At 43.3% G+C, this 131,652-nt stretch overlaps 4 protein-coding genes across 5 annotated transcripts; all 4 read right to left on the reverse strand.

The window, feature by feature from the left end:
- Positions 1–20,306: 20,306 nt before the first annotated feature.
- LOC140106681 (hexokinase HKDC1-like) lies at positions 20,307–49,199 on the reverse strand. Its single transcript, XM_072131247.1, has 18 exons — positions 47,125–49,199; positions 43,301–43,463; positions 42,326–42,474; positions 42,113–42,229; positions 39,902–39,997; positions 39,706–39,805; positions 37,535–37,718; positions 34,692–34,847; positions 34,386–34,619; positions 33,952–34,256; positions 31,882–32,030; positions 29,560–29,679; positions 28,696–28,791; positions 26,503–26,602; positions 24,111–24,294; positions 23,712–23,867; positions 21,169–21,402; positions 20,307–20,534 (listed from the first exon to the last, which is right to left on the reverse strand). The coding sequence occupies exons 1-18, from the start codon at positions 47,185–47,187 to the stop codon at positions 20,381–20,383; spliced, it is 2,760 nt and encodes a 919-aa protein (XP_071987348.1). The 5' UTR covers positions 47,188–49,199; the 3' UTR covers positions 20,307–20,380.
- Positions 49,200–49,322: 123 nt separating this feature from the next.
- On the reverse strand, positions 49,323–67,895 carry SUPV3L1 (Suv3 like RNA helicase). Of its 2 annotated transcripts, none has more exons than XM_072131249.1 (15): positions 67,785–67,895; positions 66,342–66,419; positions 64,316–64,423; positions 63,823–63,937; positions 62,866–63,034; positions 56,201–56,312; positions 56,033–56,110; positions 55,823–55,914; positions 55,245–55,425; positions 54,825–54,918; positions 51,889–52,108; positions 51,499–51,579; positions 50,492–50,668; positions 50,154–50,302; positions 49,323–49,819 (listed from the first exon to the last, which is right to left on the reverse strand). In XM_072131249.1, the coding sequence occupies exons 3-15, from the start codon at positions 64,377–64,379 to the stop codon at positions 49,414–49,416; spliced, it is 1,938 nt and encodes a 645-aa protein (XP_071987350.1). In that variant the 5' UTR covers positions 64,380–64,423; positions 66,342–66,419; positions 67,785–67,895; the 3' UTR covers positions 49,323–49,413. The 2 variants fall into 2 exon arrangements, with proteins under 2 accessions (XP_071987350.1, XP_071987349.1); XM_072131248.1 differs by lacking the exon at positions 67,785–67,895 and adding an exon at positions 67,433–67,778.
- A 6,316-nt stretch (positions 67,896–74,211) lies between these two features.
- VPS26A (VPS26 retromer complex component A) lies at positions 74,212–93,717 on the reverse strand. Its single transcript, XM_072130988.1, has 9 exons — positions 93,551–93,717; positions 87,708–87,857; positions 84,429–84,504; positions 82,868–83,024; positions 80,180–80,344; positions 78,600–78,706; positions 78,204–78,272; positions 76,794–76,936; positions 74,212–74,808 (listed from the first exon to the last, which is right to left on the reverse strand). Exons 1-9 carry the CDS (start codon positions 93,551–93,553, stop codon positions 74,698–74,700), a joined length of 981 nt encoding a protein of 326 aa, XP_071987089.1. The 5' UTR covers positions 93,554–93,717; the 3' UTR covers positions 74,212–74,697.
- A 17,966-nt stretch (positions 93,718–111,683) lies between these two features.
- On the reverse strand, positions 111,684–118,255 carry SRGN (serglycin). The gene is made up of 3 exons (XM_072129445.1): positions 118,099–118,255; positions 113,528–113,657; positions 111,684–112,006 (listed from the first exon to the last, which is right to left on the reverse strand). The coding sequence occupies exons 1-3, from the start codon at positions 118,178–118,180 to the stop codon at positions 111,838–111,840; spliced, it is 381 nt and encodes a 126-aa protein (XP_071985546.1). The 5' UTR covers positions 118,181–118,255; the 3' UTR covers positions 111,684–111,837.
- Positions 118,256–131,652: the final 13,397 nt, after the last annotated feature.

Raw genomic sequence — 131,652 nt, forward strand, 5'->3', positions numbered from 1 at the left:
CAGCTACTGCGATGCTGACCGCCTACCCCCCATCACTTCCTGTGCACCGGCGACTATATCCAGCAATGCTATGTGACTTTAATATAAAGGGGGGTGCATGACCCCAATGACATTGGTATTACCATAGACCTGTGTGTGCGAATATTCAGCATGCAGATCTCAGGCGAAGGGGGGATTAATTGCTTAAGGAACAGAGGAAGGCATTCCTTCTGTATTACTAAGTCATGGTGACATTTTGCAGCCTGTGATGACACAGCATCCCCTCCCCCATGGACTTGCCAGGCTACCAATGCTTTAGTCAACATGCCCCAGGTGCAGTTGTTACGTACCGTAGATAAAAGGAGAAGAGACCGGAAAACTAGAACCAACCCTGGATCATGTTACGTGTATTACAGTGAAGAGTATTAGCATGAAACATGACAAATATGAAGATTCTATAACGTCATAACCAAACAATATAATATTTGTAAGGACAATGTAAAATAAAATACTATATTTCCAATGGATTCAAATAATTGGAAAATTTTATTCATTGTGTTTAAAGAACAGCTATTAAACAGAACACATTTTCCAGACTGTGGATAAGACCTCACAGAAGTATACAAGAGATGTTACTGTCCATTGTATCTCAGGCAAGATAATAACAACCAAAAAAGAGAAGGGAGCCTCATTAGATATTATATCACTGCAACTCTCAACCAAAATATAATCATCAACCCAAAAGAGAGCCGAAAAAAGCCATCAAGAATAAAATTGATAATATATTTTATTATAAATATAATGCACAATATGCAAGAAAATAATCACATAATAGGGAAAGAAATAAGGGGAAACAAATGGCCCCTGATGGAAAGTGGGGCAACCACAAAACCCATAAGCGCCCTGCAGACACCCCAGAACCTAAAGGTAAATAGTAGTATAGAGACAAGAAAGTCTAATATATAGTAAATGATGCAGACGGGAACATGGGTAAAGGAAATAACTCCTTAGTTGGGTCCTATGTGAGGTGGGGACCGGAGGTACCTTCCGGCTCCCACTGTGCACAGAATCAATTTTAGTCCTTACCCGTAAGCATGATGATAGGTACAATGGGGGTCCCCAGGAGGCCAATGAGCTACACCCCGACGCGCGTTTCGCTGATGCTTCGTCAGAAGGTGAAGTATGTGTGTAGCACCTCCTGTTTTATACTTACCATCGGCCGTCCAGCTTGAAGACGCGCTCGCCACGTGGGGCCGCGCACTGGAAACGCGTCACCACGACTCACATGATCGGAGGGGAGTTGCCATGGAGACACGCGCGAAGCATGCACCACCACACAAACGGTCGCGGCGCACGAGCACAAGAGCGTCAACTGGACACTGCGGGCAAGCACAACCAGGTAGATGCTAAAAAGGTACAAATATATACTCATGTAAAACAAAACGGAAAAATCATAATGCCTACAGTCCACATAAAAATATATAGAAGATCCCACATCATGACCATCGGGCTATAAATATATATATATTACAAAAGCCACATTTCAAAACCCTGCATACAGAATTGTTATTACTGTGTGGTATATAAATTAAGTGCTTACAATGAACAATCCATATTTGACATACATAATGGAAAAAGTGCATTAGTGCCATACATTAAGAAGTGTCAATGTTAAAATATGTAGAGTATATTACATATTTTATACATATAAGCATCTGTATTGAACGTACAAAAAGTCCACAATTGGTGAAAAAGTGCAAGATCAAAAAAGTGCATAAAGTGCCAAAAGTGCATAAATATAAAAAAAAATCCCAGGCAAGATAATAACCTGATTGTGTTCTCTTTTTAACACCTTATGCAAAAATCGTAGCCGGGCACTGAAAACCTATACTAAAACAAACAGACGGTGGGGAGAATGTAATAATACAGGCAGCCACCGGCTTACATACAAGAAAGGTTCTATAGGTTTGTTCTTAAGTTGAATTTGTATGTAAGTTGAAACTGTAGATTTTATAATTGTAGCTCCAGGCACATTTTTCTTTGCCCCAGTGACATTTGTTGTTTCAAATTTTTTTGCTGTAATAAAACCAAGGATTATCAATAAAGCTTCATTACAGACACCTTACAGCTGATCATTGCAGTCTGGGACTATAGTAAAGCATTCAGAGAGCTTCACCAGAGGTCACAGTGGGCAGAGGTGTCCTTCTGTAACTAGGGGGTCTCTGTAAGTCGGGTGTCCTTAAGAAGGGGACCGCCTGTACTGTCTAAAAGGTTTAAATGTACATTAGTTTTAAACTATGTCAGATTTATCATAGAGGCTGGAAAGTAAATAGGATGTAGTGTGCATTTAAGTTATTGAAGTAACTATTTGCTCGTTTCGTTTAAAGAAAAAGCTAAATTTTGGCACATTTGGCGTATATTATAAGACTACATTCACATGACCGTAGGGTGAAGTATGTACGGCCGCAAGCTTGCAGTCGTACATACGCTCCCCCATAGACGGCAATGGCTGCACGGAGCGATACCACTCGTACACGGGAAAAAGATAGGACATGTCCTATCTTTCCCTCTGTCATGGGCCGTACGCCAAACCTTGCTATGGAGAAGGGAGGGGTCACTGTGCGGGCATACGTCAGTGTGAATGTAGCCACAGTCTTGCCCCATTCCCACTGTACATATCTTGTTTGGACAAGTCATAAAAATTGTCTACAACTACATCAGAATTCTGGTTCGCTTCCATTTGTAAATACAGTATGCCCATTTTTTTTACATTTACTTTTTCAATATAACAATAGAACCAAAAACAAGAGGTGCCCAGATCTGCACAGAAATAAACCCTCAATGAAAAAATAAAATAAAAAAGATGGCACAGCAGATGGGGGAAGAAAGAAAGGGAAGGAGGGAACAGAAGAGGAAAGCTACACTACACCACACCAGAAGTGAGCACTGTATATCCGTGGTTTCTTGGAAGCAATCTAGTGGCATCATGTGTTGCACAATTTTGCCTGCGGAACTCTGAAAGAAGCAGTGGGATCCTCCATGAGTATCACCTCTCTGATTTTCTCAAACCAGAGAGTTATTGTTGGAAGGTGAGGGGAAGGCAGATTGGCACCAAAGCACAGGAGCACACAGTCAATCAATTTGGGGATGACCTGCCAAGATCATGGACCAAACCTTAGCAATCACATTACTATTACAATCACATTACTATTACAATCACATTACAAATCTATTTCCAGCTCACCGGTTCCAGCCCTGATCCAGCACGAAAATACAAAACACTGGTCCAGTATCCAAGAGTGAGAATGCTTACAGGACTGATACAAAAACACATTTCTTAGATCCACTGGGGTTCATTTACTAAGGGTCTGCAGACCGCATTTTTGACGGGTTTCTCGATGATTTCCGTGTTGCGCCGCATTTAACAGGGGGTTTTGGCGCACGTGATCAGATTGTCGCAATTGCGCCGACTTTCATGCGACACAAGTAGGGGGCGTGGCCGTCGGACAACCCAACAGATTCGGACTATGGGCGGGATTTAAAATTCAAATTGTGTTGCGAGACACACACTTACATACACCGGGAAGAAGAAGGTGAACTTCGGCGGACCTGAGCGGGGAAGCGACACAGGTAGGATCTTGGGCGCACAAGCTACGTGAATCGCGCCGGACTTCATCTTCGTCGGATCGGGGATCGCGACAGGACTGGGTAAGTTAATATGCCCCACTGTGTCTACACTAATCTTCAGTGTGCAAAACCTAATACAACATTTGTAGAAGAACATTAAAGATGTTCCTACACTAAGCTGATGACTATGCGCACTTATGTTCACTTTCAGCAAATAATTGATTTTGTTTGTATAAGGAAGTTAAACAATTTTCCAATACACTTTTGTACGCAGGTGATCGGTTCATTACAAGACTAATGACTAATTATACTAATGAACCGTGCACCTGTGTGACATCACATGACCATCAAAGTAAACAAACAATGAAGCAGAGATCTGGAAACCATGAAGAATTGTATAATGGAAAATTGTATAACTTTTAATTACACAAACAATATCAATGATTTGGGAACAACAAAGTGGACAACCCCTTTAATTAGGGCATTATGGCTTCAAGGCCTCCGAGTCTTATGGGGTAGTAATGAAATACCAATACGCTTATCATGGGACTCTACTGTCCATGTCATAAGGAGGAGAACTACAAAGTTTTTCTGTTTGATTCCATAGAATTTCTGGAAGGTTCCACTCGGCCCTATATAACAGAGATATTCCAAATAACCTTTGTGTACCTGGCTCTTCCTGAATTGTAGAAAATGCACAGCTTTTAATAAAAAAAAATCATAGATTACATTTTATACTACATTTTTTAAATACCTACAAAAACCTCAGTCCTTATGGCCAAATAGCATCCCTGTGCCCCATACCCGGATGGTTGGCATCTAAAGTAGAGTATACACAAATAAATATATTTTCATTAAATCTTTCTGGAAGTACATAATCTGAACAGATACACTATGAACACTATGATACATAAGGAAGAGCTTGTTACACTATCCAATAGCTTGTATTAGGGAAGTAAGGAAATTGTTGTGGTTTGGGGGCAGAATAAGATGTCTGAAAAGTATGATGCAATGTCACTACTGTTTTAACTTTACTCTACTTTGACAACGTTCTATCTTCATGGAGAATATTCTGACAGTTTCCTTTTAAAGTGTAGACTTTTTCCTTCTTTCGCATAATATTGTCTTTTCATAGTCCTCTATAAAGATGAAGAAGTAAGTGACATAATAGTTTAGTGCTCATAAAAGTAAAAAACTGCAACTATCTGTATGGAATGGTCAAGAATAGATCTAGAAAACCGTAAGGAATTGATGCAGTAAGTAGATTAGAATATTATACTTTTCATTATGCAAAAACTGAGCAACCATTTAAGTAGCTGTATATGCTCGATTAACTGTCGCACATGATCCATGATAATAATAATTCTTTATTTATATATCGCCTACAGATTACGCAGCGCTGCACAAAGCATGACAAATTGGTCCCTGTCCCCATGGGGCTCACAATCTAACAGTATGTTGTGGAGTGTGGGAGGAAACAGGAGGACCCGGAGGAAACCCACGCAAACACAGAGAGAACATACAAACTCTTTGCAGATGTTGATGGTGCGCATGCGCCCTAAGATAAGGTCACTGGTGCAGTTTGCAGCCTCTGAATGTAATAGTGTTCTCATGTACTGGCAGCAAACATAAAACATTACATAAAACTGGAAATAGTTAGAATATAGTTACATTTTAATGTATCTGTTGGATATGATGCATATTTCACTGGAAGGGAAAGTAAAGGCAGTCCCTGGGTCATGTACAAGATAGGTTCCATAGGTTTGTTCTTAAGTGGAATTTGTATGCAAGTCAAAACTTTTATAATTGTAGTTTTTGCCCCAATGACAATTGGAGATTCAAAATCTTTTGTTGTAATGGGACCAAGAATTATGAATAAAGCTTCATTACAGACACATTACAGCTGATCATTGCAGTTTGGGACTAAAGTAAAGCATCCAGAGAGGTCACCAGAGGTTACAGTGGGCACAGAGGTCATCTGTAAGTCGGGTGTTCTTAAGTAGGGGACCGCCTACAACCTCCATACAATTTCTATGATATTACTTGCATATGAACATATTTGTACATTTGAATAGCTTTCTGACACATGGAGAAATGCTTTCATACTGACAGTGTCACTTGACACAGTGTCACAGATCCATCCCTACTAGTTAGCGTTTTAGTAAATTATGCATGGGATATCGATTTAGTGACACTTGTCAAAATCAATAAAAGAAAGCAGCTATAATATTGTGATCAGAAAGAGTTATAAATAATAAAAAGGTTACAGTAACTCTATGGCTCAGTTCAACTATCTAACATCTGTGCTAGGCTGACATCACTATAGAGGCACGTCATAAAATTATGTGACACCATTTATGGTTCAATAAGAGTTTATTGAGTAAAAACATAGTTGTAGAAAAATGACAGTGGTATGAACAGTAAAAACAAAGTGCAAGTACCCAGAGACCTACATAGCGGTCCAAATATTCGGGACGCAGCCCCATAATGTAATCATGAGTAATGGCAAGTAACGCAAGTGCAGACACTCAAGGCACCTTTTTGCAAAAACAAGTGATAAGAACAAACTGGAGGAAAGGGGGTTTAGGGGAGGATGTAGGGGGAAGGAAGGAAAGTAGGGGAAGGGGGAGTAGGGAGGCCCCCCTGGCTCTGCCGGGTCTTTGAAAAAGATATAAGTGTAACGGGAAAATGGAGAAATGGAAAATACCTCAGTTATCAAGGGTCACCCGTAAGCCATATGGCAAATAAGTCCGAGTTCCTCCACTGTGTCCATTTCGACCAGGTGGAGAAATAGGTCTCCATCCGATTGCCGTCCGACGCGCGGAGTTGTTGCATGCGGCAGATACGATCTACTTCCTCGACCCACATCAAGCGGGTAGGGGGGGTCGTAGATTTCCATAGTCTGGGGATCACCAACCTGAAGGCCACCAAGAGATGTCTTAAGATACCTTTCTTAACCCCTTCCCAACGCACGCCGTACTAGTACGGCGCGCGCCGGGTCCCGGTGCATGGAGAGGGCTCGCGGGCCGAGCCCTCTCCATAGCCGGTAAGTCTTTGCTACATATTGCAGCAAAGGCTTACCGGTAACACCCGCGATCGGTGCTAGCACCGATCGCGGGTGTTTTCTCCGCGATCGCCGCCGGCAATCAAAGAGATGGCGCCGCATGGACGCCGCCATCTTGTCGTGGATCGCTGCTCCCCGATGACGTCACGGGGAGCGGCGATCCGTCTCCATGGTAACCTCGGGTGTTCCGAACACCCGAGGCTACAAGGAGATCTCAGTGGCTTTTCTTTTAGTGGCATTGAAAGGGTTAGGCCAGATAGAAGGGGAGGGAACTTGAGAAGGAAACTCTTGAACCGTGAGGGCTTTTGGATATTAATGAAAGATAGCATTGTCCCAAAAGGTCTTAATGTTAGAAATGATTTGATTTTAAATTACTGATGTTTACTTTGTTGTTTTTAAATATATTTGTGTATCTTTGTATACCTAGTTCTATTGTTACGTCCGGACTGACTGATTGCTCAAACACCTGTGCGGCTACTTTAGCTTCCGGTCAATAGGGTATATCAGTCAGAGTCCGAATCACCATTATATCTATGATTAAGGACCTAATGGTCTGAAACGCGTAAGATGTAATCTGTGTACAGCACCTTATTTTTGTACCTGCCGTTATGTGTATTGCCCTTATCTTGGATCAATAAAATCTCTGAAGAATTTTAAAACGGACCTAGTGAGTGCCGATCTACCTTCCTTTGCTTCTTTCCCATTGCCTGCTACAAGAGTGGAGACTCTCTTTGGATTGAGCACCTGGTGGTGAGCGAGCCTGAAATTTTCTTTTGTTTTCGTTACCTCGTTTTAACCCATGCATTACAATGTGCTAATTGCACATTGTATTGCATGGGGAGTAAAATCCACATATACTGCCATACTGTAGTATGGCAGTATATGATAGGATCGATCAGACTACCTAGGGTTAGAGTACCCTAGGGAGTCTGAAAAATAGTAAAAGTAAAAAAAAAGAAAAAAAAATTATTATAAAAAAACCTAAAAATTCAAATCACCCCCCTTTCCCTAGAACTGATATAAAAATAAATAAACAGTAAAAATCATAAACACATTAGGTATCGCCACGTCCGAAAATGCCCGATCTATCAAAATATGATAATGTTTTTTCACTATGTTTAACCCCGTAACGGAAAATAGCGTCCAAAGTCGAAAATGGCATTTTTTTGCCATTTTGAAAAATATAAAAAAATTAATAAAAAGTGATCAAAAGGTCGCACAGTCCCAAAAATTATAGTAATGAAAACGGCATCAAAATTCGCAAAAAATGACACTATCCACAGCTCTGTACACCAAAGTATGAAAAAGTTATTGGCCCCAGAAGATGGCAAAATAAAAAAAAAATATTTTGTACAGGAGGTTTTAATTTTTTTAAATGTATAAAAACATTATAAAACCTATACAAATTTGGTATCCACGTGATCGTACCGACCAAAGAATAAAGTAGACGCGTCATTTGGGACGCAGAGTGAAAGCTGTAAAATCCAAGCCCACAAGAAAACGTCACAAATGTGGTTTTTCACCATTTTCACTGCATTTGGAATTTTTTTCCCGGTTCCCAGTACACGCCATAGAATATTAAATACCGTCACTATGAAGTGCAATTTGTTACACAGAAAATAAGCCATAACACAGCTCTTTATGTGGAAAAATAAAAAAGTTATAGATTTTTGAAGTTGGTGAGTGAAAAATGGAAGTGAAAAAACTAAAAAAGGCCAGGTCGTTAAGGGGTTAATGTCGCGAAGGCGACCTGGTAGCATTGAGAGTAGCGCCATTGCGGGTGAGAGATCCCCAGAAGCTCCACACATATCCTTATAGAGGTCCCAAACGGCAGACCAGATGGAGGCCACAACCTTACAATCCCACCAAACGTGGCGGATAGTTCCCAGGGCGGAGAGGCAGCGCCAACAGGTTGGCGAAGCAGATGGATACATGTTGTGGAGGCGAACTGGGGTCCTATACCAGCGGGTAAGGATCTTGTAGTTCGTTTCTTGTATTTTACCAGAAACAGACATTTTGTGGGTGAGAATTAGGGATTTCTCCCATGATTCCTTGGTAAAGTTCTCCCCCAGCTCCTTTTCCCAGGCCGACATGCAAGGCAGGAGATGGTCCTCGGTATCGGTATCAGATATAAGCCTATATAGGAAAGACACACCATGCGAAGGTACGATTTGTTTAGAACATAGGTTCTCGAACGTGGTTAGGTCCTTAAAAAACACTCTGTGGGGTTCAGGGAAGCTAAAAAGCTCCTCAATTGGAGGTAATGGAGCCAAGCCCCTGGGTAACTTCCCTTTTCACCTAAAATATCAGTGAGGGGGCGTATTCCTGTATCGGATATAAGGTCAACAATTTTTCGGGGTTTCCCGTCAATAGGCTCCAGGAGTGGGGAGGATGTGAGCACTTGGGGGAGGCCTGGGAATTCCCTGGCAGGAGAAAGTGGGCCAGGGATGTTGGGTACTTTAGAAGTAGATGCAAATTTACTCCAGGCTTTCAATACGCCTGACATTAGGGGAGAGACTCTCAAGAGCTCCCAGTTGGTTTTGGGGGGTAACCAAAATAGGCCAGGTAGGTTACTAGGTTTGGGGAAAGCACTCTCAATACCAACCCATAGTTTGTCTTTGTTCTGTGAAGCGATGTCAAGGACTACTTTGCATATGGATGCTCTATAGTAGCGGGTAAAGACCGGTAATCCTGCCCCCCCCCCCCGTCCTCTTTATGTCTAGTCAGGAGGCTGTATTTAATTCTGGGGGAAGAGTCCTTCCAGATGAATTTAGTGGCAAGTTTACGTAAGCTTTGAAGAAAAGATCTCGGAAGGTCTAGTGGGAGTGTCTGAAAGAAGTAAAGGATTTTAGGTAGCGAGTCCATTTTAAGAGAGTTTATTCTGCCAAACCACGAGAGCGAGAGGGAGCTCCAGGATTTGAGGTCTGCCTCTAGAGATCTAAGAAGAGGGGCATAGTTGAGGTCAAATAGTTGTCCAATATCCGACGGGATCCGGACTCCTAAGTATTTTATATGACCATTAGCCCAGGAGAAGGGAACTGAGGAGCGTAGTGGAGGGACCATCGATTCGGGTAGGGAGATGTTAAGGATGTCAGATTTTTGTATGTTGACCTTAAAGTTGCTGACCTTGCTATATATCTCGAATTCTTTCAAAATGTTGGGGAAACTGTTGACAGGGTCTGTGACATACATAAGTAGGTCATCGGCGTAGAGCGATAGTTTGTGATTTCTACCCCCTATCCTGACCCCCCCAATCGCCGGGTTTTTCCTCAGAGCGTGCGCCAGAGGTTCCATAACTAGGGTATATAGAAAGGGTGAAAGAGGGCAGCCCTGGCGGGTGCCATTACAAATAGGGAAAGGAGCTGACAGGGAGCCATTGACTCTGACGCTAGCAGATGGGCCTCTGTATAGAGCCATGATCCTCTCTCTCATGCGACAGCTTAGGCCAACTCCTCTGAGCGAGGCCTCGAGAAACCCCCAGTGGACCCTGTCAAAGGCCTTTTCGGCATCTGCTGTCAGTAAACATAGGGGAATCCTCGAACGCCTCGCCCAGTAGGAAATAGCTAAAGTTTTTTTCGTATTGTCTCTCGCCTCACGTCCCGGGATAAAACCAACTTGATCTGGGTGTATGAGGTCTGGGATGAGAGGGGAGAGACGAGTTGCTATAATTTTGGCGTACATTTTGACGTCGATATTAATTAACGAAATAGGCCTGTAGTTGCTACAGATTTTGTGATCCTTACCGGGTTTTGGAATTACCGAGATATGAGCTCTTAGAGTTTGGGGTGAGAAGGGGCAGCCGCACAAGATAGAGTTGAAGAACTTGGTTAAGGTCTCACCGAAGACTTTATAAAACCTGGGGGTGAACCCGTCTGGTCCCGGGCTCTTACCTATTTTAAGGTTTTTAATTGCGGACATAGTCTCCTCCTCGGTGAAATCGCTATCTAATGAGGAAGCCGAGTTCGAGGGGATCTTCTTATGTGGGTGTTTGTCTAGGTAGGAAGAAATCTCCCTATTTATCGAGGTCTGAGATTCTGGGTCTGAGGTTGGGTTTAGATTGTAAAGAGATGCGTAATAATTCCTAAACTCCTGTAGGATCCCGGCTGGGGAATTAATAGTATCTCCCTGGGGGGAGTTGAGAGAGATGATTGGGGGTTGGGAGGATCGTGGGTGGAGCGCTTTGGCAAGAAGCTTTCCGCATTTGTCACCATATTCATAATAATCCTTCTTTATTTTGTCTCTGAAACAGAGACTTTTTTGATCTAGAATCTGAAGAATCTGGTGGCAAATAGCGGAAATTTCAGCTCGGGTGACGTCCAGAGGGGAGGTCTTGTTCGAGGATTCTTTCGAACATAACTCGGAGAACAGGGAGAGCAGTTTGGCAGAATTTTCCCTCTTGAGACGGGCTCCGTGACACATAAAGGTACCCCTAATGTTTCCCTTCAGTGTCTCCCATAAGACTGGAGGAGGCAACTGAGAAGAGGCATGGTCAGACAGGAACTTAGCTACCGTATCTCTGACCTCCGTTGTACAAAGAGCATCATTCAGGAGATTGTCGTTAAGTCGCCTCGAGAATTCTTTCAAACTTCTGCCTATGTTACCCAACCAACCGTATACAGGAGCGTGATTGGACCATAGGATGTTGTCGATGGAGCTCTTAGGGCCTCTTTCTAACAGGGAGTGGGAGACAAATAGGTAGTCCAGCCGACCATAGCTATTGTGGGCATAGGAGTGGTGGCTGTAGTCCCTAACACCAGGATGTAGTGCCCTCCACAGATCTATCAGTTTTAGTTGAAGCATTGTGTGTCTTAACCTACGAATTGCAGTGTGTGATACCGAGGACCTACCTGTGGAGTCGAGCGAGGGTTTAAACGGGATATTGAAGTCACCACCCAAGATTATTGCTGATCCTTCAGCAAAGTCGGTTAACCTCTTCAGAATTCGTAAGCCAAAGTGGACCTGGCCCTGGTTTGGAAAATAAACATTAGCAAAGGTGAGTATATTACCAAGGAAATCAATTTTGAGGAAAATAAATCTGCCCTCTGGGTCAACCTCTGTACTTAGCACCTTGGGCTGAAAGGACTTGTGAAAGGCTATAGATTCTCCACATATTTTTTGTGAAGGGTGGGGGCCATGATACCAAGATGGATAATATTTACTGACACATCTCGGGATCTTGTCGACTTTAAAATGAGTCTCTTGGAACATGGCCACCATGATTCTCTTCTTGTGGAGTCTATAGAGAATCTGACTTCTCTTCTCGGGTTTATTGAGGCCTCTAGTGTTATATGTACAAAATGTTAGGACTGTCATGAGGAGTTAAGTGTGAAGCAAGGTCCGAATAGTGACCCGCAAACCTGAGAGAGCCAGGAGGGGAGGGGAGGCATGGGTAGGAAAGAGGGGGGGAAGGAGAAGGGGGGAGGAAGAGGTATGCAAAATGAAACATAAGCAAAAACATAAACATATACATATACAACCCGGAAGCCATACGGTATCCGGTCAGACTAAGTAGTGGCTATATGAGCCTTCTGTGGCGACTAGCACCACCGCCCTAGCTGGGGGGAACGCGGTAAGTGGGAGGACAGAGCTCCCGGCCTTGCTAACAACATGATGACCTATAATAGGTCTTAATTGTAGGGCATCCAACATGGAAAGATTTAGCTAGAAGATAACTAGCATTTGTAAAACAAAGAACAATGAGGCATATTACAAGATACTTATAGTAGACATGGCAGTCCATCTAGTGGTCCGGCAGTCAGGTTTCGGAGGACCGGTCAGCAGGCTTGTTAGGACTTTTCCTGGTGGGTGTCACCCATTTCTCTCTTGGAGGGGGTACCGGAGCCGAGTTGACTGTTGGCCAGTCCGGAAGTGATATTAGTGGGAGCTCAAAGGTACCCAGGAATTTGGGCAGGTCGCCCAGAGATCTGAATATGGCTGATTTACCGTTTTTCTTAGCTATGAGCTGGAAGGGGTAACCCCAACGATAAGGAATGTCCTTTGCTTTCAGTTCAGCCAAGAGGGGACGCAGTGCCTTACGAAGTTGGAGAGTTCTCCTGGCCAGATCTGGGAGTACGATCACCTTGGAGCCCCGGAAAGAAATCTCGTTTAGGTCCCTCGCTCTGCGAAGAATAGTTTCTTTCTCCTTGTAGAAGTGGATTCGGCAGATAATATCACGGGAGCGACTCGGGTCGGATGGTTTGGGCCCGAGGGTACGGTGAATGCGGTCAATTTCGAGTGGAGATGAAGACGGGTTGCCTGTTAGTTCTGAGAAGAACGCTTGAGCCCACTCTTCCAGTTGAGAAGGTTCGACCGATTCGCTCACTCCTCTTATTCTCAGGTTGTTTCGGCGGTGCCGATTCTCAATATCTTCTAAGTGAGATAGAATGTCAGTAATATGAGCAGCGTGGTTCTGTAGAACTTGTAAGTGAGAATCTAGCTGTTCCAGTATTTTCTCCTGGACTGTTTCAGACTCTGCCACCCTGTGGCCAATATGTAGAATTTCTTGCTTTAAGCCAGCAATATCCCTCTTATGTGATTCTTCCAGCCTCAATAAAAGCCCATCCATTTCAAGCTTGGTGGGGATAGCTCTGATATGAGCTTTCCAGTCCCAGTCATCGTCTGGTGCAGCACCCATGGGAGAGGGGACATCTCTGGAGGCTTGTGGGGAGCGAGATGGTGCTCTGTGTGTGGAGGGAGGCCACGAGGTGGGGGAGCACGTGGAGGAAGAGCCAGGGCCTATATCGGAGCCCCTGGAAGGTAAGGGGGGGAATGGCTCCGATATATTAGTTAGCGGGGGCCCCTCTGATGGGTTAGGGGGACTTACGGCTGAGGCCCGTTCCTGCACTGTGTCGGTGGCAGCCGCTGCGGGAGATGAGGTGGCCGGCGCCATCTTGGACGCCATGCGGTCTGGGGTGTCCGGGCCCTCGGTGGAGCGGAGGAAGCGCTGAATACCTCCCGGAGGCTGCTCGGGGACTGCGTTGGCTTTCCTGGCTCTCCTCTTGCTGACCATGCCAGGAGGAGATGGTTGGGATGCCCGCGGGCGATGTTACAGCGCGGTCAGCCGGGAGCTCTGGAGATGTGCGTCCTACTCCTCCATCGGCTGGCCACGCCCCCCATGTGACACCATTTAACAGCTGGTTCTTTTGATCACTTATAACATTCAGAATCTAAGTACAGGCGGTCCCCTACTTAAGGACACTTGACTTACAGACGACCCATAGTTAAAGACGGAACCCTCTGCCTACTGTGACCTCTGATGAAGCTCTCTGGATGCTTTACTATAGTCCCAGACTACAATGATCAGCTGTAAGGTGTCTAATGAAGCTTTATTGATAATCCTTGGTTCAATTCTAGCAAACAATTTTGAAATGACAATTTTCACTGGGGCAAAAAAATTATTTGTCTGGATCTACAATGATAAAATATACAGTTTCGACTTGCATACAAATTCGACTTGAGAACAAACCTATGGACCCCATCATGTATGTAACCCGGGGTTTGCCTGTATATGTTTAAATTGAACAATTCTGTGGGTGCAGCACATCAGCATGAGTTAGGTATAGCATGCACAAACTACTTGTGCCGTATTGATCATGCCCCCAGGGAACATCTCCCTAATACAGTCATGGAAATTAAAGATAGTATACCTCCTATGAATGCTATGGATTTACAGATCAAGATATAACAAGCAGTGTGATGTAGAATATGAGTCCTAGGTACAGGCTATATGTCAGGGCCTCCAGCAGCAGGGCTGGTTTCAGACAAAATGGGGCCCTGGGCAAAACTTAAAGTGGGGCCCCCACTATTTTTGAACAGTCACATTCTGTAAGATATATAGATAGGAAATACACAAATTATAGGAGATTGACAACTAGACAGATAGATGATAAGCAACTTTACCCGAGCATTCAACAAAGGGGTATTAAAAGAGCAATACATACTCTGCTCACAAAAGTCCACCTGCAAGGGGCAAATGCCCAGTTTGCCACCCCCTAACGCCGGCCCTGTCCGCAGTCAGGCAGAGCCCAAATCAAATCTAGGTCATCACCAGAAACGGAATACAGAATTTCAGAGGAGAGATGGAGTCGTAAAACAAAATTGATGTTAGAAATCAAATAATAGCAGAATGCACATCTTTGCAAAGGACTAGTAAGCTAAAGACCTTAAAGGGAACCTGCCAACTCCAACCAGTAAAAAAAAACCCTGCATAGTATCTTAGAGAACAATATAAATTCATCCGAATATAAATGCTTCTAGTCCATCTAGTCATTACACTGCAGTTTGAAATTCTCGCGCATGCGCAGTCCTCCTGTTAGTTCAGTGTCCACGTGCGCATCCACAGCCATCCTCCACAGGTGCACTGTGCATGAGCCAGTAATATACATGAAGCTGGTGTGATTATCCCTGCTTCACTTCCCTCAAGAAAAGAGTCTGTTGTGCCTCATTAGATATTCACCCTACTTCCTACTTTAACGTTCATTAAAGTACAAGTAAAAAAAACAACTTTCTTATTTCCCCCCCCAAAACATTAGCAAAACTACATCTAAACAAACTGCAAGACTTCTGGAACAAAGCCCCACGGACACACAATATCAAAGCAGATCTTGTTAGGTTTGGCCGTAATGCACCACACCACGACCCAAAAACAAATAAGCGTATGCGCACAAATGCCTATTTACTATGAAGCTGCTTGCGGGAGGTGATGATGATAGATGATGACTTGGAAGGGGCTATTTTAAACATTTGTAACTTTTGCTTTTTTCTTGTGACTTGAAACAAATCACATAAAGCAATCTTTTCACATTTGGGGAGAAATAGAGCAGATTACTATTCCCATACCTAGTCTGCATGGTATAAATAATTCATTTGTCTGGGTGGACAATAATAATTATTATTATGTTGCAGTGGTGTAATTGTCAGAAAGGTAATGATGTTATGGAAGTGTCTGGAATAAGTATAGTACTACGAGACCATTATTGATTGTGCAAAGTAATGAACTGTATTGCAGACTGCAGACCTGTGTAATAATATCAGGTACTGAGGAAAATATACAAAGAGGGTTGGTTTAAAAAATATTAAATAAGAGATGTAGTTGGGGTATGTTATAAGTCTAATGAAACTGGTGAGTTCTTAAGGCACCATTGAAACTTTGAAAGTTGATTGTTAGCACAAATAATCCTGGATCCAGCAGTGCTGAAGACAAGGTACCCCTGTCCAACTGCTCGTTAACACTTAATTTCTAATCAGCCAATCACATGGCGGCAACTCAGTGCATTTAGGCATGTAGACATGGTCAAGACAATCTCCTGCAGTTCAAACCGAGCATCAGTATGGGCAAGAAAGGTGATTTGAGTGCCCTTGAATGTGGCATGGTTGTTGGTGCCAGAAGGGCTGGTCTGAGTATTTCAGAAACTGCTGATCTACTGGGATTTTCACGCACAACCATCTCTAGGGTTTACAGACAATGGTCCGAAAAAGAAAAAACATCCAGTGAGTGGCAGTTCTGTGGGCGGAAATGCCTTGTTGATGCCAGAGGTCAGAGGAGAATGGGCAGACTGGTTCGAGCTGATAGAAAGGCAACAGTGACTCAAATCGCCACCCGTTACAACCAAGGTAGGCAGAAGAGCATCTCTGAACGCCTCATTAGATATTTGAGGCAGATGGGCTACAGCAGCAGAATACCACACCGGGTGCCATTCCTTTCAACTAAGAACAGGAAACTGAGGCTACAATTTGCACAAGCTCTTCGAAATTGGACAGTAGAAGATTGGAAAAACATTGCCTGGTCTGATGAGTCTCGATTTCTGCTGCGACATTCGGATGGTAGGGTCAGAATTTGGCGTCAACAACATGAAAGCATGGATCCATCCTGCCTTGTATCAACGGTTCAGGCTGGTGGTGGTGGTGTCATGGTGTGGGGAATTCTTGGCACTCTTTGGGCCCCTTGGTACCAATTGAGCATCGTTGCAACACCACAGCCTACCTGAGTATTGTTGCTGACCATGTCCATCCCTTTATGACCACAATGTACCCAACATCTTATGGCTACTTTCAGCAGGATAATGCGCCATGTCATAAAGCTGGAATCATCTCAGACTGGTTTCTTGAACATGACAATGAGGTCACTGGACTCAAATGGCCTCCACAGTCACCAGATCTCAATCCAATAGAGCATCTTTGGGATGTGGTGGAACGGGAGATTCGCATCATGGATGTGCAGCCGACAAATCTGCGGCAACTGTGTGATGCCATCATGTCAATATGGACCAAAATCTCTGAGGAATGCTTCCAGCACCTTGTTGAATCTATGCCACGAAGAATTGAGGCAGTTCTGAAGGCAAAAGGGGGTCCAACCCGTTACTAGCATGGTGTACCTAATAAAGTGGCCGGTGAGTGTATATTACGCAGCGCTGCACAGAGTTTGCAAAATCGGTTCCTGTCCCCAATGGGGCTCACAATCTAATCAACCTACCAGTATGTTTTGGAGTGTGGGAGGAAACTGGCGGACCCAGAGGAAACCCACAGCAACACGAAAACTCTTTGCAGATGTTGACCCTGGGACTTGAACCCAGGTCCCCAGCGCTACAATAGCGTGCCATAGCTTGAATAATGGCTGACACGTTTCAAACAGAAAAAAAAAGTTTATTCCTCTTTCTATCAATTGAGGACATGAGGTTAGAGACAGCAGTGGTATGGCCGGGTGATGGTACATAACAAAGTATATACAGCAGGTGTGATCAGTTGACATCTAAAGAGATAATCATCAGTTTCTAAAGAAGCAGGAGACATAGCCGAACTGATTCCAACTGGTTCACTAGTCTTACATAAACCCCATATCATCAGCTTTTGACAGGAGAAGATGCCCAAACTAAGTAATTGCTGCCCTTTAAAAAAAAATTGTGCATTATTGGTTAATTTTATATACTGGATATTAGACACCAAAAGGTAAAAGATTATTGCATTGCTCACACCAGCACAGGCATTATGAACGATGTAAATGTATAGTATATGTATACACATGGGGCACTTACCTCCTCTGTCATGTGATACAAATTAGGGTTGCCCTTGTTGCCGGTTACAGTAGTCTACTGGAAATAACACTTTTGTTTTGATCCTGTGAGCTGCCTTGAAGTGACCGCGTTCACTCTTTAACAATTCCACTGTTCAGCCCTCTGCTTGGAATGGCATCTTGCTTTTTGTATAAAATAAATGACCTTGCAAATTATCCAAATTTCAGCCGCGCTGTGAATACATTTTATAACAACAAGATTCATGCCCAGGACTAAGGACTGAGGTGCTCTATTCGGCCAAAGTGTTCTCTTTTAGACCTCTGTATGATTTTAGGATTAAAATCATGGACTGATTCTCGTAGTCAACCCTTCAGTTATATGAATGGCTTTATTTGCTTTATATATGGGGATATAATAAGGTTGATGAAGTTTAGTCTATGCCAGCTGGGTCACATCCATGATCATCGCTGCCAAGTCCTACACATTAACTACCCCTGAATGACAAAACTGGGAAATCTATTTAGTGGTTGTAGTAACATAACTTGTAAGAGCTTTCCAGGATGGACCCACATAAAGAAATTGGGGCACATTTACTTACCCGTCCCGTTGACGGTGCCCATCCGGAATGTCCGATGAGGATTTGGGTCTGCCGCAATTCACTAAGATCGTGCGTCCAATTTTCTGCATCTGTCGCTTCCCCCGCTGAGGTCAGCCGGAGCTCACCATCTTCTTCCCGGTGCATGTGAGTGCTGATCTTGCGACACAATTTGGTCTTTAAATTCAGCGGTTTGTCCGAATCAGTCAGGTTGTCCGACATCCACGCCCCCCCCATTTGTGTTGCATGCAAGCCGGTGGCGATGCGCCACAATACGATCACGTGCGCCAAAAACCCAGGGCAAATCGGGAAAAAAAATCGCAAAACCCTACTGACCCTTAGTAAATGTGCCCCATTGATTACAATATAACAAACATAGTCCCGTTTCTCCAAATTTAAAGCGATCGAGCACACCATACAAAAAATAGAACAGATCTTGCAGATTGTACACAGGGGCGTGGAGTAAATAGCAATTCCGTACACCAAAATCACTTCATCTCCACCAATGTTTACATCCTTCACCCAATTCACCTCTGTGTCTGGGGGGCTTCATTCCACTTTTTCCTCTATAGAAAAATAAACTTCCATTTCTCCTAGGGTTCCATGTACAGAAGGGTAGTTTCTGTAAGGCTTCCATTATTTAAATCAACAATTTAGTTTTACCTCAACTCCAGCCTGTTTTCTAAAGTTGTTTCAAAGTTTATTTAAGGGAACCTGTCATCCGGATAAAACTATTCAACCTGATGAAAGGTTCAGGGAGGCAGGTAACCTTTTATATACTTTTATAAGTTCAGCCCAGTTCACACTACTGTTTAAACTTCCGTTTCTTACCCGTGTTTAAAAAAAGTAAAAAAGCAGAAGAATAACCAATCCATTAGAAGTCCAATCACCATCAATGCAATTTTCCGGGTCATCTGTTATGATTTGTTAGACAGTCATCCGTTATTCTTCCATTTTTCAGACAAAAAAAATTACGGTGGCTGCTTGTAATGAACCTATACAGCAACAGCGCAACCACAACCAGACTTGGTGCTAGCTGTGGGTAAGTGGTGGTGAACTACCCCTGCCATTTTCCTTGCGAGCAATTGTCCTGCCTACAGCAGATACACCGCACTGACAAGGGCAAAGCCGCTATCAGGAACCTGCTAGCAGACTCTGAGAGACCCTACAAGGTGAGAGCAAAGACTTACTTCGTCTAGCAGCTGGATGGTGGAGCGGACAGGAAATGAAACAAAGATATAGGCCAGTGTTCACACTGGTACACAGAAAACAAGCATAACTCTGAGACAGGAAAAGTGGAGTCACATCCGGAAATACACGGCACAGATTGACAAACAACAGAACCGGGTCAAAACCAAGATTGCGGCAAAGGTACAAAATCAGATAGCAAATAGAACGATAGGTAAGGGAATAAGAAGTCAAATACACAGAATAGCAAACAATACAATACCACTAGATAACAAGAAAAGACTGAATAACCAGCACCCTCTGACAGACTGGGAAGAATATAGAGGGAGCAATGGACACTGCCTCCTGCACTGTCTGGTTAAGCTGTCCATCATTCAAACCACACCCAGCTTTCCTAAGGAAAGATCAGCAAGGGAGCGGTTAATCAAAAGCCTGAAACCTGTGCCCATTCAGAACAATTTGCAAGTTCTGACACCGCTGTATGTTTTTTTAATTTGAAAAAACAGATGCATAATGGATTGATACTGCAATCCTCTCTGTCCTACTCTTCCTTGGATTATGCTTCTGTGGTCTGTCCTTTCTCAAGACTTGGATGCTTTCCAGACTCCAATTTGCTTTTTGCAACCCCAAGAAAAGCTGAGAGCTGGGAGGCTGACAAAAACAAATGATCCCTGCAGAAAGCAGCAGGACAGCCGGCTATGTAAAGGAGGTGCACAAAGTCTACAGCATACACATGCTTTTTAAAAACCCAAAAAGTTGCCCGTTTTGCATTTAGGAGGCAAACAAAACAACAACAAAAATTCAGTGCAAAAGTGTTTATACAATTTAATCTTTTATGGTCATATTTAATGTCGCACCTTTTAGCTATAAACAGCACCTGTGATACTTTTAGAGTGTTTTCAAAGGAAAAAGCTGTTTTTAACTTTTGTCCTCTTCCTCTTGACTGTGAAAGCGCTTGGCGACTGCAGTGATAAGAGCAGCTCCCTTTCCACTGCCATCTTCAGAAAGGATAATCTTCACATCACATTGTGGCGACAGCTTCTTCACAGTTTCTTGTAAGATTCTAGAGAAACTAGAAGACCAAGAAATATTATTTAGAAGTTGTGAATTCTATCGGACTGGTTAAATGTGTTCTATCTTGCAGTGTTTCTATCAAATTTCGTTTTTATTTTTATTAACTATATATAGTGAAAATGTTTGTGCATCCACCTTCTACTGTGAGATTTTGGAGGTTACATCTACTGGGCTACACCTTTCTATGAACAATGGGGCACACTTACTAAGGGTCCGTCGGACGCATTTCCGTCGGGTTTCCCAAATTTTTTCGTTTTGCGCTGAAGTGCCCCGGGTTTTTGGCACACGCGATCGGATTGTGGCGCATCGACGCCGGCTTTCATTCAACGCAAATTGGGGGACAACTGATTGATTCGGACAAACTGCGGAATTTAAAAACCAAATTGTGTCGCAAGATCAGCATTCACATGCACCGGGAAGAAGAAGGTGAACTCCGGCGGACCTTAGTGGGGAAGCGACACATGCAGGAATTGAAACGCACGATCTTAGTGAATCACAGCAGCTCCATATCCTCATCGGACATTCCGAATCGGCAGCGTCAACGGGAAGGGCAAGTGAAAGTACCCCAATATGTGACATTTCTATCCCTTTGTAGTTTATTAAATCTGTATCGTAAGACTTCTATAACTTACTGTGGATGTAACTTATACAAGGTCCCATCAACACCAACTGTAGTTTTAAGATGGTCCAGACCGCGGTTTTCTCTGATTTTATCTACAACTCCAGCAAGGCCGGCTCCACATAATTTTGCTGCTCTGGTTGATACGGCGCCGCAGACTTCCTTCACAATGATACTGTCATCACATGTACTGTCTAAGCCAAGCTGTTGAAGAATCTTCCGTACCTGAAGGAGAGCTAGGCGGTCACTGTGTAAGGAAAAAAAGTGGCCATAAGTGATAAATATAATAATAATATATTTTCCTATAAAGGCAGATAAGTAAAGGTGGTATGAAGGATTGGATATAGGATGGACTATTATTGGTTTTAACAAACAACCAAGCTTCTGCAGAAGCGTTTTTGGAACATAAACCAACCATTTATTTTTGTACGTTTTATTAAGTATGTAATGTATTTATAAAGATTTTTAGGCTATGTCCTCTGTATCAAAGGTTTCAGAATTATTCTAAGATTTCTTTAAAGGACATCTACCATAAGAATTACTGATGGTAGATTGCCCAAACTTACATGCTTGTTATGTCTGCAGGGGGATGGCACCATTTACCTTATGTCTGGGAATGTCTGGATTCTTTTAAAAACTACATTACAAAACTTTGGAAATGAGCCGTAGGCGCTCCAGCCTATGTCACCGACGCACCTCTTGGCTCCGCCCTCTAATGATATATGAACACCTCCACTAATTTTAGCATGCCGGTGACATCACAGTCCCAATCTAAAATTAACAGTGTAGGGGCATGCAAATATGATCAGACGGCGAAACCAAGAAGCCTCTGGCTTATTTCCATGGTTTTATGTCATTTTTACAAGAATCTGGATGTTCCTAGACATAGGAAAAACTGTGCCATCCTGTGGAGGAAAAAAAGAACTTGTAAGTTTGGCATTTACCATCAGTAAATTTGATGGTAGATGTCAATTAAAAATCATGGATTAAATAGTGTATAAACAACGGATCCCCTAAAGAGCTCTATTATAGATGATCCATACGCCTCTGTGAACCACTTGAGGTCATTCCAGTTCTCCCAGCCACACAATTAAGACACACAGGGGCACATTTACTTACCCGTCCCGTTGTGATCCCCGAGGTGCGTTGTGCGACGAGGATTCGGAGCTGTCGCAATTCACTAAGATCGCGCGTCCAATTTCCTGCATGTGTCGCTTCCCCGCGCAGGTCCTCCGGAGTTCACGTTTTTCTCCCCGATGCATGTAAGTGCATGGCTTGCGACACAATTTTGAATGTTAAATCCCGCGCTCAGTCCGAATACGTTGGGTTGTCTGACGCCCCCCCCCCCCCCCGATTTGTGTCACATGAAAGTCGGCACGATCGCGTTCGCCAAAAACCAACCCCAGTTAAATGCGGAGCAAAATGAAAAAAAGTCAGGAAAATGTGCTTCGCAGACCCTTAGTAAATGTGCCCCACAATGTTTAACATCCTAGCCTATGCACATAATGATCTCCCGGAATAATAAACTAAGATTTCTCAGTTTAAGGATTCTGTCCCTTTCAGTTTCAACAAGTGCCAATACCTGGTATGTAGGCCAACATGAAGTGTTGCTCAATTATGCCCCAAGACTTGATCAAATTTTGAGGTTTTATATTGCAAAAAACAATCCATATCAATCTGGATTTTAGGCCTTCCCATGTGCCAAAAATTAAAAATGTGAAAAATGCAATCTATCGAAGATTTAGGAACACTTGCTGCTTCCTTGATTTGCAAAACCTTATGACTTGTTCTTCTTGGTTTTGCAAGTCGCTGTTGAGAAGTGTATTTTTAACATTCGGTTTTAAAACGTTATCAGTATGTTGATATATTAGTATGAACAGCAGAGCCACATATGGAGTTGAGCCACACTAGGTAGAAAGGAAAGGGAAAGATGTCCTAAATATTTCATAAAGTCAAATGGTGTAAAATAATAAGCCCTATCAAGACAGTGGGGTACATTTACTTACCCATCCCGTTGATGACGCCGATCCGGAATGTCCGACGAGGATTCGGGTCTGCCGCGATTCACTAAGATCGTGCATCCAATTTCCTGCATGTGTCGCTTCCCCCGCTCAGGTCCGCCAGAGTTCACCTTCTTCTTCCCGGTGCATGTGAGTGCTGATCTTACGGCACAATTTGATTTTTAAATTCCGCGGTTTGTCCGAATCAGTCGGGTTGTCCGACGTCCCCGCCCCCCGATTTGTGTCGCATGAAAGCTGGCGCCGATGCGCCACAATCCGATCGCATGCTCCAAAAACCCAGGGCAAAACGTAAAAATTCGGGAAACCTGACGGAAATTTGTCCAACGGACCCTCAGTTAATGTGCCCCAGTGGCTTTTAGGTTAGCTGTACACTTTTGATTATATTACTAACATTCGGTCATGTTATGACTCACTAGTGGTCATTAATATCTGCAGCAGCAAAACAGAGGGAGATCACAAGCTGGGAGGTCTAGAAGTAATACTGTATGTGGTAGTTGGGAAACACTAATTTATAGGATTTTAAAATAAATATAACCTTTCTATTTGAGACAGAAATTTAGTTTCAAAAATTCCTTTTGTCCTCAGTCGTTCGGAAATCTGTCCTCGGAATAAGAGGCCGCGTTTGGTTAAGTCAATCAGAATCTGTCTCACAATTTCTCCAAGGTACATGCCGCTTGTCATCTTTTCATATCTGCGTGATAGATATGCACAGACAGATGAGTCATTTGCAAACTGTAATGCAAATTTATTCAAATTATTTAGTGCATGACATTCCATTATTAACAAATCAAATATTTCACTAGCATCCCGTTTTCCATCATATTGCATGACAGCTAAAAGTGAATGAATGTAAATTTACAATTTTTTTTTATTCTTGGCATGCATAAAATATTCAGTGCAGATTTGTTAAAATATATATATTTTTTCATTTTACCTTTGTTTTCCGGGATTTAAGGAGTTTTCATCCACATGTATATCATATTGTGTCTGAATGTCAGAGAGGCAGCCGTTATCCCCAAATCCCCCCCATTCTGTGTTGATACACATTTTCCCCTCATCTCCATCTACTATTTCAATGTTCTTCATTTCTTCCATATAACAGATATTACTCCCAGTACCTGGGCAAGAAAAACATACAAAAAAGCATGTGAATTGTGTAACATTTGTGGAAGTGGGGGGTTCTGTAAACTCTATAATTTTAGGTACAATTTATGGCAATTTTTTGGTTTTTAAAGGGGTTGTCTGGGATTAAAAATAAAACACCCCATATGGATTGGAGGGGGCTATTAAAACAATAAACATTTATACCTACTTCCTCCGGTGCCCGTGTGCACCCGCAGGGCCATATGTCATTGCCGAGCCTCCGTATGTTTTCAGAGGCCGGCATGGACGTAATGCCATGGGGCCTGTTACAGCATTAGGCTGTATTCAGACGAACGTATACCCGCACGGCTACGGCCGGTCATACGTCCTCCGCAATTGAGAAGAAGAGGGCTGACCCCTCCCCTCTCCATAGATATGTAAGGCATACAGGCTGTAAAACAGGGAAAGATCGGACATGTCCTATCTTTTTCTCATGTACAAAGCAATATGGTGACGCACGTGCGTCCACTGCCATCTGTGGGGGACGTACTTACAGCTGCAAGATTGCAGCCATACATGCGTCCCCCATACGTTCGTGTGCATGTAGCAAGTTTCAATGTGGATGAGCACTGCAGAATGGGAGCACCAGAGGAGGTAATTACGTTTATTGTTTTCATATGCCCCCCCAAGCCATACATATCCCAGACAACCCCTTTAAGTATTAAAAAATATATAAGGCTGCAGCAGCCCCCTCTACTTCAGTCATTGATCAGTGGCCCCAAACTGTGGCATCAACACTTTTACTGACAAGTTTCTGGGGGAGATTTTAGAAGAAGTGTCTAAAAAGCAGAACTGTTCTAGTTGCTCAAAGACAACCAATCAGCGCTGTTTAAAAAATGAAAGCTGAGCTCTGATTGGTTTTCATGTGAAACTAGAACTTATTTACCTTACTTCTGATAAACCTCCCCTTCAGTGTCTTCGTGAAAATTAGATCAACCATTAGATCAATCGACTTGCTTCTAGTGTTAGGAATGTGTGCTGTCGGTGAAGAACATGGACAATATCCATCCATTATTAAGTGAAATGCGTGGGTAGTTGGGTGGTATGAATAGTAATAAATACTAAGGCTACCTGTACGCGAACATTGGCCAGAGAGGCAGTGAGAAATGGTCATGGACATTGGGGCTCATTTACTAAGGGTCTGAACGCCGCACTTTCGTCGGGTTTCCCGAATATTTATGATTTGCGCCGTATTGCACCGGGATTTTAGCGCACACAATCAGATTGTGGCGCATCGGCGCCGGCTTTCACGTGACAGAAATCGGGGGGAGTGGCCATCGGACAACCCGACAGATTCAGAAAAAACACAGAATTTAAAAAGCGGTTTGTGTCGCAAGATCAAGCACTTACATGCACCAGGAAGAAGGTGAACTCCGACGGACCGTGGCACAGCAGCTACACCTGCTTGATATCGGGCACACGACCTAACTGAATCCAGGCAGACCCGAATCCTCGCTGGACAATGTGCAGCAGGATCGCGACTGGACCGGGTAAGTAAATGTGCCCCATTGTTTTTTAAAGAGAACCCGTCATGCAAAATAAACCCCCTAATCTAAATATATTTTCATAAACTGCCATTAGAAAGTATTGCCTCTATCCCTTCATTGTCCCTCTACATGTCTGTAAACCTAAGCTGTATGCAAATGACCTGTGAAATGTCCAATTAGTCATTAGCATATTCAAGCTGTCCAGCTTATTTATGAGTGGGCGGCACAGCCACACCCCCCAGTGCTTGACTGACAGCCTGTATAATGAGGTGATGGCTGCTCCATGTGCTTCCTGTGCCTCCTGTATTAGAAGGATGCAGCATGTCAGCAGATGCAGCACACACACTAGCCATGCTTTACTATACATTACACACAGACATGAGCAGGGGGAGGAGAGGGGAGGGGTTACAGGAGTGACATCACTGCCTCTGACCATGTGACCAGGCTAATTTACATACTAGAGAAAAGATGATTTTGCAATGATTAATGTATGAGGGAGGGAGGCAATGACCTCCACCAGGCATTTGCCGGCGGCATTTAAAGGGTTAACACCCACGATAGTGCAACCACGTGTCAGCCAATCAAAAACTGGCAGCACATATATGATTTTGAATGTGCATCAGCCCTTATTGTCTTTATGTCATGGGTGTTGAGATGCTTTAATTTTTTCCTAATATTTTTATTAGAAATAATTACCTGCAATGAGTCCAATCTCACAGTCTGGATCTTCGTATCCACAGGTCATCATGGTTCCCACTGTGTCGTTGACAATTGCCACAATGTCCAAGTCAAACTCCTTCATAGCAGGAGAGAATAGAATTAAGAATTCCAAAAAATGTATTAAAAGTTTTCATGTTATAAAGTTACTGCACTTCCTGCTCACTGCACAAGTGCTGAGGGTGCAGGGAGAGAGAGACACACAGCGTAACAGTCTGTAAAACCACATCACAGAGGGGCTAGGGCAGCCCCTCGTGCTCATTAGCATCATTTTAGAAGTTGATTTCAGAAGGAAGGAGGCCATGGATAGCAAATATAATAAGATTACCACAGTCACGGTGCCTGTCCCCAGTTTATCATGATGGATGTTGATGGATGGTAGATTTCCTTTAAGTATAATAAATTTTTCTTCCTAGACAATTAGGGCCCTCCACAGCCTTGTAAATTCAACATTGTTGAAAATCTCACATATTTTTAATGGAAAAATGTTTACCCTCTTTTAACCTACCTTTACAGCTCATTCTTTTTAAATAATACTCCCAAATGTCTATCCTTCTTCTATTCCTCTTCTCTAGTCCTCCATTCATTGCCACCTATCAGTGCTTATTATTCTATAGTCAGGGTTGGCACACGCGTGGTAATACTATAGACATGTCATGAGGAGATGTTTATAAGGAGATTGTGAGGGGGGGGGGGGGCGTTACATCCAAGCATCTCTGTCGGGGTGTCCCGAGTGTGTCCGCAACATACAAGCTAAGTATCCCACTATCCCATGCTGCTCATGTAAAATGTAGGATTATTCTTTCATATGCTGGGAGCGCTGCTAGAGGTCGAGGGGTATGTGCAATGTAGAACAATTAAACACTTTTTTATCCTGTATGTAGCAACACCATTGTGGCTGGGGCAAGTGCAATATATATGGACAGTGGTGTAACTAGAAGCTGATGGGCCCCAGTGTAAAGTCTGTGCCAGACCCCCGACTATAATGTATGGTATATAGTAATAGTCTTCTCATATGGAAAATTGACACCTTATGGGCCCCCTAAGCCTCATGGGCCCGGTTGCGACCACACTCTCTGCACCCCCTCAAGTTACGCCCCTGTATATTGATTATCTGTATCTACTATAATCCTGCAGACCAATTTGACATGCTCTGTGCAGCACTGCGTAATCTGTGTGCGCTATATAAATAAAGAATTTACAGTCGGGGGCCTGGCACAGACTTTGCACTGGGGCCCTTCAGCTTCAAGTTACACCACTGACTGTTATAATTTTTGCGGATATTGCATTAACTCTGTGAGAATATCAGTTTTGTTTTCCCACAGTGAGACCCCTGAGGAGCCGTACTACCCCAGCGGCGAAACGCGTAGGGTTAGTGGGTCTATGTAATTCATGTCACATGACATATATTGAGGGTGTATGTTAATGATTTGTGAAGTAGACAGTGTCGTGAGTGAAAGGCCTGAGAAATATTTCAGAAATAATCAGCACATGTGATTAGTTTACTCTATAATTATGGGCTGTTATAGTGTCAAAGGGAACTTTTCACCACATTTTTCACAAATACAGCTGTACCCCATGCACATTTAACCACATAAAAAATCACTGCACGGACTTCTGCTTCTCTGCATGCACACTGCTACGATATCATGTGATATGACATGCTGTTATTTTATGAGATATATGCTTGGTGTACAGTTTGCTAATGTTAGAATGATAAAGGACCTGCAATGATGTCACCCAGGTCACATGACATAACTGCTGCATGCCGAGAAAGCATGGGGAGGAGCTGCTGGATTCAACCCGAGGAGGCCACGCCCACCTCGACTCGCTATAGACATCCTTGGATACCAGGTAAAATTATAAATTTGAATATATTTAGCTAAAAGAAGGGTGTCAGTTAGTTACTAGGGGAACCTAGCACTAGCTGTATTTGTGAAAAATGTGGTGACAGGTTCCCTTTAAACTTTTTAAGATCAAGTATTTATGTCTTATATTGGAAGATAATTAAAATTCAAACACAATTTATAGAGGAGAAAAATGGTGCGTCACAGTTTTAGGATTCTCTTCATAATGGAAGCCATAGATGCTTACATAGTAACCCTTAAAGACACATAAAACACACAATATCATTAATTGTAATGTAGAATTTGTATTTTGAGACTGACTCACATTCCTTCTCTTGATGGCTTCTCTCAACATGTCTACGACATCATGTCCTTCACACTCAGTGGCCTTGAAGCCCTTTGTCCATCCAACCAATGTTCCCTATTGAGCACAACAAAACTCCATAAATGGCGTAGTACACACTAACTTATAGACCTTTGTACAATTGTCATTCTGTGTGTGCTTATTGGTGCCTATAATTATGCTCTTTTGTACTCCACAAAAACAATTTATCGGGGGGGGGGGGGATATTTTAGCCCTTTTATTGCAAATATTGATTAACAATCATTTGCTGATGGTAGATGTTTATACTCACCTCCATGTTCCGTCCCCATCGGGAGTTACCTTCATTTGTATATTTTGAAATCGGTGTATTTCATAGAAATTATGCGTTTTAGACTATGCAAATGAGCCTCCATTGCACTAATGAGTACCTCTTGGCTCCACCGATAAGTAAATTATGCATGCCCCTTGACCGATTGGCATGCATTACTTGTATACACTCTGCTATGACATGCATAAATTACTGAGCGGTGGAGACAAGTGCTGCTCAGTAGGCTCATTTACATAGTTTAAAAAGCTTTATTACACATCGTGTTAACAAACACATTCACATGTGGCTTTGATGCATGCTGAGAAAAGGAGATATGCGTAATTATGCCGTCAACATTCCAATTGCATGCGTTAGCGCCATGTGTAAACGCACCCTTAACATGAAACAAATATCCAGTTGGGTGGTGTAATTTTTAATGAATATTCCTTAATACGCTGGAGCGGGGCTATTCACATTCATTTATAAGGGATACATTTGGGCTCTAAGTTTGTTAACTGGAACTAATAAAGCGTGTAAAATAGAAGTAAATTACAGACCTTGTCAATACGATCTTGTTTACACGGGAAGGAAAAGGTAAATCCCAAAGGCAATGGCGCGCCTTTAATTCCCATGTAGTCTAAGAATTCTGCGATACATTCCACAATGTGGTCAAACAGCTAAAATACAAAAAGACTTGTGAATAGTAAAAAAATGGAAGGAATTATTTACTTTCAGGAATGGTCTTAGCTCTGTATTTCCTGTTATTATAGAAGAAATCCTTAAAGTACACCTGACCTTGTACCTTTACTCCACCACTCCGGTCCTGACTGTTTTTTTTTTTTTTTTTTAAACAGTTGTTAAAAAGTTTAGACGAGTTGAAAGGATTTTAGGTCCCAGCTCCGTAAAAAATTTCTTTATTGAAGTACCGTATTTTTCAGACTACAGGCAGTCCCCGGGTTACATACAAGATAGGGTCTGTAGGTTTGTCCTTAAGTTGAATTTGTATGTAAGTCGGAACTGTATATTTTATCATTGTAATCCCACCAGAACTTTTTTGGTCACTGTGACAATTGGATTTTAAAAATGTTTGGTTGTCATAGGAACCAGGATTAACAATAAAGCTTCATTACAGACACCTGTGATAACTGTTTCAGCTGTTTATTGTAGCCTAGGACTAAAGTAGAATAAATTACCAATATCGAGAGGTCCGTTTGTGACTAGGGGTCGTATGTAAGTCGAGTGTTCTTAAGTAGGGGACCGCCTGTATAAGGCGCACAAAAAATCCTTTGATTCTCTCAGAAATCAAAGGTGCGACTTATAGTCCAGTCCGCACTTACAGACAACAGCTGCCTTGAGCTGTGCACAGGTCTGCCACCTGCTGGTCATTCATCCTTATAATCAGGTGCGCCTTATATATGAATCTATAAGTTTTTGCAAGCATTTATTGAAGTTGCGCCTTATAATCTGGTGCACCTTATAGTCCGAAAAATATGGTATGTTAAAATACAGTGACATGACTATGACTATGGGCATGTGATTTTTTTTCTGCCCAAAACGCGTCAGCTGCTCAGTATGAATAGTCATTTCATTGTATTTTAACCAGTTTTAAAAAATAAAAACAATACTGAGAAAATCTTATTTATTTTAGCGTCGCCATTTTTCCAAAGGTATAATATTTTTTATTTTCCAGCTGACAGAGTTGGTTGGGGGCTTATTGTTTGCAAGAAGCGTTGTTCTTTCCAGTGGTGTCATTTTGGGGCATATAACATTTTTCAGTCTCTTTTTAGAACTTTTTTTTATGTTTGGATTTGATAAAAATCATCTTCATGCAAGTTTTTATGGTGTTCACCATGGGGGTCAAATAGTGTTTTAGATTTATTGTTCCAATTGTTACAGATGTGGCGATACTGAATGTATGGTGGGGTTTTTTTTGGTGCTTTTATAGTTTATTTAATTTACCTTTGGAAAAGACTTTTTTTCTTTCTTAACATAAAAATATTTTTAACTTTTATTTTTTGCTTTACATCTTTTTTTCAGACTTGGGCTTGAACAAGTGTTTGTCTGGTTGCATGTTTAGGCCTCTGCACACGGCAATAGAAATGTATTGCAGTCTTTTAGGTAACTGACTCAGCTTGCTGATACGGTCGGGCCTGCCGTGCAGGGGCTTGGGCAGTGCCGCAGCTCTTATCAGACCCTGGGGCTGTATTAGGAAGGATAAATTCCCCACAGTAAGCTCAAGGTGGGGTTCAATCCCCAGGTGGAAGATGCAGAAACCACTTACATGTCACGGCCTGGTTAACCACGGATTGTAAGGGGTCAACAAACGGAGGTATCTCAGGTGTTACAGAAAGGTTCTGGCACCAGTTCTGCTTTTTGCAGAAGTCACTTCCCGCAGTGCAGTACTTTTATGTCCATTTGCTAGAAGGGTTTGAAGCTCTTTCCTTTTTCCGTTTACTTTTATTCATTTGGGCACATTTACTAAGAGTCCGTCGTATGCATTTCCGGCAGGTTTCCCAAATTTTTCCGTTTTGTGCTGAACTGCACAGGGCTTTTTGGCGCACGCGATCGGATTGTGGCGCTTCGGCGCCGGCTTTCATGCGACACAATCGGGGGCGTGGTCGTCGGAAAACCCGACTGATTCGGACAAACCGCGGAATTTAAAAATCAAACTGTGTCGCAAGATCAGCACTCACATGCACTGGGAAGAAGAAGGTGAACTCCGGCGGACCTGAGCGGGGAAACGACACATGCAGGAAATTGGACGCACGATCTTAGTGAATTGCGGCAGACCCGAATCCTCGTCGGACATTCCGGATCGAATGTGTCAATGGGACGGGTAAGTAAATGTGCCCCATTGTGTTCACTATGTGCACACTTACCTCTTCTCCAGTTCCTTGCATTATTTCTAATGGTATAGCAAAGATCTTGTTGTACATCCTAACATAACGTCTTCTCCTATTCCTGATTTTTACTAGCAAAACCCGGAAGTTTGTTCCTCCTAGATCCAGAGCCAGAAAGTTTCCATGCTCTATAATAAAAAAAATTGGAAATTCTAAATTAGAATCTTATTTTCTGTCACAACTACTAGAGCCGTAGCTCGTCACCCAGAAACTGTACTCAAAATTTTAATAATAGTCGAGTGTCTGCAAAACTTAATAATGAGCGAGTTGCCCTAAATTTCACATATTCAGTATAATAGTGTCTATATGAGGGGAAACCTTGACCTCCAACTACTGGTATCTGTCTCACCACTGCACCACCTCCACACAGGAGATCTCAAATAGCGGCCTGTGCCAACCAATCAGGCTTCTGCATTAATTTTACAAAGAGTGGTGGAATCTGAATGATTTTCATGGGCGTTACTGTTGCATGGCGGATAACACTGCAAAAATGTGTTTGTTGAAATGGAGTAAAACATGAATGTTTCTATTTTACAGTGCTGTTTACTTTGGTTTTAGAAACATGTAAGTTAAACTGTAAAAAAGGCAACAAAAAAAGTCACAAATAATATAGTTAGCTAGATTTAGAGCTGTCGATGTGTGGAGTGGGCTCATAGGGTGAGCCCTTGCCATACAGAGGTGGAGTTTGCTACATATTGCAGCAAACACCCACCGCTAACATCCTTGAGGTGTTAACCTTTTGAGGAGGAATGATGATCCGTCACCATGACAGCCACAGGTCTTTACAATGTGTGATTTGCACATAATAATATATTATGTGAAAAATCGACATATATTGTTATATACTGCCACCCTATAGTAACCTGGGGGAGGGGGGGGGGAATGGGGTTGAAAAATAGTAAAGAAAGTGAAAACATATAATAAATGAATTAATGAAACCTAAAAGTTAAAATCAAACTCCTTTACCTAGATAAAAAATGAAATAAAGTAAAAAAAAATGAAATAAAGTAAAATTATAAACATGTTAGGAATCATTGTCTCCAAGAATGTCTGGTCTATCAAAAAATAATACAGTCCTCAAAAAAAGAAACAAAGAAAGAAAACATCAGCTCATACATCAAAAAATTACACCTCACACAGGTCCGTAAACTGAAGTATGAAAAAGTTATTAGCAACAGATGATGGCGAAACAAGTACACAAGGTTTTATTTTTTTAAAACACAATAAAACCTGTATAAATTTAGCATCTCTGTAATCATATTAAACCAAAGAAAAAAGCCCAGGTGGTTAAGTGTACAGTGAAATCCGTAAAAACCCAGCCCACAAGAAAATGGATCAAATGCGGTTTTTCACCAATTTCACCGCATGTGGAATTTTTCTCCTGCTTCCCACCACAAGGCGTGGAATAATAAATACCATCGCTGAAAAGTACAATTTGTTAACCAGAAGATAAGCTTTTATACAGCTCTGTACATGGAAAAATGACAAAAATTATAGATATTTAAAAGTGGGGAGCAAAATATGAACTAAAAAGAAAAAAAACTGTGTCCCGAGGGGTTAACTTTGACATTGGCTAAATGTACACAAGTTTTGATAAATGTAGGTCCAGGTGACTAAAGACGACTACGAGGGGACATGATTAATTTATATAAATATATGAATGGTCCATACAAAAAATATGGTGGTAAGTTGTTTCAGATTAAATCAAATCAAAAGACGAGGGGGCACTGTCTCCATCTGGAGAAAACAAGGTTTAATCACCGGAGGCGACAGGGCTTTTTTACTATGAGAACTGTCAATCTGTGGAATAGCCTGCCTCAGGCGCTGGTCACAGCAGGGACAGCAGAAAGCTTTAAGAAGGGTCTAGATGCCTTTTTATACCTAAATAACATTGATGGTTATGTTATAAAGAATTGCTTCCCCTAAATCCCTTCCGCATCCAATCCCTTCCCTTCCTTGGTTGAACTTGATGGACAAGTGTCTTTTTTCAACCGTATAAACTATGATACTATAATAGTCCATGATAAAAGATTAAAACGCTGAATGTACCTGTCCCATCTGGCGTTCCATAAACGTAGGTCGGTAACATTTTCACAGTAGCAGAATCGTGGGTTTCTTTCTTGAGTCCATATTTTAACTCCGTCATCATTCTTAATTTAATTTCTGCCAGTTTCTCATCTGATAGATGTAGCAGATCTAGAACCTTATCAATCTGCTTGTGTTGTGCGAGCAATCTACAAGCCACTGCTGTCACCATGGCTGCTCCTTTACCACTGCCGCTCTCTGATAGAAGGAAACGCACGTCACAATTAGGAACCAGTCTCCTTACCACCTTGTGGAGTCGTTTAGCATACCTAAAACAGCAAATTAGGGATTATTCTTCATATTTAGTGACATAAGCCTCTTATAGATCATTAGGAAAAACTTTTTATAGTTTTAGTGTCCCCCAAAATAAGTTATTCTTTGCATGGTAAGTTGCTTACTGTGGATGTGTCCTATACACTGTCCCATCCATTCCAACCGTTGTCCTCATCCTATCCAACTTCTTGTTTTCCCGAAGTCGGGTCAGGATAGCAGCGAGAGCAGCTGCACACAGGTTAGCGGAACGGAAAGATACTATTGTGGCGACATGCTGAACAGCAATGCAGTCATCTTCTGATGGTTCCAGGCCAAGGTCAAGTAATATCTGTCTAGTGTTATACAGACCTTCATTATATCTGCAAGAGCAAAAGGTATTGCTAGATGTGAGGACCAATAGGATGGAAATACCTACATGAAACCCTTCTTACTTTTCCATGGCAGCCACATGACTTGTTTCTATCTTTCCCTTGGTGCGGAGCGCGTTAGTGACTTTGCCACCGAACAGAAGGCCGTTTTTTGCCATCTTTAGCAAAATGAGTCTGACGAGTTCTCCCATGTACAAACCGCTGATCATCTTCTCAAATCTATCAGAAACACACAAGACAAGACGCAATGGCATTTTTTTAAAGGAAAAAATAATTCACATTCATGTTTGCTATTCAATTCATCACCAATGATGGTGGCCCTTTTCTGATACTCCTGTAGTGCCCTTTGCCCATGGGCCGAGGCTTCCTCCTGAAAGGGGCCGCCGCAGTGCTCACTGAAAAAGGGGGGAAAGGACTTGTAGGGAATAGTTCTTGACGCCAGTCAGGATGATCACTGACTTGGGCCCTGGGAGATAGGTGTTATGTGTCAGTGTGATGTTTAACCCTTCCCGACTAGGGCTGGCTCCCAGGGGATGAATGATGGAGCCACTAGCCTTGTGGTGATGGCAGCGCCCAAAGAGACAAATCTTACACTTGTGCTTAAATTTTAACTGCAGGGACCCTATCTTGTATGTAACCCGGGGACTGCCTGCACTTCTACTTCTGCCCCTGCTTGGCTCCTCTGACCCCTCCACAGCACTAACCACCTTGCCATCTCCATTAGAACTCACTCACTTTAACTCCTCCCTTCTTCTTCCCATAATCCTCTGCTGCTCTCTCTCACCTTGGTAGGCCGGCCCCCTTCTTTATTAAATATATAACAATTAAAGGTACATACACAGTACAGTGCCATTGCTGTAGGACCTGACAATTTACACAAAGTGCTACATTCCCACTAAAGGATTGTCCTAAAATACAGGACTAATACAGAGAATGAGTGGAGATAGAGTATTATTTAACCCCTTAACGCTCTGCGCCGTAGCTCTACGGCGCAGAGGTATAAGGAGTGTATGAAGAGGGCTCACGGGCTGAGTCCTCTTCATACATATTGCACAAAACCCCCACCGCTAATAACCGCGGTCGGTGCTCGCGGCTATTAACCCCCTCGTTGCCGCCGGCAAAGTCGCCGGCGCCGCCATCTTTTTTTCGATCGTCGCGCCCCCGAACGTCATCGGGGGGCGGCGATCGGTTGCCATGGTAGCCTCGGGTCTTCGTTTGACCCGAGACTATCTGGCATCTGCAGATTCGTTACAATGAGCCAGTGGCTCATTGTAATGAATGTGCTGCAAAAATGCCATATATTGCAATACAGAAGTATTGCAGTATATGGTAGCAGCGATCTGACCATCTAGGGTTAATGTACCCTAGATGGTCTAAAAAATAGTGAAAAAAAAAAGAAAAAAAAAAGTTTAAAAAATAAAAAAAATTAATAAAATATTAAAAATTCAAATCACCCCCTTTCCCTAGAACTGATATAAAACATAATAAACAGTAAAAATCACAAACATATTAGGCATTGCCGCGTCCCAAAATGCCCGATCTATCAAAATATAAAAACGGTTACGGGCGGCGGTGACCTCCGAGGCGGGAAATGGCGCCCAAATGTCCGAAATGCGACTCTTACACCTTTTTACATAACATAAAAAATGAAATAAAAAATGATCAAAATGTCGCACAGACCTCAAAATGGTAGCAATGAAAACGTCGCCTCATTTCACAAAAAATGACACCTCACACATCTCCGTGCGCCAAAGTATGAAAAAGTTATTAGCGTCAGAAGATGGCAAAAATTTTTTTTCCTTTTTTGTACACATTCGTTTAATTTTTGAAAATGTATTAAAACACAATAAAACCTGTATAAATTTGGTTATTTGGAGCGAAGAGTGAAAGTCGCAAAAACTGAGCCCACAAGAACGTGACGCATGTGCGCTTTTTTTTAATTTTTCCACATTTGGAATTTTTTTCAGCTTCGCAGTACACGGCATGTTAAAATAAATAACATTACTGGAAAGTAAAATTTGTTACGCACAAAATAAGCCCTCACACAGGTCTGTACACGGAAAAATGAAAAAGTTATGGATTTTTGAAGTTGGAGAGCGAGAAATGAGCCGAAAAACCCTCCGTCCTTAAGGGGTTAAAGAGGACCTGTCACCCAATTTATCGGCACTAGGAGCTGCTTACTAAAGTAAGCAGCTCCTAGTGCTCGATCAAACGCCCCAGTGTTAGAGTTACCGGAAACCTCAGGTAACGCTATCAAACACTGTGGCGGGGTACAGTGTAATTGTCGGACAGCTCGCAAAGCTGGGGCGGTCCGGGGAAGAGGCAGTGCCTCGGACCGCCCCCTCATGAATACGTCGGACCGCTTTGCAAGCTGTCCGATGATTACACTGTACCCCCCGCAGTGTTTGATAGCGTTACCGAAGGTTTCTGGTAACGCTATCACTCTAACACTGCCGCGTTTGATCAAGCACTAGGAGCTGCTTACTTTAGTAAGCAGCTCCTAGTGCCGAAAATTTAGGTGACAGGTCCTCTTTAAAGTAGCTCTAAGTCTCTTAAATCTATCTACTGCTGCATTAAATCCAATTATACTTTCTAGCGGCCATTTTGAACTGGGGAAGTGAGAACAATGGACACATAGAAGGAATGCTCTTTCAAGTTGGCAGTACATAGACCATGTATAATTTGGCATAACTGTATTATTTTCCCATATTTCAGTACATTGGGGGAGATTTATCAGAAGTGTCGGAGAGCAGAACTGTTCTAGTTGCCGATGAAAACCAATCAGAGCTCAGCTTTGATTTTTCCACAGCTGTTTATAAAATTTAATAGTTTGACCTCAGAAATTTTTGATAAACCTCCTCAATTTTTTCCCTTTGTATTCATACAACATAAATAAAAATACTTACAGTTGCTTTCCAGGGTTAACGGATCCCAAATCTATGTCATAATCAAAATCGGTTCTGATGTCATCTAATGCACCATCGTCTCCAAACGCTCCCCACTCCGCATTAATGCACATCCTCCCCTCATCGCCTTCAACTAGGTCAATATTATTGAGGTTCTCCATGTAACAGGCATTGGAACCAGTCCCTACACAGCAGGGAAACAATGATGTCAGCAATATGCAAGTTACGGTATTATTTTCCTTATCTACATTACTAATTACTAATTCTTACCTCCCCCAGATTAGGGATATTTTATTCTAAGTACTTGTATTCTGCATATTACACAATTATATACAGGCAGTCCCCGGGTTACGTACAAGATAGGGTCCAGAGGTTTGTTCTTAAGTTGATTTTGTATGCAAGTCAAAACTGTATATTTTAAAATTTTAGTTCCAGACAAAAATTTTTTTGTCCCAGTGACAATTGGAGTTTAAACATTTTTTGCTGTAATGGGACCAAGGATTATCTAGTAAGCTTCATTACAGACATCTTACAGCTGATTATTGCAGCCTGGGACTATAGTAAAGCATTCAGAGAGTTTCACCAGAGGTCAGAGGGGTCTGTCTGTAACTATGGGTTGTCTGTAAGTCGGGTGTCCTTAAGTAGGGGACCGCCTGTATCTCCATTTTAAATCAATGTATACGATTAAAATGAGGAAAGATTAAAACAACTAGATTTATTTAGTCTGGAAAAGAGACGACTACGAGGGAACATGATAAATTCATATAAATATATGAATGGTTCATACAATAAATATGGTGGTAAATTGTTTCAGATTAAATCAAATCAAAAGATGAGGCGGCACTGTCTCCGTCTAGAGAAAACAAGGTTTAATCACCGGAGGCGACAGGGCTTTTTTTTTACTATGAGAACTGTCAATCTATGGAATAGCCTGCCTCAGGCGCTGGTCACAGCAGGGACAGCAGAGAGATTCAAGAAGGGTCTAGATGCTTTTTTACACCTAAATAACATTGATGGTTATGTTATATAGAATTGTTTCCCATAAATCCCTTCCTCATGCAATCCCTTCCCTTCCTTGGTTGAACTTAATGGACAAGTGTCTTTTTTCAACTGTATAAAACTCTAACTATGAAGAGCAATTCACTAAAATTTGGACTAAAATCACAGAGGGTGACTGTGCACAAAGATTGTTGGCATAACCAGGGGTACAAACGGCTGCAAATACATATTGATAAGCTTTGTGGCCCCTTTAACCCAGTGATTGTTGCTGGTCCCTGTTTAATTAGTCGCAGACTTAAAAACGAGATTCTTAAATATCCTCAGGATAACAAAATAACACATTCCCTCATTCAATGTTATTAACAAAAATACAGCATTTCACAAATATAAATCCAACCTTTCTCTATCAGTTCTATCGTTAACAATTTTAATTGCCCCTGGATCCCACCGTAAATCGTCTGATTACGGTCAGGCAGGTCAGACTCTTCACAGAATTCTTCTGTCTGCAATATGCAGTGCGAACTCTGCACCTCCCTCTGCCTTACAAAATAAGCTCACACACAGACACCTCCTGCTATCAAGCAGCAGTGTGAAGAGACTTACTCTACAAGCTACAGAAAAGATAAGTTCTTTATAGCAGGGAAAGGAGGCATAGCTGACTCTGTATGTGTTACAGGTGAGAAATAGTAGAGCTGGAGAATGTCATTGTGTTTGATATCCATCTCATGGATCTGATCTCTGATGTGTCTCATCTCTCTTTTTCTTTGTGTCAGAAACTAATAGAACGTTCAGAAGCTAAATAAAAGTGTAGATAAACCCTGTACTCTGGTGTTCTAAGGATACTGTCAGCACACAGCATCTGATAGCACAGCGGGATCATGAAATCCTCGTCCACACTCTGCAATTTTACAGTAACCATCACTGAGTGATAGGAGCTAAAACATCAATAAAACCGAGTAAAATTAAGTAAGGTAAATTAAGGGGTTACAAATTAGCTTTATTGTTTAAGCATCACTAGGGGATTACTGGGCACACACCAGTATGTACGTGTTCTCGGTTTGGAGGCAGTGCATCCTTGTGGAAGATTTACTTTAAGTTATTTGACACAGGATAACTTTTATACATTATAACCCCTATTTTATCCAATTACAGCATTGGTTAACTTCTTTTACCTACAATAACGCCAACCTCACACAACTGGTCATCATATCCACAAGTCATCATGGTGCCCACAGTATCGTTCACCAAAGCTAGGACTTCCACATTTGTGTTCTGCCGAGAGAGAGATGTTCACACCAAACTCAACATTTAACACTAAAAAGTCTGGGGATATTTGAAGTGAAATTCTAAAAATAATATGGAACCCACCTTGTTCTTCTTTAGTGTTTTTCTCAGTGTGTTTACCACATCAGTTTGCTGGACTCCTCTTACTTTATATTCTTTGGTCCAAGATATCAACTCTCCCTACAAAAGCCATAAAGGATAAAGTAGTTTAAGTATAGTCATCTGCTCGCACATTTTCTGAATTTACCATCTTCTAGGATGTTTGCATCATGACAGCATTCTATATTTCCATAATTACCAAGAGATTTACACTGTCCATAAATTAGACCGAAACCCTTTTTTTGGAACACAACAAATCTATTCTGATTCTTACTTAAAGCAAACATGTCACCAGGAATTAATTTTTAGCTGGTGACAGGCAGGGCCAATTCTAGCCTTTTTGCTGCCTGTGGTGAAACTTGAAGATGCTGCCCTCCTGCGCCCCGATGATGCTACCTTACACACTAGTAGTCAGTCATTAGACACAGACATTAGTGACATTTAGTATCTACTACCTTACAGGTGACAATCTGCTCCATCAGGAAGAGGACTTCTTTACGATTTCTCCCAGCCATGGTTTTTCTCTGCTGAATTCACAATCAAACTCTGCTCTATGCAGCACAACTCCACACTGTGCCCCTAAAAATACCAGTCACTAACAGTATAAAGGAGCCTGTTTTTAATATATATTATTCTCACAACATGACTTAACAAACTATTCCCCACATAAAACATCCTCTATATAGTCAGCCAAATTATAGTATATACAGCATCCACAATTCATTAAGTGGCCTAATTTAGCCTCCCTCATTAATGAACAGCCCCCGCCCCCCCCCGTATACACAGCCTCTCCACCCCGTATACACAGCCTGTCCTGTATACACACAGCCTCTCTTCCCCCTTCCCCTTGTATACATTGTCTCTCTATTACCCCTGTACACACAGCCTCTCTTCCCCCTTCCCCTTGTATAAATTGTGTCTCTATCACCCCTGTATACACAGCCTCTCTACCCCCCTTCTTCCTTGTATTCACAGCCTCTTGCCGCACAAATAAAAAAAAAAACGTTGTACTCACCATTCCTCATCCTCTCCCGTCGGCAGCCGCAATGTCTGTGTAGGGATACAGGCCGGCCTGTGTCCTACAGAGTGGTGCACACAGGCGGGAAAAAAAATATTTTTCAGGTAGCATGTACTTGCCAGCCATTGGCAAGTCTGTGCTACCGGCGGTGAAAAGGAGTCCGCAATCTGCCGTCTGAGGCGGGGACTTCACCCAGGCTTATGGCAGATGCGGTTCTGGTGACAGGTTCCAATAACCTATGTTATCATGATTCTAAGAATGCCTACAGAGGGGGATAGTGTGGCGGAGAGGAGGAATGCATGATGAGACACAGGCACACATAGGCTGCAGCTGCCCTCCCCTGGGACTCAGCACATGCTGCTGGCAGGGAGCCAGTTAATGTGAAATAAAATGTTATAAAGTACGGAAATGATTCGTAATTCTGACATTACTATACTGAGCCTTTATCCATATGCAACTAGCTAAATAAACTACATTCATCAGAACTCAGCTTGCAACCAGCTTTCAGTCTGGAATGCAGTCTATGGTTCATAGCTCTTAAAGGGTTGTACCACTAGCGATGGGATAAGAGATGTGTTTAATAAATGGGGTCCTACTGCAACTCTCACTAATTAGAAGAAAAGCCCCTCTGCTGTCGCAAAGTGCTTCATAGAATGGTTGCGCTTCTCCCACAGAAGTCCCATAGAAGTTAAGAAAGCACAAGTAGGGTATGTGAACCAAAGCTTTATTCATATGGATCTAGATCATTTTGGCGTCCCCATTTTATAGTTAGTACCCAAAGGGTTCATACGCTTATCCACTATCATGAAGATAAGAGATAAGTGTACTTAATGGCACACTTTCTGTTTACACTGAAAAAGTTACCAATTATTATGACTATTATAGGCCCAGAGGCATCCACTAGCAATGTCCTTTTAACAATGAACATGACAAGTCCAAGGCAAAAGTCCAAACACGAAAAAAAGTCTAAAATCAATAAAATGAGGACGTAGTAGCAGAGTATAACTCATTTATCATTGGATAGTAATATGAATGTTTGCTCCGTCAAGAGTGGTCTAGCAAATACTGAACAATGTATTTAGTGTAACCGTCAAACTGTGTGGTAGTTAATCATAAAGTGCAATTTACACAACTGTATCGATTAACCATTTGTGGTGAAATCTCACTGGGTATCCTACCTCATCGAGTCGGGTCTGCTTGCAAGGAAATGAGAAGGTGAATCCAAGTGGCATCTTTTCTGTTATCCGTCTTTTTTTCATGAAATCGTCCAGGCAGTCCACAACATAATCAAAGAGCTGCAAAAACACAACGTGATGGTCATCACTGTGGTGACTGCATAGAAGAATATTCCCAGTCTACTGCACATTATTATTACATGTGGTCAATCTTACTTCAGCTTGGCTTCCGTTTAGTATTTCACTAGGAGTTGGATAAAACTGACTGTCCATCTGAACATTTGGCTTTCCATCTTCAGAAACCTTCACTCGGAGAACTTTAAATTTTGAACCTCCGAGATCTAGAGCCAGAAAGTCCCCCTTTTCTGTGTAGCAAAAGATATAGATGTTTATATAATATATATAAGAATTAGCAGGCATGAACAAGTACCCGTATATACTCGAGTATAAGCAGAGACCGCTAATTTCAACACAAAAAACTGGGAAAACCTATTGACTCAAGTATAAGCTGAGGGTGGGAAATGCATTGGTCACAGCCTCCCAGTATATAGCCAACCAGCCCCTGTAGTATGAAAAAATAAATAAATAACACTGTACTCACCTTTCCGACGTCCCCCGTAGGTCCTCTTCTGTCTCAGATAGTCAGACAGTCTCAGACAGAAGAGGACCTACGAGTGACGTCAGAAAGGTGAGTTTTTAGTTGGCTCGAGTATAAGCTGAGTTAGGGTTTTTGAGCACAAATTTTGTGCCGAAAAACTAGGCTTATACTCGAGTATATATGGAATATGTAAATGTATATGGTGAATGTATACATTTTTTATGATAAACAAGTTACAATGGGGGAGATTTCTTAATCTGTTTACAACAGAATTCGGATGTAATTTTGCTACATTTATAAAGGGATTTATACAGTTTTCATGCACTGCTACGACAAGCACGGCAAAAGGGACGTGGCTTCAAAGGAAAAAGTCTGTGTGCCCAAAAGTAATGATATCCCAAAAGAATTTGGTCTCATCTAATAGGAGGTTCGAAATACAACTAAACAGTCTTAAACTATGACAGATTTATCATCTAGTATCAGACACTTACGAGAATCTTGTGAAGAATAAGACTGTAATCTAGCTCAGCGCTGTCTTACCTTACGACCCTTTTGATAAATCTGCCCCATTGTACCCATAGTGGACCACTTACCAGAACCATCAGGAGTTGACCTGACATGTGTTGGTAACATCTTGACCGAGGCAGTTGGGTTTGTATCTTTCTTCAGACCTTTTTCCATCTCTGCTTTGAAACGTGTCATAATATCTATCAAAGTTTCATCTGATAGACGCATGTGATACAAGAATCTGTCAACCTGCATGTGTACAGATCACATAAGTGAGTAATCATTACATCTCACATACCATTACACAGAGCTACAATGGCAGCATAGAGTCAACACAACCTTCATATTGGCATCTGTCACTCTACAACATGTTTTGGAGGATATCCAATCAGAGATACAAGTGCAAAATAAATGTCATTTACACTAATTACACTTTACTACATATATTGGATATAATCTGTTCATCTTCACGTGACTTTGGAGGAGATTTTTTATAGGTATATGGGCGAGATTTTACATAAAAGAGGGAATACAAGAAAGGACATTTTATACCCTACCTAAGGGGCTAGTAGTTTAATGGGGTAAAATCTGATGCTAGGTTTCCTTTAAATCCATTTAAATATGAGGATTTATAAACAACTGGGTGATGATGTGCAGAAAAATACATAAAAACACCATCATAGGTAACAAACATTAGAAATAGTGTAACACTGGGTTCACGTCACGTTTTTTGGCAGATGGAGGTAAAGTTGTTGCCTCCGTCTGACCACTATTCCTCCTCCAAAAAAATGCAGGATGGAAAGAAGTAGCAAGCTACGTCTTTTCATTGTGCATCGTCCGCCTGAGCGATGTATGCACTCAGGAGAGGCAATGGATGCCTATGGGGAGTGGATGCAGTGTACTGCAAAGAACCAAGCCAAGCGACGTGGAAGGACCTGGTGATGTTACTGTCCATATGAGGCCAGTGACAACACTGTGGTAACATCCCATTCATCGGCAGCAGCCAATCGCTGGCTGTCGCCAATGTGCATCCATCCCCCACATTCAGGTCCTGGGCGACGTATGGCAAAAAAAAAAAAAAAAAAAAAAGAAGGAGGTGTGAACCCTTGCCCTGGACCCCATGAGGTTTTCCAAAAATTTTAATAAACCGGGCATACATTATCTCAATGTTGTGTCATACATGCTGGATGAAGCATTTACACACAAAACATAATCAAGTCAAGCAAGACCAGAACCTTTATAGTGCAGTAACTTATTAAGACCAAGTCCAGAAGAATTGACCGTTCAGTCAATAAGTAATTTCAAAATATTAACCCCTTCTCAATATTTGACATAATAGTACTGCATGGCGGGAGCTGCTTTCCTGCATCCTGCAGTACTATTACGTCAGGCTTCTGCCACCGGCTCCGTTTAGAAGCTGCCTCTAACACCCGCGATTGGAGATTCCTTCGATCGCAGGTGTTAACCCCGTACACACCGCGGTCACGCTTTTTGTGTGTGGGGTATTTCTTGTGAATCGTACCCCCCGCAGTGCTTGCCGGGGGTTCCGCTGCTCCAATCGCAGACCCGGGGCCTGCCAGAGCCCCGGGGCTGCGCAATCCGTCTCTGGGACCCGGGTCCTGCCTCCTAAAGTTAACATTTTACAAAAATGAGAGGATGCATAAAAAACCTTGGAGACAAAGTAGACATTGGGTGAAGTTGTTAAGTTATTTTGCTGTTATGATTACGTATGGAAAAAGTAGAACATTTAGAATTTCAAAAATTTTTCCAAATTTTTACCAAATATCCGTTTTTTCATAAATAAATGTAAAACATCCCACCAAAACTAACATGAACTACAAAGAGTCACGAGAATTTCAAAACCACTCAGATATGTTAAAGCTTCCAGAGTTATAACCACTTATAGTCACACGGGGCAGATTTGAAAAAAATGGGCCGTGTCAGGAAGGTGAAAAGTGGCTTCGGCGTTAAGGGGAGAAATAGAAGGTTTTTCTCAACAGCGTTTCTTAATGAGAATGAATAAACAATGTAATTGAAATTAAATCTCCTTGACTTATGAAGACTTCAGAGTTACAAACTAACATCTTATTCATTCACCACCTGCAATTCGTAGCCACATTTAGCTGACAATAGACTCTCCAACTTCTGTTTACCAGGAAAAAAGCAATAAAATTCTATTGATTTGTCTGCAACTTGTTCTACCAGCTTAACCACACAAAGATCTATTTCTCTATTAACTCTACGCTACTACAGACAACCAAGTATTAAAGTTTTATTTCTAATTTAAAGGGGTATTCTCGTCTGGGCATTCACATTCAGTTTGATAAGTCTGCCATATATAAACATTTCTTCAATTAGAAGTTATTTCAAAAAAATGTCCCTGTGTGAAGATAATTTGTCATAAATGTAGTCATGTTGTCCCTTTGAAACGAGATAGCTTTCTCGGATACGACCACCTCTGCTGGAGGGATTGCACAAAGAAACAAAAAGTTTTTGAATATGAAATGTCTGGGAGTTACTGTCGCACAGCCGTCCTGTGGTAATGATCGCTGAATCCAGGAGGTCCGGCAGGACTCTATAGCGCATGTCTGGCCACTGCGGTCAGATTGCGTGGTGGTCGTATCCGAGGTGGTCGTATGGTTTCTAATTGACCATATGACATGACATTTATGAGAAATTATCTTCACACGGGAACATTTTTTTTAAATTAACATCCAATTGAAGAAATGTTTACATATGGCAAATGGATTTAATAAAATGTAAATGCCCAGATGGGAATACCCCTTTAAGCTGACTTTTGCATGTATTATAGCACCTTTAAAGCCCTATATTACACTATGTATTCTAATGATGAACTTATACAAGTCCGTATATGTCCGCCACTCATTTCCTGATTCTCTCCGAGACGGTACAAATAGTTTAATGGAACCTGATGACAAATCCGATTCCATAGTGTCAGATCCATTGGCATCTTTTATGACGCCAGATGTCTGCAAAAAACATTGCATGTGTAGTTTAACTCTGTCTAAAGAAGCCAAGGCAGTTCTAAAATGGGGGTAATGGGGTGTTCCCATTTCAGCAAATTATTGTTATAGTAAAAAGTTATACAATTTTCCAATATACTTTCTGTATAAGTTCCTCATGGATTTCTAGATCTCTGCTTGCTGTCATTGTATGGAAAGCTTCTATGTTTACTTCCAGTGGATAGGAATCTGTCCACGGTCACGCAGGTGCACGGCTCGTTATAACACTCAGCTCTGATTACTCTGTGATACTAACGAGCCGCACACCTGTGTGATAACGAGCCGCGCACCTGTGAGACCATGGTCAGATTTCTCTCCATTGAAAGTAAATGTAGAAGCTTTCTATAGAATGACAGCAAGCAGAGATCTAGAAAATTGTAAAGAATTGATACAGAAGGTATATTGGAAAATTGTAGAACTTTTTATTATAAAAGAATGACATTAATTTGCTGAACTAAGTTATGTTTTAGTTCAGGCATAAAACTACCGATACATGTAAACCTAGTTGTATTTTCCACATTAATAGCTTGTAAAATCATATACAGAATGTATAGTACCAATAAATACAACAAATTATGCAGAAATTACATTATCTGTATCAGAAATAAGAAACAAAAATTATTTTGTGGTATAGAGACATTATATAGCAAGTTTTAACAAAAATACATAATAAAATAGGCTCAAAACACTGAAATGAACCATTCTTCAGCCTACTCTTCCCTATTTAGGCACCCATTCCCGAGCTACTACACAAAAAATTATTGTTATCAGGGATTGTGGAAAATTATCTCGACATTCCATAAACTTTGGAAATGAACTGATGATAATTCATTAGTTTCCCAGTTACGTTATTAAGTTGCACCTAGGAAAGCAGTCGCACGCCTTACCTTCTTTATCTGATCTTCTTTTAGTTTTGTGAACCAAAATGACACTAAATGTACAGCAAACATTTTGGCGCAAAGCGAATAAAATTACAGTGCAGGAAAAAAAAATAAAGTTCACATAGAAGAAGGATCCACATCGAACTACTCCCTGCGGAGGCAAAGGCTGCAGTGATTCACTACGCTGGTTCAATCATTAACGCTCTTTTCTTGGTTTATTGCTGGGACTAGATATTGATTAAGCTGAAGGGAATGAGTCATTTACATAGACACATTCTTAGGCACTATACACATAATGTACAAGTGTAGGGAGTGGGATTTTTGAGACTTTGGGGACACGTTTACTAACAACAGTTTGCCTATGCAGTGCACCAGAAATCCTCTATCTGGCGCCTGTTCTTTGTGAATCTGGCTCCCCCTGCACTGCCCTGACAGAGTGCACCACTTTGTTTTTGGTGCACCTTTAAGATGGGGACTGAGCACCAAAACGCCCCCCAATCTGGGTCGCATGAAGCATAGTGCAGCTGCACCACAAAAGGGTCGCGTACGACACAAATGTGGTGCAGACACTTCTTAAATACCTGTGCTAGCAGTTTGCACCTAAAAAAAATTGTGCAAAGTCCGACAGAAAACTGGCGCAAAGCCTTTAGTAAATGTGCCCCTTTATTTTAGTTATCAGCATTGCAACAATAAATCCTACAATAAAGGTCCTCCCTATGTGTCATTTGGACCACACAGTGAACCCAGTTGACAAAACATTTGGAATTTTTTATCCCGCTTACCAGTACATTGCACAGAACAACAAAGGGTTTGGCCACTGTTTCAATAGATCTCTATCAGTCAGGTCTCTGCATGAATCTGTACATGTGTCTTTGCTTCTTTTTGAAACCTGCAGCCTTTCCCTGTTCTCAGCTTTCTGCCCTCTCAGTCTCTGCTCCAGGTTTTCCATAATGGCATCACTCTCTCTGTGTCTCTATGCCCACACTGACAGAGAAGAAGGGAGTAAGCAGAATGATACTGTGCTACTACAGATCCTCCTATTCAGCAGAGCTCAGAGATGTAAACAGAGAAGCACAGCTGGTCTGCATCCAGTACAAAAGAAGCAGGACTGATGAACATCCAGGATTATCCATAAGGCAGTAAAAGCACTTATATAAAAGAGTGGCCAACCCCTTTAAATGGTGCTACTAGGAATTACAATTAGCCCAGAAGAAATCATATCGTCATACATCTCTGTGCATTCAAAAGCTATGGAAGGAAGGCAGTAAAAGACAAAATTGAAAAGTGTTAGAGAAAGACATTTTTAGTAATGTCCATCCAGCTAGATCTATTAATGATGAACACCTAGCCAGATAGCTAGTAGATAACAGTAAAATATCCGTCTTGCTTTGCTCTCATCTATTATGCTCAACAAAAACCTGATAAAATATTTCTAGAACTCTGCTAAATGCTTACTATTCTCTGTCTTTGCTGCTCCTTTCCGCTCCATATGTAGTCTGTCTTCAATGAAGACAGATTGGAGCAGTGAGCTGAGCAGTTTAGCAAGCAGGAGAGTTCTAGTGACAGGAGATAAAGGAAGAACAGGTGGTAGGTGGATGTATGGGACGTGAGGATAGCCCTTTTTTAGAGCTAATTCTCACGTCCCTGCTATCTTTTAGAAAACGTTGTTACGCCCCAGGAGCGTAGCCTCTTTTCTCCTCCCCCCTTACATCTTCGGCGCGCAGCTCCTCGTAGATGTGCGCCCTCGTATCCGGCGTTCTGCACATGCGCAGAACGCAGGCCTGCGGCTGCACGGCCAGGGCTCAGAGGCCGGTGCTACTGCACATGCAGCCGAAGATGTCAGGGAAGGAGGAGAAAAGAGGCTACTGGGGCATGGAGCAGCCGCGACATGTAGCCTCATGTCCGACTACTCCACACCCCAGTAGCTGCTTAACAAAATTTACATACAAACGTAACAAAGTTTTCTAAAAGATAGCCGGGATGCAAGGATTAGCTCTAAAAAGTGCTATTCTCACATCCAAATATACAGCCACCTACCACCCGTTCTTATAGGTAGAATGGTGGTAGGTTCCCTTTAAAGCCGATTATAGAAGGCAGGAGGTCATGGAAAACAAATATAAGAAGATACCACAGTTACTGTGCCTGGATCTATGAGTAAATGCCCCTGGTTTATCATGATGGGTAAATTTTGAATAAAGCAATAGTACATTTATTTATTTATTTTTTTTACTATTCAGTGTTTTTTTTTTTTTTAATTTTACAATAAAATATAAAAATGTATATAAATCTTTTGTGTTATTTCTTCTTTCTGTTCTTTTTTAAAATGTCCAGTTCATTTAACCTGGTCTGGTTTCCACGACTTTGATGTCGAGACATCCATTCTTTTTCCAGCTGTTTTAACATGTCTGGTGTAAGGAGTCCATCCTGAACCAGTCTAGAAGTGAGCGATGCCTTCTGTGGTTCAGCGTTTGCTGGAAGTGACTTAGTTCCCCTAATTCTCCTAGGTCCAGGTGTTGGAGTGCCATCTGGAAAACCTCCAGAGTCCTTAGAAGTTTCGTCGAGGATTTGCAGTGCTGTCCTGCTTTCTGAGGCTCTAATGAGTTTGGTGATGCTATGAACACCAGTCTGAATGATGGCGTCCAGCTCTCTTTGAATAGCCCTGACAAGTGCAGCATCCGGAAACATATCCATGAAGCGGTAACTGACAAGGAAACAGGTGCAAAATTTATTACACAGAACCAGCAGTTCAGTATAAAACTTACATAGAGAGATGTAATCTTCCTACTCACAGACCCCATCCCTACCCCAATCTCCCTGTAGTTATCCCCTTGCCTATCACAGAGCAGGCCCTGCATTATTAGTGCCCAAAACAGCAACAAACAAATCACTCTATGAGCAAAGAAATAGTGCAAATCTGTATAAGCAACTAGCTACCATCTGCCCCATCTTGACCTACGAGCCAAGGTAAGCGTGCATCTTTCCGGGGGGGTCCTCAATGGAACTATGGCAAGAGAATTGCATAAATTTCAACTCACCTTAACCAAAGATAAAGATCAAGGACGTCATGTACAGCTTCCAGATGCATGAGATCTTTGATGGTTTTCGGAGGGGAAACAGGCCAGGTGACATGCTTGCAGATCCACTGGAAAGTAAGGGGTTCATTCCTGCTGAACTGACGGGCAAACTAAAGAAGCCAAGACAGAAGAAGTTTATTAGGATGCAAAAATAAAAATAAATAAATAATACTATAATAATGTAAAAAGATCCACATCCAATAGGTATTTTAAGTGACAACTGCTTATCATATAGTTTCTAAAAGCAAAAAGAGCACGAAAAGGTTAAATGCTTAAAGAAGCCCAAAAGTCCTACTCACCTTTAGGAGTGAAGTGCAAACAAATGGTAAATTGCGATTTATGGGGGCCGTGCAAAACACATACCGCGATCTTAAGTTTAATGGTATATGCTGGATCATGTCCGCCACAAATTTAAAATCTTCAATATTACATACAAAATAGTGTCCATCTACCTGAGAGAGACTAACAAATATGTCCTGAAAGACAGACAAGAAACAGAAAGAGAAGAGTGGTAAATGACTTAAAAGATAACAAATACAACCTGTATCATAAGAATCTTTCTGTATCCTTCTATTGACCTTATAAAGGTCCCCTGGCCAGGATAGGTCATCAGATTGCTAAGTGTTCAAGCTGTTCCAAGCTATCACTATATAACTATGCAGTGAATAAAACTTAAATGAACCAGTGGGGCTCCAGGCTCCATTGGTTTAAATGGAGCCTAGAGCCCCTCAAGCTAATTTGCATAATTTTAAAAACCTTATTTTTCTTAAAGACAAGGGCATAAGAAGCTTAAAGAAGAGCGGATCCTACCAGAGGGGGCACACACCAGTATGTCAGTGTGCTTGGTTTACAATCCTTTAACCTGGTGGTAGATGTCATGTCCTTTAAAGCAGAAAACTAAAACTCAGTATATAGCAATGGTGTCTAAGTTCTAAAACTCTGCTCCTGTTCACCAGAATGGCATCAAATTTTCAGTTTCCAAAACAGCCACTTATAGAGAGGACCTTCTTCTGGCACTTGCCACCTGGCTAAATGCAAATTGCCCCATTGCTGCAATAGCCAATTTTGTTTTCTTCTATTAAATAAGGTTAAAAATTTTAAACCTGTCACAGGGGACCTCATTTTCTCTACAGACAGGTTACAGAAGCCCATTGCACCTACATTGCAAATATGTCTTTCTGCTTTCTCTAACATTACTCTTTAATCATGTGACACACAACAAAATAGGCAAAATGTAGTATGTTAAAGTTAAAAAAAAACGAAAACAAAAAACACAAAATTCCATATAACAAAACAGAATACTTACTACGAGATTGGCAAGAGTAGCATCAGGCAAATGGTAGGCAAACATTTCTATCTGCTCCGCTGTGGGGTGCAACCCGGCAGCCTAATAACATGGAAATAAAGAAATCACATTTACAATAAAAGGAAAAAGCAGAAGGCGGATGACACAGAATGTCCAAGGAGATATAAGCGATCATTTTCAATAACCAAAAGGAATGGTTACAAAATAATAACATATCAAATAAAAACTGTATCTGGCAAAGCTACAGCAGCCCCTTGTGCTGTGGTAAGAAGACTGAATTTATTGCACCAAATATCTGTTCTGCTTTATTTAAGAGACAGACTCTTGAATATCAATGTCCAAATCCGGGTTCCTGTCATATTTGTTCTCTCATCTTTTATAGTACTTTACCTGTATAGCATGAACTGGTTTGTCCAGTATTTCCTTTAGCAGAGGTAGATCTTCCTGGACCATAGTGGTGACTTCACCTTCCTTAAACATGGAGCTGAACCTGCCAGCCCTACCAGCTATCTGCAAGGCCTGAGAAGTGCTGATCGTATCAATCTCCTTCTCTCCTTTCTCATTGACTGATGGTTTTACCAAGGAATTGAAAATGATTCTTTTTATGCTCCTGAAAACAGAAAAACCAAAAACCATTAAATCATAATTTTTTAAAATAAAAACGTAGGTAGCTTCAGGCACTGTCTACAACCCACAAGTTATCATCCACAATAAAACAGGTTCATACTGAGCATGTGACATGACGTGACAAAGTCTCTAGACAACAACAAGAACATTCTGCTGCCTGCAACATCCTCCAGCATGACCGGATTGTCAGTGGGTCAGGAGCCATTTCTTTGGAGGGCCACACAACCTTCCATGTGATATCCAGATGTACCCCGAGTGCCATTAGATACGGAGATGAGATCCTGAAACCCAATGTGAGACCATATCTAGATGCAGATAGCCCTGGGTGCCTTCTGATGTGTGACAACGCTAAGCCTCATGTGGCTGTATGTGACAGTAGTTATTACATGATGAAGGTGTTGATGCTATGGACTGGTTTGCCCGTTAGTGCTCCCTTATATGTATTTAAAAGGGAACCTACCACCCCGATTCTACCTATAAAAGGTAGAAGGGGAGGTAGGTGGATGGATGGGACGTGAGGAGAGCCCTTTTCTGGGCTAATCCTCACGTCCCGGGTGTCTTTTAGAAAACTTTATTACATGTATATGCACATTTTTTTATGCGCCTACTGGGGCGTGGAGTAGCCGGACATGAGGCTACTAGTCGCGGCTACTCCACGCCCCAGTAGCCACGTTAGTCCGCCTACCAGGTAATCTTCGGTGCGCAGCTCCTGGCAGCTGCGCACGCTCGTCTGGGTCCCCTTCGTTCTGCGCAGAACGCAGGCCTTCGGCTGCGCGGCCGCGGCTCCGGAACTACTGCGCATGCGCAGTTGTCGGGGGAATCGGACGAGCTCCTGGTAGCTGCGCGCCGAAGATTACCTAGTAGGCGGAGTAACGTGGCTACTGGGGCGTGGAGTAGCCGCGACTAGTAGCCTCATGTCCGGCTACCCCACACCCCAGTAGCCGCATAAAAAAAAATTTGCATATACATGCAATAAAGTTTTCTAAAAGACACCCGGGACGTGAGGATTAGCCCAAAAAAGGGCTCTCCTCACGTCCCATCCATCCACCTACCACCCCTTCTACCTTTATAGGTAGAATCGGGGTGGTAGGTGCCCTTTTAAGTTTCAAGCCCACTGTTTCCTTTGACACATGTAATAATTCTACTGTGAAGGATTTGTCAGCAACAAAACAGGAATATAACACCTGTGAAAAAAGTCAACCTTTACCCTAAAGCTCTGGCTTGAGCCAGGCATCTTTGCCTTTACTTTACAATAACTTCTGTGATAAGATTTCTGACTGCCTTGTCAAACATTGTATTGTGGAAGGGAAACATATTTATCTGGTGACCCAAGTGCTCTGTAGGTGTTTAACCAAGTATAACTGGTTACATAGACTGTAGAAGACTGATCATACAGCAAATGTACATAGCCTAGTATGGAGAATAATGAAAGCTCATGTGATGTAAAACATGTTATTCACATAATTTCCAAATAATTTAGGTAAAAACTGAAAATGAAATGTGTGTGGGATCTCATGTAACTTAACCCCTTAACGACTTGGCCTTTTTTAGTTTTTTCACTTCCATTTTTCACACCCAACCTTGAAAAATCTATAACTTTTTTATTTTTCCACATAAAGAGCTCTGTGATGGCTTATTTTCTGCGTAACAAATTGCACTTCGTAGTGACGGTATTTAATATTCCATGGCGCGTACTGGGAAGCGGGAAAAAAATTCCAAATGCAGTGAAAATGGTGAAAAAACACATTTGCGACGTTTTCTTGTGGGCTTGGATTTTACAGCTTTCACTGTGTGCCCCAAATGACAGGTCTACTTTATTCTTTGGGTTGCTACGATCACAGGGATACCACATTTGTACAGGTTTTATAATGTTTTCATACATTTAAAAAAATTAAAACCTCCTGTACAAAAATTTTTTTTTGATTTTGCCATCTTCTGGCGCTAATAACTTTTTTATACTTTGGTGTACGGAGCTGTGGGTGGTGTCATTTTTTGCGACTTTTGATGGCGTTTTCATTGCTATCATTGTTAGGACTGTGCTACCTTTTGATCACTTTTTATTAATTTTTTTATATTTTCCAAAATGGCAAAAAAATGTCATTTTTGACTTTGGACGCTATTTTCCGTTTTGGGGTTAAACGCAGTGAATAACCCTTATTATATACTTTAACCCTAGGTTGTCTGATCGATCCTACCATATACTGCCATACTGCAATATGGCAGTATATGGGGATTTTACTCCTCATTCATTACAATGTGCTGATAGCACATTGTAATGAATGGGTTAAAACTAGACAGCTTCGGGCCTTCGTGAGGCCCGATGCTGTCATGGCAACGGATCACCGCTCCCCGTGACGTCATCGGGGAGCGAAGATCCGCGCCAAGAAGGCAGCGCCCATGCGGCGCCATCTTTTTGAAGCCTCCGGCAGCATTGCCGGCGGCGATCGCGGTGAAAGCACCTGCGATCGGTGCTAGCACCGATCGCGGGTGTTACCGGTAAGCCTTTGCTGCAATATGCAGCAAAGACTTACCGGCTATGGAGAGGGCTCGGCCCGCAAGCCCTCTCCATGCACCGGCGCGCGCCGTACTAGTACGGCGCGCGTCGGGAAGGGGTTAAAAGACACGTAGCATAGGCTTTAGTTACATATGTTCCACGTTCATTTATCTGAAGATTATTAACAATGACAATGTCAACTCACAAATTCAGTCCCATTCCAATGGCATCTGTGGCTACCAAGATTTTACATTGGTCATCTGGGTCATTAAACTTGTTGGCCTGTGCTATCTTTGTCCCTAAAACAAGAAGTGAATGACAAATAAGTACAGTAGAAAAAAAGTCTAAATGTCAACAGACTATGAGTGAACTATACGTAGTAGTATCTAGAAAATACTAAAATATGGTAAACCTGGACTCATTTTAGCCCAGGAGTTCGGTCACAAGGCTCCAAAACAAGATTCATAGCATAATACAGCTCTGCAAGTCTAGTTTAGCGCAGAGCACAAGAGGCCGTAACCACCATGAGCTATTTTAATTATACATAGGGACCTCTTACATGCTCGTAAATGCCACTGATTCGCAATGTTATGTAAAAAGATATACCAGGAGTAGAATGACTTACCTGGAGGAAGGCTGCCATAAATTACAGCACATTCCAAACCGCGCGCCTCAATCTGCCGACTGACGGAGAAGATGTCGTTCTTATTGAAACAAACAATACAATCCCCAGGCCTGAGATTATTCAATGACTGAAGAGCATTATCTAAAACCTTGAGAGAAGTCAGTCTTTCGTAATTCCGTACCTTAAGAAAAGAAAATAGTTCATCTATAATAACTGATAAAAATACAGGCTAAGGCTGCATTCACACGCATGTACGGGGGACGTGTATACGGCCGATATACGTCCCCCATACACTTCTATGGGCTCACGGCCCTGTACGGGGAGCGGTATGGTGCAACACACATGCGGCACCGTACCGCTCCGTAGCCAGGGAAAAGATGGGACATGTCCTATCTTTTCCAGTATTACAGCGCCATAACTTCCTATAGAGAGGGGTGGGGGTAAGTTGTGCTCACCTCCTCCTCCTCTCCCCGCGCTGCCGTGTACCCGCCGTGCTACGGTGTGGCGGGCTCACAGCAGTGTGCATGTAGCCTAATAGCACTAAAAACACAGGCATAAAAATATGACAGTAATGTTACCTCTACTTCTTCACCTGTTGTGTACATCAGCTCCGTCACTAAATTGATCGCAGCTGCCTCCCCACAAAGGTGGATTTCTTGTGCGCAGATCCCTGGAACAGAAAATTGAGCAGTTTCAATGGAAAAGAAAAGAGGTAAAGAGGTCAGAACAGAGTAAAAGAGAAAGGAAAGAACACAAATATGAGCAGTGTGAAAATATCCTGTTGTTACCTAGGAGTGCTCTTGTCCATGCCCAACCTCTACCAGGATCTCTGATCATCTGAATTTCATCTATCACCGCTACTTCATCTTAAAAAGCAAAAAAAAAAACGGATCAATTATCAACATGACAATCAGTTACATATTAAAATGTGCAACTTATTGGTTGAAGATACATACAAGGTGTATTCACACTGCACATCTCTACTGTACATGCAGCATGTGCTGATGGCTTGCCTTCTGGATCAACGTGAATCAGCTCCTCTCCTGTGATTAAATCACAAGGAACACCCTATAGAAAGAGAAGGAAATATAGAAGATATTACCCAAAGTATCACAGCTCCAAGTAAAGGAAGAATAAAGCACCAAAGCTAAAAGGGGTTAGCCGGGGCGTGGCCTGACTACGGATGGAGATGGCCGCACATTAGAGCTTCTCCTGCCCGAACCCTGCTCCAGCACCGCTAACGGCACCAAATCCAGGCTTACAGCAACTGTTAATGGGAGCTAAGAGGAGAGGGGGTACCCGGACCCCAGCAGCGCCACTTAACCGATCTTCCGCTCGCGGCATTGGGCGATTTCTTATTGCGGCGGCCGCCGCTTCCCAGCCCGCAGCTGCGGTCAGCCCGACTCCGGCTTCAAGAGCGCGGGAAGCCCCCGCAGCAGATAGTCCGCTGAGCAACTCACCTGCCGCGGATCCTCCGCAGATGTCTGCCGACGAAGGGGTACCGGAGCCCGGAACAGCAGGAGGAGTATGGATGGGCCGCGCTCCTGGACAGCTGCCCCCTGAATGATGAATGATGATGCTTGATAAGCAAGATGGTTTAGATTTGTTTTCTTTCTCAGGATTGTGGCACTAAATGGAGGGGCGGTCATTTTGGGACGAATTTTTAGACGCGGGCATGGATCCCGCGACTATTATCGTTGGTTTACATTACTAGAAGGACCCTTGGGGTCCACGAGTAGTAGGTTGTCCCATTATGACCTCCTCTGCCTGCCAAAAGTTTACTACTGCCTTAATTACTTATTAATGTTTTCTCTTTTCCTCTGTACTTTTTCTCTTGAAACTGGATTTGGTTTATTGACTTATTATATATATTCTGTGTAATATGCGGTTGTGGGGGTGGGGGGAGCCTTTCGTAGTCAATCCACTACCCACCGGGGAATCCGTAGCCAGCGGGTCTGCCTATGGTATTGTAAGTGTTGTTTCCCCACTGTTTAGTGTTTAGTGTCGGTCTGTTGAGTGTTTGCCTAGTAAGTGTCTCGTCTTAGTGTATTGCCATTCCCCCCCTACATCCCTACCCATTCCCTTTACTATAACACCTGAGGTTCTTGTATTGGTTTTTATCCTCTCAGTCGGGGGGTGTGCGGTCGGAGGGGAGCCAGAATAGCCATGGATTCTGTTCGCCTAGCATCCCTCAACGTCAGGGGACTTAATGTCCCGCAGAAGAGATCACAAATCCTGTATGACATGCATAAACAGAGAGTTAACATCCTCTTCTTACAGGAGACTCACTTCCGCTCCACCACCATGCCAGACATCCGAGATCGTTATTTTGTACATTGGATCCACAGCGCCAACCCGGAGGCTAAATCGAAGGGAGTGTCAATAGCATTTCACAAATCACTGCCATTGGAGGTCCTGGCGACTAAGGTGGATGAAAACGGCAGGTATGTCTTTGCGAAGGTAAGAGCCTTCGGGCAGGTGCTTACTCTCGCCACCTGGTACCTTCCCAACAACAGCCCCATCCCTGCTTGCAGGACAATGCTGACCACACTGTCTGACTTTATGGAGGGACACCTCATAGTGGGGGGCGACTTTAATTTTCCCTTAGACCCCTCAGTTGACACGTCAGGGGGGCGGGGGGCTATCCCACTCAGTCACCTCCGTGGCCTTCGGAGAGACCTACATGCCCTGCAGCTGGTCGACATCTGGCGAACCTTGCATCCCCGGGATCGGGACTATTCCTACTTTTCTCCAGCACACGGATCTTATAGTAGAATTGATTTTTTCCTTCTGAGCCACAACGCTCTTAAATGGGAACCCACGGCAACAATTGGGAACATTCTCTTCTCTGATCATGCCCCTGTTTTCTTGACGTTGTCCTTTCAGCATCATAGCCGCAGTCCGTGGCGGTGGAGATTAAACGACAACCTCCTCAGAGATGCCATTTGTGCAGAGGAGATCAGACAGCATATAGCCTCTGTTAGCAAGGGCCCGGAGTGGAGCGACACAGCTCACTCTATTCGGAACTGGGAGCAACTCAAGGGGGAATTGCGGGACATTTTTGTTCGCCATGGTACCCGCCTTAAAACAGAAAACAATGCACGAATTAGTGCTCTCACGGCACAGATCCAGACATTGGAGTTACGTCATAAGTCCTCCCTGTCTGCATCCAATCTGGCTGAGTTGGCAGGGGCCAGGGAATCTTTAAGGTCTCTTTTAGACCAGAAATATTTGCATCATAGGGCCCGGTTTCAGAGTTATCTGTATGATCATGCAGACAAATGTGGTAGACCCTTGTCCCGACTACTGCACCCCCGCTCCCAGGCCTCATACATCCCTAAGATCAAAGGTCCAGGGGGATCGGAGGTTTTTCACCCTGATGAGATAAGTGACAGCTTCGCTTCTTTTTATACCTCATTATACAACATTAGGGGTACAAAGGGCCCGACCTCATCCCCTTCCCCATCTCCTCACATAGACTCGTATGTGGCGGAGACAAGCTTACCAGTCCTGTCCATGGAGGTCACCGATGCATTGGAGCAGGATATAGAGGAGGCAGAGGTCTCTGCGGTGATTAAAGACACACCAGCTGGTAAAAGTCCAGGGCCGGATGGGTTTACACCGGCCTTTTTTAAACAATTCAGAGAATTGCTGTCCCCTCTGCTAGCCAAGGTATACGGTGCCATATCCTCGGAGTCAGGCTTTTCTCCCAATAATATGGAAGCCCACATTAGCGTGCTACCCAAACAGGGAAAGGACCCCTCGCTCCCAGCCAGTTACAGACCCATTTCCCTAATAAATGTGGATGTGAAGCTATTTTCTAAGGTGTTGGCGGAAAGATTGGCCCCCCACATCCCGTCAGTGATACACACTGATCAGGTCGGATTCATCCCGGGAAGGGAGGCACGGGACAACTTAAACAAAACCATTCTCTTAATGTCACACGCGCAGGCGCGTTCCATACCCACCTGTCTTCTATCCGTGGACGCGGAAAAGGCCTTTGACAGGGTCCACTGGGGATTCATGGCGGCGGCACTTCAACAGATCGGGTTGGGTCCTAGGTTCCTGGGAAAAATTTTAGCCCTCTATTCCAACCCCACTGCCAGGGTGAGAGTTAACGGGAACCTTTCCGGGGCCTTCCCCATTAAGAATGGTACTAGACAGGGGTGCCCGCTCTCGCCCCTATTATACGTAATTGTGATGGAGCACTTAGCCACAGCTATCCGGAAAAACCCCAACATCCATGGGATCACAATGGGATCCAGACATTGTAAGGCTGCGCTGTACGCAGATGATTTGTTGTTGTATGTTTCTCAACCAAGGATTTCTTTCCCGTCGCTCATACAGGAGTTTAAGAGATATAGCGCGGTTAGTGACTTTAAAATCAATTATACTAAGACTGAGGTCCTTAACATTTCACTTCCTGCCTCTGAGGTGGACCACATTAAAGACAATTTCCCATTTCAGTGGCGGCAGACGTCCCTTAAATATTTGGGGGTAATGATTCCGACCGACCTGTCGAAGCTATACGCTCTTAATTACTCACCCCTTCTGGATCGCACCCTGAAAGATCTCCAAACATACGATTGTAAGCGCCTCTCATGGTTCGGCAGGATTAATGCCCTAAAAATGGATGTGCTCCCACGCTTTTTATACATTTTTCAGGGTGTACCGATTTTACCCCCTGCAGGTTTTTTCCGCACTTTACTGTCTGCCATGTTGCGATTCATCTGGGGATCTAAACGCCCTAGAATAGCCTGGAAGACGCTGATTAGACCGAAGTCAATGGGGGGGGGGGGGGGCGGGCCTCCCTGACCTTAAACTGTACCATCGAGCCTCACTGCTCCTCAGATTGCTTGACTGGACGTATAGCACCGTGTCCAAACAGTGGGTAGCTCTGGAACAAACATGTTCAACATCGCTTCTTAAATTGTTGCCTTGGGTTCCAGCGGGGACCTTTCCTGCTCCGGCGCCCCAGGCAATCTTGCTTAGGGACGCGCTGCGCCTGTGGAGATCACTAATAGCGAAGAAATTCTTGTCCCGGGAGCTTGGCCCTCTCACCCCGATTTTCCGGAACCCGGGATTCCAACCGGGAATGGCTAAGTTATCATTCTTGGGCTGGGGGGTTCTGGAGGACCCACGGATGTACGACCTACTGCAGGGATCACCACTACCTCTCCATAAGGACTTTACTCCACGACAGGGTCATACGGGCAGTTCTTGGTTCGAATACTCACAATTACGGTCCTTCATGGTGGGGGCGGGTGACTCAGCGGCCTTCGCCGGTTCCCTTACAGCCTTTGAGGGTTTATTTAGACTGGACGCAGCCCCACCACATGCCATTTCCCGAATCTACTCTATTCTGACAGACGACTTTAAGACTTCTGAACTCCCATTCGTTAGGAGTTGGGAACGTGAGTTGGGAACCCCCCTATCACAGGAAGACTGGGACAAATCTTTCCTTTTCACGCATAAAATGTCCTCTGCTTGCGCAGCGCAGGAAAAGGGATACAAGATTGTTGCACGATGGTACCGGGTGCCGACAGTGTTGCATCTAGCTTTCCCTTCGGTCTCGGACATATGCTGGCGCTGTGGAACGGACAAAGGGGATATGTTGCACGTCTGGTGGAGCTGTGAAGCTCTTAAACCCTTCTGGAGCCAGGTATTCAGCGTATACAGACAAATTTCGGGCAAAACGGTGTCCGCTTGCCCAGACGTGGCCCTTCTCTCAGTCCTTCCTGGTCAAATTGGAGCTCAAAAGAAGGACATACTACGTTTTTGCTTAATTGCAGCCAGGGCGGTAATACCGCGCCACTGGCGGTCTACCACATGTCCCTCCCTAGCCGAATGGGCCACAGAAATGTCTCACTTGTTCCGCATGGAGGAACTAGCCATCTTAACACCTGAAGCTCATGAAAAGTTTCTCCATGTCTGGTCTCCTTGGATGAGCTTTAGGGACTCCCAGGACTTTAAGGCCCTTTTCGAAGAGCAGGCCCCAGGATAGATTTCCCTAAAGCCTTTATAGTGGCATTTATATATATATAGCCTCACCGCGGAAGACAGGGAACCTCTGAAGCTTCTCCTCCCACCGTCCGGAACGCACTCCACAGGATTCCTCCTCCTTGTGTATGTCATCATTTCTTGTATCTTGCTGTATCTTTTTGTATCTGTCTAAGTGTCTGTCTTGTCGTGTTTTGTGTTTTAGTCTTATTAACATGCCCATTCCAGGCGCGTAGTTCTTTGCAACTCAGGAAACGAAAAGATCATTATGCTTTTTCAGGATGTCTCTAGAGACACAATGTGTGACCTGGATATATGCTTATGTTTACTATACATGCTTCACACCGTTTATTGTAGGCATTTGTCTACTGTTTTGTGAGTTTTTGTTCTACATTGTTCAATAAAAATGATTCAACATAAAAGGGGTTAGCCACTAAGTTTTCTGGAATGTGTGGAGGGCAGGATATTAGGCAATTTACTTATAAACATATATTAAAAGTTCTGCAGCACTTTCTTGATATGTAATGTAAAGACTATGGTTCAGAAATGTATTTTTACTCATTTCCCATTCTGGTCCATAACGTGTGTGGAGATGGACCTTGTGATTGTATGTCATGCGATCCTAATTCTCCATGATCTTGTGATATATTGCATACTTAAAGGGGTTGGCCACTTACAGTAAATAATTAAGATTTGTGTAATGAAAACGTATCCATTTTTTCAATATACTTTCTGCATCAATTCCTCAATGTTTTCTAGATCTGTGCCCGCTGTACTTCTATAGAAAGCTTGTCTTTTTCCTTCCAGTGGGTAGGACCTGTCCATGGTGATGTGATTGACATGCAGGTGCACAAGCCAATATTATAACACAACTCCTAGTACTCTCAGTGATGGTAACGTCTCACGCACCTAGATCACATCACCATCAACAGATTTCTATCCACTGGAAGTAAACTTAGAAGCTTTGTATAGAAGCAAAGCAAGCAGAGATCTTGAAAACAGTGCGGAATTGATACAGAAAGTATATTGGAAAATTGTGTAACTTTTCCTTACACAAATAATATGAATTATTTACAGAAAGTGGACAACCCTTTTAAAGCATTATATTGTACTGGACAAAGCAAAGATATATATGGGGCTGTATAAGACTGTGTAATCTATCTCTCAGTGGCTGATGCTGAGGATTTATCTGCACAATACTATAATATAATCTTGCACCTATTAGTTGGCTTAGTTGACGCCTGATAATTGTGTTTCATAATTGACAGATCAATTCTTGGGCAGTTTGCTTAATATACCTTCCCCATTGTATATAAATACACAACTATCTACGATCTTGTTGCCATTGAATGCCCCACACCCTCCAGTGAGTAGCCAATATCTGTATCTCCCCTTTATGTCTTCTGCATAGAATGTATAACAATCCTTCTTTATATCAAGAGTAAGAGATGCCTGGAGCTGGGGAGGGTTCTGTATGTGGGACTAGAAGGAGAGGGATACTACCAGCACTATAAACTAGAGAGTGCGGACACAGACCCATAGTGTGCTGCTGTCACACTCCAGGAATAGCAGAAATAATCCATGGCCGAGAAAGGTTTGTCAAACATAAAGCAGTTCTCACCGCATCATTGCTCTTCTTGTAGATCTCATGGGCTAGCAGTTTTAAGGGGCCACAATATATCCCAGACTTGGCACCTAGGTATCTCTGGATTGCATGGTATGTTTTACCACTGTTTGTTGGTCCAGCGTGGAAAATAATCTTGCGCTGAATGGCTCTTGCTTCTGGATACCTACAAGAAAATGCTAAATTGTTGACCTTACATAAAAAGTTTGATAATATAGTTACATATATTAAAGAAGTACTGTGGGGCTGCATCACACAAGAAATAATATGACTTGCAGTAAACAGGTGTTCTAGTTACAGATATATATCCCTGCAGTGAAATAAACTTCTGACTAGGGGCATTGTGGGAAATGTATCAGATATAAGGTACCGTATATACTCAAATATACAGCCAGCCCCCTGCCAAGCACATAAAAAATAAAAAAAAACTTAATACTCACCCTCCGGTGTCTGGATCGTTGGCGCGGGTCCCGATCTCCAGCCCAAGGCTCCTGATCTTCAGCGCGGGTCCCGGCGGCTCCTCTTCTCTCTTCTGTAGCCGGCAGATCGCATCCATGACGTCATCAGCAGCGGTGACACCACCACATCATAGTGTGTGGACGCAATCTGCCGGCTACAAAAGAAAGGAGAGAAGAGGATCCACCGGGACCCGCGCCGGAGATAGGGAGCCGCGACAACGATCCGGACACCGGAGGTTGAGTATTACGGTTTTTTATTTTTTACTTGACTCGTGTATAAGCCGAGGCGAGTTTTTTCAGCACATTTTTTGTGCTGAAAAACTCGGCTTATACACGAGTATATACGGTATATTAGAGGAATGAGATCAAAGTCTGTATATTTATACATATATATGTATATAGAGAACAAACATTTTGGAGTGCTTCTTAAAAAAAGTTCCATAAAAGAAAAAAATATTCATAGAGATTGTGTTCACTAAAAATTAAATAATCTCACCAATTAGGAGGTAATCTCAAGTCACTTATTTTACGGAGATCATCCATACAGTCCAGCATTGGAAAAACCTGTTTAGCGTGCCTCATGAAGAACGGGAAAATATCATCCATGTGGCCTAAATAAGTAAGATATTAATTACTAAAGGACACACACTTTCATTAAAGGAAGCAAGAACATTAACAAGTTCAAGTTTACAGTGTTCAAGACTTTGTCCAGAAATTTATTTTGATGGCCTATGGCTAGGAGAAGCCAAATGAATGATCGGGTGGGGGAGGACAGATGGAAATTACTGCTTCTGGCCACTACACTCAGCATAGAGCCAACTGCTTCTGCCTCCATTCTCTGAGTTTATATTGATGGCCTGTTCTCAGGAATAGCTGTTCAGCATAAACACCTGAACAATCCCTTAAAGCTTTGGCCATACCAAAATGGTGTCACAAACAGTGAGCCCATGTGGTTTTGATATGTTGTAGCATAACTGAAGTAAACATACCGACTCCACAGCAAATATCACTCAAGACGATGTGTAGATCCACTTGTAGAGGGTCACTTTCCATAACATATCTCCTGAAGCTTATAAAAGCTTGATGAAAAAGACGAGCTGAAAAGGAAAACAAACTATTCATCAAGTCTCTTGAGTAACATCATACCACAAGATATCCTCTGCTTGTAAGTCCTGGAAGAACAGAAGAACCCTAAAAATAGATTTAACTCAGGTAACCAGAAGGCGGCTACCAAGAGATGCAAGAACAGAACTATGATGCATTTCATTATGTCCCCGGATTGTTATATCAACCATAGATGCTCTATGATTTTTGTATCATGGCCACATAAAATATGATTGGCCCTAACAGACGCTATAAAATTGGGTTTATCATAAACTTTCTCTATAGCAAGTTTAGCCCTACTAACTATTCTTGGAGTAAAAACTGATAAAACATACAACAGAAACTCCAAACATTAGTGTAAACACAGCTCAATTCACCAATAAGAACGAACCAATGAGAGAGATTTGTTAAATTCCAGAGCAATAATTAATGTCACTGACTGGTTTCTGTCTGAGATCCATTGTAAACTTTAGGATTCTTTTTGGTCTTTTCTTTAATCTGTTCCATTATATTAGCTGCCAAGTGGGAAAAGTCTCCAAAATTGCCAACCTAAACTTACAACAAGAAATTTCAAGACATATTGACAATGTGTCTTCTGGAATAAGTGGTCACATGCGTCTTTTATGTAAAATTTGGAAAATGGTGGATGTTAGGACAAATCTATGCTGCAAATGTTTTTTTTCTGTATCAATTCTGTATAATATTGTTATTTCCTGCATCAATTATGACTAGAGATGAGCGAGCACTAAAATGCTCGGGTGCTCGTTATTCGAGACGAACTTTTCCAGATGCTCGAGTGCTCGTCTCGAATAACGAGCCCCATTGAAGTCAATGGGAGACTCGAGCATTTTTTTAATAAAACTGAACAGTAAAAGAACAGTGCAAAAAAAAAAATTCCAGATGTTTGCAGATGCTTTACTTGTAAGAACACATTGAAATAACACTATTCTTCACTTTGCAGGTGTTCGCGCGTGTCTCCCGCTAAGTTAGGAGATGTGCACGAACATCTGGAATGTGAAGAATAGTGTTCTTTCAATGTGTTCTGCACTTAAATGCTCCTGTGTTCACTGTTTTTAATGTTTTAATTCTATTCTTCACATTGCAGGTGTGCGCGCGTGTCTCCCGATAGGTTCGGAGATGTGCACGAACATCTGGAATGTGAAGAATAGTGTTATTTAAATGTGTTCTGCCCTTAAATGTTCGTGTTTTCACTGTTTTTAATGTTTTAATTCTATTCTTCACATTGCAGGTGTGCGCGCGTGTCTCCCGATAGGTTCGGAGATACGCGCGCACACCTGCAATGTGAAGAATAGTATTAAAACATTAAAAACAGTGAACACAGGAGCATTTCAGTGCAGAACACATTGAAAGAACACTATTCTTCACATTCCAGATGTTCCGAACATCTCCGAACCTAGCGGGAGACACGCGCGAACACCTGGAAAGTGAAGAATAGTGTTATTTCAATGTGTTCTTACAAGTAAAACATCTGCAAACATGTGTAATATTTTTTTTTTACAATAAAAATACTTTTATTCAATTTTTTTAATTAATTTACTGCTCGATCTCGAGCCGGCGAGATACTCGTCCGATTAACGAGCCGGTCCGAGTATGCCAATACTCGACCGAGCAGTATACTCGGACGAGTATACTCGCTCATCTCTAATTATGACCAATAAAAATTGTTTAAAAAAAAAAGTGATCACACGTCTGATTAAGGCTTCATGTACAGTAAAAGGGATGACTGCTGGGCTACTGCAGACATCTGTTTTATCCTGTGTTCTGTCTGTTATTACATCTAAGTTGTTTCTATGTTTTCGTTTTATAACATTAGAGTCTCATATTTAAACAGATAAGTCAACATTACTCACATACTTCTAGTTCTAAGTACAAGTCTCAGTCGTCTCTTACCATCCAAGCCATTCTCAGCAGCCAGCTTCTGTATTTCTTTTCGTCTGTAAAACTTGTTTAAAATGTTCAGCACTTCACCTATAAAACAATTATATTAGAAAGTAAGTGTAAGAGGACTAGTTACATTTCAAGTACTCTTACCGAGCACCTACAAACATTCACTGCGGTAAATCCACAGCGTAATAAAGTAGTGGAGGAGTAGTGTGGGATGTAAGAAAATCCCATCCATACACTGCAGAAAACATCCAAAGCAGAAGCAGATTTCTGTTGCGGATTTATGATGCAAAGCATGTCACTTAATTGCTGTGGATCGTGGTACTAATATTAAGCTCTGCCCCATGCCAAAGCAGAATCGAAGCATAAAACGCATAGATGCCAGCCATTAGCTGCAGTTAATGGAAAATAAAGTTAATTTCTATACAGATTATTTCATATATGAGTCATTTCATAGTGTCCACGTGTTCATACGTGGCAAGAAATTAATAGAAAAACAACACTACTTCCTCTTCTTTAAAGGGCATCTACCACCAAAATGTAGGACAGTATGCAAATGAACCTGAGGGGCTTCACTGGTGTTATTGAAGTCGGGACCCACTCAGGCTCATTTGCATACAGTCTTTCATCCTGGTAGTAGATGCCCTTTAACACCACGATGCAGCTCTGGTGGTCAGTGGCAATGTACTCAGTGATGCCATCATGCTAGATAGTAAAGCAAATCACTCCTGTCCATCAGTCATGTGTTGGCAGAAAACACCGTGATGCCAGCCAGCTCTTTGTGAAAAAGTAAATTGTATCATTTATATTAAACATTAGCTTTTAGGAAATTTTCTATTCATTTTGGACAATCATTGTTTAAAGTTGTGTCCATGAGCTGTGCCTGATCACCATTCAAGGGAAAAGAGATGAACTGCAATACCAGATATAAACCATGGGTCAGGGGGGCGCTGTTTAGAGGAGAAAATGACAATCTTTATTTGCTTAGTCTATGAGAAAGTTATAGAAGATTTGTGAATATAATCCCTACTGGAAGGAGGAGGCATGATGCCCCACAGCCCTGTCAGGTGTCAGTGACTGCCCCAGGTGTGACTTACTCTTATTAAGAGGCTGGGTCAGCTCAGCCCCAATGTCTGACCCCGGGCTCTCCATATTTCTGGGCTCCACAGGGACGAATAATGATGTATCCAGGCGCTTGCCATTATCACTAGAGAAGCCCCGCGTCCTCCACCTCCCGGTCACAGAGCTAAGGACACCGGGGCCGCGGTGTGCAGGGGACTGGCGGCTCCGTGTAGATGCCTGCAGGCAACACCTGGCCAGGGAAGACACTCTCCTCATGTACATGGCGGGGGAGCCACATACACAGGACTTTAGAAGTCACTGCAGCCTGCAAGACCCCGGCAAGAGCAGCATGACAACTAGCGGCGCCGGCTGATGACGTGCACCCACCTAGCTAGTACAGGAGAACAACGTGACTGCGAGCGGCGCCGCATGATGACGTCACGAGACACCTCCCACTAATTCAGAGGAGCTTAGCCCGACAACGAGCTGCGCGCTCTCGTGACGTCACATACAAAAGGACCCCGCAGCTAGGTGGCCGTCATGGCGCCTGCGTGACATTGTGAGGTCACGGAGTCAAATAATTTAAAGTGTTGATATTCAGTATATCCATTGCTGCATTGTTCCCAAATCGGTGCATGATATTTGGATACATAATTCTGGTACCTTATTGACTGACATGAAAACTGCAACTATTTTTTGCAACTTTAAAGAGAAACGGTTGCTAGGTGTTACTGCACTAAACTACAACCACCCTAGAAAGGGTATTACTTATCCTTTTTAAAATTAACTCTCTCCCAAATTCTGGCACTTATGACTCTTCTCACCCAATTTTCACATGAGATGAGTCAAGTTTATTGCTTGCAGGGGTAGTGTCACTTCAGATGCCCCAATCTTCTGTTCTTCTGTGTCATACCGGCATTAACCCCCTTAGCGTCCGTTTTTATATTTTCATTTTTCACTCCCCACCTTCAAAAATCTAAAACTTTTTTTATTTTTCAATGTAAAGAGCTCTGTGACGGCTTGTTTTCTGTGTAACAAATAGCACTTCATAATGATGGTATTTAATATTCCATGCCATGTACTGGGAAGCGGGAAAAAAATTCCATATGCAGTGAAAATGGTGAAAAAACGCATTTGTGCCATTTTCTTGTGGGTTTGGATTTTACGTCTCTCACTGTGCGTCCCAAATGACATGTCTACTTTATTCTTTGGGTACCATTTTTATATAGGTTTTATAATGTTTTCATAAGTTTACAAAAAATTAAAACCTCCTGTACAAAACAAATATTCTTAAAGGGAACCTACCACCACGATTCTACCTATAAAGGTAGAACGGGTGGTAGGTGGATGTATGGGACGTGAGGAGAGCCCTTTTTAGAGCCAATCCACGCCCCAGTAGCTTCTTTTCTCCTTCTACCCTGACATCTTCGTAACTGCGCGACCTCGTCTGAGAAGCACAGTAGCTCAGGCTTCGGAGCAGTGGCCGCACAGCCGTAGGCCTGTCGTTCTTCCCGGACGAGGGTGCGCCGCTACGAGCGATGTAGCTGTGCGCTGAAGATGTCAGGGTAGGAGGAGAAAAGAGGCTATTGGGATGTGGAGTAGCCGCGACGTGTAGCCTCATATCCGGCTACTCCACGCCCCATTAGCCCCTTAAGAAAATTTACATATTAGGGTATTAAAGTTTTAGCGGGGAAGTGAGGATTAGCTTTAAAATCCTCACGTCTCTCCCATACATGCACATACCACCCGTTCTACCTTTGTAGGTAGAATCGTGGTGGTAGGTTCCCTTTAATTTTGCAATCTTCTGGCGCTAATAACTTTTTCATACTTAAGTGACCGGAGCTGTGTGTGATGTCATTTTCTGCGACTTTTGATGACATTTTCAATGCTATGATTTTTAGGACTATATGGCATTTTGATCACTTATTATTGAATTTCTTATGGCAAAATGGCAAAAAAGTGGCATTTTCGACTTTGTTTTCCGTTACAGGGTTAAACGCTGGAAATAATTGTTAATATACTTTGTTAAAACTGACATTTTGGCAAGCGGCAATACTAACATGTTTATGATTTTTACTGTTTATATTTATATCTGTTCTAGGGAAAGGGTTTTTTTTTTAATTTTTAGGTTTATTAAATAAATTTTTTTACTATTTTTCAGACCACCCTAAGGTACTTTAACCCTAGGTTGTCTGATTGATCCTACCATATACTGCCATACTACTTGACCGCCTCGGGTCATGCCTAAACCATGACAACCTCAGGTCTTTGTGTGACCTGAGGCTGTCGTGGCAACGGATTGGCACTCCCCAATGACGTCACGGGGAGCATCGATCCAAGCCAAAAAGCAGTAATAAACTGCATCTCCCTTCTCCCTAGGGTCTGACACCTGTAGACCCTGTTCTGCTCCCACGGCTAGTGCCGAAGCAGTAAAAAGGATGTCGCTGACCGGTCCGAAGAGAGTTAATGCCAGCTGCATCAATCAAAGGGTTAACACCTCTAGCACCGGTTGCGGGTGTTAGCTGCATTGTGCACCAAACATCCGGTGAGTATGAAGAGTACTCAGCCCATGAGCCCTCTTCATACTCCCCCTTCTGCTAAAGTGGTAAGGGGTTAAATATAAGACTCTCATCTTTCAGATGACATCAGGCTTATGGTTCTGTGAGCTACAGAACTGGACACATACAGTAGGCCATTAAAAATAGGCAGGAACTGGATCTTTATCTGCAGGCTTACATTTTCAACCATGTTTGAGCTTCCTGTATCTCTGGTTCTATCTTTAATATGAGACCAAAATGGTTTTGAGGTACTGTATATACTCGCGTATAAGCTGACCTGAATAGAAGCCGAGGTACCAAATTTTACCCAAAAATAGGGAAAACCTATTTACTTCGAGCATAAGCCTAGAATGGGAGACGCATTGGTCACAGCCTCCAGCCAGTATATAGCCAGTTCAAGCCCTCTAGTATATAGCCAGCAACAGGTCCCGCACTGGCCGCACACACCATGTCGCCAGTGGCAGCTGACATCATTCGGTGTACACCGCGAGCCGCTGCCGAAATGAAGAAGACCTGTGCAGGCTTTTTACTTAAATTATAATCAGAGTTTGGGTTTTTCAGCAAATTATTTGTGCAGAAAAACTCTTTTACTCGAGTTTATACAGTACTATAGAAAAGAAGAGGATAGGCTCTTCTGAATTGACCTCTTCATGCAACCACTGAACTTGACTTCTCTCATGTGAAAATAGATTTCAAATTTGCCTTAATTTGGGTGAGATTTTTTATAGGTGTGAGATTAAACAGGTGAGATTAACATAATAGAGAATTCTAGAAAGGACATTTCATCCCCGTCTTGAGAGGGCTAATAGTTTAGTAGGGTAAAACTTGGCGACAGGTTGTCCCTAACCAGGTGCTGAAGTTGCCTTTTAGTTTTTCACTTCCCCCCCTTTCAAAAGCCAGCCCTTTTTCTTTTAGGTTTACAGAGCTGTATTCTCTCCCATTTGTAGTAGTACCTATTTCATTAGTACACAATACTATACTTTCATTAGCACATTACTGATTAGCAGTACACGCCTGCAGCACCAATCCCAACTGCAGTTTGGGATTATATAACGAGGAACTGCAAAAATGCATCAAATCCACCGAGAAGAGATTTGACAAATTACACAGCAAGATTGCAGTTACAAAACGCATGTGTTGATGCAATGTTAAATGAAAGCATGTGTTTGTTAACTATGCTAACACATTTGTTAACGGATGTGTTATGTAACAATGTTAACAGCTGTGTATTCAGGCAAATCTCCTCTTCTCAGCTGTTCTGATGCACTTGAAAACGTATGCGTTACTGCCACGTGCGAATACACCCCAAATTGAATTACTGAAAAAGAAAAAAAACCTTGATACTTTTTTTTTGAGAAGCATTTGTCACAACTTGCATTTTGGCCTGCGTTTTCATTACGTTTGAAACCCATTACAACAGCTGAGGAGAGGCGATTTGCCGAATTACATTTCTGTTAATGTTTCCGTTTACAAAATGCGTAAAGTAAACAAGATGTTAACTCATGTGTTAACACATTACCGCAGGTGTGAATCAGAATGGGTGACATATAACACTGTATTTTCCTATGTATAATATTCCCCCCTGCGAGGGTCCTTTTTTGTTTCTAATGCTCCTAATTTGGTACATTTTTTGGATAATGCAGTCTCCGGCGAAACTTCCTTCAAAAATACCCATAATAAATTTTCCTTCCACTGATTAAGAACTGTATATGCTAATGAAAAATCTAACCTGAAATTACAACTATATTAAAAAGACCACATGGGGTTTGTAAGATATTTTATTTACTGAGTATTTACCCCAGAACATGAAGATATAAAATACTTTAACAATATAATAAAGCAGTTTATATACACTGTGAATGTGAAAAGTATATTTGAAGATTTTACCATTATTAGAAAAGAAAATACAGACCTAAATATAGCAACATTATGCCGATAACTAAAAAAAACAAAACAAAACATGATTTTTGCAATTTACAAAATATATTAATTACGAGGCTATCTTACAGGGAACATAGAGATGTAAGCAGAGTTACTAGTCACGTAACAGGTTATCCTTGTGTATGAGCTGATGCATAGATAACTGCACGGAAGATGCCGTTACCCGTAACCACAATGTAGGAGAAAAGACATCAATTTGGTTATCGCAAACTGACTGCAATAATCTGTACATTGGCTTCTATTCCCTGTAATGTTACGGATTATAATGTATTAGCAATATTAAGGACCCAGAAGATGCAAGTGCTGTGCTAGTTTAGAGTTGGGATGCATGAAGATGGGAAAAGATGAATATTTTTAATCAGAAATAATTATTTCATCTCTAACAATTTAGATTTTTGTATTAAGCTAAGCCATGTAATGAGAATTTTACAATACAGGCGGTCCCCTACTTAAGAACACCCGACTTACAGACGACCCCTAGTTACAAACGGACTTCTGGATTTTGATAATTTAATGTACTTTAGTCCCAGGCTACAATGATCAGCTATAACAGGTGTCTGTAATTAAGATTTGTTGTTAATCCTGGTTGTTATGACAACCCAAAATTTTTAAATCCAATAGTCAGAGACCAAAATATGTTTTTTTTTTTACCTGGGGCTACAATTATAAAGTATACAGTTCCGACTTACATGCAAATTCAACTTAAGAACAAACCTACAGAACCTATCTTGTATGTAACCCAGGGACTGCCTGTACTTGAACTAAAGTCAGAAGTCAGCATTTGGATAACCCCTGTGACCTATAATCTATCTTATATTGTGAGATAGTTGTACAGCTTTATAGCAACGACTTCACTTCAAACCAACTAGTTCTTAAAAAGGTGGATGTTTTATCGGGTCCCATAAGGTGTTCCTTCCCCTCCTCCAGTAAGAGGACTGATGGCGTATAAGCATTGAGATGGTATGACACATTACATGTATGCTGGCTGAACTCAAAGTATGGAAGGACTTGGAGACAACCAGTGAATATGGGATCTCCAGGAAGCACATAAACAGGGGTTTGGATTTCAACATGCCTATTGTTATAAGGAAGATCAGCCTCCTTCATACAGTGAGGGATATGTCCATTGATAAGAGACCACCACCTTTCAATGCCTCCATCTACATTATTCCATTGGCCATTGTGGACAACGCCTTTAAGTACTTCAGGTACCACAAGCATACGTGATCCGAAAAGCCTGTGTTAAAGGAGGTGTTTTGAAGGTTGATAAACATGGCTCCTTTCTTCAACAGTGCCATACGAGGCCATAGTCTTTGCTGGAATTGCAGATCCATAGTACAGAAATGAATGGAGATTAGTTGCAAAACCATGCACTACCCATGGTCAGGTGTGGAGCAGTTTTTAGAAGAAAGCTGCCATGTTTTTCCAACTTCCATACAAACCCTTTAAATGGAACCCGCCATCAGGATGACACATTTTCACTTAAGGACTGGTTCCCATAGACTTCTAATTCCCAGTCTGCTTTTAAAAACAAACATTGGAACTGCCTGCAGCAGTTTAATTATATTTTTTCTGTTTGATTGTAATTGTTGGGGTTGAAAAAGGCTGCAGAAAGTTAATAAAAAATGTCTGATTTAAACAAAAATTACTGATTCCACTCACTTAAAAGATGATAAAAGTATACCTGGATCATTAACAGCAAACTGCATCAAGTTATGGGAGCGTCTGTGTAAGACTGCAGTTCCTGTGTCATCATCATTATCTCTTCTCTGCTAGCCCCTCCTCCCCCATGCAGCTTTTAGCTGACCCCGTGCTGCAGGCATATCAAACATATCTGCAAAAGGGAGGGGAGAGGAAGAGCTAGCAGAGAGCAGATAATGATGATGATTGCAGCCTTTCATAAAGGACTTGGTGCAGTTTGCTGGCAGGGAGCCAGGTATACTTATCAGAGTGGAGACAGTAATGTTAATTACAAAAGCAGAATGGGAATTGGTACTAAAACGGAGACCTGAAGGCACACTGTATCTCTCTACTGAAGCCCAACATATTTTTTTTTACCTAGATGATTAAGCAAAATGTCCAAAATTACCAACATAATCTTTGGGTCGGGCCAGCTGAGGCACAGAAAATAAAAAAAGTGTCCCCTTACATCTCAGAGCAATGAATAACATAGAAAGGAAATTAATGTCCTTTTACCTACCAATTTCTTAATTCTATCAAATCAATCTACACAAAGAGGAAAATAATATGTGGGGAACAGGTGAAAGACAGAACAAGATATGGTACATGGTACAAAATGGACGCATACACAGTCATGTCTTCAAAATGTTTAATACAGCCTTCATTTCTAAAGTGAATCCTAGGAATTTTGGGACGATTCACAGTAATCTGAGACCTGCCTGTTCAAAACAAATAGAAATAGATGTGCAGCGAGATGAACAATGCAATACGTGTTTATGGAGACACACCTATAGAATAAGGCCCTGGTTTCTGTGTACACCAGCCTACATGCATGAGAATACAGCGAGACATTGGATTTAGCTGGATGCATGTTTTCATATGCAGAATCCCAAAATTAAAAATTAAATGAGTTATATAAAATGCTAGTCTGAGAAAGGTCCAGTGTTTTTCGGCAAAAGCACTTGGTATTTATATATGTACAAGTGGAATTACATACAGACCGGCAGAATGTTTAGTGTGGTACAATGAACAGCAGTGTCAGATGAAGGAAGACGATCTGACGGAGGTTTGGCCTTTTCCTATCTGCTTCTGTCCTTCATCTGTTGTGGGGGTACGCACATCTAAATCTCTGGTTGCTCTGCTAAACCCGGAGGATCAGGGCCTTCATATCGTTGATGAAAATTAGTTCTTTTCCTTATCTTTTCAGGGGCTTTTCTCCACAAAATGATCTCCTGTTAAAATAAAAAAAAAATTAGAAAAGATGTTTAACACAAATCTACCATCAAAATCAAACATCATTAACCAGGGGCATTAACTCATAGATCCAGGCACTGTGATTGTTATAATCTTCTTATATTTGTTATCTTCCCTTACAAAATCAACTTTTTATAATCATGCTAATAGAGGGTTCTAGAGGGGGGGGGGCGTTACCAGAACACCTCCATGTTCTGGATTCAAAGGCTGTTACACTGTGCAGGAGCACCCCCCCCCTCCCAATCTGTGCCGAAACCACCTCTGCTTAAGTGAAATTCCATTGGGCAAAGGGGAGGGTTAGGGGTTGGGTATTTCTGTATTGCAATGTATTTTTTTTTTTTTGTTTTGCTACTTGTGTACTTTCTCTTGTGTGTTTAAGAAAAACTTGAAAAAACCACAACAAAAATGTTTTGATAAAAAAAGTGAGATTATATCAGTCAGAAGGTGGGGATTATGCTGAAGGGGTAGGAGAGACAATGTAAAAGCCTGTGAAGAGGCAGCATGAAGGTGCTCTAGTAACACCCCAATCGTCTTCATGAGCATAATTTTAGTTGATTTGAGGCAACGGATAACAAATAAGAGAATTACCAGTCACTGTGCCTGGATCTATGGGAAATAAAGTGTGATTTTGATGACAGATTTCCTTTGAGAGAACCTGTTAGCAGAAATTAGCCCAATAATCTTCTAGCAGTCTGTTGTGAAATAGATTAACACCTTCCACATGTTTCTTTCATGGACCAGTGTGCTGGCATCATCCAGAAAATCAGCTTTGAAGTGAGATGTAAATTGGTTATATAATATCAATCTCTCTCCTCCTCAGACCACCTCTGCTGTAATTGACATCATTCACTCAAACTTTTAGAGACTCAGTTATGATGTCCCTTGTCACCAGGGGGTCGATTACAGTAAAGTGGACATTTTCTGACAAGGGGAACTTGGCTTCAGTCAACATTGATTTTACGGATGATGCCACCATACTGGACTACGAAATAATCATCTGGAAGGTGTTAATCTGCTTGACAACATACTGGTAGAGTTTTATTAGTTCAATTCCTGCTGACAGGTTCCCTTTGCACTTGTACATGTCTTGAAGCAAATTTGTTTTTATACTTCATGGATTGTCTTCATCTTAGGCTATATTTACATAACCGTATTGGGCGGAGGGGCGTATATACGCTGTATATTCATTCCCCGTAGACGGCATTGGGTGCATGGTGCTATGCGGGAGTGGCACTGTACCACTCCGTAGCGGGGAGAATGATAGGACACGTCCTCTCGTTTCCCCCAATAAGCTGCTACGTGAGGGGTGGGAGTGAGCAGCACTCACCCCCTCGTCCTCTCCCCGATGCAGACGCGTGCCCGCCGTACTACAGTACACAACGTCGTGTTAATGTAGCCTTACTTTGGGCCTTTGAAACTTTCAAAAGCTTAGTGAGTAGTTACATCTCTTCACAGCCTCTAATTGGTTTGACATAACAAAAGCAAAACTTTCAAACTACATGGAAGTCTATATGATTCACACGATTTCCCAGTGCCAGCAGTACTTCTGTATATGTAATAAGTCTCATAGGACACTTTATCCCATGACATATAAAAAAAAAATGATGCAGTATCTGCAAATACCGATTTTATTTTAAAATCCTTGACTTGTGCTGCACAGGTTGTAATATGGAACAGATGCGGTTCCCAGTTAACCTTCTGCACATGAACTTGCACTTTCTTGGGCCACAAACAACAAATCTGCCATCCATTGTTGGCGACCGATGAGTCCTCTCACACATAGATAAAACTGCCTGAACCATAAACACGGGTAGGAATAGGACCTGCCGGAGGTTGACAGCTCAGACAGTCGGGTTAACTGCTACTCAGTAACAATACATGTGTCAGCAAAGGAACAGAGGAGCTCCCTGACGACTAAGAGTTCCCAAAAGTGCAAAACGTTTCAGAGGCAATGAAAAACTACCTGTTGTTTGAAATATCTTCTGTCTTCCTCATCGACAAGGACCAAGTTCAAGAAATACCTCACTGAAAACTTTTTGTTTACATCTCTCATTGTAGGTGTGGGGTCGTAGCCAGCGAGGAACAGCCGGATGGGAATGGATTCTCCTGCAGTTACAAAAAAAATTAGTTGACAAATGCAGGCAATAATTCATCTAAAAGTCAGGAAAAATGTACATAATTTGCCAAAACATAATATGATGGGTAATGTCTAAACATGGATAAGATGGTGCCATTGCCGAAACACAGATTGGGCATCACTACGTTGTCTGCAGCTAAGTGAATGGAGATGCATTGTGGTTACCGGTTCTGCTGTGATCACAAGTCACAAATATAGCACTTGTCATTATTATATGTTTTTTTTCAGCCACGAGGTACAGTAAAACCCCATTCACCAACATTAGTTGCGGTGAAGCAAGGCAACAGTGTGGCACTAGCCTAACGCAAAAAAACAAAAAAAAAAAACGGATTTAGAAGTTGCAGTTGCCCAATAATTATGGAGAGACAAAGGGAGCATACCGGACCTTAAAGGGGTTGCCCAAGTTTAAAAAGTTATCCCCAGGGACCTTTTAATCATAAGAACGGGAACCCTGTTCTAATAAATGGGTTGTCCGTCATGGAAAAACATGCAACTTGCCGCTTCATTCACGGACTATATGAACGGTAGAAATAGCAAAGTACAGCGCTCAGCAGTCTCCAAGCACATACCTGTCCCGCTGCTCCTGTGGATGTGGGATAACTTTTAAACTTAGGACAAGAATGCAAATAAGTTTTCCAAGGTGTTAAATTGAAAACAATGCCTCCTTTTGCTACCTTGAAAGGCAGCCCCCTTAACATCAAGTATGACCTACAAGAAGTCTAAAAACATGATGTGGGATTAAGCCAATGCCATGGGCATCACGCAGTTACGTCAACAACTGTACCACCCAGTATGCACCCTGTGCCTCCCTCTCAGCAGAATTAATTAGGACTCCATGTCTCTAATCAGACTGTGAAAAATCTTCTGGCCTTTATTGAGTCAACGGGGTCCAAAGGTACATTTCCCATTTGCACCAGGAGTTTTTTCAACCCACGTGGGAGGCAAATACTACACAATGTGGCGTGAAAGAAGTCCATGGCTATTTGCAGCGGATGTTGCGGATTACGTTGCAGAAAATTGGCAGCATTTACATGGGGCGTTTTTTTCCATGTGAAAATTGTTGCTCAATGTGGAGAATAAAATAACGATCATGTCGCCTTTCTTGTGCGCCCTCAACAATTTTTGAATACTTTTATTTACATTGTAGTCAATGGGAGAGTGAAAATCTCCATCAAATCTGTATCATGATGGTAAACTGTACAACAATACACAGTATAAAGCAAGAACATGGCTTACCTTTCACTGGGGCCCCATCCATAATTTCATATTTAGCAACAGTTTCGGTTTCAGTTGTAGTACTGGGTCCTTGAAGACAAGAAAAAGTAGACATTGTCCATATTACTTCATGTTCTTCTGTATGGCCAGAAGCAATAAGCCTCACACAATACAAAGGTGTATGACATCATGGGCAGACCTACACTTACTGTAAATAATAATAATAAATTCTACATAATATATGACATTATTAGAGTTGGAGTGCATCAGGAGTCAATGCTTAGTTTTCTATGTGGACCCCCTTAACCCAACCACTCCAGAAATACTAACCTATATTCAGTCAATAAGCTGTGGATGCAGCCTGTCAGTCATTAGATATGATCAGTATACATGTATATAGGAGGAAAGGCATTTTACCTATTCCAGTTATTTCCTTTTTGATCAGCTGCAGTTCCATGTGCTGAATTTTTATTCTGACCAGCAAGAAGTAAATTTTTCCAACAATGACATCTTTTAAGTGGTACCTTGGAAACATAAGAGGAGAAACAGGTTGTTTTACATGAAAAATAAAATAAAATTGCTGCCTTTTAAAAAGGTAACAAGTCATCTTGTGTAGGACCACTAAACTGCCAGTGGACTAGTGGTTCCATACAGCCATTTAGGTTCCCTTTGGATTCTATCCTGAATAAAAGCCTAATTTGTTGATATGTATTGGCGTCTTGGTGCCTGGGACTACCAGTCGGTAGTGGAGTGTATATTTTGAGTAGTGTGGATTATCAAATTCAGCAAATAAGGACTGACCTTAGGGTCAAGACCTCACTTGCTATGACTAGAAAAACTCATTACAACCCTATGGTATATAGCAGAGAACTATTCGTGCACCTACGAAACAGTTTAAAATCAATGTGGCACATCATGAAATGATAAGCTAATGTCTATGCTGAATGAGCCAACTACTAAATGTTCAATTACCGTATTTTTCAGACTATAAGGAGCACCATCAATAAATGCCTGCTAAAACGTCTAGGTTCATATACAAGGCGCACCGGATTATAAGGCGCATGTGATTATAAGGATGAATGACCAGCAGATGGCAGACCTGTGCACATTTCAAGGCAGCTGTTGTCTGCAAGTATGATTCATATAAAAGGCGCACTGGACTATAAGGCGCACATTTGATTTCTGAAAAAAAAAAATCAAAGGATTTTTTGTACGCCTTATAGCCCAAAAAATACGGTACTCATAGGTTATTTATACAAAGAATCGGGAGGAAAGCCTACAAGGGGTTATCTAAGGAATATAAGAACTCACATATATATTCTCACATTATCTTGTGTCCCACCCTTTCTGGTTGCTTTGGGGGTTAAAATAATTACTCTAGTCTGAGAGACCAGGAAGCAGTACCTTTACATTGTCTTGTAATGGCTATCTGACACCAGGTCACATGGTCTTCACCTCCAGAAAGTCATTGTATCACATGACCAGGGCTTCATTCATGCCGCTGTACTAAAGAAACTCGTCTCAGTCAAAGCAAGTTGCCAAATGTCTGACAGCAACTGTGACCGAGTGGTGTGGGGGTCCTCGATTTATATTGCCGTGCTGATCCTGACCCTCTGACTCTCCCCGGAGGACCATGGTTTGGACCATCATTGCAGGGCAGTGTAAAGGTACTGGTTACTGGTTCCTCAAGGGTGAAACAACTCAGAGGTGAATACAATGATCTCCTCCTATAACTTTATAGGGTTTCTCACAAAGATATGGAAATGTTTCCGAAGTTTCTTAAAACTGAAGAGAAGTCGCTATATTAGGAGCATTTTATTGGACAACTTGTCTCACTAAGAATACTACAGCCAGCCTCATCGCTTTTAGGTCAGGTATCCCTTTAAATAAATGCAATTAACATATTGCATTGAGGACAAATGAGAAAAAAGCTGATTGATGTTGGCTCTATGAATGTTTTGCTTCGTATCAGTGAGGAAATAAAGTAGAGCACTTACTTAGATTTGTTGTATTCGAATTCTATGTGTAGGCAGTCCTCTATCCCAACTTCCATTTTGATAGAGTTGTTGACATCTGGATATGTGGCAAGCTGATGTACAATTAAGTCATACTCCTTCACCAAGTCTGTCAGACGTCGCACTATTGTCACCTTTAGAAAATACCTGGAAAATAATTAATTCACTGAAATTCACTTTTATAGTCTTACACTTCAAAAAGTTAAGAGTAACAAAACGCTGATAAAAAAAACAAATAAATTGCTATACAGAAGTTATATATCCCACAAGGTGAACCCCATAAGAGAGAAATACATGATGATACATGGGATTTCTTTTTCCCTTGCCCCCCACCCCTCCTTTCCAAAAACGAAGTTAAAATGAAAGTAGCAATCAGATGACTGTCCGATCTACTTCTTCCAGGCCATTTGATAGAGCCTGCAGCAAGTGGTGTACGGATATCCCCGACCTGTCTGCGGAGGACTGGAAAGAAGTGGAATGTTCTTTCTTTGATTCAGTGGTTGGTGCCAGAGACTTCATAATTCAATGGCGGTTTCTGCATCGTATATATTTTATACCAGCTGGACAGTGTAGAATGGGGGGTATCTCCATAAGATCTATGTTTTCATTGTGGGGCTGCAGTGGGAACATTTCTACATTGTGTGTGGGATTGTCCTAGGGCAGCGATGGCGAACCTTTTAGAGCCCGAGTGCCCAAACTTCAACCAAAAGCCACTTATTTATAGCAAAGTGCCAGCACAGCAATATAATTTATTTCTCCTTGTTCTTTGACAACTTTCAATCATTCAGCCTCCTAAAGACACCAACGCAGTTGAAAGGAGGAGGGCAAATTCGCCTATCATTGTAGGAGATTCTTTGAGTCCTGTCTGGTGAACTGGTCATGCTATGACGATGGCCCGGGTGCCCACAGAGATGGCTCAGAGTGCCGCCTCTGGCACCAGTGCCATAGGTTCGCCACCACTGTCCTAGGGCATTCGTGGCGAACCTATGGCACGGGTGCCAGAGGTGGCACTATGAGCCCTCTTTTTGGGCACCCAAGCCATCAACAAAGCATTCAACATAGAACTCAAAGAATCATCCTGCAGTCCCAGGAGACTCGAGAAATGATGCTCTCGGTGCTATTTTAAAGCAACACTTCCTTGATTGCTTGGGACTGCAGGAAGAGGTAGAACATGTGGAAAAAGGAGGATTATCTTTAGAGCTTCCTTAGGCCCCACATTTCTTCCTGTCCAGGGGGACCATAGCAAGATGCTACAACATTAATCAAACAGTCAAAATTTGCCCTTCTTTCAACTGTTTTGTTGTCCTCAAGAGGCCGATGTAGTTGAAAGTTGTGGTAGAACAGGTAGCAATAAATAACTACTTAAAGGACACCTGTCATCAGGTCTCTGTCCTGTCACTACTACCTGTTGGAGCAGCTCACAAGGATCCCATCCCAGCCTTAATCTAGTCAATTCATACATTAATCATTGTAAAATCATCATTTCTTTATTATGTAAATGAGGCTGGTCACATGGTCAGAGGCAGTGATGTCACCCCTGTTACACCTCCCCTCTCCTCCCCCTGCTCATGTCTGTGTGTAATGTATAGTAAAGCATGGCTAGTGTGTGTGCTGCATCTGCTGACATGCTGCATCCTCCTAATACACATGTGTGAGACACAGACATCAGCTACACAAGCACCTGACATGTTCTGCTGTAACATGGCTGCTGCCTGGAGCTGCTGTATCTCTCCTACACACACACATGCACACACAGGCTGCAGGGGGCGCCAGCACCAGGAAGCACATCATTATACAGCCTCACATCATTATACAGGCTGTCAGTCATGCACTGGGGGTGTGGCTGTACCTCCCACTCATGAATAAGACGGACAGCTTTGCATACAGCTTTAGGACCTCATTGCTTAGGGTTACAGGCATGTAGAGGGACAATGAAGGGATAGAGGCAATGCTCTCTAATGGCAGTTTATGAAAATATATTTAGTTTAGGGGGGTTATTTTGCATGACGGGTTCTCTTTAAATTGCAGTGCTGCCACTTTGCAATAAATAAGTGTGTTTTGGTAGTAGTTTGGGCACCTGGTCTCTAAAAGGTTCTCCATCACTGTCCTAGGGTGTCTGATTTTAGGTCTGAGGTGCTCTTAACTCTTCACTCTCACTTTGAGTTTTTTTTAGATGTTTACTCTTCTCTGCCCGCACAGTTATAATGTCTTGGAAGGACCCTGTAAAACCAACACTCCGATGGCTGACTCTAGTCAATTGCTATGTCCCCCTATTCCGAATCCTTTATTAAAGTCGGAAATGTCCAGATAAGTTTGGGAAAATTTGGTGGTCAGAGATCTCAGACTGTTGCTAATTTATCTCCTGTCATATGGGTGGGTTGTGGAGGAGGTGCAGCTGTATGTTTGGGTGAATGTGGATGAATGTGTGTTTTTTTCTGTCTTTTTTTTATTTTTATTGGTGGTATAAGCTCTCTACCCACTGGGGTCATTACCCGAGTCCTTGCACAAGTATGCTATATTGTGATATGTACAATTGATAATTGCCACCTCTTGTTTGCTTGTATAGTTCTTTATTTACAAAATGCATAAATAAAACCTTTTAAAAACAGATTTCATACAGAAGAACCTTTGCACACATCAGCAGTGTGATAACTTTGTTACAGTACTTACCTTAATCTTACATTGGAACCCATGTAGGACTCATAAGGCTTCTCAACTTGCATGAACTCAAAATCATAACTTCTGCTTTGTGTCAGTTCTCCAGGCAGGGCCAGCTCTTTGACAAGGTTCACAAACTCATGTGTATTGCTTTTATCATTGAACAGTTCTAGAAAAGATGAAGAAGAAAAAAAAAACACAACGACTTTCAATTAGGATTGAAACAGACGATAGCAGTCGGTCCGTGAACCCCAAACTATGCAGTGTCCTATTTCACAGACCGACCACAGTTCAGAGGATGGGGCTCCAAGCATCCTAGTAGCATGAGATGGACTCCATGTATCACTTATCACTATGATGCCTGGATTCCCATCCTTGGCTCTGTGGTCGGTCAATAAAACAACACACTACATGGTCCGTGATTCACAGAAAACTACACCCATGTGAATCCGCACTCATATGTATATATCTATATGTTGAGGCCGATTTAGAGGCTCACCCATATGACCTATGCCTTTAAGGAAACCTACCATTTAGAATGGCAGGGGTAAGCTGTAAGTACCGAGCACCAGCTCAGGGTGAGCTGGTGCCGGTACTTACTTTCGTTAGTGTTATAAACCGCGGTATCACGGTTTTAACACTTTTTAAACTTTAGAGTAGAAGACGCTTCGACTCTGCATGCGTACGGTCACGCGCAGCGCCGAAGCCTCTTCTGCTCTAAAGTTTAAAAAGTGTTAAAACCGTTAGTTTATAACACTAACGAAAGTAAGTACCGGCACCAGCTCACCCTGACCTGGTGCTCGGTACTTACAGCTTACCCCTGCCATTCTAAATGGTAGGTTTCCTTTAACTTGCAAAGTTCATTAAATTTAGACCTAGTCTTATCAGGGTTTTTTTTTAGTGCAGAGAAATGACCACGTCCTTCATGACCGCCTAAAATTCCTTTGCTTTCTTTCCTTCAAATCATGATCCTGAGATCACCTCCCCAGGGACCAAAAGAGTGTAGTCTACAGGAATAACTACATTGTAGAATAAAGTCATTTGTTGAATATATTTCTGTAACTGTTCCATTTATTGGAATGGAGTTTGCAGAAATTGGCAGAGGATGTCCAATTGAATGAAACTACATCCTGTCACGTGCAAGACTGATCTATGATATATCTCAATGGCAGCTAAAAGAACAACCTCACTTTTTTTTTTTTAATCAGGGCAGGTTTTAAAAAAACCTTTAAAATTAACTGGCGACTTACAACCATCATTTACGAAGCACCTTCCACAGTTAGGCCTCGTGGACAAAATTGTTCATACATTACAGGTCCCAAACGGGAACATAGGGTAGACATCGGCAGTTGAGCACCACTAACCCCTCCGATGTCTTTAGGAAATAAGATTATATTAAGGTAAGTTTTTAGACAAAAGATATTGATTAAATCTATTCTACATCTGTAGGTTACCAAGTGGCTTCAAACACTTCCACAACTTTCATAATCCAAATAGTCACTGCTATATGAGATATATTTTACCCATATTCTCTGTCATTAAGTTCTATGAAATAGAGGTTGTGCAAACTCACCAATTTGTCCCACAAACTCTATTCGTATCCCTTGGTGTTCCAGTCTTTTACCGGGTTGCTTGAAGACTATGTTGACCTAGGCAGAAGAATTACTTTTAAGTTACAATTTGAAGTGAGAAAACAACAGGAGTCTCATCCAGGAACACCCCTTTACAATATAAGGCCACCATTGCCATTGGGTTTTCCTCATGCTTACCCCTGAATGATCATATAAGGGAGTAATTCTACAATTCTGCCTTTCAACTAATAATTATTATTATACAGTGCCTACAGATTACGATGGGGCTCACAATCTAAACAACCTAACAGTATGTTTTGGAGTGTGGGAGGAAACCAGAGTACCCGGAGGAAACCCACGCAAACACAGAGAGATCATACAAACTCTTTGCAGACATTGACCTGGGTGGGATCCGAACCCAGGACCCCAGTGCTGCAAGGCAGAAGTGCTACTCACTGCCGCCCTAACTGATTCATGTATCTGTTTTTTTTTATAATTTGCTTGACTATTTTAAATAACAGCTACTCTTGTAATAGCAAGCTATTTCCCTTTTCCATTATGGTTATAGACAGATTTATGGCCTGACCTAGCAGAAACGTCAAATAGTCAACCCTGCCACCGAGCCATCATTGATCACTTGATGTACACTCACAGTGAATTGGCCACTACATGCACTATATAAGGTAAACTAGCACCCGTCTTCTCTCTGGGCATTGTGTTTGTGTGTGGGCTCAACTATACAACTATGAAATCCCTTCTCTAGCACGACTGCAAAGATGGCCTATGTGAAGCTGTCAGTGGTCAGCAGTAAATCACCCGGTGTAAAAAGAGAAATCTTGAAACTTGATCTTTACAAAACAGAACTTCTTTTCTTTCCACCATCTAATAATCGACCCAACCCTGACCTCTCCATTTCCATCTATAGTACTGCCATAACCCTGAGGCAGCAGGCCCACTGTCTTGCTGTACTCTGACCTCTCGTTTGCTTTGGATATTTACCATATTTTTTGGACTATAAAGGTGCAAAGGGTTATAAGGCGCACCATCAATAAATGCCTGCTAAAACATCTAGGTTCATATATAAGGTGCACCGGATTATTAGGATGAATGACCAGCAGGTGGCAGACCTGTGCACAGTTCAAGGCAGCTGTTGTCTGTAAGTATGATTCATATATAAGCCACACTGGACTATAAGGCGCACCTCTACTTTCTGAGAAAATCAAAGGATTTTTTGTGTGCCTTATAGTCCGAAAAATACGGTAATCACTGGATCGCTTTTGATCCATGCATCTCAAAAATATTTCAAGAATCCCCCCATTTCTTATAACTGAAACCTCTAATGCGCCAATTGTCACACTGATTCAATCTGGTCTAGACTACTCTAACCCCCTACTAATCAGTCTTCCACTTAACTCTCTCCCCTAATGCAGCAAACAGAACACAGATGCCTCCAGTCTGCGCCAGTCACTGCACTGGCCGTCTCCTTCCTGAACACAGTTTTAACTAATCATCCTCATCTACAAAGCTCTGCAAAGTGTGCACTGCCATCTGCCAGTGAACATCTTCTTTTCTTTTATTCAAACCTCCCATCTCCAGGACTTCTCCCGTGCTGCACCAATTCTCTGGAATGCCCTTTCCTGGACGAATACCAAACCAACAATCTTCTCACATGCTCTCAAAGCCCACCTTTTTAGTTTGTTATCCAGCAAACACCAGATGCCAAGCTGCAGTCTTCTCTGCAGTCCCAATGACTTTGGAATCTGTATGCAAGATGATGGCTGATGACTGGTCAAAGCAGCGGCATTTTTAATATGCTACATTTTTCCATTCCCTTATAAATACAGTAATGGTTGGACCATTATACAAGTGCTTGTGTCACGCCTTCATCCTTGTGTGTAAGCTCTTACGAGCAGGGCCCTCACTCCAAATTGTTTTATATGACAATGTTTTTACTTCCCCCACCGTAATCTGTATAGCGCTATGGAATTTGACAGTGCTGTATAAAGATTTTTATTATCTGTGGCAACATTGCAAACTTTATCCCAATACAGCAGCAATAATAGGTGCAAATAAAGCCTGCCGACAAGTGGCAAGTGTTCGGGAATCAACCGCCTTGGGAAAATCAATTCCCAAACATTGCTCCACTTCCATTCCTTTTACCCCTTAATGACCGCCCTATCGGCAATCTACGTCAGTCATTAAGGGTACAGAAGATTTAGGGACATTTTGTCAGTCTGATGCCGGTCTCGGGAGTTTTTCCGATCCCGGGTGTTAACCCCCTTACATGCAGCGGTCCCCCTTGGATCCCTCCGATGTGCCTACCGGGGGATCCCATCCCTCCTGCCGCAAGTGTCCCACTTGAAATAATAATTAAAATCTCATGAATAAGCTATAGACCCCCAAAACGAATTATCTATACATTGTATCTGATCCCGTAAATTATAGTTTGTACAATGTGACAATACAATGTGGGCATTAAACATTGCCGAGCGTTTCATCATTTATTATGAAACAGTCAGTTTTGCAGGTCCATATTGTTTAATCCCATGTGAACCACTTAAAGGGTTAATAGACTTAATAGAAGTTGTTTTACATACGTTGAGGGGTGAAGTTTTTATACTGGGGTAATTTATAGGGGTTTTACTATTATTTAGGCCTCTCAAAATCACTTGGAAGATGAGTTGTCCCTCAAAATGTGAGTTTTGGCGATTTTCATGAAAATGAGAAAAATGGCGGCTAAAGTTCTGCGCCTCATAACATCCTAGAAAAATGAGAGGACGCATAAAATATCATCTCAACATAAAGCAGACATTCCAGGAAAAGTTAATTATCAAACCTTTTGGGTAGTTTTACTTCCTGCCTGGAGAGCAGAACATTTTAAACTTGGAAAACAAAGAACTTTTGCCAAATTTATATTTTTTTCAGAACGAAACTCAAAACTTATCACTTAAATTTTACAACTAACATGAAGTACAATGTATCACGAGAAAACATTCTCAAAATCACCTGGATACGTTAAAGCGTTCCGAAGTTATAACCAATTATCGTGAGACATGTCAGACTTGAAAAATTAGAGTCTGGTCATTGAGCTGAAAACTAGTGTCAGTGATAAGGGGTTAAAAATATCAAGGCCATGAAGCTACACTGTCTGTATTACTGGACTCTCCCCATCAGAACTCAAACAGTCCACAGCCCTTTCTGTTATACAAACTGTAGAATCAGTGTGGTTGGAGATACAGTGTAACCTATTACAAGGCAGTATGATATAAAGATGTCCTTACCTTTCCAGCTACGGATTCCCCATCGTAGAACAAAAAATGTTTTTCAATTTTGCCTTCTTCAGTTTTAATCTCAGAAAGTTTCCTGGTGTCGGCATCATTGAGCGCAACTTCAATCTCACAAATTGGACCAAATAAACCACTCAGAAAACTCTGCAGAGAAGGAGGAAAGTGGTTAAAATAGCAGAACAACTTTATGGGCAAAATATATGAAAGTTGGTTTCTTGTAGTCAGAAGTCCCAAACTAAATACTGTGCGGGAACCCAGAACCAAAGCCTCAGTCACCTATGATAATTCAGTCACTACTGCGGTCTAGAGATGAGAAGACCTGAGTTCAGATCTGAGGTTCAGGTGCATCCTGTGCAACCCGGCAAATTGACCCCATACCCCAGCCAGCAATATGTCCATGTCATATGGGACGCACCTGGACCGGAACTTAAAGTTCTGGTCCGCTCAATACTAAAAGCACGATTACAGTAGTCCAGCAGGATGACGGGGACTGCACATGTTATTGTTTGGCAAATATGGATGACCTATAGTATATTTACACTAAATTGTAAATTATAAACCTTTCAAGAAGTCCAATAGTCTAGAGAATGACCACAGATTTGTACCATCAGGGGCAGAAAATACTTTTTCTATGGATAAGACTACAGATCCACGTGTGGCCCCATTGTAACTCAAGCAAATCCAGTGCTTTTACTAATCCGTGACCTTAATGAATGTCTTGACTATTTTGCATAGATTTTTAATGGAATATGAAATTATTGTAGAGATCTTTCATTTTAAAGGGGTTATCCGGGTTTTAAAAATTATTGAGGGCAGGGCTATTTAAAGATAATAAACATGTACTTACCTTGTCCGCGGCCGGTCTTCTCTGTGCGCCAGTTTCATTAGAAGGGTGCACAGGGAGCTTCCGGCCAGCCAGAAGCTCCCATCCGACACCATCTCCCGGCGCTTACAACACTGAGAGATGGGGACGGATGGGAGGAGTTGGCCACATCGCGGAACGGAAGCTCCCTGTGCGCGGCTTCCGTGCCCCTGTAAACAAACAGGGGCACGGATCGAAGGGACCGCGGCGTGGGACATCGGCGGTGCCGGAGGAGGTAAGTACATGTTTATTATGTATAAATAGCCCTCCCCAGCCCGGCCATAAGTTATTTTTAAAACCCGCATAACCCCTTTAACTAGCATTACCGTATTTTCCGGACTATAAGGCGCACCATCAATAAATGCCTGTTTAAATGTCTAGGTTCATATATAAGGCGCACCTGATTATAAGGATGACTGACTAGTAGGTGGCAGACCTGTGCACAATTCAAGGCAGTTGTTGTCTGTAAGTACGGTTCATATATAAGGCGCACTGGACTATAAGGTGCACTTTTGATTTCAGAAAGATTCCACATGCGAATCGTGACAGAATACTGAATTCTTGGACTGCTGTTAAGATGGTGCTTAGTAAGTTTGTGTGCGTCCCATTATAGCCAATTATGTGTAATGTGTCAACAGATTGCGGTTCTGAGGAGAATGAAACTGAGCGTGTAATCAAATAGAGATAAGAGATGAAATCTTGGCCTGCAGAATCATACGACAAATACCAATCACATATCTGCTTGTTATAGACTGGGCCTGAAAAGTGTCTCACCCAGTCCAGGGAAAGATCAATCACTAATGCGCTACATTAGTGATTACCATGGGGAAGCATCCTCAACAGGCCCGGACACTGGTATCTTAGTGGAATTAGAAGAAAAATCTTTCCGATTAAAGGAAGAATACAAAATGCATCCTACTAGCCAGAGGCATAAGCTCCCCATATGCTACATACAATTACCCTGTCACATGGATTTCTGCACTGGGGTGAGTACAGTAACATCCTTTATTAAGATCTTTTACATGTACATTAAAAATAAAAACATCACAGTCATAATCTGGTCGTACTTAAAGTGGTTTTCCCCACAAAACAAGTTAGGCCCTAACTTGCTGATTGGTGGGGGGGGGGGGGTCTTGGTGATGAGATTCCCACAGATCACGAGAATGGGGAGTCTGATGTACCGCAGTCTGATCCCTCGTCGCTCACAGAGAAGAGCGGAGAAGCAGGATGCGCATGTCCGTGCTGCCGTGTTCCTATCTATGGTGCTGTCGGAGATTGTACGGCGCTTGGCATTCTAAGTCAGCTTCATAGAGATTAATGGGGCAGCCCGGCCATCCGCTACCGTCTACTCTGCTTATTTCGGGGAGCGACAATCTACTGAGGAAGAAGTGAAGCACTTCGAAACACATCTAGCGAATACCAACACAAAGCTCGTATGAGATTATCCGGAGGACACAATCTACAAGATTTGATGCTAATATAGCCGAGTTACTGACAGGCATATCAGATATCACAAAAAAAAAAATCGGAAGGACATCATCGGTCCAAGGCCACATGATCGGCTGGTCTAACGCATGCGCAGTATGAACTTGGAGAAGATGCAGTGTCACAGACTTTGAGAGGCGAGTAAGTCCAAAAGAAAATCATCTGGCCGTGAGTAAAAACTGGATACATAACTAAAATGTTGCCAAGTAGTTACCAATACAAAGTGGAGACACAAACAAGTTACTATTAAAGGAAACCTACCACTTGTAGTGGCAGGTTTCCGATGGCAATACCGGGCACCAGCTCAAACTTTATAGCCGGCGCAGGCAGGTACGCGCTCGGCGCTTACCGTGCGCGCGGCTACATAGGAAGTGAATGAGAGCCGCGTGCACGGTAAGCGCCGAGCGCGTACCTGCCTGCGCCGGCTATAAAGTTTAAAAAGTGTTTTAAACCGCGATACCGCGGTTTAAAACACTAACTAAAATAAGCTCCGGCACCAGCTCACCCTGAGCTGGTGCCCGGTATTGCCATCGGAAACCTGCCACTACAAGTGGTAGGTTTCCTTTAAATAAGAACTATTGGAATGATCAAGAATACTGAAACCTACCCAATGTCAGACAGGCTACATTCACACTACCGCATGGAGGACGTATGTACGGCCTATATATGTCCCCCATAGACGGCAATGGGCGCACGGCGGCCTATGGTAGTGGTACGGTGCAGCACGCATGCGCCACCATACCGCTGCATTCCCCGTGAAAAGAAAGGACATGACCTATTTTTTCACGGCATACGACGCAGTGCGCCAAACATCCCTATGGAGAGGGGCGGGGGTGAGCAGTGCCCACCTCCTCCTCTCCCCGCCCGCTGCTGTGTGCCCACCACGCTACGGTACGGTGGGCAACGGCAGTGTGAACGTAGCCTTACGCTGTTGGAGATTGTATTATCAGTGGTACAAAAGTCTGATTACAACATCTATAGAATTTTGTATTGACCGTATTACAGTGTCCTAGATAAGCAGAGTATACAGGATATAATTATAGTTGTGTGGGGGATAGGTAGGGCCCTACCATTCCATACATAAGAAACCCCTGCATCCTAAACAAATGACTGCATATACATGATACATGTTTTTTTTACACATTTTTGTAACATGTTATGATACTGAATAAAAAGTTACTATTTAAACCTTAATTGTTTTTATCTTGTATCTAAAACCATAAATGCCAGTGCCCGTATACATTTACTTATTCGCTGAATATATATTAGTTTGTTGATATCGAGTGCCATAAGCAGGTAATATACAAGTAGCGCGACGCATGTAAAACGGGAGTGTCCTAAACAAGAGGATAGTCTATGGCCCAATCAGATGAATGGATTGTCAGCTGGCAGGGTGAACACACGGGTTTGTCTAGGAGACAGACAAAGCACAAAACGTTACCTTATTGGACTCACCATGGAATATAAAGGGACCTGAAGTTGGTTTACAGTCCTAAATCACCCTGACGGGTTCTCTTTAAATCATGGTATAGAATAGATTTTAAGAACTGACAAAATAATAGAGGCTTTCCGTTCGTTTAGGCGTGTCTCATGTCATCGCATCCAATTATTAAGACTGGCGTACTAATTATAAAGCGTACATCATGTGACTGCCTCGGGTGCAAGAAAAACTGGGCATTAGTACATGGAGGTAATACTTTCTGCAGGAGTAGTTCTATCAGACAGTGTGGCGCACCTCTGGGACCAGCACCCATTTACAGGACTGGAGTCTTATACCCATGTGGGGGTGTAGCGTCTGGCGCCTGCATGCACACGGCCTCCCGTGACCGAAAGACCATGGGCTGTAAACATTTTCAGCTTTGGGTTTGTAAGGCAGAGCCAATCCATGTGAGCGGACGCGACAGTCCTTATGAGAACCATGTAGAGGAGCAGGAAACCACAGCATCCAGGGAACGCACCTAAAGGCCGCTGCAGTAGGGGAACATCATGGAGGGGTCTCCATAAATTTGGCGACCCTTATGAAAGCAAATACTTTATCGCTCTGGGTCAGCCGTGGCATCTCTCAAGAACGCCTAACGTGGAAAAATCTGCTTTGATTGGTTTTTCCCTTAAACATTTCACACCTATCATGAGAATGGGGATATTTGGACACAATGAGGCACATTTACTAAGGGTCCGAACACCGCATTTTCGTGGGGTTTCCTGACTTTTTACCATTCTGCCCTGAATTGCCCCGGGTTTTTGGCGCACACAATTGGATTGTGGTGCATTGGCGCTGGCTTGCATGCGACACAAATCGGGGGGCGTGGACGTTGGACAACCCGACTGATTCGGACAAACCGTGGAATTTAAAAACGAAAGGCGTAGGCGGGAAATTGGGTGCACGAGCTATGTGAACAGCGGGATCACGATGGGACGGCTAAGTAAATGTGCCCCAATGGGGTGCTAGTTCTGCTCTAGGAGACTGAAGGACATATGTTCTTGTGGCTGGTGGGGGTCCTAGTGATGGGAGATTCTATTCCACATGGTGCATAGGAGATAAGTGGCGTTAGTGGGAAATCCAGCTTACAGCTCACATTAAACGAACATTCCCCTCAAGTAGGTTATGAAATGTTATTACTAGAATTCCTTCTTTTATGTGAAATCTCTCCAGTTGACCAAAGTCAAAGATCATGTGAAAATGAGCCGAGAAGAGTCATATTTTTCCTGAGATGAGTCAAGTTTAGAGGCTTCAGGGGGAGCATCCCTTCAAACGTCTCCATCTTTGGTTCTATAGTACATGTTTCTAGACATAGAATGAAGGAAAGAGACCCCTGCAGCCTCTAAACTTGACTCATTTCAGGCAAAATATGACTCTTCTCTGCTCATTTTCACTTGACTTGGATATTTTTTTTTCTTTTATAGGTATACAGGTGATATTATAGAATTGTAGAAAAGGACATTACACTACCTGAGGGGGGCTGCTAGTTTAACGGGAGTAAAACCTTGTTAATAAAGTGTCCCTTTAAGAGCCTATCCCACTCTACAGCAGCACCTGTTGCTAACAAGGAGTCTAAACTTTTTCAGATGTCCCCTGAGTGGCCGCTTAAAGGAATATGTATGCAGAGGCACTACATTGGGGATCTCCAGCCTGGGCTCGGCTTCCCCTTTTAGCCTGGCTGTAGGCTCAGCTCTTGGCATGTGGGTGTTGTCCTAATGTACCTGGGTGCAGGGGCCTGTGTCCTGCCCATAGCACTGGCAGCAGTACACGTCTCCCCATGACAGACAGACAGGCTGCTCCCTCCTCCCCCAGTGCACAGGACGCTGCGGAGCCCGCACTTATCACATGTCTATGGGAAGTTGTGCTGCACTTCCAGGCTCACAGTGATGACAGCTCAGGCCGCACTAGGCCTCTGCTCATCCCCGGCCTCGCCCAGGACACGCCGCCCCGCGCACTGCAGCCCCCGGTGTATGGAGGAGGCCGCGCTCCCCGGACTCTGCCCGCACTCACCATCTTCTCCCACCGACCGGACCAGACCCTCTGCACCGACCGCACGGCTCCACCCGCTGCCGCTGTCACGTGACTCCGGGGGGCGGGCACCGTGTGACGCCACCAATCCCTTGTGATGGGTCAGCTGACCCGGGTCCCTTGTGATGTGTGAGGTCCTGGGGCCTCAGTGTAGGGCGGGAGGGAGGGAGGTCGTGTCACGTCATATTACTTCGTGTATCCTCACACATGTGTCACATACATGAGCACCGTCTGCCTTATGATATGGCAAATATCCAAGTTCCAGTCACCACTAACGAAAACGAACAAATTCGCCCCAAAAGAAAAACGTTTATTGTTGCGAGGAAAAACCATTGACTCCATAGACTCAAGTGTCACCATCACTAATGTAATATGGAAGTCACGTGACACAAACGAGAATAATTGTGGTCGCAACATCGCTGCGTTGCACTTCGAGTCCAAACACTAAGGCCGGCGCCACACGTGGTGTTGTGAAGCTGTTTTGGGGGCGTTTTTAAGCAGTCCGTTAAAAAAAATGCAGGCGTTAAAAATAATTGGTAAAACCGGTCAAAAAGGCATGCGTTTTTTTAACGGACTGCTTAAAAACAGCCCTAAAAAGGGTTCAAAACGCTACGTGTACCTAAGGCCGTATTTACACATCAAAACTAGAGAGATCAGGCGTAATAAAAATAAATCCGTTATTTCTATAGCGCCAGCGCGTTTCCCAGCACTTTACAGATCATAGGCGACAGACGAAATAAGACTTTAGGCTGCATTCATATACATGTATGGGGGGCGTATTTACGGCCGATATACGCCCCCCATACACTTCTATGGGCTCACGGCCCTGTACCAGAGCGGTACGGTGCCGCACGTGTCCTATCTTTCTTTGTGATACGGCGCTGTGCACTGTATGGTCCTCCCAGCAGCGCCGATGTATGCCCGCCGTACTACAGTATGGCGGGCATACATTGTCTGAATGTAGCCTAACAGTGTGATAACATAGAAGGAATACTAGGAATAAGGGGAATGCTCACAAGAGCTTACAATCTATGAGCAATAGCAAGCTGTGCACCTGATACACACCCAAGATCCGAACAATGATGTGTAAATAAATCCTGGAGATTTTCCAGTTACAGGATATGTTGTACATTTGTGATATGTGTGATTCCTACCCTGGGCCGTGCACCTGTCCACAAGACGTCCTCTCCTGACCTCTAATTGATTTGACGGGGGAGCCATACACATAGGGGGACATTTACTTAAAGTGTCGGTGTCTGCATTGGCTTTGTTACCGACCTGCTCTCGGGAAGAAGATACACATTTAATATTGTAGAGCTGTGCAGAGACATTTCTGGCGCCGAGACCATTTTCTGTCCCCGAGACCATTTTCTGTCCCTGGGACCAAAATCTGTCCCGAGCACCAGAAATATGTCCAACAGTCCCTGCTAGACCAGTTTTCTTTTGGTCTACTTTCCGCCAGTTTACAAGGGCTGCGACACATATTAATTCTGTCTGAGTTTCCACTCCGCCAAAGCCACGCCCCTTTTCGGAGAAGAGTCGGAGCAGACGGAAAAAGTCATTTTTTCTGTCCCCGACAGCTAATAAATAGGTCTGAGAGTAGAACATGTGGTGAGAGCGCCACAAAACTGGCGGAAACGCCATAGTAAATGTCCCCCATAGACTCAGTGGGGAACATTTACATAAAGTGTCGGTGTCTGCATTGGCTTTGTTACCGACCTGCTCTGGGAAAGAAGACACACATTTAATATTGTAGAGCTGTGCAGAGACATTTCTGGCGCCGAGACCATTTTCTGTCCCTGGGACCAAAATCTGTTCCGAGCACCAGAAATGTGTCCAACAGTCCCTGCTAGACCAGTTTTCTTTTGGTCTACTTTCCGCCAGTTTTCAGCGCCCAAAAAGGGTTGCGACACATATTAATTGTGTCTGAGTTTCCACCACGCCAAAGCCACGCCCCTTTTCGGAGAAGAGTCGGAGCAGGCGGAAAAAGGCATTTTTTCTGGCGCCGCCAACTAATAAATAGGTCTGAGAGCAGAACATGTGGTGAGAGCGTCACAAAACTGGCGGAAACGCCATAGTAAATGTCCCCCAGTCAGTTGTAACCACCTCACGAAGGGCTTAAATATTGCTGACAGCCTGGACATTTCATGAATGGGGGGCTGCTGCTGGACAGTATCTGCATAAGGGGGCTGCTGCTGGACAGTACATTAATAAGGGGCTACTACTGCACAGTATTTAAAAGGGGGTCTGCTGCTGGATAGTACATTAATAAAGGGGTCTGGACAGTTTATACATAAGGAGGGGGGGGGTTACTGCTGGACAGTACATTAATCAAGGGGTCTGGACAGTATATTCATAAGGGGGGGCTGCTGCACAGTATTTAACCGGTTAAGGACCGGCCCTTTCCCGTTTTTTCATTTCCATTTTTCACTCCCCACCTTCAAAAATCTATAACTTTTTTATTTTTACACGTAAAAAGCTATGTGACGGCTCGTTTTTTGCGTAACAAATTGCACTTCATAGTAATGGTATTAAATATTCCATGCCATGTACTGGGAAGCGGGAAAAAAATTCCAAATGCAGTGTCGTATTCTTGTGGGCTTGGATATTACGGCTTTCACTTCACGCCACAAATGACGCATCTAATTTATTCTTTGGGTCGGTACGATTACAGGGATACCAAATTTGTATAGGTTTTATAATGTTTTCATACATTTACAAAAATTAAAACCTCATGAACAAAATTTATTTTTTTATTTTGCCGTCTTCTTGTGCTTTTTCATACTTTTTCATACTTTGGTGTATGGAGTTGAGGGTGGTGTCTTCTTTTGCGACTTTTGATGATGTTTTCAATGATATTATTTTTAGGACTGTACGACCTTTTGATCACTTTTTATAGAATTTTTAATTTTTTTTTAAATGGCAAAAAAGTGCCAGTTTTGACTTTGGACACGATTTTCTGTTACAGGGTTAAACGCAGTGAAAAACCGTTATTATATTTTGATAGATCGGGCATTTTTGGATGCGGCGATACCTAATGTGTTTATGATTTTTACTGTTTATATTTATATCAGTTCTAGGGAAAGGGGGGTGATTTGAATTTTTTTAAACTTTTTTTTAATTTTTATTTTTACTATTTTTCAGATTCCCTAGGTACTTTAACCCTAGGTTGTCTGATCGATCCTACCATATACTGCCATACTACAGTATGGCAGTATATGGGGATTTTACTCCTCATACATTACAATGTGCTGATAGCACATTGTAATGAATGGGTTAACCCGAAGTAGCTTCGGGTCTTCGTGAGACCCGAAGCTACCATGGCAACGGATCGCCGCTCCCCGATGACGACACGGGGAGCGGCGATCCTCGGAAAGCTTTGCCGGCGGCGTTCTGCAAGAAGACACCCGCGATCGGTGCCGGCACCGATCGCGGGTGTTACCGGTAAGCCTTTGCTGCAATATGCAGCAGAGACTTACCGACTATGCATCGGAACGCGACCGCCGCCGTGAATACACGGCGGGCGGTCGCGAACCGGTTAAAAGGGTTCAGGGAAGCTGAACAGTACACTGATAAGTGGGGGCTACTGCTGGACAGTGTATATTTGGTATAATAATAAATTATAATTATACCATATATACAAATCAATATGTGTATGCAGCTGTGTGTATATGTCTATGTATCATATACGTGTATTCTCAAGTATACGGGATGGGGGTGGCAGCAAGAGTTTAGGGATATGGGACCCCAATCCAAAGTTCATACCTGGGCCCACTGGTGTTTTGTTATGCCACTGCACCTCCCCATTTGAGTTCCAGTGGTTGGACCCACACCTACCACATATTGAAGACAATGGAGCACATTTACTTACCCGCCCCTGTGCGTTCCCCTATGTGTGTTGTCCGACGAGAATGCCCATCGTGCGCCTGATATCATCTATGTGTCCCCTCCCCGCTCAGGTCCACTGGAGTTCACCTTCTTCTTCCCGGTGTATGTAAGTGCATGTCTTGCAACACAATTTAAATTTTAAATCCTGCGCTTTGTCTGAATCAGTGAGATCATCCGACTGCCCCCCCCCCACCTGATTTGTATCGCATGAAAGCCGGCGCCAATGTTGAGCTCACAACGACAAAGTTGTGAAAAGCTGCTTCAGCAAATTATCTCAAGGATGGCTCCCAAGTTGGCTCATTCAGTTCAGGAATTCGGAGTATTCTGCCCACAGCGTAACTTTACTCTTTTCTAATTGAATCACATGCGATCGGCTTATCAATCGCATGCGTTTCCCTGGAAACGCATGTGCGTTCGGGCCGAGGACCTCCCCCTGTGCGCTAGCGTCGCGTTATGAACGGACGCGTAGCGGTACGTGTGACTGCAGCCTTACTGTGCTCATAGACTCCAACATGTAAAAGCTCCCTTCCAATGATCATAGGAAGAATGTTATTATCATTTACAATCAATAAGGGATTCACAGACATTACATTAAGACATGAACAAATACAAGACTACAGAGATCTGAAACAAGTGGGAGGAGGACCCTGCCCTGAGGGCTTACAATCTATATGGTAAGGTTGATGAAGACATGAGGTGAGGGAGCAGAGCAGTTATTGTGTGTTGGAAGGTGGGGGACAGTCTGACACATTTCGGTACAGAGTTTCAGAGCATGGGAGATGCACGGGAGAAGTCCCGGATACGATGTTCTATTTTATGTTGTTTTTCTGGCATTATTATTCAATATCAATTATATACTAATTGATATTGAATGTATGAAATGTGAGTTTAAGGCTGTACATAGTGTGGGGAATTGCTCTGGTAGTTGACAGGTAGCAGTGCAGGAAGCAGTGACACACGCAGGTTTAAAAGTCCAACTTAAGTGTTTATTCACACTTGCAAAACAGAACACAAATTCAGCCTTGGCTTAGGCACATGCAAAAACATTATAAAAGTAATTCCTGCCCGGCTAGGCGCTGTCTAATACATTTTGAGGACCCTAGCTATCCGGGTACCAGGCTGCCTGGCACACGCTCTTGGCCAGCAGCAAGACAGGAGACCCTCAGTTACCTTTGCTGTGAGAATGCAATCTCGCTTTCAGCTCTCCAGGTAGGGCCTCTCCTACTGCTTCTGGCCTGCAGACTAAATCAGTCTCTAACGAGGCCTGAGACCCGCACCTGTGGGCAATTCACAAACCCAGGACCGAAGCCCGGGTGGAGTAGGAGTCCCACTACCAGCCTACGCCTACTCCATAATAAGCAGGCCCAGTACGGACATTACCAATGTGTCTGTGTTAGCTAGGCCAACACAGACAAAACAGACTATTCCTGCTTATCATGTCTGCATTAACCCTTGGGTTACTGCAGACAAACCCAGGGCTTTTACCACCAGCATTTCATCTGCCTGTAGGACAGATAGCGGTTTTCCCACACAACACCTCTCACTTTCTCACAATAGAGAAAGCTTGGCTCTCCAATTTAGGTGCTGTGAAGAAAGACAGAAATGCATGAAGTTTGTTCTTCTCACGATGCTTTCTCCATGACCCTTGGGACAATTCCCCAACCTCGTGTTTGCCAACAGTAAAGTTCCACCTACTATCAATTACTGAAAGCTCAAGCAGCATGTATGCACTGTACATACCCTGGAAGGCACATTGATGTCAGTGGGTTGTCCATTATGGAGTGTCCCCAATATCGCACATGTGAGAATGGGTTGTCCTAATTGAGTATAACCATTACATATGAAAGGTTAGAGGAAATATTAAGCAACTTTCTAATAGGGAGGATATTTTTTAAACTGGTGGAAAAGCAAAATTGGAATAGGTACGCATGGCTTCTTTCAGGAGGTCTACGATTGGCATTTGTACTTGTTTGTATGAATCCACCACGTTGTGTTTGGGTGAAGACACACATGGCGTTTTTGGGCCATTTCGCACTTAGTAAAAACAGCCCAAAAACGCCATGTGTGTCTTCACCCTTTCAAGGGAACCTGTTTGTAGGTGAAGTGTTCTATATAATGGCCCCATGGTCGTGGCAGTGAGGTCCAATGCTTCATCTCTTTTCCATTTACACCCACTGAAACTGGGAGGTAGCACTGGACCTCGTTGTCATGTCCATGGTGCACTGAAATGATGATTTGCATGAGAAAAAATCCTGGCTTCACTGAATAGCAATTTTGTGTACACATCTAGCTCAAGGGTCCCTAAAGGAGTCTATAAAGTAATGATCACTTATGTGCCTCATGTTGTTCCTGGTTCAGATCCTTCCCTACTTTCGCGGCCCAGAACATAGAGTGGGTAGAACAAAAATGGACGGACGTAATGCTCATTGAAATGCATGTGGCTGTATGCTACCTGTACCGAAACGATATGGTATGGGTAGTGTAAAACTGAATAAAATCAGTTTTTGTAAGGGCGTGTTCACACGTTCAGTTTTTCAGATGCAGTCCAAAACAGAGTGGAGTGAAAACAATCAATTATATTTTCTCACCCATTACGATCCACATCTGCTATTGGCTTCAAAAACTCCAACTGAAAAACTGAACATGTCGACGTACCCTCATAGGGGCCTTAAAGTTTTTGTCATTTTAAATGTTACAGTCACAAACTTGAATGTACTTATTTATTTCTTTGAAGTGAAAGAGCAACACAAATCATCATAAGTATAAAAGCAATTATATATGCTTTTCCAATTTTTTGCAAATTGAAAAACTGTAAAGTGTGGCTAGAAGATTTCAGACCTTTGAACTCTGATACCCCTAAATTAGTAAATAAAGTGCATCTGTATGTAATGTGAGACACTGAAGGGGTTAACTGTGGATGGGCGGTATGTTTCCCCTAGGTTTTGCTTCTATGCAAGGCCTTAGTGCTGAGGTGGGTTTGTCCAGCACCTTGGACACAGGTGATGGGAACAGCCTAATTAGCCTGGATAAAATGACTCAGCAGAGTTGAGTGGGTTGTCTCTCTGTGGAAGGAGGCTGAGAGGACACAGCTCTGACCTGTGTGTCTGGAGCAGCCACGTGATCTTTGTTTAGTGTGAGCTAGTGGACTATTTGTATAGTTAGCACCCTGACGGGTAGGTTTTCTTTTGTTTATTCAAATACCTGAATGTAAAGGCTGGTTTTATTTTGCTGCAATAAACGCAGGCGAGACCTGTTTGGACTGTACCCTGGTGTCCCTGTCTTGAACTGCATCCCAGCACCCCGCTACCACGGTCTCTACTGGGCCAAATCCCCACATATGGTGCTTCGGATTGCGGGCAGTTCAAAAAGACACACACCTGAAAGGCTTGCTACATCCTGCAACATTGCATGGCCTGGGTGAAAGCAGCAGGCAAAGTGCAGGATAAAGCCAAGATGGAGGACTTTATTAAATACCTGCAAGAGGAGGCCAGAGCTAATCGGCAGCAGCAGCAGGAGGAGGCCAGAGCTACTCGGCTGCAGCAGCAGGAAGAGTCCCAGGCTAATCGACAGCTGCAGCAAGCCATGCTCCAGCAGCAGGAGGAGAGGTCCCGACAGCAGCAAGCCATGTTCCAGCAGCAGGAGGAGAGGTCCCGCCAGCAGCAGGAGGAGAGGTCCCGACAGCAGCAAGCCATGTTCCAGCAGCAGGAGGAGAGGTCCCGACAGCAGCAAGCCATGCTCCAGCAACAGCAGGAGGAGTCCCGAGCCATGTTCCAGCTGATGATGGAGAAGTTTTCTGGCATTATGGCAGTACCGCAAGCGTCGACTACTGAGGGGTCCCATACTGGTCTACAAGGGTACCCGGTTGTCCAGCGTTCCGCACGGGCTGCAGTACAAAAGGCTTTACAAAAAATGGCGGCGACCGACGACGTGGAGGCGTATCTCACAGTGTTCGAGCGAGTAGCTGAGCGAGAGGAGTTACCGGCTGAGCAGTGGGCAGATGTCCTGGCACCGTTCCTGACCGGCGAGTCGCAGAAGGCTTACTACGACCTGAGTGAAACGGAGGCCCGTGAGTACCCCCAGCTAAAGGCGGAGATTCTGGCTCGTCTTGGGGTCACCGTTCAAGTTCGCTCCAGCCGGGTCCACCAGTGGGCTTACTCAGAAAAATTACCCCCACGCTCCCAAATGCATGACCTGATCCATCTTGTCCGGAAGTGGTTACAACCAGAGGACTGCACCCCCGCACAGATGGTAGAGAGAGTGGTCCTCGACAAATTCACCCGTTCTCTGCCCTCTCGGCTCCAGCGGTGGGTTGGACAGGCCGGTCCCACAAAAGCTGAGGAGCTTGTGTCCCTAGTAGAGAGGTATCGGGCTACGGAGGACCTGCTACTTACCTCTCCGACACGAAGCAGTGCCAGTGACAGGGTCACCAAACCAGCTGGTAAGACTGCTACTGCGGAAAAGGGGAGACATGTCAGGTTGGGAGGGGGTTCATTGGGGGGCGTGGATACCCAGAAACCCAGTGAGGCTCGTGACAGAGGTCATGGCCGCATCCAGTGCTGGCGGTGCCATGAAATGGGCCATATTGCTGCCAACTGTCCACTGTCAGTGGAGCCAATGGACTGCAACCAGACCCGGCGAGTGTCACTGTTTGCCCGGCCAGTTCTGGCGGCTGAGTCAGTCACGGATGCAGAACCCCAAGTATGCATGGTCACAATCGGTGGTCACACAGTGGAAGCCTTGCTAGACTCAGGGAGTCTGGTCACCCTGGTGCGGGGAACTTTGGTTGATCCTGGACTATACAGTGGGCGGAGAGTGGGAGTGTTGTGTATACATGGGGACACTCGCGAATATCCCACTGCTGTCATCAACCTACATACCCCTTGTGGTACTGTTACCCATGAAGTGGGGGTGGTGGGGACCCTGTTTCATGAGGCTATTATCGGCAGAGACTTACCGGTGTTTTGGGACCTCTGGAGACGAAGACCCACCTCAGGTGCTGTTGCAGATAATGGACATCAGGTATGTCCGGCCTTGGCCCCTGAACCCTTTGAGGCCGATGTACCCACACCAGCAGTAGGGGTGACCCCATGTGATGAATTCTCTCCCCTAGAGGTCCTAGCTGGTGAGGTCGAGGGCCACGAGGAGGTGGCCGACATGCTGGACCTTGAGATTTCCCGTGAAAATTTTGGGGCTGCACAGCTACAGGACCCTACCTTGGTTAAAGCACGGGAGAATGTTAAGGTGATAAATGGGGTACTCCAAATACCAGGGGCTGATAAAATATACCCCCGAATGGTGATTATTGGGGAACTGTTGTACAGGGTCGACCAGATACGGGGTGAGGAGGTTGAGCAACTTGTAGTACCCCAATCTCACCGTAGGCTGGTGCTAGAGTTGGCACACAAACATGTGCTGGGAGGGCACTTAGGTGCTGAGAAGACCAGAGAAAGGATCCTGCAGAGATTTTTCTGGCCCGGGGTGTGGGAGGAGGTAAACCGGTATTGTAGCTCCTGCCCTGAGTGTCAACTTACTGCCCCGGTCTCCCACTTCAGGAGTCCTTTGGTCCCGCTACCGATCATAGAAGTGCCCTTTGAACGGATTGCAATGGATCTGGTTGGCCCCATAGTCAAATCCTCCAGGGGGCACCAATACATCCTAGTTATCCTGGACTACGCTACGCGGTATCCCGAGGCGATTCCATTAAGGAACACCTCCTCCAAAAATATTGCTAGGGAGCTGTTCCAGGTGTTCTCACGCACAGGCCTCCCCAAGGAAATCTTGACTGACCAGGGTACCCCATTCATGTCTAGGGTAATGAAGGAGATGTGCAAGTTATTACAGGTAAAACAGCTCCGCACCTCTGTGTATCATCCTCAGACAGATGGCCTGGTCGAGAGGTTTAATAAGACCTTGAAGGGGATGCTTAAGAGGGTGGTCAGCAAAGATGGGAAGGACTGGGATTGTTTGTTGCCCTATTTGATGTTTGCCATACGTGAAGTTCCCCAGTCCTCCACGGGTTTCTCACCCTTTGAGCTGTTATATGGCCGTTCCCCACGTGGGCTTTTGGATGTAGCCAAGGAGACCTGGGAGCAGGAGAGAACCCCCCACCGTAGTGTGATAGAACACGTCTCCCTTATGCAGGACCGCATAGCGGCGGTAATGCCCCTTGTAAAGGAGCACATGACAAGGGCACAAGAGGCCCAGTCTAGGGTCTACAATAGGTCAGCTAGACTCAGGACCTTTAACCCAGGCGACAGAGTGCTAGTTCTGGTGCCCACCGTGGAGAGCAAGTTCTTGGCCAAATGGCAAGGGCCATATGAGGTCATGGAGAGAGTGGGGAAGGTAACCTACAGGGTATCTCAGCCGGGGAGGAGGAAGCCCGAACAGATATACCACGTCAACCTCCTAAAGCCATGGAGGGAAAGAGAGTCCCTGATGGCCATGGGAATAGAGAAGGCGTCTGTCTCCAAGAAGGGGACACCGGAGGTAGGTGTACCCAATGCCAAGGTGCCTGAAGTACGGATCTCGGAGTCCCTCTCCAGGGCCCAGATTCAGGAAGCGAAGGAGTTTGTGCTCCGAAATATGGAGGTGTTCTCTAAGTTACCGGGACGTACTTCAGTCATCAAGCATGACATCATAACCGAACCCCACGTCCGGGTACACCAAAAACCTTACCGGGTCCCTGAAGCGCGCCGGCTTGCCATATCCGAAGAAGTCAGGCAGATGTTAGACCTGGGGGTTATCGAGGAGTCTAAAAGTGACTGGTCGAGTCCTATTGTGTTGATTCCCAAACCTGATGGTTCCCTACGGTTCTGCAATGATTTTAGGAAGTTGAACGAGGTGTCCAAATTTGATTCCTATCCCATGCCCAGGGTTGACGAGTTGATAGAACGACTTGGACAGGCTAGGTTCTTCTCCACCCTTGACCTGACGAAAGGGTATTGGCAGGTACCCCTGACTGACAGGGCTAAAGAGAAGACCGCTTTTGTTACCCCTGATGGGCTTTTTCAGTACGTGGTACTCCCCTTTGGGCTACATGGGGCTCCCGCCACATTCCAGAGGTTAATGGATCTCGTGCTAAAACCTCACCGGAGTTATGCCTCGGCCTACTTAGATGACATCATAGTCTATAGTAGCGACTGGGAGAGTCATCTAGCCAAAGTACAAGCAGTGGTAGACTCCCTGAGGGCAGCAGGGCTGACAGCGAACCCCCAAAAGTGTGCACTGGGTCTGGAAGAGGCCCGTTACCTGGGTTACCGTATTGGGCGAGGGGTCATCAAACCCCAAGTAAATAAAGTAGAGGCGATCCAGCAATGGCCACGGCCTTTGAGCAAGAAGCAAGTGAGGGCTTTTCTGGGCATAGTGGGATATTATCGCCGATTTATCCCCGATTTTGCGACAATAGCGGCACCCCTGACTGACCTGACTAAGGGTAGCAGGGCGGTCATGGTAAAGTGGAGTGAAGAGGCTGAGGGGGCGTTTCAGCGACTTAAGACGGTTTTGTGTGAGGGACCGATACTGATCACCCCTAACTTCACCAAGACCTTTATTGTGCAGACTGATGCTTCTGACGTGGGCTTGGGGGCTGTCCTGTCCCAAGTAGTGGAGGGTGAGGAACATCCTGTGATATTCCTGAGCCGCAAGCTCACACCTCCTGAAAAGAACTATAGTATAGTTGAGAGGGAGTGCTTAGCGATCAAATGGGCTCTGGAATCCCTGAGGTATTATCTGGTAGGGCGGCAGTTTACACTAGTGACTGATCACTCTCCCCTAACCTGGATGAGTCAGGCCAAGGAGAGGAACGCCAGGGTCACAAGGTGGTTCCTAATGCTCCAGAATTTTAAATTCACGGTGGAACATCGAGCAGGAAAGCTGCATGGGAATGCCGATGCCCTATCCCGTACCCACTGTCTGATGGCCAAAAATGTTCGTCCCCACAGGGTCAAACAGAGGGGGAGGGTATGTGAGACACTGAAGGGGTTAACTGTGGATGGGCGGTATGTTTCCCCTAGGTTTTGCTTCTATGCAAGGCCTTAGTGCTGAGGTGGGTTTGTCCAGCACCTTGGACACAGGTGATGGGAACAGCCTAATTAGCCTGGATAAAATGACTCAGCAGAGTTGAGTGGGTTGTCTCTCTGTGGAAGGAGGCTGAGAGGACACAGCTCTGACCTGTGTGTCTGGAGCAGCCACGTGATCTTTGTTTAGTGTGAGCTAGTGGACTATTTGTATAGTTAGCACCCTGACGGGTAGGTTTTCTTTTGTTTATTCAAATACCTGAATGTAAAGGCTGGTTTTATTTTGCTGCAATAAACGCAGGCGAGACCTGTTTGGACTGTACCCTGGTGTCCCTGTCTTGAACTGCATCCCAGCACCCCGCTACCACGGTCTCTACTGGGCCAAATCCCCACAGTAACTACAGCTGTTTTGTGCAGCCCTCCTTGTTAGAGAACATTAGTGCAGAAACAGCAACATTAAAACCAAGAAATACACCAGATTTCTCAGGCGTAAAGTTGTGGCTAAGCGTATTGCAGCCTTAGGTTCTGAAAAAAAAGGTGCAAGCTCATAACATTTCACAATACTGTACATCATCCATAAATAGAAGCAGTACAACTGCTAACCTTCCAAGGCATGGCAGTCCTCCTAAACTAACAGCTCAGTCAAAAGGAAGACCTGGGGGCACATATCTCATAGTTTTTCAGGTTTCCTGATGTTGGCCTTCTTAATCATTGCAATGTAGTTTTTTCTATTTGTGATACATGTGATGTGTTGCTTGTTTAATCTCACTTTAGCAACTTTTTGATTCGTTTTTCGACTTTTTAGTCGCAAATAGTAGCAGCGATCATTCCAATTTACAACATCACCTGCCATCAATAAGACTCCAAACAGCATGGTGAAGTTTGAACATGGATCCCCCTCAGAGTTTGCAGAACAGAGGTTTGGTTAGACAGCTAAGAGAGCCTACTCCTGGTTCTTCTGGCCGGACATCATATTTGTTTTCGGAAAGTCTTCCTTCTGCACACCCTCCTGTTAAAGGATTATGAAATCCAATTTGGAGACGTACATAATAAGCATCTAATTTTGGATCCTTACATCTGTTTTTAATATTTGTGGTGTCCTAAAAAGGGGATTGTCAAGTCTGCCGAGACATGTTTAATTTTCACCATGTTTGAAAGGATGTGAAACAAGGGTGTGCAGTTTTTGCAAAATTGAAAATTTGAAAAATTTCAATTATGTCTCAATGGCCTAACAGCAAAATAGTTTGGGTATTACTCGGAACATTTATCTTTTTTGTTCACACATAACTGCAAAAAATGTACATTTATATAACCAAAATTTGTTTCCTTTTATTTTTGCATTATATTTTATTTTGTCCTTGAAAGTAAGTCTGGGTCTAGCATGCTCTGTTTTACCACTTTTTAGGCGCAAACACGGGACAAATTTTGAGTCTAAAAGTCGCAGAAAAGGAACTAACAGCTGGAGTATTAAGATACATACAGCACACTTTGGACCTGCGAAGTTCACTACACTGCTAGCAAATACCACTAATTAGTCGAAAGTTACTTAAAGTCACAAAAAAAGAAAAACAATACCAAAGAGTGATAAAGAGGGTGACTGTGGAGAGATCCACCATTCAGTCGGGAAAATCTGTCCACAAGACTGCCATTAGTCTTGTACTCTACAAATCTGTCTTTTCTGGAAGAGTAAGGCCCCTTCCACACTAGCGAGTGTGATGCGATGAACTCGCATCACACTCGCAACGCAAGCTGCCGGGAACGCACGGCCCGAACGCTGCACCGCGGGAGTGAACTCAGCATGTCAGTTCACTCCCGCGGTGCAGCGTTCGGGCCGTGCGTTCCTGGCAGCTTGCGTTGCGAGTGTGATGCGAGTTCATCGCATCACACTCGCTAGTGTGGAAGGGGCCTTACTGTCAGGATTCGAGATCAATGGATCCTCTGGACAACCGCAGGAGGTGGGACTAGCCGGCACCTGGGACCGCAGTCTAAATGGCACCTGGTTTTCACCAGAGCCCACTGCAAAGCGGGATGGACTTGCTGCGGCAAGGTGCCACCAGGTCGTTCAACGGGTGCGACTAGCTGGCGGTGGCAGCCGAGTTTGAGGTACCTTAGCAGGAGACAGTCTCGTGGTCAGGTTCAGGCACAGGGTTAGGGCAGGCGGCAGAGATGCAACGTCAAGTCCAATCCGGGGTCAGCAATGGGAGGTCCAGGCAGATGGGGACGGGAGCACAGATCACAAGAACGCAGGAACACAGAAGCAGGAACACACAGGATACAAAGGAACACACCGGAACGCTGGAGACACAGGAATATCGCTGGCGTAGGCACATAGATTCGGCAGGGAGTGTAGGAAGTACGGGGAGTGTAGGCTTAAGTACTCTTTCTAAAAATGGCCAGCACCAATTAATGGCGCGCTGGCCCTTTAAATTTACTGAAGGTGGCGCGCGTGCCGCACTGCCAGAGTCGGTGCTGGATCCCGGCTAGGTGAGTGACTTGCCAGGGGATCGGGGTAGCGGAGAGGGGCACAGGTGTGTCTGTGACCCGGGCAATGGGTCACAGGAGCACCCGAGACAGTAACGATTAAAAGCATCTATAAGAAGTTCTGTTGCAGTTTGCAAAAAGCTATGTACAGGACACAACAAATAAATTGAAAGAGGTCATGGGAGACCAGAATGATACTTTTCGGCTTAAATGCCAAATGCTATGTGTGGAGGAATGTCAACACTACACATGGTCCTCACACATTCCCCAACTTAAAGCATGGTGGATGCAGGAAAACTGGTCAGATATGAAGATGGATAGAGCTAAATACAAGGAAATCCTGGAGGCTACAAAAGACTTGAGACTGGGGCATAGTTTCTCCTTCCTGTAGGACAGCCCTTAACGTTCCAGCAAGAGCTACAATGGATAGATATACATCAAAGCATATTGATATGTTGAATGTCCCAAAGTTTGGACCTAAATACAATTGAGAATCTGTGTTTTGACTATTGTCTCAAGCATCTGACTGAGCTAGAGCTGTGCTCCAAAAAAAAGAATGGAGTAAAATTCCAGCCTCTAGATGTGCAAAGCTTGTGGACAACAAATGCCAAATTTTACATCACTATTGCATTATTTGAAGTCAGCGAAGTAAGGTTTAGACAAATATAGTAAATGTGGGTTTGGATGTAGGCAAGAAAATGGTAAGTACAAATATATTGTAACATTGTGGCAGAGTAGACTTCCCCTGGGTACCAAAATACAAGTTACAGTATCTGACACACAGCAATTCAGTGAAACAAAAATGTAAACTATAAAAGTTATAATTACTCATATTTCCTTTTTCTTTTACTTATTGCTGCAACTTTATACCACATACATCATAAGTTGTTAACTAATGCAAAAATGTCAAACATATATTTCGGAAAAATTCCTGAAACTGCAAAGGCACTGCTGACACAGCCCAAAAATTGTGGGTAAAGAGAAATGAATGCAGCCACATGACCACTCCCTTTCTGAGTCTTCCTTCCTGGTGCACAGACTGGCAGTAAGAATCTGTGATGTTTCTTTCAAGACAATCTGTAAGAAAATATTGATGCTTTGATATAGGATGTGGTTGTGTGCAGATCCATGCTTAGGTCCTATTTATCAGGACATCTCTGAGATTTGTTAAAAGAGTTGCTTCTTCTTCCTTCTTTGTATTAAATTCCTTATCATATACTGTCCTAGTAAAATGGACACCTGGACTGCAGAACACAGTAGAACCATCTCCATCCGGGCAAGAGTTTTTTGAGAAGGGCTGGTTACCTGACCACTCTCTCCGTGCCTTTGAGGTTATGTTAGGTTATAGCACTGGATCCCAGATTCCATGTCCATCAACTAATAAAACAGGTAACAGTGCAAGAACTTTTACTTTATACTGGCTACATTGCCTTAAATTGTATACAGTGAGGTAACTTCAAGCTTACTAGTCTAGGAAAGATACACCATAGGAGCCTCTTTGGCCCAATTGCAACCTCACCCTCTGCACCCCCTTAAGTTACCCCCCTGATTGTATAGCGCCTGCGTCCAATATTGCAGATTGCAATATTGGAGCTGAACTGTAGTAGCAAGCCACTGGTGACTGGCTTTACATTGCATTTGCCTTCCGTGCTCTGCTTTACTATACAACCCTACCAACTTAATGCATTCGCACTATTGTCCCAACATGACTTTTTGTTTCCATGGCCCAAGTGGATAACCTTACATTTATGTACCTTAAACCTCATGTGCCATTTCTCCGGCCATTAAACTATCGGCCTCAGTATAAATTACTTTACATAGTTTAGTATCATCTGCAAATATTGAAACTTGTCTTTGTAAACCCACTACAAGGTTATAAATAAAAATATTAAAAAGAAGGGGGCCCAATAGTGAGCCCTGTGGCAGCCCACTGGTAACAGCAACCCAATATGAGAATGTGCCGTTAATGCTATCACTAAGGCAATTTCTTACCCATATACACAGATTTTTCCCATAGTCCCAGCAGTCTCATTTTATGGACCAACCTTTTATGTGGCGCTGTATCATATGCCTTGGAAAAGTCCAGATACACAACATCCAAAACCTTCCCCAGGTCCAGACTAGAACTTACCTCATTGTAGAGGTCAATCAGATAGTCTGACAGGCCCGAACCCTCGTAAACCCATGCTGATGCTTTCAGCATCAGGGTTATAAGGTTATGCACTGTGAGATACTCCAGGATAGCATCTCTAACAAATCCCTCAAATATTTTCCCTACAACAGAAGTTAGACTCACAGGTCTGTAGTTTCCAGGATTGCTTTTTTATAATTTTTTGTATATTGGCACCACATTTTCTATGCGCTAGTTCTTGGCAATTTCCGCATATGTGAGGTCATTTTCCACATTGAGCAGCCAGTGCGATGATGAGATGTCAAGATTGATTTCACAGGCTCTGAGCAGGGGAGGGAGCGCCAATCAGAGGTGTGAATAATTAACAGTCGAACGAGGAACCTGGGTGACAAAGAGCCCCTGAGGCTCTTTTACATATTGTTAAAAGTCCTTTTTCACTGACACAAAGCTATTTGATGCCAAATGTAGAACGGATCTTTTGTCAGTGAGAACACGCCAGCATGTAAGTGTGCTTAGGATAAAATCATTGCATCATTGTGATACATTTCCTTTACTGCACTATACATCAACAAGTCGTTTATGTCCCACTCAGGCCCGGCGCCAGCATGCAGCCAACCCGGCAAGTGCCGGGGCCCCGGGGCACTGGCAGGGCCCACTTGAGTCCCCGGATCAATTGTACCAGTGTCACTATATGACACTGGTACAAATGATCACCATCCGGATCGATTACTTTTCTGCTTCTACGCTGCGCTCGTCAGGAGCGCAGCATAGAAGCAGAATCCAAAACTCACCTGTCCTGGTTCCCCCGAAGTGGTGCTCCGCACGGTATGCGACAGCACTGAAGCCGGCGCACATGATGACATCATCGGATCACGTGTGCCGGCTTCAGGGCCTGCGCGTACGGGAGGCCTAGGCCGAAGAAAGATGGAGGCTGTTTGTGTGCTGCTCCGGGGGAACCAGGAAAGGTGAGATTTTTTTTCTTTCCCAGAGGGGGGCAGTGTAGCTGGAGGGGGGTCAGTGTATTCCGCAGGGTGAGGGGGGTCAGTGTATTCCGCAGGGGGAAGGGGGGTCAGTGTATTGTCCGCAGGGGGGTGTCAGTGTGTCCGCAGGGGGAGTAGGGGTCAGTGTATTCCGCAGGAGGAGGGGGGGTCAGTGTATTCCGCAGGGGGGTCAGTGTGTCCGCAGGGAGAGGGGGCCAGCGTGTCCGTAGGGGGAGGGAGGCAGTGTGTCCGCAGGGGGGGTCAGTGTGTCCGCAGGGGGAGGGGGGTCACTGTATTCCGCAGGGGGAGGGGGGGCAGCATGTCCGCAGGGGGAGGGGGGGCAGCGTGTCCGCAGGGGGAGGGGGGACAGTGTGGCCACTGGAGGGCGCCCCACGAAGGGGCCAACTAAAACCTGTAGCCGGCCCTGAGCCTTGTGTTTGATTCCTCAAAATATCTAATAGTATTGTCAGCATACAGAATCATCAGCAGAGGGTGCTATAGGGTCCTGACTACTTTTAAAAGCGGAACAGTATCACATTTTTTGGATAGTTTTTGAAAACATTTTGAACATTTTTTTTTTAATGTTCAGAAATCACAAAGGAAGATAAATGGAGAGTATGTAAGAACATATATGTTTTAATGTAACAGTGATACGGAAAACAGAAGAAAAGAACATTGACTGAAGCCATGGACAATCACTGGAGCCGATAGTTTTACAATTTCCTGCTTGACACCTTTTAATACAATACATACATGTAGGACGCTCAGCTGCAGTTACATGATAAGATTCTCCTCAGAAAAATATTGCTGATGTTCTGGGATCTCATTAGAATATGCATCGTTTTCACTGGCAGAGCCGGGATCTTCTCCAGAAAAAAGGCCTGAGCCGGCATCTTCTACAGAAAAGGGAATGGATGGTATAAAGGTCTGGACCTTCTTGAATCTAAAATAAGAAGATGAAATAATGGTGTGAATTTCATGGCTTACTTCTAACCACTGTAACTGAAAAGTATTGAAAAACTAGTTGCATAAGTTGTAAAGAAGAGGAAGCACCACTTATGAAAGTTTTTGGTTTCTTACTGCATATGGTGTTCCAAAGTGAAGATAGACAATAAGAACACACTAAGCCACTTAAAGAGGACCTGTCACCCATAAATTGGGCACTAGGAGCTGCTTACTAAAGTAAAGTAAGCTGCTAGTGCTTAAACAAACGCCGCAGTTTTAGAGTGATAGCCTCCGGTAACGCTATCTATCTAACACCGCGGCAGAATACAACGTAAACGCCGGACCGCTCGCAAAGCAGAGTCTTCATGAGGGGGCGGTCCGAGGCACTGCCTCTTCCCTGGCTCGCCCAGCTCGCTCCATAGGCCGGCCCCTAATCCCGCCCCAACCCCTCCCCCTCATTAATACATCGGACCACTTGGCGAGCGGTCCGGCGTTTCCATTGTACTCCGCCGCAGTGTTAGATAGCGTTATCGGAGGTTTCTGGTAATCACTCTATCACACGCGTTTGTTTAAGCACTAGGAGCCTAATTTATGGGTGACAGGTCCTCTTTAAATGAATCTGATGTTCAGAGGAGCTCCAAAAATTGACATAGAACTGCCCCAAGGCGATGGTCTAATGATAAATAACCCCCAAAGAGTCTAGGCTTTTTTGTCCCTAATCATATGGAAGGATAGCTCCTGCTCCAACCAGTTGTCATACAGGCAGGCACAGGATTATATGAGGGGTGAGGTGGACATGGCTATGTAACAGGGTCTCAGAAAAGATTTGTTTTTACGGTATATATTTTCTAGTTTTAATTGTAATATGGGATGAAATAGGATCAAGGGAAAGAAAGAGATGAATGAACGGAAAGGAAATGCTATTATATTTTTTCATTATATTCTCATATGCTTTAAATGACATCTTCAACCCTTTGTCTTCTATTACACTACTTTTTCAGTACATTTACCATCTTGATTAAACTATCTCCATAATCTAACTGTCCTCTAGCACATATTTCCTTTATCTCCTAGTACAATACAATAATCTACATAACCGTTCTTTCAGATGTCCTGCATGTGTATGTATGGTATATACACTGTTAAAAATTCCTGAATTATGCTACAAAAAGGTGCATTTAATTAAAAATATGATAAAATGCTTGTTCAAATGCAAATTTGTTTTCTTTTTACGAGGCAGGCTGTGAGTATAGGGAGTGTGGAAGTTCTGGTTACACTAAAGACTTCAGGCCTGTCATATAGGGATACCCTGGAATTGTACTGTGATATTGCTGTGGTTCTTGCCCATAAGCTCTAACATCACTGTGTGCATTTTCAGAGTGAAACTACTGTGTGCAGTGACCCTTTTGTATGACGTCAAACTGTACTGTGAATTGACTGCGTGCAATACCCTTGTAGGGGGAGCTGTTCTACAGGTGTATGGAATACATTGTTTGTACACAGTTATAAAGACACTTACATAGGAGTGCGATCAATGATATTACTTTGTTGGGCTTGATCAAAGATAGCTTTTTCTTGAGCACAAGCTATGTCATTATCTCCTGGCATGCAACGAATCCTTTGGTATTTTTCTTTCTTCATAGGTAAACCTAGAGGTAATTTCACAGTTATATCAGGGTAATATAATAAACTTTGTAATAAAATAATACACTAAAATAATACTCTATTATACTCTATAATAATAGACTAAAAGTTAGAATCCCCCTCTTAATAAACAGTATTCCATTAGAGAATTAGAATAATAAAAAAAACTTTATTTATATTGAACCATCACATTCCGCAGTGTAATATTTCAGAGGTTGTCCTTATCGTCTATTATTTTACTGGATGTAAGTATCTCCACTGCAATAAATTATTTGCTGATGGTGAATTGGGCCCGTAATTTTTGCCTTTATTTGGATCAACTCCAGTTTAGGAGTAGTGGGAGCGATGTTCGCTGATGTCCACCTAGTCGAAATGGGCTGCAAACAGGAGACCACTTTCCGCTGTTTGTGACCCGTACTGCACATACTGGTCCACATTTATCAAAAGTAGAGGGTGCAGTGTGCGACAGATTCATGAATTGTGGCGCACATTCTTCATGAATCTCGTGCACCTTACACTGCTCCGGCTGAGTGCACCAACTTTTTTTGGGTGCACCTTTAACAAAGCGTACCACACAAATCTGTCTGACTCTGCATGATAAATGTGTCGCACGGTCCGACTGAGCACCGGATCACTCCTTTCATTGCAGAACAGTGCAGCCATTTCTTAAATACATGTGCAAGCAGTTTGCACTGAAAAGAATGGGGCAGATTTACTTACCTGGCCCATTCGCGATACAGCGGCGCGTTCTCAGTGGAGGATTCGGGTCTTCTGGTGATTCACTAAGGTAGTGCGCCTGATGTCCACCAGGTGTCGCTGCTGCGCTGAATTCCGTCGGAGTGCACTGAAGTTCACCGTCCTACGCTGGGTGCAGGTAAGCGCGTGTCAAGCGACACATTTTTTTTTTAAATGCAGCGGTTTTTCCAAATCCGTCGGGTTTTCTTACGGCCACGCCTCCTGATTTCCCTCACGTGAATGCCGGCGCCGATGCGCCAGAATCCCGGGGCAATACAGGGAAAATCGCTGCAAATCGGAAATACGCGATTCGGGCCCTTAGTAAATGGCCCCCAATGTGCAAAGTCTGACAGAAAACTGGTGCAGAGGCTTTAGTAAATCTGGGCCACTGTTTTGTGCATGTAGCATCAGAAGTATAAAACACAGTACAAGTTGTATGTAATTGTGTTTTATTTCATTTATTTGCAGAATGGTTGGTATTTTTCCATTTTGTTGTGATGTCCATAGTTTAATCATTGTAACTGAAAGCTAAAACATGGAACCTGTATCTCAGTTTTACCCTTGGTTTCTAGAATGCTAATGTAAAGGAGACAACCATTGTGGCTGTGCTTCCTGTCATTTTAGCAATGAACATAAACCCACTAAGGGTACATTCACACAGCGGTATGCAGGGACGTACATGCGGCCGCAAATTTGCGGCTGCATGTACGTCCCCATAGACGGCAATAGCGGCGCGGATACGGTGCCACACATGTGTGGCACTGATCCGGGCCGCACACCGCAAAAAGATAGAGCATGCTCTATCTTTCGGCGTGTGTGCGGCCGTGCGCCGCTATTCTCTATGGTGGGCGGAGGGGTCACCTCCTCCTCCTCTCCAGCACACGGCGGTATGCCTGCACGTATATTATAAATAAAACATATTAGAACACATTTACTAAGGGTGTCGCAGTGCACTTTTGTCGGACTGCATGTTCTTCACGGCTAAAACGGCTTGCAGAGGAACTTAAGACGTGTGCACGTTGGGATTGTGTCGCATGTGACCCTATTGTGCCGCAGCTGTGATGGCTTCCGTGCGGTGCAAATAAGGGGGTGTTCCGACTGATTTGGACCGAGCTCCGTATTTAACTTGCAAATTGTGTCGCCTGCCCTATGTTATAGGTGCACCACAAAAAAGATGGTGAACTCATCTCTCGGACCTGAGCGGGGAAGCGACACATTCATGATTTGAGTTGCGCGATCTTAGTGAATCGCCGCACGCTGCATTATAGACGGACAGTGCACTTTCCGTGAACTCTAGTGACTTTTCAAGTAAATGTGCCCCAATGCATTGACTTGGATCACAGTTCTAACTTCTTTTAATAGTTAAAGGGGTATTCTCATCTCATAGAGTGATGCTATATCACTTGGATATCATGTTTTCGACCATGTCTTTGTGTGTTTGCTTCAAATACTTGAGTTCAACCCAACAATCTAAAAACATACTGATTGCAAAGCCTGATTGGGCTTACTTTTACAGTGATGCTGAATATGTATAGTATGTATAAAATCTTATCCTCCTAAAGCACCGGTGTCAAACACCGGCCCACAAACCAAATCCGCCCCATGGTCTTGTGTTATCTGGCTACATTCACACGAGCGTCGTGGGGACGTATATACAGCTGCATGAAGGAGGTACACGGGAAAAAGAGAGAACATTTTCTTTTTCTGCCTGTACGGCTGTGCGCCCATATCTCCTATGGAGAGGGGAGGGGTCTCCCGTCCTCCTCTGCCGCTACTGCCGTGCGAGCACACGTCAGGCTCCGGTTGTGTGAATGCTGCCTAACACTGTACAGGCAGTCCCCAGGTTACATACAAAATAGGTTCTGCAGGTTTGTTCTTAAGTTGAATTTGTATGCAGGTCGGAACTGTATATTTTATAATTATAGCTCCAGCCAGAACTTTTTTGGTCTCTGTGACAAATGGATTTTAAAAATGTTGGATTGTCATAAGAACCAGGATTCAAAATAAAGCTTCATCACAGACGCCTGAACTGTTATAGCTGTTCATTGTAGCCTAAGGCTAAAGTACAGTAAATTACCAACATCCAGAGGTCTGTTTGTAACTAGGGGTCGTCTGTAAGTCGTGTGTTCTTAAGTAGGAGACAGCTTGTATTAGTAGCTTGTGTAGATACATTTATAACATTAAAATGACACTCAACCACTGATGTGGCCCCCCATGAAAATAAGTTTGACAATCCTGTCCTAAAGGGTCTTCTCAGCAGGTAGTGGAACACACATTTCTAATGACCACCATAGCCAGAAGAGTCTCCTTCCTACATCACAGGTATTCATCATCTCACATCTGCAGTATGTGCCAGGTAGCCAAGTAGATAACTATGATGGCCCAATTAATGGGGGCACTATGATGGCTCTTTTCAAGAAGTAACAATAATGAAGAAGCTGTAATAAGCACGAGTGTACATCAGCACAGTGTGTGGGTGATGGTTGAATAGTCTTCTCCTTAAAGTTTATTTAAAAAGCATCTGCCACCAGGATGAAAGACTGTATGCAAATGAGCCTGGGGGGCTCCAGGCTTCAATAACACCCATGGAGGCTGAAGCCAGGCTCATTTGCTTACAGTCCTTCAGCTTGGAGGTAAGTGCCCTTTAAAAAAAACACAATGCTTTATCACAAAACACAATACAGACAGAGCTGACTCAATAATTTCTACAAAACCACTAAATGTTTCTCATAATAGGAGGCTTTGAATGACGTCATGAAGTCAACCTTTCTTCCTTTTCACTTCCCACAATAGTAACCTATTTGTACAATAGTAGGTTAAGAAATACAAGTGTGAGTATATGTTCCCAGTAAATGGGGGAACTCAGTCACTTGTGGATTTACTGATGGGTTTTTGTGAATTTCACCCTGCTCCTTCCAAGGGTGAAATTCTTGTCCGCCGCATATACATGTTCCAAATTAAAACCTGCACCACGGGTAATTTTTGGATTTGTCCATTCTGTGTGGACATACCCTTATAGAGAAAAACATTTTATCCTATGCCTGAAAAACAAAGTGAACGTGTCAGTTCAATGACGGACATACAACCTCCATTGACTATCAGGGAGTCTATTAGATTTCTTTAGATATTCTGGGGCACATTTACTAAGGGTCCGAACGCCGTATTTTCGTGAGGTTTTACGTTTTTTTTCCATTTTGCCCTGAATTGCCCTGGGTTTTTGGCGCACACGATCAGATTGGGTCGCATTGCATGAGGCACAAATCGGGGGGCGCGGACGTCGGACAACCCGACTGAGTCGGACAAACCGCTGATTTTAAAAAAACCAAATTGTGTCGCAAGATCAGCACTTACAAGCACAAGATGGTGAACTCCGGCGGACCTCAGAGGGGAAACGACAGATGCAGGAAATTGGACACACGATCTTAGTGAATCGCGGCAGACCCGAATCCTAGTCGGACAACGCATGGGGGAGATTGCGACGGGACGGGTAAATAAATGTGCCCCACTGTATCAAAAGAAAGAAATTCAGCGCTCCATTGAAGTGAACAAATGGTGTTTATTCCACCAACTGCAAAGTTTCAGCTGTAATCCCAGCCTTTGTTAGATATATTGTAGTTATAATAATTCATAATCTAGAAGATCCCAGTCACACATATCACATTATTTTCAATTCCTTATGCTAATATTATTGGCGTGAAAAAGACATTTTACCTTGTACAAGGCTTCCAGCAACCAGGAGAACACAGAATAGGAAGAACATTTTCTTGCTGTTACCAAGCAGAAGTTCCATCATCTGCTTCTTGTCAGCTTCAGGACGAGATCTTGAAATAAGAGCTAGTTCCTCAGCTACTAAAGCTTTCCGATCAAAACCACTATGACCAACCCTAAATTTGTCATAACTTCCTGCCCAAACGCTAAAACACAAGTGTAGTCAAAGCTAAAGGTGCCAAATTCTCCGGAAATAGGTTGTACGATAAGAAACACAAGACATCATGTTCTCATGGAATGTTTAGAAATTTGCAGATATTTTTATTTGATTGCTTCTCTAGTGGTTTCAGTTCTGGAAAGAAAAAATTGTGAAATAAAGTAAAAGAGGCAGAAGCCGATCAACCCACAAAATAATTCTGATCTCATAAGAATAACAAAAAATTCATACCTTCCTATGCGGTAGGTTCTAACATTTACCACATCAGTAGAGCTGAAAAAAACCTGAATTTATTAACAGAGATAGTAGTTAATAGGATAGAAGCTTGGTAACTAGAAGATTTTGGAAAGACTAAGAATGATAACTTTGTTTGCAGTCTTTTATATAGAGGGCACAATTCTACATATATATTAGAAAGAGGATCCAGGAGCCTTGAAACTTCTTGCAGAACTATAGTACAGATGTTGTGGTTGCACCTTGGCTGTGGAGCCTGAGGAAGTGCAAAAGGACTTATAAATGACAAACTTGCTATTCAAATGGAAACCGTCGCCAGATTTTAACCCAATAAATTACTAGTCTCCTCTGATTGGGTATGACATGTCCTTTCCCTCATTTATGTAAAATCTTGCCCGTTCACCTGTAAAAAAAAATCTCCACCAAATTCATGTGAAAATGAGCAGAGAAGAGTCATATTTGTCTTAGATGAGTCAAGTTTAGAGGTTGCATTGGGAATGTCGTTATTTTCAGTTTTATATTACCTAGAAACGTGCTTTTGGTGTCATGTTAAAGATAAGAAACATCAGACGTGTGGTTCTGTGAGCTACACAACAGGAGACACAGATGGTTAAAGAAATAGGCTTGAACTGGATTTTTATTACTAGGGGACTAGTAATATAATGGAAAGAAGAAAATGGAAGAAAACTCCAGCGCAGGCTCCTTGGTCTTTATAAAATAAACTTTTCTTTATTCAGCATACAGTATAGACGTACATCAGGTAAAACACAATGGGGCAGATTTACTTACCCGGTCCATTCGCGATCCAGGGCCCTCTTCTCTGCGGTGGATTCGGGTCCGGTCGGGATTCACTAAGGTAATTCCTCCGACGTTCACCAGGTGGCGCTGCTGCGCTGAAGTCCGCCGAGGCCCACCGGAATGCACTGAAGTTCACCGGCCTATTCCTGGTGAAGGTAAGTGCGAGTCCCACGACACTTTTTTTTTTTAAATGCAGCAGTTTTTCCGAATCCATCAGGTTTTCGTTCGGCCACGCCCCCCGATTTCCGTCGTGTGCATGTCAGCGCCGATGCGCCACAATCCGATCGCGTGCACCAAAATCCCGGGGCAATATAGGGAAAATCGGCGCAAATCGGAAATATTCGGGTAACACGTCGGGAAAACGCGAATCGGGCCCTTAGTAAATGACCCCCAATAGGTTCTGATCTACGCATTTTGGCTAAACATATAATATAAAAAATTGGAAATAGTCGGGAAATCCGATGGAAATGCGCTCTGCAGACCCTTAGTAAATGTGCCCCAATGTATATATAATAATCCCAGTAACTTCAAGTTATACCTCTGGCTGTGAATTACTAGTACAAGTAAAATTTGTTACTTTTTGCCCATTTACGACTCAACTAACTTTTAAACGTTAAGTGAAAAGCTGCCTGAAATTGAGCAGAATTTCTGCTAGAATTTCGCAAAGGGATTTTATGATTTATCACCTAACCAGGAATAACTTCTGGGTCCTCCAGCCATCATAAGAACGGACCTGCTAGTGCCCCATGTGAATAAAGCGGTAGTATTCAACCAATAAACTGCTAAATCATACAGTGAATGAAACAGTGGACATGGCATGTGTACCATCACTAATTTTCCATCTACAATATGGCAGTCTTAAAGAAATCCTATACAAGGAAACAGTTTATGTACCCTTTTTAATCTTGCATGTGTGACTTTATACTTTTAGATATGAAGCACCTGTTCTATTGATAAGATGTGCAAAGGTTTGTTTTACTCATCTTCATTCTAGTTTTGTATCACTCCAGTGAAATTAAGGTTGGGACTGGTACATAAAACAGTGATCTATTGATTAAGTGATTAGTGATTGCGTATGAATAGACAACTTGACAAAACCCACAATGAATGGTTAGCAGTAGAGACTTCACATAAATGGTGAATTTATGTAAATAAGCTCATATACCCCCTGTGTTAGGTTGAAATATTGTGCATGTGGATAATTAAATGATTGAACCAAGTTAAAGGAAACCTACCATTTGATTTGATGCATTATGAAGCAAACATACCTTGAGAATGCTGTAGCTACACTGACCCTGAGCTGAGTGGTTTTGCTGAAAAAACAATTATAACATTCAGGACCCAGGGAAAGCTGGGTCTGGCTGGCTGCCTTGATGAACACATTAGACATGGGGCTTGTAATTACAAATGGAGGTTAGTCAAGACATGACTAATCAACCTGAGCTGGATCACTCATACACAGCAGCTGGAGGATGGTGCCACAATTGATTATTCTGCCTTCAGGCACAACCTAGGGATTACATCATCCTCTCCTGCAGTGAAAATCTCACGTGCTAGAAGAAGCATTGAACCAGCCATACAAGCGACAGAGCTTCAATATCATAATGTTATAACTGTTTTATCAGCAAAACAAGGTATGATCCTGCATCAGTGTAGCTACAGCAATCTCAAGGTATGTTTGCTTCATAATGCATCAACTCAAATGGTAGGTTTCCTTTAAAGGGGTTTTCTCAGAGAATGAAAAATATGGCTGCTTTCTTCCAAAAACAGCGCCTCACCTGACCGTTGATAGTGTGTACAACTAAGCTCCATTCATTTCTATACAGCTGAGCTGCAATACCGGCATAAACCATGGTCAGGTGTTGTGCTGTTTTTGGAAGAAAGCAGACTTGTTTTTCAACTTTGGGAGAACCCCTTCAAGTAGTGACTTGCCTTTTTTTCACTGTATAAATGAAGCACTAGGGATAATGCTACTGTACATCATCTCTGTTTGGACTTCCAGATGTAGATGAGCACTGTACATGGCAGTTTCAATAGAAATAAATACAGCAGCAACGTATGTGACCTGCGGCTCCATTCATATAGGGAAAACAGGAACAAATTCTTGGAATCATCGAGTGATCATGTTTCCTATGCATAGGGTGTAACTGTAATCTGAAGGTCAAGTAGGTGGACTTCTGCAACATTTTTATTAAACTTTCTAAACTAAAAAACTAAAATACATACACAAAACAACCCATCTCAACCCAAAACTTCTCCTGACTCCCCCTTCCCAGATGAACACAAAAGCACCACAAAAAAAGTAGTAAAGCCATATACAGCAAAAGACCAGCATGACGATAGAATACAAAGAGAACTATGGAAAAATATACAAACATCATGTGTATCACTTTCCCAGAATGCACAATAAAAATAACATATACACCGGTATAAGTGACACCAAGGACATAAAAACCATAAAAGAAGTACCATAAATCAGAGTAGTTTGCGACAAAAATATCAGAGTACCGTATATAGAGTCAATGGATATAGTCCCGGATGATCCAACCACAGGCTCTAGATGGATTTAATCCTATTGGGGGTCATTTACTAAGGGCACCAATCACGTTTTTCCGTAGTGTTACCTGAATATTTCCGATTTGCGCCGATTTTCCCTGAATTGCCCCGGGATTTTTGCGCACGCGATCGGATTGTGGCGCATTGGCGCCGGCATGCACGCGACGGAAATCGGGGGGCGTGGCGCTTGACACGTACTTACCTGCACCCAGGGTAGGACAGTGAACTTCAGTGAACTCCGATGGAATTCAGCGCAGCAGCGACACCTACTGGACATTGGGCGCACTACCTTAGTGAATCGCCGGAAGACCCGAATCCTCCACTGAGAATGCGCCGCTGGATTGCGACAGGACCGGGTAAGTAAATGTGCCCCATTGTGTTTTTGATACACACATTTCTCTAGTCGGAGTGATAATTTGGCCCTAACAATGTGGGAAGAGCAGGGTGATTCGAGTGGAAAGCAATCAGTTTGCCATATGTAATAGTCGCAGGACTAACTTATGGTTCTCCAATATAGAAAGTTCAGATAAATATTGCAGAAGGCATATTATACCAGATATATAACTGTCTCATAAACTATATGAATTAAATCTAAAACCTTTTGCTAATAGCGGCGAAGACAGGGCAATTCTACTTGAGGTGTATCAAACCAGCATTGGAATTTTGGCATCTGGGACAGTTGTCATCTGCCCTGTAAACCATTTTATATCATCTGGATGGTGTAAAGTAGATACAAATGAGAAAGACTAACAGATATTTTATCCTTGGACCCACATTTTAAGTGTTTGCACCAGTTTTCTGAACAAGCAAACTGCTTGTACATGTATTTTTAAAGTGTCTGCGCCATTTTTGTGTTGCGGCTGCATTGTGTCCGACAAGACAGAAAAAATGAGCACCAAAAGGGGCGTGTTACTGCTTAGTCAGACCGTGCCCCACAATTCTGTCTGACATGCACCACAATTCTGCAGCATGAACAAAGTGCATCAAAAAAAAAAAACAAGGTGCACACTGCCCGAGCTTTGCAGGGAAGAACGTGTAACACAATTCATGAAGGCAAACAGCACCTGGTGCGATTTCCACTGTTTGACAAATGTGGAACATTGAAAGTCAATGGGAATGGTACAGGTAATGGAGCGTAGAGTTCCTACTGTCCAGTGTTTTCTCTTACAGTAAAAACATATGTTCTGGTTGCAACCGAAGGCTCGTTTCACACCTCTATTCTGCTGGTTCCGTTCTCTCTTCTGTTATGAAACAGTCATATTTTGTACAGCAGATCTTACATTCCCTTCATTCTAAGGGTTCCTACACACAAACGTTTGTCTCTCTTGTATGTCACTGTATCTTCAGTATTATTGTTTCCACAAAAGCAGTCCATGTTATCCATTAACGTGGAACCGGAGAAAAAAAAACGGAAGACCTGCAGATTATGTCACTTGTTCAAACTCCCTTCATATAACCGTGTTACCTATAATGTTACCTGATCTGCAGGTGTGTAAGTCGTCTGTATTTTTCATGTTCCAATAGATTTCTATGGGAGGGCCCAAACTCACGTATACATGGTCAAGAATATGATCCTTCTTTGAGTTTTGCAGGCAATCGGTTCATACACGGGGCCATTGAAGCCAAGGCCATGTGTATAAACCCAAAGATATATATGCAGATGTGTACTAACTGTTGAAACAATGTACTTGTACATGAGGGGTAAGAGGAAAGTTTGGGAAGGTCCAATTAATGCAACTAATATGAAGTCAACCTTCTGGTTTCCATATTTTACAATCCTTATATGAAAGTCTTCTACAAATCTGACAGTGAAGCTTTTGCAGGAAATATTTTATATATAGACAAACTGGTGCCTTAAATCTATAGATATCAACAAAATAACGATGCTGACTATAATTAACTAGAGGAAGAAAGACACGTGACTATTGAGGAACAGCCACGTAAGAGATCAGATTAACATGGAAACTGACCACTTCCTCCATATCTATGTAGAGAGATGATACAACATTGCCACACATCTCTATGCCTACATGATGATAGTGAGACTAGATAACCCGACCTATAGTAAAAAGTTTTAAAGAGAACATGTTACCTATATTTATATTAATAATGATAACTAGTGAAACTACTGTAATCTGTTTTGACTCTAAAATATAGATTCTGCTTCCTGTGCATGACGGTTTACATGGACCCTAGGAAGCAATGTTCTGGAGATCCTTATCGATGCTTAGCGCTAGCGTACTTTTCCGTTCAGTTATTTCCTTCAGTTATTTGTAGCCAAAACCAAAGAAGCCAAGAGGCCAACACACAGACCAATTGATGAACACACTTACATTTGTTCTATGTGTTCCACCACACTTGGTTTGGACTCAGAATTACTGAAGGAAATAAGTGAAGGCCTAACAGCGATGTGAACTGACCCTAAGCTACAACTATGACCTTTTATGAAACTATGATCCAGATATAAGGCACCAATATTTTAGTTTAATAGCCCTCCTTTCTCGTATTATGTCATACATGAGTGGTTTTGGCATCACAATGCACATAAATATTAGGAAATTGCAAAAAAATATAAAGGTTAAAGGGGTTGTCCACTTCCAGCAAATAATTGATATAGTTTTTGTAATGAAAAGTTATAAAATTTTCCAATATACTTCAATTCTTCACATATCTCTGCTTGCTGTCTTCTTGCTGACATGTAACAGGAAGCTCCGTTGTTTGCTTCCTGTAGATAAACACCAGTCCATGGTCATGTGATGTCACACAGGTGCACAGTTCTTTATAACATACTAGATTCAGATTCAAGGATTTGTGGCGCCTGTTCTTAGTGAATCTGGTGGCCTCTGCACAGCTCTGTCAGAGTGCACAAATTTTAACATAGGGCATAACATTGAGTATAAGTTTGGGCAGTGAACAAATTAAAATGACTTTGTTTGCTGACGATTTATTGTTATTTATAGGAAATGTACAAGGAGACATACAAAAAATGTTTAGATTGTTAAAAAAACTATGAGGAGATTTCGGGGTATAAGATTAATATGCACAAAATGGAAGTTTTATTATTAGTTAAAGGGGAGGGATTTGTCCTGGAACAAGGAATGGGGGTTGAAAATTGTGAAGGATAATTTTAGATATCTAGAGGTTAGGTTAGATAGGGATATCACAAATGACACAGGGTTGTTTGAAAACATAGCTCATGATTTAAAAAGATGGATGGAACTCCCTCTTTCACTATTTGGTAGGAAAAATTTTATAAAGATGGTTATTTTCCCTTAGTTATTGTCAAACTGGGAAGTAGTGGATCCCCTGAACCACCGCGGACGATGACACAAGCCAACAACTCAGACTGTAGTCTAAGTGGCACCCGGTTTTCACCAGAGCCCGCCGCAAAGCGGGTTGGACTTGCTGCTGCGTGGTACCACTGCTGCGGTAGCAGCCAAGGTCAAGGTACAGGAACGGCAGGCAATCTTGTAGTGAGGGACAGGCAGGAGGTCAGGGCGGGCAGCACAGGTTCAGAGTCGGGAACGTAGCAATAGGTCAGGGCAGGCAGCGGAGGAGCACTGATGAGCCAGCGACCCACAATATGGTTATTATACACGATGCAGATACTTCCTTTATTACTGAAACATATAGACGTAAATAAGTTTAACGCTATTTTCCAATAATTTCTATGGAGAAATTAGAAAAGCAGAGTATATGTTAAATATTTGCAAAAACCACAAGATATAGGCGGGGTCTCCTTTCCAGAGATAAGAACATATAATATAGCCTGCATTATGAGATTTGTGGCACAGAGCCCAACAGACATAATGGGGCTTATTTACTAAGGGTCCCACGGCTACATTTCCATCGGGTTTTCCGACGTTTTAGAGGATTGTGCCGCTGGGACAGGTATTTAGTAGCCGATTGCGTCGCACGCGATCGGATTTAGTCGAAATCGGGCGGGCTTTCATGCAACACAAATTGGAAGATCCGACGGATTCGGACAAACCGCGGAATTTAACTTAAAAATTGTGTGGCAAGCCATGCACTTACATACAGCGGGAGGAAGATGGTGAACTCCAACGGACCTGATCGGGGAAGCGACACATTCAACAAATGGGGCGCACAATCTTCTTGAATCGCGGCACAGTGCATTGTCGTCGGACAATGCACTTTCGGGATCTCCTCCGGACCGGGTAAGTAAATGTGCCCCAATAAGTTTGTAGATCTGGAGGTGGAAGAGAGTTTGGTTCAACCTCTAACATTGGGAAGGTTTTTGCATGAAAATATTGTAAAGACCCCAGGTAAAGCCTCCATCCTCTTAAGGGATACAAGAGCAATTTGGACAATTGTTAGGAGGAAATATGTTACCAGCTGACATCTCTGGATACTTGTCCCTAGGAGATTTCTTCAATTTGTCTAAATGGAAAGGAGAGCAGGGTTGTCTTGTTACCTGTCTTGTTATCTATATTTTCAAAGTAAAAATAGGAAGTATAAAAAAGATAATGCAAGCAAATGGGAACGTGTCAGTATTCCAGATCAGTAGATCCTCTGGACCACCGCAGGAGGTGGTACTAGCCGACACCTGGGACCAGAATCTAAGTGGCATCTGGTCTTCACCTGACCCTGCCGCAAAGCGGGATGGTCTTGCTGCTGGGGGTAACACCAGGTCGTAGGCACAAAGATCTGGCAGGGTGTGATGGGAGAGGCAGGTTTAAATAGTCTTCTGGGAAAATGGCCAGCACCAATTAATTGTGCGTTGGCCCTTTAAATCTCCTGAAGCCGGCACACATGCCCTAGGAGACAGGGACACGTGCGCACGGAGCGAGGATTGGAATCAGGAGCGGGGACAGGCAACACGCGCCAGCGGGACAGTGTAACAGCACCCGTCACAGTAACTCCCCCTTTGGCCTCCCCCTCTTCTTGGGCTGGAGATATCTCTGCAGGAGATCACGGTCCAGGATATTGCCTTCGGGCTCCCAAGATCTCTCCTCCCGCCCGAACTCCTTCCAGTCAACCAAGAAGAACCACTTACCCCTCACCATCTTCATGTCAAGGATCTCTTTTACCTCATAGGTGTTGGTGGAGTCAGCCACAGGAGCAGGAGGAGGTACATGCCAGGAGAAGCGGTTCAGGATGAAAGGCTTGAGCAGGGAGACATGGAAGGAGTTTGGGATGCGTATGGTGGGAGGAAGACGCAACTTGTAGGACACCGGATTGATGCGACTCAGGACCTCGAAAGGACCCAAGAATCGTGGGCCAAGCTTGTTGGAGTTGGAGTTTCTCTGCCGTTGCACTTGGAAGGGTTGTACCAACGTCACTTTATCAAAGGTATTAAGCTTACCCTCTACTTCTTTAATCTTGTCTCTAGTTTGTGCCAAGACTGTTTTATCATGGGTGATCAACATATGTATAATGATACTTGAGCATTGTAAAAGCCCTTTCTCCCAAGTTATTTTAAATTAATCATCAGGTTCCCACGATGGAAATATTTGTACTCTGAGACCACGAGGGGCCATATTGAGCCTTGAGTACTCTTCCAGGCTCCTGATGTTCCAATACACCCTAGTAAGGGTTTTGTGTGATTCAATTAATGCTTTAGAGACCATAGTAAAGTTCTTGCTGCTCCTATGGATCTCCGGCAACTTCCTCCTGGCAAGACATATGTCTGACCTGCCCTTCGGGGAAGGATACTGACTTGGGGACATTGATCTCGAGTGGCTGTGCACCCTGGGGTGCAGCGATCTTTCGCCTTCATTTTCCGACACTACTGGTGGCCAGATCTGGTCAAAGATGTACAGGATTTTGTGGGTTCCTGCACTTTCTGTGCCCAAAATAAGCCATCTCAAGCCATGGCTTACTGTCACGGGTACTCCTGTGACCCATCTCTCGGGTCGCAGGCGCACCCGTGCCCCTCTCCGCTGCTCCGGTACCCTGGTGAGTCACTCACCTCGCCGCGATCCAGCACCAACTCCGGCAGTGCCGTTAATTGGCGCTGGCCATTTTCAGAAAATTATTTAAGCCTGCCTCTTCCTATACTCCCTGCCGAGCTATGTGCCTACGAAAGCTCCCCAGAGAGATTCCTGCAATCCTGTGTGTTCCTGCTCCTGCGTTCCTGTGTGTTCCTGCTCCTGTGTTCCGGTGTCCCGTGTGCCTGTGTTCCTGTTCCCATCTGCCTGGACCTCCCATTGCTGACCCCAGATTGGACTTGACCTTGCATCTCTGTTGCCTGCCCTGACCTTGAGCCTGAACCTGACCACGAGACTGTCTCCTGCTAAGGTACCTCGAACTCGGCTGCCACCGCTGGCTAGTCGCACCTGTGGAATTACCTGCTGGTACCCCGCCGCAGCAAGACCATTCCGCTTTCTGGCGGGCTCTGGTGAAGACCAGGTGTCACTTAGATTCCGGTCCCAGGTGTCGGCTAGTACCACCTCCCGCGGTGGTCCAGAGGATCCACTCATCCCGAATCCTGACACTGCTTACAGTGAGGAGGAGGAACTTCAACAGGGGGCAGCAGGGGGGTTAGAACTTGGGGCAGCAGGGGGGACTAGAACTGGGAGCAGGAGGGGGGCAAGAACTGGGGGCAGGAGGGAGAGGGGAACTAGACCTGGGGGCAGCAGGGGAGGCAAGAACAAGGGGCAGCAGGGTGGGGACTAAAACTGGAGGCAGGAAGAGGGGGGTGACTAGAACTGGGGGCAGGAGGGGGGGCTACAACTGGGCGCAGCAGGGGATGGAACTAGAAATGGAGGCCGGAGGGGAGGAACTAGAACTGGGGGCAGGAGGCGGGACTACAACTGGGGGCCGGTGGACGGGGGGGAACTAGAACTGCGGGCATGAGGGAGGGAAAACTAGAACTGGGGCAGTAGGGGGAACTAGAACTGGGGGCAGGAGGGGGATGTCTGAATGAGGAGAGAGAGAGAAGACCTAGGGGGGCTATGTGTCTATGGAGGGAGCAGTTTTATTGTAGTTATATTCTTGTACATAGGGGGCAGTATTATAGTAGTTATATTCTTGTACATAGGGGGCAGTATTATAGTAGTTATATTCCTGTACATAGGGGGAGTATTATAGTAGTTATATTCCAGTACATAGGGGGCAGTATTATAGTACTTATATTCTAGTACATAGGGGGCAGTATTATAGTAGTTATATTCTTGTACATAGGGGGCAGTATTATAGTAGTTATATTCTTGTACATAGGGGGCAGTATTATAGTAGTTATATTCCTGTACATAGGGGGAGTATTATAGTAGTTATATTCTTGTACATAGGGGGCAGTATTATAGTAGTTATATTCTAGTACATAGGGAGCGGTATTGTAGTAGTTATATTCTTGTACATAGGGGGCAGTATTATAGAAGTTATATTCTATAATATAGTAGACTCCGAGTTGAGGAAGAAGCAGATGAAACAGCAGTTCTTGCGGTGGAGGGGGTAGGTTGTAATGGATGTGGGGCTTAAAGGATAGGGCAAAGTCAAAGGTTTCCCCAGTGCAGCAGACCTTTCTGACAGGGGAGAGTGTGGAGCCATGAATCGTGATTGATAGGTCTGGTGGGAGCGATATTTTAGTTGGAGGAAAGATTGACTTCCATTTTGTCAATGTTTGTCCAATTTTAGAAAGCAGGAGTAGAAGATGGATATGGCTGATGGATCAGTGGGTCAATTTATTGTCCCCATCGAGGACATGTCCACGGCAGTTTGGGTAAGTGTCCCCTGTGTTGATTACTTTACATACAAATGACACATCATCGGTTTAGTGATGTCACCAATATTATCTGTTCCACTTTGACAAGAGTTAGGGTTCCTTGGTATTCATATTAGAATAGGATGGACCAGGCTCTGTACAACCACATGCAAATATCACCTGGCACCTATTTGCACATTCCTGCAATGTAGCCAACACAAATTCCTTTTAGTCCTAGCTTGGTTTCTAGTTCTTGTGTCAGACTATTATTGTCCTTATGGCCCTGTCAGCAACCTGCTGACTTGCTCTTGCCTTGAACTAAGGCCCTCTTAGTTTTGTGGGCCAGGAATGCATGCTAAGATAATTTGTGACTGGGGTCCAAAGTTGAGAAAGTTGAGCCCGTGGGAAAATAATACTGTCTGGTTAGACATTGCAGATGTCATCTCAGTCATACAATACAGAATTTCAAAAATTAAATTCAAAATTTGTGAAAAAATTTATCCATATAATATGTAAGCAAAGGACTGCAGCAGTAGATCAGTTGGGGTACAGCCAGTAAGAGTAGGAGACCAGTAGGTGTAAGCCAGTAAGAGTACAGCCAGTAGGAGTAACCAGTAGGAGTACCAGTGAGAGTACAACCATTAGGAGTACCAGTAGGAGTACAGCCATTCGAAGTAGCAGTACCAGTAGGAGTACATCCGTTAGGATTAGGGGTATCAGTAGGAAAACAGCCAGTAGGAGTAAGAATACCAGTAGCAGTACAGCTATTAGGAGTAGGAGTACCAGTAGGAGTAAGAATACCAGTAGGAGTACAACCATTAGGAGTAGGAGTACCAGTAGGAGTACAGCCATTAGGAGTAGGAGTACCAGTAGGAGTACAGCCATTAGGAGTAGGGGTATCAGTAGGAGAACAAGCCAGTAGGAGTAAGAACGCCAGTAGCAGTACAGCCAGTAGGAGTAGGAGTACCAGTAGGAGTAAGAATACCAGTAGGAGTACAGCCATTAGGAGTAGGAGTACCAGTAGGAGTAAGAATACCAGTAGGAGTACAGCCATTAGGAGTAGGAGTACCAGTAGGAGTAAGAATACCAGTAAAAGTACAGCCATTAGGAGTAGGAGTATCAGTAGGAGTACAGCCATTAGGAGTAGGAGTACCAGTAGGAGTACAGCAATTAGGAGTAGGAGTACCAGTAGGAGTACAGCCATTAGGAGTAGGGGTACCAGTAGGAATACTGCCAGCTCTATACAAACAAGTCGGCACAACAGGGTATAGCAGATTTACTGTTAAGGGGAAGTATTGAAATTCTAATATTTTAGTGGGTAATTAGAAGGGTTCAATTTAGATTGCCCTTCTGTAAGCTATACATGTGTTCTCAGACCATCTGCATTGCTCTGTGTGATATTTCATGAGATAAAAACAAGGCCACAGCTGTAGAAACGGAAATCCTTTAGACTGATTATTTAGATCTTTGTCGAAATAAGAGGAACTGCCTTTATTAGTTTTCCACTATGATCTCCAACATCCAAGCAAGGCGAGGTCATCCTATGCGTTTGAGCGTTTCGGTGTTAAAATTGTGGTCAGAGCCTGTCTTCACTCCTTCTAACACCAAAGGTGCAGGCACCTGTCACAGGACTTGGGGCCGCCTACTTTCATGGAAATCTACCAGTAGCCCGTAGCTCAAGGACTCAATGTCGGGCTGCTAATTATTCATGCCTCCTGCGAGAAGTCACCTCCCTCTCCAACATAGGAAGGCATCTATCACACAGGATGCTTTTTAGGTCATCCCGACGTGTCTAGTTTAGCAAAGACCACCTCCAACATCAAGATGATGAGGTTGATTTCCTTTAAAGTTAAAATTCTTTGCATTCATCAGGAAACAATTTCACAATCCACACACTCCATTAATCCCCTTCCCTTCGGTACCTCACCCTGTTCGCTCTCTTTGAACTAGTCACTCGCCCCACTACCTACAATCAGTGACCCCATCCCCTCACATCTGGTACAGTCTCTCTCCCCAGCAATCAATTCTCACCTTACTAAAATCTTCAAGTTCTCTCTCGTCTGGTGTTGTTTCCTCTTTTAAACAT

Source organism: Engystomops pustulosus, chromosome 11 (genome assembly GCF_040894005.1).
Source record: "Engystomops pustulosus chromosome 11, aEngPut4.maternal, whole genome shotgun sequence".
Taxonomy (NCBI): Eukaryota; Metazoa; Chordata; class Amphibia; order Anura; family Leptodactylidae; genus Engystomops; species Engystomops pustulosus.

Coding starts and splice junctions, on each gene's coding strand:
- VPS26A (XM_072130988.1), bottom strand. Junction 84,505..87,707: donor GGGAATCCGTAGCTGGAAAG/GTAAGGACATCT, acceptor TCTTCTGCCTAG/GTCAACATAGTCTTCAAGCA. Junction 78,707..80,179: donor TTCGAATACAACAAATCTAA/GTAAGTGCTCTA, acceptor TATGTTTCCAAG/GTACCACTTAAAAGATGTCA.
- SUPV3L1 (XM_072131248.1), bottom strand. CDS start 67,679: ATGTACATGAGGAGAGTGTCTTCCCTGGCCAGGTGTTGCCTGCAGGCA. Junction 63,035..63,822: donor TTGAGATTACCTCCTAATTG/GTGAGATTATTT, acceptor ATTTTCTTGTAG/GTATCCAGAAGCAAGAGCCA. Junction 56,111..56,200: donor GTGCAGTGTGAATACACCTT/GTATGTATCTTC, acceptor TTGCTTTTTAAG/ATGAAGTAGCGGTGATAGAT.
- LOC140106681 (XM_072131247.1), bottom strand. CDS start 47,187: ATGTTTGCTGTACATTTAGTGTCATTTTGGTTCACAAAACTAAAAGAA. Junction 32,031..33,951: donor TGGAACGCCAGATGGGACAG/GTACATTCAGCG, acceptor TTTTTATTATAG/AGCATGGAAACTTTCTGGCT. Junction 20,535..21,168: donor TTGTATAAGTTACATCCACA/GTAAGTTATAGA, acceptor TTGGTCTTCTAG/TTTCTCTAGAATCTTACAAG.
- SRGN (XM_072129445.1), bottom strand. CDS start 118,180: ATGATGGAACTTCTGCTTGGTAACAGCAAGAAAATGTTCTTCCTATTC. Junction 113,658..118,098: donor TGCTGGAAGCCTTGTACAAG/GTAAAATGTCTT, acceptor AATTACCTCTAG/GTTTACCTATGAAGAAAGAA. Junction 112,007..113,527: donor ATCATTGATCGCACTCCTAT/GTAAGTGTCTTT, acceptor TTCTTATTTTAG/ATTCAAGAAGGTCCAGACCT.